Below are 144,179 nucleotides of genomic sequence, written 5' to 3'. Positions count from 1 at the left end.
CCGTATCACCTACACGTCAATTTCATCAACCCTCGAGCTGGTTACCGTGCCACGTTGCATTCCGTAACTCCTACACGTCAATATCATCAACCCTCGAGCTGGTTACCGTGCCACGATGTAACCCGTAACTCCTACACTCGAATTTCATCAACCCTCGAGCTGGTTACCCTGCCACGCTGTAACCCGTAACTCCTACACGTCAATTTCATCAACCCTCGAGCTGGTTACCCTGCCACGCTGTAACCCGTAACTCCTACACGCCAATTTCATCAACCCTCGAGCTGGTTAGGCTGCCACGCTACAACCCGTAAATCCTACACCCGAATTTCATCAACCCTCGAGCTGGTTACCCTGCCACGCTGTAACCCGTAACTCCTACACGTCAATTTCATCAACCCTCGAGCTGGTTACTGTGCCACGATGTAACCCGTAACTCCTACACCCGAATTTCATCAACCCTCGAGCTGGTTAATCTGCCACGCTGTAACCCGTAACTCCTACACGTCAATTTCATCAACCCTCGAGCTGGTTACCGTGCCACGTTGCATCCCGCAACTCCTACACCCGAATTTCATCAACCCTCGAGCTGGTTACCCTGCCACGCTGTAACCCATAACTCCTACACGTCACTTTCATAAACCTTCGAGCTGGTTACGCTGCCACGCGGTAACCCCGAGCTCTTACAATAGAATTTCATCAACCCTGGAGGTGGTTACCCTGCCAGGCTGTAACCCGTAACTCCGACACCGCAACTTCTTCAACTCGCGAACTGGTTACGCTGTCACACCGTAACCCCGAGCCTTTACACCCGAATGTCATCAACCTTCCAGCTAGTTACGCGGCCACGCTGTCACCCCGAGCTTTTACAACCGAATTTCATCAACCCTGGAGCTGGTTAGGCTGCCACGCTGTAACCCGTAATTCCTACACCCGAATTTCATCAACCCTCGAGCTGGTTACCCTGCCACGCTGTAACCCGTAACTCCTACACGTCAATTTCATCAACCCTCGAGCTGGTTACCGTGCCACGTTGCATTCCGTAACTCCTACACCGGAATTTCATCAACCCTCGAGCTGGTTACCCTGCCACGCTGTAACCCGTAACTCCTACACGTCAATTTCATCAACCCTCGAGCTGGTTACCGTGCCACGTTGCATTCCGTAACTCCTACACGTCAATATCATCAACCCTCGAGCTGGTTACCGTGCCACGATGTAACCCGTAACTCCTACACTCGAATTTCATCAACCCTCGAGCTGGTTACCCTGCCACGCTGTAACCCGTAACTCCTACACGTCAATTTCATCAACCCTCGAGCTGGTTACCGTACAACGCTGTAACCCGTATCACCTACACCACAATTTCATCAACCCTCGGGCTGGTTACACTGTCACGCTGTAACCCGTAACACCTACACGCCAATTTCATCAACCCTCGAGCTGGTTACCCTGCCACGCTGTAACCCGTAACTCCTACACGTCAATTTCATCAACCCTCGAGCTGGTTAGGCTGCCACGCTACAACCCAGAACTCCTACACCCGAATTTCATCAACCCTCGAGCTGGTTAGGTTGCCACGCTACAACCCGCAACTCCTACACCGGAATTTCATCAACCCTCCAGCTGTTTACCCTGCCACGCTGTAACCCGTAACTCCTACACCCGAATTTCATCAACCCTCGAGCTGGTTACCCTGCCACGCTGTAACCCGTAACTCCTACACGTCAATTTCATCAACCCTCGAGCTGGTTAGGCTGCCACGCTACAACCCAGAACTCCTACACCCGAATTTCATCAACCCTCGAGCTGGTTAGGTTGCCACGCTACAACCCGCAACTCCTACACCGGAATTTCATCAACCCTCGAGCTGGTTACCCTGCCACGCTGTAACCCGTAACTCCTACACGTCAATTTCATCAACCCTCAAGCTGGTTACCGTGCCACGCTGTAACCCGTAACTCCTACACGCCAATTTCATCAACCCTCGAGCTGGTTAGGCTGCCACGCTACAACCCGTAAATCCTACACCCGAATTTCATCAACCCTCGAGCTGGTTACCCTGCCACGCTGTAACCCGTAACTCCTACACGTCAATTTCATCAACCCTCGAGCTGGTTACTGTGCCACGATGTAACCCGTAACTCCTACACCCGAATTTCATCAACCCTCGAGCTGGTTAATCTGCCACGCTGTAACCCGTAACTCCTACACGTCAATTTCATCAACCCTCGAGCTGGTTACCGTGCCACGTTGCATCCCGCAACTCCTACACCCGAATTTCATCAACCCTCGAGCTGGTTACCCTGCCACGCTGTAACCCATAACTCCTACACGTCACTTTCATAAACCTTCGAGCTGGTTACGCTGCCACGCGGTAACCCCGAGCTCTTACAATAGAATTTCATCAACCCTGGAGGTGGTTACCCTGCCAGGCTGTAACCCGTAACTCCGACACCGCAACTTCTTCAACTCGCGAACTGGTTACGCTGTCACACCGTAACCCCGAGCCTTTACACCCGAATGTCATCAACCTTCCAGCTAGTTACGCGGCCACGCTGTCACCCCGAGCTTTTACAACCGAATTTCATCAACCCTGGAGCTGGTTAGGCTGCCACGCTGTAACCCGTAATTCCTACACCCGAATTTCATCAACCCTCGAGCTGGTTACCCTGCCACGCTGTAACCCGTAACTCCTACACGTCAATTTCATCAACCCTCGAGCTGGTTACCGTGCCACGTTGCATTCCGTAACTCCTACACCGGAATTTCATCAACCCTCGAGCTGGTTACCCTGCCACGCTGTAACCCGTAACTCCTACACGTCAATTTCATCAACCCTCGAGCTGGTTACCGTGCCACGTTGCATTCCGTAACTCCTACACGTCAATATCATCAACCCTCGAGCTGGTTACCGTGCCACGATGTAACCCGTAACTCCTACACTCGAATTTCATCAACCCTCGAGCTGGTTACCCTGCCACGCTGTAACCCGTAACTCCTACACGTCAATTTCATCAACCCTCGAGCTGGTTACCGTACAACGCTGTAACCCGTATCACCTACACCACAATTTCATCAACCCTCGGGCTGGTTACACTGTCACGCTGTAACCCGTAACACCTACACGCCAATTTCATCAACCCTCGAGCTGGTTACCCTGCCACGCTGTAACCCGTAACTCCTACACGTCAATTTCATCAACCCTCGAGCTGGTTAGGCTGCCACGCTACAACCCAGAACTCCTACACCCGAATTTCATCAACCCTCGAGCTGGTTAGGTTGCCACGCTACAACCCGCAACTCCTACACCGGAATTTCATCAACCCTCCAGCTGTTTACCCTGCCACGCTGTAACCCGTAACTCCTACACCCGAATTTCATCAACCCTCGAGCTGGTTACCCTGCCACGCTGTAACCCGTAACTCCTACACGTCAATTTCATCAACCCTCGAGCTGGTTAGGCTGCCACGCTACAACCCAGAACTCCTACACCCGAATTTCATCAACCCTCGAGCTGGTTAGGTTGCCACGCTACAACCCGCAACTCCTACACCGGAATTTCATCAACCCTCGAGCTGGTTACCCTGCCACGCTGTAACCCGTAACTCCTACACGTCAATTTCATCAACCCTCAAGCTGGTTACCGTGCCACGTTGCATTCCGTAACTCCTACACGTCAATTTCATCAACCCTCGAGCTGGTTACCGTGCCACGATGTAACCCGTATCACCTACACGTCAATTTCATCAACCCTCGAGCTGGTTACCGTGCCACGTTGCATTCCGTAACTCCTACACGTCAATATCATCAACCCTCGAGCTGGTTACCGTGCCACGATGTAACCCGTAACTCCTACACTCGAATTTCATCAACCCTCGAGCTGGTTACCCTGCCACGCTACAACCCGTAAATCCTACACCCGAATTTCATCAACCCTCGAGCTGGTTACCCTGCCACGCTGTAACCCGTAACTCCTACACGTCAATTTCATCAACCCTCGAGCTGGTTACTGTGCCACGATGTAACCCGTAACTCCTACACCCGAATTTCATCAACCCTCGAGCTGGTTAATCTGCCACGCTGTAACCCGTAACTCCTACACGTCAATTTCATCAACCCTCGAGCTGGTTAGGCTGCCACGCTACAACCCGTAAATCCTACACCCGAATTTCATCAACCCTCGAGCTGGTTACCCTGCCACGCTGTAACCCGTAACTCCTACACGTCAATTTCATCAACCCTCGAGCTGGTTACTGTGCCACGATGTAACCCGTAACTCCTACACCCGAATTTCATCAACCCTCGAGCTGGTTAATCTGCCACGCTGTAACCCGTAACTCCTACACGTCAATTTCATCAACCCTCGAGCTGGTTACCGTGCCACGTTGCATCCCGCAACTCCTACACCCGAATTTCATCAACCCTCGAGCTGGTTACCCTGCCACGCTGTAACCCATAACTCCTACACGTCACTTTCATAAACCTTCGAGCTGGTTACGCTGCCACGCGGTAACCCCGAGCTCTTACAATAGAATTTCATCAACCCTGGAGGTGGTTACCCTGCCAGGCTGTAACCCGTAACTCCGACACCGCAACTTCTTCAACTCGCGAACTGGTTACGCTGTCACACCGTAACCCCGAGCCTTTACACCCGAATGTCATCAACCTTCCAGCTAGTTACGCGGCCACGCTGTCACCCCGAGCTTTTACAACCGAATTTCATCAACCCTGGAGCTGGTTAGGCTGCCACGCTGTAACCCGTAATTCCTACACCCGAATTTCATCAACCCTCGAGCTGGTTACCCTGCCACGCTGTAACCCGTAACTCCTACACGTCAATTTCATCAACCCTCGAGCTGGTTACCGTGCCACGTTGCATTCCGTAACTCCTACACCGGAATTTCATCAACCCTCGAGCTGGTTACCCTGCCACGCTGTAACCCGTAACTCCTACACGTCAATTTCATCAACCCTCGAGCTGGTTACCGTGCCACGTTGCATTCCGTAACTCCTACACGTCAATATCATCAACCCTCGAGCTGGTTACCGTGCCACGATGTAACCCGTAACTCCTACACTCGAATTTCATCAACCCTCGAGCTGGTTACCCTGCCACGCTGTAACCCGTAACTCCTACACGTCAATTTCATCAACCCTCGAGCTGGTTACCGTACAACGCTGTAACCCGTATCACCTACACCACAATTTCATCAACCCTCGGGCTGGTTACACTGTCACGCTGTAACCCGTAACACCTACACGCCAATTTCATCAACCCTCGAGCTGGTTACCCTGCCACGCTGTAACCCGTAACTCCTACACGTCAATTTCATCAACCCTCGAGCTGGTTAGGCTGCCACGCTACAACCCAGAACTCCTACACCCGAATTTCATCAACCCTCGAGCTGGTTAGGTTGCCACGCTACAACCCGCAACTCCTACACCGGAATTTCATCAACCCTCCAGCTGTTTACCCTGCCACGCTGTAACCCGTAACTCCTACACCCGAATTTCATCAACCCTCGAGCTGGTTACCCTGCCACGCTGTAACCCGTAACTCCTACACGTCAATTTCATCAACCCTCGAGCTGGTTAGGCTGCCACGCTACAACCCAGAACTCCTACACCCGAATTTCATCAACCCTCGAGCTGGTTAGGTTGCCACGCTACAACCCGCAACTCCTACACCGGAATTTCATCAACCCTCGAGCTGGTTACCCTGCCACGCTGTAACCCGTAACTCCTACACGTCAATTTCATCAACCCTCAAGCTGGTTACCGTGCCACGTTGCATTCCGTAACTCCTACACGTCAATTTCATCAACCCTCGAGCTGGTTACCGTGCCACGATGTAACCCGTATCACCTACACGTCAATTTCATCAACCCTCGAGCTGGTTACCGTGCCACGTTGCATTCCGTAACTCCTACACGTCAATATCATCAACCCTCGAGCTGGTTACCGTGCCACGATGTAACCCGTAACTCCTACACTCGAATTTCATCAACCCTCGAGCTGGTTACCCTGCCACGCTGTAACCCGTAACTCCTACACGTCAATTTCATCAACCCTCGAGCTGGTTACCCTGCCACGCTGTAACCCGTAACTCCTACACGCCAATTTCATCAACCCTCGAGCTGGTTAGGCTGCCACGCTACAACCCGTAAATCCTACACCCGAATTTCATCAACCCTCGAGCTGGTTACCCTGCCACGCTGTAACCCGTAACTCCTACACGTCAATTTCATCAACCCTCGAGCTGGTTACTGTGCCACGATGTAACCCGTAACTCCTACACCCGAATTTCATCAACCCTCGAGCTGGTTAATCTGCCACGCTGTAACCCGTAACTCCTACACGTCAATTTCATCAACCCTCGAGCTGGTTACCGTGCCACGTTGCATCCCGCAACTCCTACACCCGAATTTCATCAACCCTCGAGCTGGTTACCCTGCCACGCTGTAACCCATAACTCCTACACGTCACTTTCATAAACCTTCGAGCTGGTTACGCTGCCACGCGGTAACCCCGAGCTCTTACAATAGAATTTCATCAACCCTGGAGGTGGTTACCCTGCCAGGCTGTAACCCGTAACTCCGACACCGCAACTTCTTCAACTCGCGAACTGGTTACGCTGTCACACCGTAACCCCGAGCCTTTACACCCGAATGTCATCAACCTTCCAGCTAGTTACGCGGCCACGCTGTCACCCCGAGCTTTTACAACCGAATTTCATCAACCCTGGAGCTGGTTAGGCTGCCACGCTGTAACCCGTAATTCCTACACCCGAATTTCATCAACCCTCGAGCTGGTTACCCTGCCACGCTGTAACCCGTAACTCCTACACGTCAATTTCATCAACCCTCGAGCTGGTTACCGTGCCACGTTGCATTCCGTAACTCCTACACCGGAATTTCATCAACCCTCGAGCTGGTTACCCTGCCACGCTGTAACCCGTAACTCCTACACGTCAATTTCATCAACCCTCGAGCTGGTTACCGTGCCACGTTGCATTCCGTAACTCCTACACGTCAATATCATCAACCCTCGAGCTGGTTACCGTGCCACGATGTAACCCGTAACTCCTACACTCGAATTTCATCAACCCTCGAGCTGGTTACCCTGCCACGCTGTAACCCGTAACTCCTACACGTCAATTTCATCAACCCTCGAGCTGGTTACCGTACAACGCTGTAACCCGTATCACCTACACCACAATTTCATCAACCCTCGGGCTGGTTACACTGTCACGCTGTAACCCGTAACACCTACACGCCAATTTCATCAACCCTCGAGCTGGTTACCCTGCCACGCTGTAACCCGTAACTCCTACACGTCAATTTCATCAACCCTCGAGCTGGTTAGGCTGCCACGCTACAACCCAGAACTCCTACACCCGAATTTCATCAACCCTCGAGCTGGTTAGGTTGCCACGCTACAACCCGCAACTCCTACACCGGAATTTCATCAACCCTCCAGCTGTTTACCCTGCCACGCTGTAACCCGTAACTCCTACACCCGAATTTCATCAACCCTCGAGCTGGTTACCCTGCCACGCTGTAACCCGTAACTCCTACACGTCAATTTCATCAACCCTCGAGCTGGTTAGGCTGCCACGCTACAACCCAGAACTCCTACACCCGAATTTCATCAACCCTCGAGCTGGTTAGGTTGCCACGCTACAACCCGCAACTCCTACACCGGAATTTCATCAACCCTCGAGCTGGTTACCCTGCCACGCTGTAACCCGTAACTCCTACACGTCAATTTCATCAACCCTCAAGCTGGTTACCGTGCCACGTTGCATTCCGTAACTCCTACACGTCAATTTCATCAACCCTCGAGCTGGTTACCGTGCCACGATGTAACCCGTATCACCTACACGTCAATTTCATCAACCCTCGAGCTGGTTACCGTGCCACGTTGCATTCCGTAACTCCTACACGTCAATATCATCAACCCTCGAGCTGGTTACCGTGCCACGATGTAACCCGTAACTCCTACACTCGAATTTCATCAACCCTCGAGCTGGTTACCCTGCCACGCTACAACCCGTAAATCCTACACCCGAATTTCATCAACCCTCGAGCTGGTTACCCTGCCACGCTGTAACCCGTAACTCCTACACGTCAATTTCATCAACCCTCGAGCTGGTTACTGTGCCACGATGTAACCCGTAACTCCTACACCCGAATTTCATCAACCCTCGAGCTGGTTAATCTGCCACGCTGTAACCCGTAACTCCTACACGTCAATTTCATCAACCCTCGAGCTGGTTACCGTGCCACGTTGCATCCCGCAACTCCTACACCCGAATTTCATCAACCCTCGAGCTGGTTACCCTGCCACGCTGTAACCCATAACTCCTACACGTCACTTTCATAAACCTTCGAGCTGGTTACGCTGCCACGCGGTAACCCCGAGCTCTTACAATAGAATTTCATCAACCCTGGAGGTGGTTACCCTGCCAGGCTGTAACCCGTAACTCCGACACCGCAACTTCTTCAACTCGCGAACTGGTTACGCTGTCACACCGTAACCCCGAGCCTTTACACCCGAATGTCATCAACCTTCCAGCTAGTTACGCGGCCACGCTGTCACCCCGAGCTTTTACAACCGAATTTCATCAACCCTGGAGCTGGTTAGGCTGCCACGCTGTAACCCGTAATTCCTACACCCGAATTTCATCAACCCTCGAGCTGGTTACCCTGCCACGCTGTAACCCGTAACTCCTACACGTCAATTTCATCAACCCTCGAGCTGGTTACCGTGCCACGTTGCATTCCGTAACTCCTACACCGGAATTTCATCAACCCTCGAGCTGGTTACCCTGCCACGCTGTAACCCGTAACTCCTACACGTCAATTTCATCAACCCTCGAGCTGGTTACCGTGCCACGTTGCATTCCGTAACTCCTACACGTCAATATCATCAACCCTCGAGCTGGTTACCGTGCCACGATGTAACCCGTAACTCCTACACTCGAATTTCATCAACCCTCGAGCTGGTTACCCTGCCACGCTGTAACCCGTAACTCCTACACGTCAATTTCATCAACCCTCGAGCTGGTTACCGTACAACGCTGTAACCCGTATCACCTACACCACAATTTCATCAACCCTCGGGCTGGTTACACTGTCACGCTGTAACCCGTAACACCTACACGCCAATTTCATCAACCCTCGAGCTGGTTACCCTGCCACGCTGTAACCCGTAACTCCTACACGTCAATTTCATCAACCCCCGAGCTGGTTAGGCTGCCACGCTACAACCCAGAACTCCTACACCCGAATTTCATCAACCCTCGAGCTGGTTAGGTTGCCACGCTACAACCCGCAACTCCTACACCGGAATTTCATCAACCCTCGAGCTGTTTACCCTGCCACGCTGTAACCCGTAACTCCTACACCCGAATTTCATCAACCCTCGAGCTGGTTACCCTGCCACGCTGTAACCCGTAACTCCTACACGTCAATTTCATCAACCCTCGAGCTGGTTAGGCTGCCACGCTACAACCCAGAACTCCTACACCCGAATTTCATCAACCCTCGAGCTGGTTAGGCTGCCACGCTACAACCCGCAACTCCTACACCCGAATATCATCAACCCTCGAGCTGGTTACCCTGCCACGCTGTAACCGGAAACTCCTACACGTCACTTTCATAAACCCTCGAGCTGGTTAAGCTGCCACGCTGCAACCTGGAACTCCTACACCCGAATTTCTTCAACCCTCGAGCTGGTTACCCTGCCACGCTGTAACTCGTAACTCCTACAGGTCAATTTCATCAACCCTCGAGCTCGTTACCCTGCCACGCTGTAACCCGTAACTCCGACACCACAATTTCATATGAACCCTCGAGCTGCTTACACTGCCACGCTGTAACCCGTATCACCTACACCACAATTTCATCAACCCTCGAGCTGGTTACCCTGCCACGCTACAACCCGCAACTCCTACACCCGAATTTCATCAACCCTCGAGCTGGTTAGGCTGCCACGCTACAACCCGCAACTCCTACACCCGAATTTCATCAAGCCTCCAGCTGCTTACCCTGCCACGCTGTAACCCGTATCACCTACACCACAATTTCATCAACCCTCGAGCTGGTTACCCTGCCACGTTGCATCCCGCAACTCCTACACCCGAATTTCATCAACCCTCGAGCTGGTTAGGCTGCCACGCTGTAACCCGTAACTCCTAAACCGGAATTTCATCAACCCTCGAGCTGGTTACCCTGCCACCCCGTAACCCCGAGCCTTTACACCCGAATGTCATCAACCTTCCAGCTAGTTACGCTGCCACGCTGTCACCCCGAGCTTTTACAACCGAATTTCATCAACCCTGGAGCTGGTTAGGCTGCCACGCTGTAACCCGTAACTCCTACACCGGAATTTGATCAACCCTCGAGCTGGTTACCCTGCCACGCTGTAACCCGTAAATCCTACACGTCAATTTCATCAACCCTCGAGCTGGTTACCGTGCCACGCTACAACCCGCAACTCCTACACCCGAATTTCATCAACCCTCGAGCTGGTTACCCTGCCACGCCGTAACCCGTAACTCCTACACGCCAATTTCATCAACCCTCGAGCTGGTTAGGCTGCCACGCTACAACCCGCAACTCCTACACCGGAATTTCATCAACCCTCGAGCTGGTTACCCTGCCACGCTGTAACCCGTAACTCCTACACGTCAATTTCATCAACCCTCGAGCTGGTTACCCTGCCACGCTGTAACCCGTAACTCCGACACCACAATTTCATATGAACCCTCGAGCTGCTTACCCTGCCACGCTGTAACCCGTATCACCTACACCACAATTTCATCAACCCTCGAGCTGGTTACCCTGCCACGCTGAAACCCGTAAATCCTACACGTCAATTTCATCAACCCTCGAGCTGGTTACCGTGCCACGCTACAACCCGTAACTCCTACACCCGAATTTCATCAACCCTCGGGCTGCTTACCCTGCCACGCTGTAACCCGTATCACCTACACCACAATTTCATCAACCCTCGAGCTGGTTACCGTGCCACGTTGCATTCCGTAACTCCTACACGCCAATTTCATCAACCCTCGAGCTGGTTTCCCTGCCACGCTACAACCCGCAACTCCTACACCCGAATTTCATCAACCCTCGAGCTGGTTAGGCTGCCACGCTACAACCCGCAACTCCTACACCCGAATTTCTTCAACCCTGGAGCTGGTTACCCTGCCACGCTGTAACTCGTAACTCCTACACGTCAATTTCATCAACCCTCGAGCTGCTTACCCTGCCACGCTGTAACCCGTATCACCTACACCACAATTTCATCAACCATCGGGCTGGTTACACTGCCACGCTGTAACCCGTATCACCTACACCACAATTTCATCAACCCTCGAGCTGGTTACCGTGCCACGTTGCATTCCGTAACTCCTACACGCCAATTTCATCAACCCTCGAGCTGGTTACCCTGCCACGCTACAACCCGCAACTCCTACACCCGAATTTCATCAACCCTCGAGCTGGTTAGGCTGCCACGCTACAACCCGCAACTCCTACACCCGAATTTCTTCAACCCTGGACCTGGTTACCCTGCCACGCTGTAACTCGTAACTCCTACACGTCAATTTCATCAACCCTCGAGCTGGTTACCGTGCCACGCTGTAACCCGTAACTCCGACACCACAATTTCATATGAACCCTCGAGCTGCTTACACTGCCACGCTGTAACCCGTATCACCTACACCACAATTTCATCAACCCTCGAGCTGGTTACCCTGCCACGTTGCATCCCGCAACTCCTACACCCGAATTTCATCAACCCTCGAGCTGGTTAGGCTGCCACGCTACAACCCGCAACTCCTACACCCGAATTTCATCAAGCCTCCAGCTGCTTACCCTGCCACGCTGTAACCCGTATCACCTACACCACAATTTCATCAACCCTCGAGCTGGTTACCCTGCCACGTTGCATCCCGCAACTCCTACACCCGAATTTCATCAACCCTCGAGCTGGTTACCCTGCCACGCCGTAACCCGTAACTCCTACACGCCAATTTCATCAACCCTCGAGCTGGTTAGGCTGCCACGCTACAACCCGCAACTCCTACACCCGAATTTCATCAACCCTCGAGCTGCTTACCCTGCCACGCTGTAACCCGTATCACCTACACCACAATTTCATCAACCATCGGGCTGGTTACACTGCCACGCTGTAACCCGTAACTCCTACACGCCAATTTCATCAACCCTCGAGCTGCTTACCCTGCCACGCTGTAAACCGTATCACCTACACCACAATTTCATCAACCCTCGAGCTGGTTACCGTGCCACGTTGCATTCCGTAACTCCTACACGCCAATTTCATCAACCCTCGAGCTGGTTACCCTGCCACGCTACAATCCGCAACTCCTACACCCGAATTTCATCAACCCTCGAGCTGGTTAGGCTGCCACGCTACAACCCGCAACTCCTACACCCGAATTTCTTCAACCCTCGAGCTGGTTACCCTGCCACGCTGTAACCCGTAACTCCTACACGTCAATTTCATCAACCCTCGAGCTGGTTACCCTGCCACGCTACAACCCGCAACTCCTACACCCGAATTTCATCAACCCTCGAGCTGGTTACCCTGCCACGCTGTAACCCGTAACTCCTACACGTCAATTTCATCAACCCTCGAGCTGGTTACCCTGCCACGCTACAACCCGCAACTCCTACACCCGAATTTCATCAACCCTCGAGCTGGTTAGGCTGCCACGCTACAACCCGCAACTCCTACACCCGAATATCATCAACCCTCGAGCTGGTTACCCTGCCACGCTGTAACCGGTAACTCCTACACGTCACTTTCATAAACCCTCGAGCTGGTTACCGTGCCACGCTACAACCCGCAACTCCTACACCCGAATTTCATCAACCCTCGAGCTGCTTACCCTGCCACGCTGTAACCCGTATCACCTACACCACAATTTCATCAACCCTCGAGCTGGTTACCCTGCCACGCTGCATTCCGTAACTCCTACACGTCAATTTCATCAACCCTCGAGCTGGTTACCGTGCCACGCTACAACCCGTAACTCCTACACCCGAATTTCATCAACCCTCGAGCTGCTTACCCTGCCACGCTGTAACCCGTATCACCTACACCACAATTTCATCAACCCTCGAGCTGGTTACCGTGCCACGTTGCATTCCGTAACTCCTACACGCCAATTTCATCAACCCTCGAGCTGGTTACCCTGCCACGCTACAACCCGCAACTCCTACACCCGAATTTCATCAACCCTCGAGCTGGTTAGGCTGCCACGCTACAACCCGCAACTCCTACACCCGAATTTCTTCAACCCTGGAGCTGGTTACCCTGCCACGCTGTAACTCGTAACTCCTACACGTCAATTTCATCAACCCTCGAGCTGGTTACCGTGCCACGCTGTAACCCGTAACTCCGACACCACAATTTCATATGAACCCTCGAGCTGCTTACACTGCCACGCTGTAACCCGTATCACCTACACCACAATTTCATCAACCCTCGAGCTGGTTACCCTGCCACGCTGCATTCCGTAACTCCTACACGTCAATTTCATCAACCCTCGAGCTGGTTACCGTGCCACGCTACAACCCGTAACTCCTACACCCGAATTTCATCAACCCTCGAGCTGCTTACCCTGCCACGCTGTAACCCGTATCACCTACACCACAATTTCATCAACCCTCGAGCTGGTTACCGTGCCACGTTGCATTCCGTAACTCCTACACGCCAATTTCATCAACCCTCGAGCTGGTTACCCTGCCACGCTACAACCCGCAACTCCTACACCCGAATTTCATCAACCCTCGAGCTGGTTAGGCTGCCACGCTACAACCCGCAACTCCTACACCCGAATTTCTTCAACCCTGGAGCTGGTTACCCTGCCACGCTGTAACTCGTAACTCCTACACGTCAATTTCATCAACCCTCGAGCTGGTTACCGTGCCACGCTGTAACCCGTAACTCCGACACCACAATTTCATATGAACCCTCGAGCTGCTTACACTGCCACGCTGTAACCCGTATCACCTACACCACAATTTCATCAACCCTCGAGCTGGTTACCCTGCCACGTTGCATCCCGCAACTCCTACACCCGAATTTCTTCAACCCTGGAGCTGGTTACCCTGCCACGCTGTAACTCGTAACTCCTACACGTCAATTTCATCAACCCTCGAGCTGGTTACCGTGCCACGCTGTAACCCGTAACTCCGACACCACAATTTCATATGAACCCTCGAGCTGCTTACACTGCCACGCTGTAACCCGTATCACCTACACCACAATTTCATCAACCCTCGAGCTGGTTACCCTGCCACGTTGCATCCCGCAACTCCTACACCCGAATTTCATCAACCCTCGAGCTGGTTAGGCTGCCACGCTACAACCCGCAACTCCTACACCCGAATTTCATCAAGCCTCCAGCTGCTTACCCTGCCACGCTGTAACCCGTATCACCTACACCACAATTTCATCAACCCTCGAGCTGGTTACCCTGCCACGTTGCATCCCGCAACTCCTACACCCGAATTTCATCAACCCTCGAGCTGGTTACCCTGCCACGCCGTAACCCGTAACTCCTACACGCCAATTTCATCAACCCTCGAGCTGGTTAGGCTGCCACGCTACAACCCGCAACTCCTACACCCGAATTTCATCAACCCTCGAGCTGGTTAGGCTGCCACGCTACAACCCGCAACTCCTACACCCGAATTTCTTCAACCCTCGAGCTGGTTACCCTGCCACGCCGTAACCCGTAACTCCTACACGCCAATTTCATATGAACCCTCGAGCTGCTTACACTGCCACGCTGTAACCCGTATCACCTACACCACAATTTCATCAACCCTCGAGCTGGTTACCCTGCCACGTTGCATCCCGCAACTCCTACACCCGAATTTCTTCAACCCTGGAGCTGGTTACCCTGCCACGCTGTAACTCGTAACTCCTACACGTCAATTTCATCAACCCTCGAGCTGGTTACCGTGCCACGTTGCATCCCGCAACTCCTACACCCGAATTTCATCAACCCTCGAGCTGGTTACCCTGCCACGCCGTAACCCGTAACTCCTACACGCCAATTTCATCAACCCTCGAGCTGGTTAGGCTGCCACGCTACAACCCGCAACACCTACACCCGAATTTCATCAACCCTCGAGCTGCTTACCCTGCCACGCTGTAACCCGTATCACCTACACCACAATTTCATCAACCATCGGGCTGGTTACACTGCCACGCTGTAACCCGTAACTCCTACACGCCAATTTCATCAACCCTCGAGCTGCTTACCCTGCCACGCTGTAACCCGTATCACCTACACCACAATTTCATCAACCCTCGAGCTGGTTACCGTGCCACGTTGCATTCCGTAACTCCTACACGCCAATTTCATCAACCCTCGAGCTGGTTACCCTGCCACGCTACAATCCGCAACTCCTACACCCGAATTTCATCAACCCTCGAGCTGGTTAGGCTGCCACGCTACAACCCGCAACTCCTACACCCGAATTTCTTCAACCCTCGAGCTGGTTACCCTGCCACGCTGTAACCCGTAACTCCTACACGTCAATTTCATCAACCCTCGAGCTGGTTACCCTGCCACGCTACAACCCGCAACTCCTACACCCGAATTTCATCAACCCTCGAGCTGGTTAGGCTGCCACGCTACAACCCGCAACTCCTACACGTCAATTTCATCAACCCTCGAGCTGGTTACCCTGCCACGCTGTAACCCGTAACTCCGACACCACAATTTCATATGAACCCTCGAGCTGCTTACCCTGCCACGCTGTAACCCGTATCACCTACACCACAATTTCATCAACCCTCGAGCTGGTTACCCTGCCACGCTGAAACCCGTAAATCCTACACGTCAATTTCATCAACCCTCGAGCTGGTTACCGTGCCACGCTACAACCCGTAACTCCTACACCCGAATTTCATCAACCCTCGGGCTGCTTACCCTGCCACGCTGTAACCCGTATCACCTACACCACAATTTCATCAACCCTCGAGCTGGTTACCGTGCCACGTTGCATTCCGTAACTCCTACACGCCAATTTCATCAACCCTCGAGCTGGTTTCCCTGCCACGCTACAACCCGCAACTCCTACACCCGAATTTCATCAACCCTCGAGCTGGTTAGGCTGCCACGCTACAACCCGCAACTCCTACACCCGAATTTCTTCAACCCTGGAGCTGGTTACCCTGCCACGCTGTAACTCGTAACTCCTACACGTCAATTTCATCAACCCTCGAGCTGCTTACCCTGCCACGCTGTAACCCGTATCACCTACACCACAATTTCATCAACCATCGGGCTGGTTACACTGCCACGCTGTAACCCGTATCACCTACACCACAATTTCATCAACCCTCGAGCTGGTTACCGTGCCACGTTGCATTCCGTAACTCCTACACGCCAATTTCATCAACCCTCGAGCTGGTTACCCTGCCACGCTACAACCCGCAACTCCTACACCCGAATTTCATCAACCCTCGAGCTGGTTACCCTGCCACGCCGTAACCCGTAACTCCTACACGCCAATTTCATCAACCCTCGAGCTGGTTAGGCTGCCACGCTACAACCCGCAACTCCTACACCCGAATTTCATCAACCCTCGAGCTGGTTAGGCTGCCACGCTACAACCCGCAACTCCTACACCCGAATTTCTTCAACCCTCGAGCTGGTTACCCTGCCACGCCGTAACCCGTAACTCCTACACGCCAATTTCATCAACCCTCGAGCTGGTTAGGCTGCCACGCTACAACCCGCAACTCCTACACCCGAATTTCATCAACCCTCGAGCTGCTTACCCTGCCACGCCGTAACCCGTAACTCCTACACGCCAATTTCATCAACCCTCGAGCTGCTTACCCTGCCACGCTGTAACCCGTATCACCTACACCACAATTTCATCAACCATCGGGCTGGTTACCCTGCCACGTTGCATCCCGCAACTCCTACACCCGAATTTCATCAACCCTCGAGCTGGTTACCCTGCCACGCCGTAACCCGTAACTCCTACACGCCAATTTCATCAACCCTCGAGCTGGTTAGGCTGCCACGCTACAACCCGCAACTCCTACACCCGAATTTCATCAACCCTCGAGCTGCTTACCCTGCCACGCTGTAACCCGTATCACCTACACCACAATTTCATCAACCATCGGGCTGGTTACACTGCCACGCTGTAACCCGTAACTCCTACACGCCAATTTCATCAACCCTCGAGCTGCTTACCCTGCCACGCTGTAACCCGTATCACCTACACCACAATTTCATCAACCCTCGAGCTGGTTACCGTGCCACGTTGCATTCCGTAACTCCTACACGCCAATTTCATCAACCCTCGAGCTGGTTACCCTGCCACGCTACAATCCGCAACTCCTACACCCGAATTTCATCAACCCTCGAGCTGGTTAGGCTGCCACGCTACAACCCGCAACTCCTACACCCGAATTTCTTCAACCCTCGAGCTGGTTACCCTGCCACGCTGTAACCCGTAACTCCTACACGTCAATTTCATCAACCCTCGAGCTGGTTACCCTGCCACGCTACAACCCGCAACTCCTACACCCGAATTTCATCAACCCTCGAGCTGGTTAGGCTGCCACGCTACAACCCGCAACTCCTACACGTCAATTTCATCAACCCTCGAGCTGGTTACCCTGCCACGCTGTAACCCGTAACTCCGACACCACAATTTCATATGAACCCTCGAGCTGCTTACCCTGCCACGCTGTAACCCGTATCACCTACACCACAATTTCATCAACCCTCGAGCTGGTTACCCTGCCACGCTGAAACCCGTAAATCCTACACGTCAATTTCATCAACCCTCGAGCTGGTTACCGTGCCACGCTACAACCCGTAACTCCTACACCCGAATTTCATCAACCCTCGGGCTGCTTACCCTGCCACGCTGTAACCCGTATCACCTACACCACAATTTCATCAACCCTCGAGCTGGTTACCGTGCCACGTTGCATTCCGTAACTCCTACACGCCAATTTCATCAACCCTCGAGCTGGTTTCCCTGCCACGCTACAACCCGCAACTCCTACACCCGAATTTCATCAACCCTCGAGCTGGTTAGGCTGCCACGCTACAACCCGCAACTCCTACACCCGAATTTCTTCAACCCTGGAGCTGGTTACCCTGCCACGCTGTAACTCGTAACTCCTACACGTCAATTTCATCAACCCTCGAGCTGCTTACCCTGCCACGCTGTAACCCGTATCACCTACACCACAATTTCATCAACCATCGGGCTGGTTACACTGCCACGCTGTAACCCGTATCACCTACACCACAATTTCATCAACCCTCGAGCTGGTTACCGTGCCACGTTGCATTCCGTAACTCCTACACGCCAATTTCATCAACCCTCGAGCTGGTTACCCTGCCACGCTACAACCCGCAACTCCTACACCCGAATTTCATCAACCCTCGAGCTGGTTAGGCTGCCACGCTACAACCCGCAACTCCTACACCCGAATTTCTTCAACCCTGGACCTGGTTACCCTGCCACGCTGTAACTCGTAACTCCTACACGTCAATTTCATCAACCCTCGAGCTGGTTACCGTGCCACGCTGTAACCCGTAACTCCGACACCACAATTTCATATGAACCCTCGAGCTGCTTACACTGCCACGCTGTAACCCGTATCACCTACACCACAATTTCATCAACCCTCGAGCTGGTTACCCTGCCACGTTGCATCCCGCAACTCCTACACCCGAATTTCATCAACCCTCGAGCTGGTTAGGCTGCCACGCTACAACCCGCAACTCCTACACCCGAATTTCATCAAGCCTCCAGCTGCTTACCCTGCCACGCTGTAACCCGTATCACCTACACCACAATTTCATCAACCCTCGAGCTGGTTACCCTGCCACGTTGCATCCCGCAACTCCTACACCCGAATTTCATCAACCCTCGAGCTGGTTACCCTGCCACGCCGTAACCCGTAACTCCTACACGCCAATTTCATCAACCCTCGAGCTGGTTAGGCTGCCACGCTACAACCCGCAACTCCTACACCCGAATTTCATCAACCCTCGAGCTGCTTACCCTGCCACGCTGTAACCCGTATCACCTACACCACAATTTCATCAACCATCGGGCTGGTTACACTGCCACGCTGTAACCCGTAACTCCTACACGCCAATTTCATCAACCCTCGAGCTGCTTACCCTGCCACGCTGTAACCCGTATCACCTACACCACAATTTCATCAACCCTCGAGCTGGTTACCGTGCCACGTTGCATTCCGTAACTCCTACACGCCAATTTCATCAACCCTCGAGCTGGTTACCCTGCCACGCTACAATCCGCAACTCCTACACCCGAATTTCATCAACCCTCGAGCTGGTTAGGCTGCCACGCTACAACCCGCAACTCCTACACCCGAATTTCTTCAACCCTCGAGCTGGTTACCCTGCCACGCTGTAACCCGTAACTCCTACACGTCAATTTCATCAACCCTCGAGCTGGTTACCCTGCCACGCTACAACCCGCAACTCCTACACCCGAATTTCATCAACCCTCGAGCTGGTTACCCTGCCACGCTGTAACCCGTAACTCCTACACGTCAATTTCATCAACCCTCGAGCTGGTTACCCTGCCACGCTACAACCCGCAACTCCTACACCCGAATTTCATCAACCCTCGAGCTGGTTAGGCTGCCACGCTACAACCCGCAACTCCTACACCCGAATATCATCAACCCTCGAGCTGGTTACCCTGCCACGCTGTAACCGGTAACTCCTACACGTCACTTTCATAAACCCTCGAGCTGGTTACCGTGCCACGCTACAACCCGCAACTCCTACACCCGAATTTCATCAACCCTCGAGCTGCTTACCCTGCCACGCTGTAACCCGTATCACCTACACCACAATTTCATCAACCCTCGAGCTGGTTACCCTGCCACGCTGCATTCCGTAACTCCTACACGTCAATTTCATCAACCCTCGAGCTGGTTACCGTGCCACGCTACAACCCGTAACTCCTACACCCGAATTTCATCAACCCTCGAGCTGCTTACCCTGCCACGCTGTAACCCGTATCACCTACACCACAATTTCATCAACCCTCGAGCTGGTTACCGTGCCACGTTGCATTCCGTAACTCCTACACGCCAATTTCATCAACCCTCGAGCTGGTTACCCTGCCACGCTACAACCCGCAACTCCTACACCCGAATTTCATCAACCCTCGAGCTGGTTAGGCTGCCACGCTACAACCCGCAACTCCTACACCCGAATTTCTTCAACCCTGGAGCTGGTTACCCTGCCACGCTGTAACTCGTAACTCCTACACGTCAATTTCATCAACCCTCGAGCTGGTTACCGTGCCACGCTGTAACCCGTAACTCCGACACCACAATTTCATATGAACCCTCGAGCTGCTTACACTGCCACGCTGTAACCCGTATCACCTACACCACAATTTCATCAACCCTCGAGCTGGTTACCCTGCCACGCTGCATTCCGTAACTCCTACACGTCAATTTCATCAACCCTCGAGCTGGTTACCGTGCCACGCTACAACCCGTAACTCCTACACCCGAATTTCATCAACCCTCGAGCTGCTTACCCTGCCACGCTGTAACCCGTATCACCTACACCACAATTTCATCAACCCTCGAGCTGGTTACCGTGCCACGTTGCATTCCGTAACTCCTACACGCCAATTTCATCAACCCTCGAGTTGGTTACCCTGCCACGCTACAACCCGCAACTCCTACACCCGAATTTCATCAACCCTCGAGCTGGTTAGGCTGCCACGCTACAACCCGCAACTCCTACACCCGAATTTCTTCAACCCTGGAGCTGGTTACCCTGCCACGCTGTAACTCGTAACTCCTACACGTCAATTTCATCAACCCTCGAGCTGGTTACCGTGCCACGCTGTAACCCGTAACTCCGACACCACAATTTCATATGAACCCTCGAGCTGCTTACACTGCCACGCTGTAACCCGTATCACCTACACCACAATTTCATCAACCCTCGAGCTGGTTACCCTGCCACGTTGCATCCCGCAACTCCTACACCCGAATTTCTTCAACCCTGGAGCTGGTTACCCTGCCACGCTGTAACTCGTAACTCCTACACGTCAATTTCATCAACCCTCGAGCTGGTTACCGTGCCACGCTGTAACCCGTAACTCCGACACCACAATTTCATATGAACCCTCGAGCTGCTTACACTGCCACGCTGTAACCCGTATCACCTACACCACAATTTCATCAACCCTCGAGCTGGTTACCCTGCCACGTTGCATCCCGCAACTCCTACACCCGAATTTCATCAACCCTCGAGCTGGTTAGGCTGCCACGCTACAACCCGCAACTCCTACACCCGAATTTCATCAAGCCTCCAGCTGCTTACCCTGCCACGCTGTAACCCGTATCACCTACACCACAATTTCATCAACCCTCGAGCTGGTTACCCTGCCACGTTGCATCCCGCAACTCCTACACCCGAATTTCATCAACCCTCGAGCTGGTTACCCTGCCACGCCGTAACCCGTAACTCCTACACGCCAATTTCATCAACCCTCGAGCTGGTTAGGCTGCCACGCTACAACCCGCAACTCCTACACCCGAATTTCATCAACCCTCGAGCTGCTTACCCTGCCACGCTGTAACCCGTATCACCTACACCACAATTTCATCAACCATCGGGCTGGTTACCCTGCCACGTTGCATCCCGCAACTCCTACACCCGAATTTCATCAACCCTCGAGCTGGTTACCCTGCCACGCCGTAACCCGTAACTCCTACACGCCAATTTCATCAACCCTCGAGCTGGTTAGGCTGCCACGCTACAACCCGCAACTCCTACACCCGAATTTCATCAACCCTCGAGCTGCTTACCCTGCCACGCTGTAACCCGTATCACCTACACCACAATTTCATCAACCATCGGGCTGGTTACACTGCCACGCTGTAACCCGTAACTCCTACACGCCAATTTCATCAACCCTCGAGCTGCTTACCCTGCCACGCTGTAACCCGTATCACCTACACCACAATTTCATCAACCCTCGAGCTGGTTACCGTGCCACGTTGCATTCCGTAACTCCTACACGCCAAATTCATCAACCCTCGAGCTGGTTACCCTGCCACGCTACAATCCGCAACTCCTACACCCGAATTTCATCAACCCTCGAGCTGGTTAGGCTGCCACGCTACAACCCGCAACTCCTACACCCGAATTTCTTCAACCCTCGAGCTGGTTACCCTGCCACGCTGTAACCCGTAACTCCTACACGTCAATTTCATCAACCCTCGAGCTGGTTACCCTGCCACGCTACAACCCGCAACTCCTACACCCGAATTTCATCAACCCTCGAGCTGGTTAGGCTGCCACGCTACAACCCGCAACTCCTACACCCGAATATCATCAACCCTCGAGCTGGTTACCCTGCCACGCTGTAACCGGTAACTCCTACATGTCACTTTCATAAACCCTCGAGCTGGTTACCGTGCCACGCTACAACCCGCAACTCCTACACCCGAATTTCATCAACCCTCGAGCTGCTTACCCTGCCACGCTGTAACCCGTATCACCTACACCACAATTTCATCAACCCTCGAGCTGGTTACCCTGCCACGCTGCATTCCGTAACTCCTACACGTCAATTTCATCAACCCTCGAGCTGGTTACCGTGCCACGCTACAACCCGTAACTCCTACACCCGAATTTCATCAACCCTCGAGCTGCTTACCCTGCCACGCTGTAACCCGTATCACCTACACCACAATTTCATCAACCCTCGAGCTGGTTACCGTGCCACGTTGCATTCCGTAACTCCTACACGCCAATTTCATCAACCCTCGAGCTGGTTACCCTGCCACGCTACAACCCGCAACTCCTACACCCGAATTTCATCAACCCTCGAGCTGGTTAGGCTGCCACGCTACAACCCGCAACTCCTACACCCGAATTTCTTCAACCCTGGAGCTGGTTACCCTGCCACGCTGTAACTCGTAACTCCTACACGTCAATTTCATCAACCCTCGAGCTGGTTACCGTGCCACGCTGTAACCCGTAACTCCGACACCACAATTTCATATGAACCCTCGAGCTGCTTACACTGCCACGCTGTAACCCGTATCACCTACACCACAATTTCATCAACCCTCGAGCTGGTTACCCTGCCACGCTGCATTCCGTAACTCCTACACGTCAATTTCATCAACCCTCGAGCTGGTTACCGTGCCACGCTACAACCCGTAACTCCTACACCCGAATTTCATCAACCCTCGAGCTGCTTACCCTGCCACGCTGTAACCCGTATCACCTACACCACAATTTCATCAATCCTCGAGCTGGTTACCGTGCCACGTTGCATTCCGTAACTCCTACACGCCAATTTCATCAACCCTCGAGCTGGTTACCCTGCCACGCTACAACCCGCAACTCCTACACCCGAATTTCATCAACCCTCGAGCTGGTTAGGCTGCCACGCTACAACCCGCAACTCCTACACCCGAATTTCTTCAACCCTGGAGCTGGTTACCCTGCCACGCTGTAACTCGTAACTCCTACACGTCAATTTCATCAACCCTCGAGCTGGTTACCGTGCCACGCTGTAACCCGTAACTCCGACACCACAATTTCATATGAACCCTCGAGCTGCTTACACTGCCACGCTGTAACCCGTATCACCTACACCACAATTTCATCAACCCTCGAGCTGGTTACCCTGCCACGTTGCATCCCGCAACTCCTACACCCGAATTTCATCAACCCTCGAGCTGGTTAGGCTGCCACGCTACAACCCGCAACTCCTACACCCGAATTTCATCAAGCCTCCAGCTGCTTACCCTGCCACGCTGTAACCCGTATCACCTACACCACAATTTCATCAACCCTCGAGCTGGTTACCCTGCCACGTTGCATCCCGCAACTCCTACACCCGAATTTCATCAACCCTCGAGCTGGTTACCCTGCCACGCCGTAACCCGTAACTCCTACACGCCAATTTCATCAACCCTCGAGCTGCTTACCCTGCCACGCTGTAACCCGTATCACCTACACCACAATTTCATCAACCATCGGGCTGGTTACACTGCCACGCTGTAACCCGTAACTCCTACACGCCAATTTCATCAACCCTCGAGCTGCTTACCCTGCCACGCTGTAACCCGTATCACCTACACCACAATTTCATCAACCCTCGAGCTGGTTACCGTGCCACGTTGCATTCCGTAACTCCTACACGCCAATTTCATCAACCCTCGAGCTGGTTACCCTGCCACGCTACAATCCGCAACTCCTACACCCGAATTTCATCAACCCTCGAGCTGGTTAGGCTGCCACGCTACAACCCGCAACTCCTACACCCGAATTTCTTCAACCCTCGAGCTGGTTACCCTGCCACGCTGTAACCCGTAACTCCTACACGTCAATTTCATCAACCCTCGAGCTGGTTACCCTGCCACGCTACAACCCGCAACTCCTACACCCGAATTTCATCAACCCTCGAGCTGGTTAGGCTGCCACGCTACAACCCGCAACTCCTACACCCGAATATCATCAACCCTCGAGCTGGTTACCCTGCCACGCTGTAACCGGTAACTCCTACACGTCACTTTCATAAACCCTCGAGCTGGTTAAGCTGCCACGCTACAACCCGGAACTCCTACACCCGAATTTCTTCAACCCTCGAGCTGGTTACCCTGCCACGCTGTAACCCGTAACTCCTACACGTCAATTTCATCAACCCTCGAGCTGGTTACCCTGCCACGCTACAACCCGCAACTCCTACACCCGAATTTCATCAACCCTCGAGCTGGTTAGGCTGCCACGCTACAACCCGCAACTCCTACACCCGAATATCATCAACCCTCGAGCTGGTTACCCTGCCACGCTGTAACCGGTAACTCCTACACGTCAATTTCATCAACCCTCGAGCTGGTTACCCTGCCACGCTGTAACCCGTAACTCCGACACAACAATTTCATATGAACCCTCGAGCTGCTTACACTGCCACGCTGTAACCCGTATCACCTACACCACAATTTCATCAACCCTCCAGCTGGTTACCCTGCCACGCTACAACCCGCAACTCCTACACCCGAATTTCATCAACCCTCGAGCTGGTTAGGCTGCCACGCTACAACCCGCAACTCCTACACCCGAATTTCATCAAGCCTCCAGCTGCTTACCCTGCCACGCTGTAACCCGTATCACCTACACCACAATTTCATCAACCCTCGAGCTGGTTACCCTGCCACGTTGCATCCCGCAACTCCTACACCCGAATTTCATCAACCCTCGAGCTGGTTAGGCTGCCACGCTGTAACCCGTAACTCCTAAACCGGAATTTCATCAACCCTCGAGCTGGTTACCCTGCCACCCCGTAACCCCGAGCCTTTACACCCGAATGTCATCAACCTTCCAGCTAGTTACGCTGCCACGCTGTCACCCCGAGCTTTTACAACCGAATTTCATCAACCCTGGAGCTGGTTAGGCTGCCACGCTGTAACCCGTAACTCCTACACCGGAATTTGATCAACCCTCGAGCTGGTTACCCTGCCACGCTGTAACCCGTAAATCCTACACGTCAATTTCATCAACCCTCGAGCTGGTTAGCGTGCCACGCTACAACCCGCAACTCCTACACCCGAATTTCATCAACCCTCGAGCTGGTTACCCTGCCACGCCGTAACCCGTAACTCCTACACGCCAATTTCATCAACCCTCGAGCTGGTTAGGCTGCCACGCTACAACCCGCAACTCCTACACCGGAATTTCATCAACCCTCGAGCTGGTTACCCTGCCACGCTGTAACCCGTAACTCCTACACGTCAATTTCATCAACCCTCGAGCTGGTTACCCTGCCACGCTGTAACCCGTAACTCCGACACCACAATTTCATATGAACCCTCGAGCTGCTTACCCTGCCACGCTGTAACCCGTATCACCTACACCACAATTTCATCAACCCTCGAGCTGGTTACCCTGCCACGCTGAAACCCGTAAATCCTACACGTCAATTTCATCAACCCTCGAGCTGGTTACCGTGCCACGCTACAACCCGTAACTCCTACACCCGAATTTCATCAACCCTCGAGCTGCTTACCCTGCCACGCTGTAACCCGTATCACCTACACCACAATTTCAACAACCCTCGAGCTGGTTACCGTGCCACGTTGCATTCCGTAACTCCTACACGCCAATTTCATCAACCCTCGAGCTGGTTACCCTGCCACGCTACAACCCGCAACTCCTACACCCGAATTTCATCAACCCTCGAGCTGGTTAGGCTGCCACGCTACAACCCGCAACTCCTACACCCGAATTTCTTCAACCCTGGAGCTGGTTACCCTGCCACGCTGTAACTCGTAACTCCTACACGTCAATTTCATCAACCCTCGAGCTGGTTACCGTGCCACGCTGTAACCCGTAACTCCGACACCACAATTTCATATGAACCCTCGAGCTGCTTACACTGCCACGCTGTAACCCGTATCACCTACACCACAATTTCATCAACCCTCGAGCTGGTTACCCTGCCACGTTGCATCCCGCAACTCCTACACCCGAATTTCATCAACCCTCGAGCTGGTTAGGCTGCCACGCTACAACCCGCAACTCCTACACCCGAATTTCATCAAGCCTCCAGCTGCTTACCCTGCCACGCTGTAACCCGTATCACCTACACCACAATTTCATCAACCCTCGAGCTGGTTACCCTGCCACGTTGCATCCCGCAACTCCTACACCCGAATTTCATCAACCCTCGAGCTGGTTACCCTGCCACGTTGCATCCCGCAACTCCTACACCCGAATTTCATCAACCCTCGAGTTGGTTAGGCTGCCACGCCGTAACCCCGAGCCTATCCACCCGAATGTCATCAACCTTCCAGCTAGTTTCGCTGCCACGCTGTCACCCCGAGCTTTTACAACCGAATTTCTTCAACCCTGGAGCTGGTTAGGCTGCCACGCTGTAACCCGTAACTCCTACACCGGGATTTGATCAACCCTCGAGCTGGTTACCCTGCCACGTTGCATCCCGCAACTCCTACACCCGAATTTCATCAAGCCTCCAGCTGCTTACCCTGCCACGCTGTAACCCGTATCACCTACACCACAATTTCATCAACCCTCGAGCTGGTTACCCTGCCACGTTGCATCCCGCAACTCCTACACCCGAATTTCATCAACCCTCGAGCTGGTTACCCTGCCACGCCGTAACCCCGAGCCTTTACACCCGAATGTCATCAACCTTCCAGCTAGTTACGCTGCCACGCTGTCACCCCGAGCTTTTACAACCGAATTTCATCAACCCTGGAGCTGGTTAGGCTGCCACGCTGTAACCCGTAACTCCTACACCGGAATTTGATCAACCCTCGAGCTGGTTACCCTGCCACGCTGTTACCCGTAAATCCTACACGTTAAATTCATCAACCCTCGAGCTGGTTACCGTGCCACGCTACAACCCGCAACTCCTACACCCGAATTTCATCAACCCTCGAGCTGGTTACCCTGCCACGCCGTAACCCGTAACTCCTACACGCCAATTTCATCAACCCTCGAGCTGGTTAGGCTGCCACGCTACAACCCGCAACTCCTACACCCGAATTTCATCAACCCTCGAGCTGCTTACCGTGCCACGCTGTAACCCGTGTCACCTACACCACAATTTCATCAACCCTCGGGCTGGTTACACTGCCACGCTGTAACCCGTAACTCCTACACGCCAATTTCATCAACCCTCGAGCTGAATACCCTGCCACGCTGTAACCCGTAACTCCTACACCCGAATTACATCAACCCTCGAGCTGGTTACCCTGCCACGCTGTAACTCGTAACTCCTACACGTCAATTTCATCAACCCTCGAGCTGGTTACCCTGCCACGCTGTAACCCGTAACTCCGACACCACAATTTCATATGAACCCTCGAGCTGCTTACACTGCCACGCTGTAACCCGTATCACCTACACCACAATTTCATCAACCCTCGAGCTGGTTACACTGCCACGCTACAACCCGCAACTCCTACACCCGAATTTCATCAACCCTCGAGCTGGTTAGGCTGCCACGCTACAACCCGCAACTCCTACACCCGAATTTCATCAAGCCTCCAGCTGCTTACTCTGCCACGCTGTAACCCGTATCACCTACACCACAATTTCATCAACCCTCGAGCTGGTTACCCTGCCACGTTGCATCCCGCAACTCCTACACCCGAATTTCATCAACCCTCGAGCTGGTTAGGCTGCCACGCTGTAACCCGTAACTCCTAAACCGGAATTTCATCAATCCTCGAGCTGGTTACCCTGCCACGCTGTAACCCGTAACTCATACACGTCAATTTCATCAACCCTCGAGCTGGTTACCCTGCCACGCTGTAGTCCGTAACTCCGACACCACAATTTCATATGAACCCTCGAGCTGCTTACCCTGCCACGCTGTAACCCGTATCACCTACACCACAATTTCATCAAGCTTCCAGCTGCTTACCCTGCCACGCTGTAACCCGTATCACCTACACCACAATTTCATCAACCCTCGAGCTGGTTACCCTGCCACGTTGCATCCCGCAACTCCTACACCCGAATTTCATCAACCCTCGAGCTGGTTACCCTGCCACGTTGCATCCCGCAACTCCTACACCCGAATTTCATCAACCCTCGAGTTGGTTAGGCTGCCACGCTACAACCCGTAACTCCTACACGTCAATTTCATCAACCCTCGAGCTGGTTACCGTGCCACGCTGTAACCCGTAACTCCGACACCACAATTTCATATGAACCCTCGAGCTGCTTACACTGCCACGCTGTAACCCGTATCACCTACACCACAATTTCATCAACCCTCGAGCTGGTTACCCTGCCACGTTGCATCCCGCAACTCCTACACCCGAATTTCTTCAACCCTGGAGCTGGTTACCCTGCCACGCTGTAACTCGTAACTCCTACACGTCAATTTCATCAACCCTCGAGCTGGTTACCGTGCCACGCTGTAACCCGTAACTCCGACACCACAATTTCATATGAACCCTCGAGCTGCTTACACTGCCACGCTGTAACCCGTATCACCTACACCACAATTTCATCAACCCTCGAGCTGGTTACCCTGCCACGTTGCATCCCGCAACTCCTACACCCGAATTTCATCAACCCTCGAGCTGGTTAGGCTGCCACGCTACAACCCGCAACTCCTACACCCGAATTTCATCAAGCCTCCAGCTGCTTACCCTGCCACGCTGTAACCCGTATCACCTACACCACAATTTCATCAACCCTCGAGCTGGTTACCCTGCCACGTTGCATCCCGCAACTCCTACACCCGAATTTCATCAACCCTCGAGCTGGTTACCCTGCCACGTTGCATCCCGCAACTCCTACACCCGAATTTCATCAACCCTCGAGCTGGTTAGGCTGCCACGCTACAACCCGCAACTCCTACACCCGAATTTCATCAAGCCTCCAGCTGCTTACCCTGCCACGCTGTAACCCGTATCACCTACACCACAATTTCATCAACCCTCGAGCTGGTTACCCTGCCACGTTGCATCCCGCAACTCCTACACCCGAATTTCATCAACCCTCGAGCTGGTTACCCTGCCACGCCGTAACCCCGAGCCTATCCACCCGAATGTCATCAACCTTCCAGCTAGTTACGCTGCCACGCTGTCACCCCGAGCTTTTACAACCGAATTTCATCAACCCTGGAGCTGGTTAGGCTGCCACGCTGTAACCCGTAACTCCTACACCGGAATTTGATCAACCCTCGAGCTGGTTACCCTGCCACGTTGCATCCCGCAACTCCTACACCCGAATTTCATCAACCCTCGAGCTGGTTAGGCTGCCACGCTACAACCCGCAACTCCTACACCCGAATTTCATCAAGCTTCCAGCTGCTTACCCTGCCACGCTGTAACCCGTATCACCTACACCACAATTTCATCAACCCTCGAGCTGGTTACCCTGCCACGTTGCATCCCGCAACTCCTACACCCGAATTTCATCAACCCTCGAGCTGGTTACCCTGCCACGTTGCATCCCGCAACTCCTACACCCGAATTTCATCAACCCTCGAGTTGGTTAGGCTGCCACGCTACAACCCGCAACTCCTACACCCGAATTTCATCAAGCCTCCAGCTGCTTACCCTGCCACGCTGTAACCCGTATCACCTACACCACAATTTCATCAACCCTCGAGCTGGTTACCCTGCCACGTTGCATCCCGCAACTCCTACACCCGAATTTCATCAACCCTCGAGCTGGTTACCCTGCCACGCCGTAACCCCGAGCCTTTACACCCGAATGTCATCAACCTTCCAGCTAGTTACGCTGCCACGCTGTCACCCCGAGCTTTTACAACCGAATTTCATCAACCCTGGAGCTGGTTAGGCTGCCACGCTGTAACCCGTAACTCCTACACCGGAATTTGATCAACCCTCGAGCTGGTTACCCTGCCACGCTGTTACCCGTAAATCCTACACGTTAAATTCATCAACCCTCGAGCTGGTTACCGTGCCACGCTACAACCGGCAACTCCTACACCCGAATTTCATCAACCCTCGAGCTGGTTACCCTGCCACGCCGTAACCCGTAACTCCTACACGCCAATTTCATCAACCCTCGAGCTGGTTAGGCTGCCACGCTACAACCCGCAACTCCTACACCCGAATTTCATCAACCCTCGAGCTGCTTACCGTGCCACGCTGTAACCCGTATCACCTACACCACAATTTCATCAACCCTCGGGCTGGTTACACTGCCACGCTGTAACCCGTAACTCCTACACGCCAATTTCATCAACCCTCGAGCTGGATACCCTGCCACGCTGTAACCCGTAACTCCTACACCCGAATTACATCAACCCTCGAGCTGGTTACCCTGCCACGCTGTAACTCGTAACTCCTACACGTCAATTTCATCAACCCTCGAGCTGGTTACCCTGCCACGCTGTAACCCGTAACTCCGACACCACAATTTCATATGAACCCTCGAGCTGCTTACACTGCCACGCTGTAACCCGTATCACCTACACCACAATTTCATCAACCCTCGATCTGGTTACCCTGCCACGCTACAACCCGCAACTCCTACACCCGAATTTCATCAACCCTCGAGCTGGTTAGGCTGCCACGCTACAACCCGCAACTCCTACACCCGAATTTCATCAAGCCTCCAGCTGCTTACCCTGCCACGCTGTAACCCGTATCACCTACACCACAATTTAATCAACCCTCGAGCTGGTTACCCTGCCACGTTGCATCCCGCAACTCCTACACCCGAATTTCATCAACCCTCGAGCTGGTTAGGCTGCCAAGCTGTAACCCGTAACTCCTACACCGGAATTTGATCAACCCTCGAGCTGGTTACCCTGCCACGCTGTAACCCGTAAATCCTACACGTCAATTTCATCAACCCTCGAGCTGGTTACCGTGCCACGTTGCATTCCGTAACTCCTACACGCCAATTTCATCAACCCTCGAGCTGGTTACCCTGCCACGCTACAACCCGCAACTCCTACACCCGAATTTCATCAACCCTCGAGCTGGTTAGGCTGCCACGCTACAACCCGCAACTCCTACACCCGAATTTCTTCAACCTTCGAGCTGGTTACGCTGCCACGCGGTAACCCCGAGCTCTTACAATAGAAATTCATCAACCCTGGAGGTGGTTATCCTGCCACGCTGTAACCCGTAACTCCGACACCACAATTTTATCAACCCTGGAGCTGGTTAGGCTGCCACGCTGTAACCCGTAACTCCTACACCGGAATTTGATCAACCCTCGAGCTGGTTACCCTGGCACGCTGTAACCCGTATCACCTACACCACAATTTCATCAACCCTCGAGCTGGTTACCCTGCCACGTTGCATCCCGTAACTCATACACGTCAATTTCATCAACCCTCGAGCTGGTTACCCTGCCACGCTGTAACCCGAAACTCCGACACCACAATTTCATATGAACCCTCGAGCTGCTTACCCTGCCACGCTGTAACCCGTATCACCTACACCACAATTTCATCAACCCTCGAGCTGGTTACCCTGCCACGCTGTAACCCGTATCACCTACACCACAATTTCATCAACCCTGGAGCTGGTTAGGCTGCTACGCTGTAACCCGTAACTCCTACACCGGAATTTGATCAACCCTCGAGCTGGTTACCCTGCCACGCTGTAACCCGTAAATCCTACACGTCAATTTCATCAACCCTCGAGCTGGTTACCGTGCCACGCTACAACCCGCAACTACTACACCCGAATTTCATCAACCCTCGAGCTGGTTACCCTGCCACGCCGTAACCCGTAACTCCTACACGCCAATTTCATCAACCCTCGAGCTGGTTAGGCTGCCACGCTACAACCCGCAACTCCTACACCCGAATTTCATCAAGCCTCGAGCTGCTTACACTGCCACGCTGTAACCCGTATCACCTACACCACAATTTCATCTACCCTCGAGCTGGTTACCCTGCCACGTTGCATCCCGCAACTCCTACACCCGAATTTCATCAACCCTCGAGCTGGTTACCCTGCCACGCTGTAACCCGTAACTCCTACACGTCAATTTCATCAACCCTCGAGCTGGTTACCGTGCCACGTTGCATTCCGTAACTCCTACACGTCAATTTCATCAACCCTCGAGCTGGTTACCCTGCCACGCTGTAACCCGTAACTCCGACACCACAATTTCATATGAAGCCTCGAGCTGCTTACACTGCCACGCTGTAACCCGTATCACCTACACCACAATTTCATCAACCCTCGAGCTGGTTACCCTGCCACGCTACAACCCGCAACTCCTACACGCCAATTTCATCAACCCTCGAGCTGGTTAGGCTGCCATGCTACAACCCGCAACTCCTACACGCCAATTTCATCATCCCTCGAGCTGCTTACCCTGCCACGCTGTAACCCGTATCACCTACACCACAATTTCATCAACCCTCGAGCTGGTTACCCTGCCACGCTGTAACCCATAACTCCTACACGTCACTTTCATAAACCTTCGAGCTGGTTACGCTGCCACGCGGTAACCCCGAGCTCTTACAATAGAATTTCATCAACCCTGGAGGTGGTTACCCTGCCAGGCTGTAACCCGTAACTCCGACACCGCAACTTCTTCAACGCGCGAACTGGTTACGCTGTCACACCGTAACCCCGAGCCATTACACCCGAATGTCATCAACCTTCCAGCTAGTTACGCGGCCACGCTGTCACCCCGAGCTTTTACAACCGAATTTCATCAACCCTGGAGCTGGTTAGTCTGCCACGCTGTAACCCGTAATTCCTACACCCGAATTTCATCAACCCTCGAGCTGGTTACCGTGCCACGATGTAACCCGTAACTCCTACACCCGAATTTCATCAACCATCGAGCTGGTTACCCTGCCACGCCGTAACCCGTAACTCCTACACGCCAATTTCATCAACCCTCGAGCTGGTTAGGCTGCCACGCTGTAACCCGTAACTCCTACACGCCAATTTCATCAACCCTCGAGCTGGTTACCCTGCCACGCTGTAACCCGTAACTCCTACACCCGAATTTCATCAACCCTCGAGCTGGTTACCCTGCCACGCTGTAACCCGTAACTCCTACACGTCAATTTCATCAACCCTCGAGCTGGTTACCGTGCCACGTTGCATTCCGTAACTCCTACACGTCAATTTCATCAACCCTCGAGCTGGTTACCCTGCCACGCTGTAACCCGTATCACCTACACCACAATTTCATCAACCCTCGAGCTGGTTACCCTGCCACGCTTTAACCCGTAACTCCTACACGCCAATTTCATCAACCCTCGAGCTGGTTACTGTGCCACGATGTAACCCGTAAATCCTACACCCGAATTTCATCAACCCTCGAGCTGGTTACCCTGCCACGCTGTAACCCGTAACTCCTACACGTCAATTTCATCAACCCTCGAGCTGGTTACCGTGCCACGTTGCATCCCGCAACTCCTACACCCGAATTTCATCAACCCTCGAGCTGGTTACCCTGCCACGCTGTAACCCATAACTCCTACACGTCACTTTCATAAACCTTCGAGCTGGTTACGCTGCCACGCGGTAACCCCGAGCTCTTACAATAGAATTTCATCAACCCTGGAGGTGGTTACCCTGCCAGGCTGTAACCCGTAACTCCGACACCGCAACTTCTTCAACGCGCGAACTGGTTACGCTGTCACACCGTAACCCCGAGCCTTTACACCCGAATGTCATCAACCTTCCAGCTAGTTACGCGGCCACGCTTTCACCCCGAGCTTTTACAACCGAATTTCATCAACCCTGGAGCTGGTTAGGCTGCCACGCTGTAACCCGTAATTCCTACACCCGAATTTCATCAACCCTCGAGCTGGTTACCGTGCCACGATGTAACCCGTAACTCCTACACCCGAATTTCATCAACCCTCGAGCTGGTTACCCTGCCACGCCGTAACCCGTAACTCCTACACGCCAATTTCATCAACCCTCGAGCTGGTTAGGCTGCCACGCTGTAACCCGTAACTCCTACACGCCAATTTCATCAACCCTCGAGCTGGTTACCCTGCCACGCTGTAACCCGTAACTCCTACACCCGAATTTCATCAACCCTCGAGCTGGTTACCCTGCCACGCTGTAACCCGTAACTCCTACACGTCAATTTCATCAACCCTCGAGCTGGTTACCGTGCCACGCTGTAACCCGTAACTCCTACACCGGAATTTCATCAACCCTCGAGCTGGTTACCCTGCCACGCTGTAACCCGTAACTCCTACACGTCAATTTCATCAACCCTCGAGCTGGTTAGGCTGCCACGCTACAACCCAGAACTCCTACACCCGAATTTCATCAACCCTCGAGCTGGTTAGGTTGCCACGCTACAACCCGCAACTCCTACACCGGAATTTCATCAACCCTCGAGCTGGTTACCCTGCCACGCTGTAACCCGTAACTCCTACACGTCAATTTCATCAACCCTCGAGCTGGTTACCGTACAACGCTGTAACCCGTATCACCTACACCACAATTTCATCAACCCTCGGGCTGGTTACCCTGCCACGCTGTAACCCGTATCACCTACACCACAATTTCATCAACCCTCGAGCTGGTTACCCTGCCACGCTTTAACCCGTAACTCCTACACGCCAATTTCATCAACCCTCGAGCTGGTTACTGTGCCACGATGTAACCCGTAAATCCTACACCCGAATTTCATCAACCCTCGAGCTGGTTACCCTGCCACGCTGTAACCCGTAACTCCTACACGTCAATTTCATCAACCCTCGAGCTGGTTACCGTGCCACGTTGCATCCCGCAACTCCTACACCCGAATTTCATCAACCCTCGAGCTGGTTACCCTGCCACGCTGTAACCCATAACTCCTACACGTCACTTTCATAAACCTTCGAGCTGGTTACGCTGCCACGCGGTAACCCCGAGCTCTTACAATAGAATTTCATCAACCCTGGAGGTGGTTACCCTGCCAGGCTGTAACCTGTAACTCCGACACCGCAACTTCTTCAACGCGCGAACTGGTTACGCTGTCACACCGTAACCCCGAGCCTTTACACCCGAATGTCATCAACCTTCCAGCTAGTTACGCGGCCACGCTGTCACCCCGAGCTTTTACAACCGAATTTCATCAACCCTGGAGCTGGTTAGGCTGCCACGCTGTAACCCGTAATTCCTACACCCGAATTTCATCAACCCTGGAGCTGGTTACCGTGCCACGATGTAACCCGTAACTCCTACACCCGAATTTCATCAACCCTCGAGCTGGTTACCCTGCCACGCCGTAACCCGTAACTCCTACACGCCAATTTCATCAACCCTCGAGCTGGTTAGGCTGCCACGCTGTAACCCGTAACTCCTACACGCCAATTTCATCAACCCTCGAGCTGGTTACCCTGCCACGCTGTAACCCGTAACTCCTACACCCGAATTTCATCAACCCTCGAGCTGGTTACCCTGCCACGCTGTAACCCGTAACTCCTACACGTCAATTTCATCAACCCTCGAGCTGGTTACCGTGCCACGCTGTAACCCGTAACTCCTACACCGGAATTTCATCAACCCTCGAGCTGGTTACCCTGCCACGCTGTAACCCGTAACTCCTACACGTCAATTTCATCAACCCTCGAGCTGGTTAGGCTGCCACGCTACAACCCAGAACTCCTACACACGAATTTCATCAACCCTCGAGCTGGTTAGGTTGCCACGCTACAACCCGCAACTCCTACACCGGAATTTCATCAACCCTCGAGCTGGTTACCCTGCCACGCTGTAACCCGTAACTCCTACACGTCAATTTCATCAACCCTCGAGCTGGTTACCGTACAACGCTGTAACCCGTATCACCTACACCACAATTTCATCAACCCTCGGGCTGGTTACACTGCCACGCTGTAACCCGTAACACCTACACGCCAATTTCATCAACCCTCGAGCTGGTTACCCTGCCACGCTGTAACCCGTAACTCCTACACGTCAATTTCATCAACCCTCGAGCTGGTTAGGCTGCCACGCTACAACCCAGAACTCCTACACCCGAATTTCATCAACCCTCGAGCTGGTTAGGTTGCCACGCTACAACCCGCAACTCCTACACCGGAATTTCATCAACCCTCGAGCTGGTTACCCTGCCACGCTGTAACCCGTAACTCCTACACGTCAATTTCATCAACCCTCAAGCTGGTTACCGTGCCACGTTGCATTCCGTAACTCCTACACGTCAATTTCATCAACCCTCGACCTGGTTACCGTGCCACGATGTAACCCGTAACTCCTACACCCGAATTTCATCAACCCTCGAGCTGGTTAATCTGCCACGCTGTAACCCGTAACTCCTACACGTCAATTTCATCAACCCTCGAGCTGGTTACCGTGCCACGTTGCATCCCGCAACTCCTACACCCGAATTTCATCAACCCTCGAGCTGGTTACCCTGCCACGCTGTAACCCATAACTCCTACACGTCACTTTCATAAACCTTCGAGCTGGTTACGCTGCCACGCGGTAACCCCGAGCTCTTACAATAGAATTTCATCAACCCTGGAGGTGGTTACCCTGCCAGGCTGTAACCCGTAACTCCGACACCGCAACTTCTTCAACGCGCGAACTGGTTACGCTGTCACACCGTAACCCCGAGCCTTTACACCCGAATGTCATCAACCTTCCAGCTAGTTACGCGGCCACGCTGTCACCCCGAGCTTTTACAACCGAATTTCATCAACCCTGGAGCTGGTTAGGCTGCCACGCTGTAACCCGTAATTCCTACACCTGAATTTCATCAACCCTCGAGCTGGTTACCGTGCCACGATGTAACCCGTAACTCCTACACCCGAATTTCATCAACCCTCGAGCTGGTTACCCTGCCACGCCGTAACCCGTAACTCCTACACGCCAATTTCATCAACCCTGAGCTGGTTAGGCTGCCACGCTGTAACCCGTAACTCCTACACGCCAATTTCATCAACCCTCGAGCTGGTTACCCTGCCACGCTGTAACCCGTAACTCCTACACCCGAATTTCATCAACCCTCGAGCTGGTTACCCTGCCACGCTGTAACCCGTAACTCCTACACGTCAATTTCATCAACCCTCGAGCTGGTTACCGTGCCACGTTGCATTCCGTAACTCCTACACCGGAATTTCATCAACCCTCGAGCTGGTTACCCTGCCACGCTGTAACCCGTAACTCCTACACGTCAATTTCATCAACCCTCGAGCTGGTTACCGTGCCACGTTGCATTCCGTAACTCCTACACGTCAATATCATCAACCCTCGAGCTGGTTACCGTGCCACGATGTAACCCGTAACTCCTACACTCGAATTTCATCAACCCTCGAGCTGGTTACCCTGCCACGCTGTAACCCGTAACTCCTACACGTCAATTTCATCAACCCTCGAGCTGGTTACCGTACAACGCTGTAACCCGTATCACCTACACCACAATTTCATCAACCCTCGGGATGGTTACACTGCCACGCTGTAACCCGTAACACCTACACGCCAATTTCATCAACCCTCGAGCTGGTTACCCTGCCACGCTGTAACCCGTAACTCCTACACGTCAATTTCATCAACCCTCGAGCTGGTTAGGCTGCCACGCTACAACCCAGAACTCCTACACCCGAATTTCATCAACCCTCGAGCTGGTTAGGTTGCCACGCTACAACCCGCAACTCCTACACCGGAATTTCATCAACCCTCGAGCTGGTTACCCTGCCACGCTGTAACCCGTAACTCCTACACGTCAATTTCATCAACCCTCAAGCTGGTTACCGTGCCACGTTGCATTCCGTAACTCCTACACGTCAATTTCATCAACCCTCGAGCTGGTTACCGTGCCACGATGTAACCCGTATCACCTACACGTCAATTTCATCAACCCTCGAGCTGGTTACCGTGCCACGATGTAACCCGTATCACCTACACGTCAATTTCATCAACCCTCGAGCTGGTTACCGTGCCACGATGTAACCCGTATCACCTACACCACAATTTCATCAACCCTCGAGCTGATTACCCTGCCACGCTACAACCCAGAACTCCTACACCCGAATTTCATCAACCCTCGAGCTGGTTAGGCTGCCACGCTACAACCCGCAACTCCTACACGCCAATTTCATCAACCCTCGAGCTGGTTACCCTGCCACGCTACAACCCGTAACTCCTACACGTCAATTTCATCAACCCTCGAGCTGGTTAGGCTGCCACGCAACAACCCAGAACTCCTACACCCGAATTTCATCAACCCTCGAGCTGGTTACCCTGCCACGCTGTAACCCGTAACTCCTACACGTCAATTTCATCAACCCTCGAGCTGGTTAGGCTGCCACGCTACAACCCAGAACTCCTACACCCGAATTTCATCAACCCTCGAGCTGGTTAGGCTGCCACGCTACAACCCGCAACTCCTACACGGGAATTTCATCAACCCTCGAGCTGGTTACCCTGCCACGCTACAACCCGTAACTCCTACACGTCAATTTCATCAACCCTCGAGCTGGTTAGGCTGCCACGCTACAACCCGTATCACCTACACCACAATTTCATCAACCCTCGAGCTGATTACCCTGCCACGCTACAACCCAGAACTCCTACACCCGAATTTCATCAACCCTCGAGCTGGTTAGGCTGCCACGCTACCACCCGCAACTCCTACACGTCAATTTCATCAACCCTCGAGCTGGTTAGGCTGCCACGCTACAACCCAGAACTCCTACACCCGAATTTCATCAACCCTCGAGCTGGTTAGGCTGCCACGCTACAACCCGCAACTCCTACACGGGAATTTCATCAACCCTCGAGCTGGTTACCCTGCCACGCTGTAACCCGTAACTCCTACACGTCAATTTCATCAACCCTCGAGCTGGTTAGGCTGCCACGCTACAACCCAGAACTCCTACACCCGAATTTCATCAACCCTCGAGCTGGTTAGGCTGCCACGCTACAACCCGCAACTCCTACACGGGAATTTCATCAACCCTCGAGCTGGTTACCCTGCCACGCTACAACCCGTAACTCCTACACGGGAATTTCATCAACCCTCGAGCTGGTTACCCTGCCACGCTGTAACCCGTAACTCCGACACCACAATTTCATATGAACCCTCGAGCTGCTTACCCTGCCACGCAGTAACCCGTATCACCTACACCACAATTTCATCAACCCTCGAGCTGGTTACCCTGCCACGCTGTAACCCGTAACTCCTACACGTCAATTTCATCAACCCTCAAGCTGGTTACCGTGCCACGTTGCATTCCGTAACTCCTACACGTCAATTTCATCAACCCTCGAGCTGGTTACCGTGCCACGATGTAACCCGTATCACCTACACCACAATTTCATCAACCCTCGAGCTGATTACCCTGCCACGCTACAACCCAGAACTCCTACACCCGAATTTCATCAACCCTCGAGCTGGTTAGGCTGCCACGCTACCACCCGCAACTCCTACACGTCAATTTCATCAACCCTCCAGCTGGTTAGGCTGCCACGCTACAACCCGCAACTCCTACACGGGAATTTCATCAACCCTCGAGCTGGTTACCCTGCCACGCTGTAACCCGTAACTCCTACACGTCAATTTCATCAACCCTCGAGCTGGTTAGGCTGCCACGCTACAACCCAGAACTCCTACACCCGAATTTCATCAACCCTCGAGCTGGTTAGGCTGCCACGCTACAACGCGCAACTCCTACACGGGAATTTCATCAACCCTCGAGCTGGTTACCCTGCCACGCTACAACCCGTAACTCCTACACGTCAATTTCATCAACCCTCGAGCTGGTTACCCTGCCACGCTACAACCCATAACTCCTACACCCGAATTTCATCAACCCTCGAGCTGGTTAGGCTGCCACGCTACAACCCGCAACTCCTACACCGGAATTTCATCAACCCTCGAGCTGGTTACCGTGCCACGTTGCATTCCGTAACTCCTACACGTCAATTTCATCAACCCTCGAGCTGGTTACCGTGCCACGATGTAACCCGTAACTCCTACACCCGAATTTCATCAACCCTCGAGCTGGTTACCCTGCCACGCTGTAACCCGTAACTCCTACACGTCAATTTCATCAACCCTCGAGCTTGTTACCGTGCCACGTTGCATTCCGTAACTCCTACACGCCAATTTCATCAACCCTCGAGCTGGTTACCCTGCCACGCTGTAACCCGTAACTCCTACACGTCAATTTCATCAACCCTCGAGCTTGTTACCGTGCCACGTTGCATTCCGTAACTCCTACACGCCAATTTCATCAACCCTCGAGCTGTTTACCCTGCCACGCTGTAACCCGTAACTCCTACACGTCAATTTCATCAACCCTCGAGCTGGTTACCCTGCCACGCTGTAACCCGTAACTCCGACACCACAATTTCATATGAACCCTCGAGCTGCTTACCCTGCCACGCAGTAACCCGTATCACCTACACCACAATTTCATCAACCCTCGTGCTGGTTAGGCTGCCACGCTGTAACCCGTAACTCCTACATGCTAATTTCATCAACCCTCGAGCTGGTTACCCTGCCACGCTGTAACCCGTAACTCCGACACCACAATTTCATATGAAACCTCGAGCAGCTTACCCTGCCACGCAGTAAGCCGTATCACCTACACCACAATTTCATCAACCCTCGAGCTGGTTAGGCTGCCACGCTGTAACCCGTAACTCCTACATGCCAATTTCATCAACCCTCGAGCTGGTTACCCTGCCACGCTGTAACCCGTAACTCCTACACGTCAATTTCATCAACCCTCGAGCTGGTTACCGTGCCACGTTGCATTCCGTAACTCCTACACGCCAATTTCATCAACCCTCGAGCTGTTTACCCTGCCACGCTGTAACCCGTAACTCCTACACGTCAATTTCATCAACCCTCGAGCTGGTTACCCTGCCACGCTGTAACCCGTAACTCCGACACCACAATTTCATATGAACCCTCGAGCTGCTTACCCTGCCACGCAGTAACCCGTATCACCTACACCACAATTTCATCAACCCTCGAGCTGGTTAGGCTGCCACGCTGTAACCCGTAACTCCTACATGCTAATTTCATCAACCCTCGAGCTGGTTACCCTGCCACGCTGTAACCCGTAACTCCGACACCACAATTTCATATGAAACCTCGAGCTGCTTACCCTGCCACGCAGTAAGCCGTATCACCTACACCACAATTTCATCAACCCTCGAGCTGGTTAGGCTGCCACGCTGTAACCCGTAACTCCTACATGCCAATTTCATCAACCCTCGAGCTGGTTACCCTGCCACGCTGTAACCCGTAACTCCTACACGTCAATTTCATCAACCATCGAGCTGGTTAGGCTGCCACTCTACAACCCGCAACTCCTACACCCGAATTTCATCAACCCTCGAGCTGCTTACCCTGCCACGCTGTAACCCGTAACTCCTACACGTCAATTTCATCAACCCTCGAGCTGGTTACCGTGCCACGATGTAACCCGTAACTCCTACACGTCAATTTCATCAATCCTCGAGCTGGTTACCGTGCCACGATGTAACCCGTATCACCTACACCACAATTTCATCAACCCTCGAGCTGCTTACCCTGCCACGCTGTAACCCGTAACTCCTACACCCGAATTTCATCAACCCCCGATCTGGTTACCCTGCCACGCTGTAACCCGTAACTCCTACACGTCAATTTCATCAACCCTCGAGCTGGTTACCGTGCCACGTTGCATTCCGTAACTCCTACACGCCAATTTCATCAACCCTCGAGCTGGTTACCCTGCCACGCTACAACCCGCAACTCCTACACCCGAATTTCATCAACCCTCGAGCTGGTTAGGCTGCCACGCTACAACCCGCAACTCCTACACCCGAATTTCATCAAGCCTCGAGCTGCTTACCCTGCCACGCTGTAACCCGTATCACCTACACCACAATTGCATCAACCCTCGAGCTGGTTAGGCTGCCACGCTAAAACCCGGAACTCCTACACCCGAATTTCATCAACCCTCGAGCTGCTTACCCTGCCACGCTGTAACCCGTATCACCTACACCACAATTTCATCAACCCTCGAGCTGGTTACTGTGCCACGATGTAACCCGTAACTCCTACACCCGAATTTCATCAACCCTCGAGCTGGTTAATCTGCCACGCTGTAACCCGTAACTCCTACACGTCAATTTCATCAACCCTCGAGCTGGTTACCGTGCCACGTTGCATCCCGCAACTCCTACACCCGAATTTCATCAACCCTCGAGCTGGTTACCCTGCCACGCTGTAACCCATAACTCCTACACGTCACTTTCATAAACCTTCGAGCTGGTTACGCTGCCACGCGGTAACCCCGAGCTCTTACAATAGAATTTCATTAACCCTGGAGGTGGTTACCCTGCCAGGCTGTAACCCGTAACTCCGACACCGCAACTTCTTCAACGCGCGAACTGGTTACGCTGTCACACCGTAACCCCGAGCCTTTACACCCGAATGTCATCAACCTTCCAGCTAGTTACGCGGCCACGCTATCACCCCGAGCTTTTACAACCGAATTTCATCAACCCTGGAGCTGGTTAGGCTGCCACGCTGTAACCCGTAATTCCTACACCCGAATTTCATCAACCCTCGAGCTGGTTACCGTGCCACGATGTAACCCGTAACTCCTACACCCGAATTTCATCAACCCTCGAGCTGGTTACCCTGCCACGCCGTAACCCGTAACTCCTACACGCCAATTTCATCAACCCTCGAGCTGGTTAGGCTGCCACGCTGTAACCCGTAAATCCTACACGCCAATTTCATCAACCCTCGAGCTGGTTACCCTGCCACGCTGTAACCCGTAACTCCTACACCCGAATTTCATCAACCCTCGAGCTGGTTACCCTGCCACGCTGTAACCCGTAACTCCTACACGTCAATTTCATCAACCCTCGAGCTGGTTACCGTGCCACGTTGCATTCCGTAACTCCTACACCGGAATTTCATCAACCCTCGAGCTGGTTACCCTGCCACGCTGTAACCCGTAACTCCTACACGTCAATTTCATCAACCCTCGAGCTGGTTACCGTGCCACGTTGCATTCCGTAACTCCTACACGTCAATATCATCAACCCTCGAGCTGGTTACCGTGCCACGATGTAACCCGTAACTCCTACACTCGAATTTCATCAACCCTCGAGCTGGTTACCCTGCCACGCTGTAACCCGTAACTCCTACACGTCAATTTCATCAACCCTCGAGCTGGTTACCGTACAACGCTGTAACCCGTATCACCTACACCACAATTTCATCAACCCTCGGGCTGGTTACACTGCCACGCTGTAACCCGTAACACCTACACGCCAATTTCATCAACCCTCGAGCTGGTTACCCTGCCACGCTGTAACCCGTAACTCCTACACGTCAATTTCATCAACCCTCGAGCTGGTTAGGCTGCCACGCTACAACCCAGAACTCCTACACCCGAATTTCATCAACCCTCGAGCTGGTTAGGTTGCCACGCTACAACCCGCAACTCCTACACCGGAATTTCATCAACCCTCGAGCTGTTTACCCTGCCACGCTGTAACCCGTAACTCCTACACGTCAATTTCATCAACCCTCGAGCTGGTTAGGCTGCCACGCTACAACCCAGAACTCCTACACCCGAATTTCATCAACCCTCGAGCTGGTTAGGTTGCCACGCTACAACCCGCAACTCCTACACCGGAATTTCATCAACCCTCGAGCTGGTTACCCTGCCACGCTGTAACCCGTAACTCCTACACGTCAATTTCATCAACCCTCAAGCTGGTTACCGTGCCACGTTGCATTCCGTAACTCCTACACGTCAATTTCATCAACCCTCGAGCTGGTTACCGTGCCACGATGTAACCCGTATCACCTACACGTCAATTTCATCAACCCTCGAGCTGGTTACCGTGCCACGATGTAACCCGTATCACCTACACCACAATTTCATCAACCCTCGAGCTGATTACCCTGCCACGCTACAACCCAGAACTCCTACACCCGAATTTCATCAACCCTCGAGCTGGTTAGGCTGCCACGCTACCACCCGCAACTCCTACACGTCAATTTCATCAACCCTCGAGCTGGTTAGGCTGCCACGCTACAACCCAGAACTCCTACACCCGAATTTCATCAACCCTCGAGCTGGTTAGGCTGCCACGCTACAACCCGCAACTCCTACACGGGAATTTCATCAACCCTCGAGCTGGTTACCCTGCCACGCTGTAACCCGTAACTCCTACACGTCAATTTCATCAACCCTCGAGCTGGTTAGGCTGCCACGCTACAACCCAGAACTCCTACACCCGAATTTCATCAACCCTCGAGCTGGTTAGGCTTCCACGCTACAACCCGCAACTCCTACACGCCAATTTCATCAACCCTCGAGCTGGTTACCCTGCCACGCTACAACCCGTAACTCCTACACGTCAATTTCATCAACCCTCGAGCTGGTTAGGCTGCCACGCTACAACCCAGAACTCCTACACCCGAATTTCATCAACCCTCGAGGTGGTTAGGCTGCCACGCTACAACCCGCAACTCCTACACGGGAATTTCATCAACCCTCGAGCTGGTTACCCTGCCACGCTGTAACCCGTAACTCCTACACGTCAATTTCATCAACCCTCGAGCTGGTTAGGCTGCCACGCTACAACCCAGAACTCCTACACCCGAATTTAATCAACCCTCGAGCTGGTTAGGCTGCCACGCTACAACCCGCAACTCCTACACGGGAATTTCATCAACCCTCGAGCTGGTTACCCTGCCACGCTACAACCCGTAACTCCTACACGTCAATTTCATCAACCCTCGAGCTGGTTAGGCTGCCACGCTACAACCCGTATCACCTACACCACAATTTCATCAACCCTCGAGCTGATTACCCTGCCACGCTACAACCTAGAACTCGTACACCCGAATTTCATCAACCCTCGAGCTGGTTAGGCTGCCACGCTACCACCCGCAACTCCTACACGTCAATTTCATCAACCCTCGAGCTGGTTAGGCTGCCACGCTACAACCCAGAACTCCTACACCCGAATTTCATCAACCCTCGAGCTGGTTAGGCTGCCACGCTACAACCCGCAACTCCTACACGGGAATTTCATCAACCCTCGAGCTGGTTACCCTGCCACGCTGTAACCCGTAACTCCTACACGTCAATTTCATCAACCCTCGAGCTGGTTAGGCTGCCACGCTACAACCCAGAACTCCTACACCCGAATTTCATCAACCCTCGAGCTGGTTACCCTGCCACGCTGTAACCCGTAACTCCTACATGCCAATTTCATCAACCCTCGAGCTGGTTACCCTGCCACGCTGTAACCCGTAACTCCTACACGTCAATTTCATCAACCATCGAGCTGGTTAGGCTGCCACTCTACAACCCGCAACTCCTACACCCGAATTTCATCAACCCTCGAGCTGCTTACCCTGCCACGCTGTAACCCGTAACTCCTACACGTCAATTTCATCAACCCTCGAGCTGGTTACCGTGCCACGATGTAACCCGTAACTCCTACACGTCAATTTCATCAATCCTCGAGCTGGTTACCGTGCCACGATGTAACCCGTATCACCTACACCACAATTTCATCAACCCTCGAGCTGATTACCCTGCCACGCTACAACCCAGAACTCCTACACCCGAATTTCATCAACCCTCGAGCTGGTTAGGCTGCCACGCTACCACCCGCAACTCCTACACGTCAATTTCATCAACCCTCGAGCTGGTTAGGCTGCCACGCTACAACCCGCAACTCCTACACGGGAATTTCATCAACCCTCGAGCTGGTTACCCTACCACGCTGTAACCCGTAACTCCTACACGTCAATTTCATCAACCCTCGAGCTGGTTAGGCTGCCACGCTACAACCCAGAACTCCTACACCCGAATTTCATCAACCCTCGAGCTGGTTAGGCTGCCACGCTACAACCCGCAACTCCTACACGGGAATTTCATCAACCCTCGAGCTGGTTACCCTGCCACGCTACAACCCGTAACTCCTACACGTCAATTTCATCAACCCTCGAGCTGGTTACCCTGCCACGCTACAACCCAGAACTCCTACACCCGAATTTCATCAACCCTCGAGCTGGTTAGGCTGCCACGCTACAACCCGCAACTCCTACACCGGAATTTCATCAACCCTCGAGCTGGTTACCGTGCCACGTTGCATTCCGTAACTCCTACACGTCAATTTCATCAACCCTCGAGCTGGTTACCGTGCCACGATGTAACCCGTAACTCCTACACCCGAATTTCATCAACCCTCGAGCTGGTTACCCTGCCACGCTGTAACCCGTAACTCCTACACGTCAATTTCATCAACCCTCGAGCTTGTTACCGTGCCACGTTGCATTCCGTAACTCCTACACGCCAATTTCATCAACCCTCGAGCTGGTTACCCTGCCACGCTGTAACCCGTAACTCCTACACGTCAATTTCATCAACCCTCGAGCTTGTTACCGTGCCACGTTGCATTCCGTAACTCCTACACGCCAATTTCATCAACCCTCGAGCTGTTTACCCTGCCACGCTGTAACCCGTAACTCCTACACGTCAATTTTATCAACCCTCGAGCTGGTTACCCTGCCACGCTGTAACCCGTAACTCCGACACCACAATTTCATATGAACCCTCGAGCTGCTTACCCTGCCACGCAGTAACCCGTATCACCTACACCACAATTTCATCAACCCTCGAGCTGGTTAGGCTGCCACGCTGTAACCCGTAACTCCTACATGCTAATTTCATCAACCCTCGAGCTGGTTACCCTGCCACGCTGTAACCCGTAACTCCGACACCACAATTTCATATGAAACCTCGAGCTGCTTACCCTGCCACGCAGTAAGCCGTATCACCTACACCACAATTTCATCAACCCTCGAGCTGGTTAGGCTGCCACGCTGTAACCCGTAACTCCTACATGCCAATTTCATCAACCCTCGAGCTGGTTACCCTGCCACGCTGTAACCCGTAACTCCTACACGTCAATTTCATCAACCCTCGAGCGGGTTACCGTGCCACGTTGCATTCCGTAACTCCTACACGTCAATTTCATCAACCCTCGAGCTGGTTACCGTGCCACGATGTAACCCGTAACTCCTACACCCGAATTTCATCAACCCTCGAGCTGGTTACCCTGCCACGCTGTAACCCGTAACTCCTACACGTCAATTTCATCAACCCTCGAGCTTGTTACCGTGCCACGTTGCATTCCGTAACTCCTACACGCCAATTTCATCAACCCTCGAGCTGTTTACCCTGCCACGCTGTAACCCGTAACTCCTACACGTCAATTTCATCAACCCTCGAGCTGGTTACCCTGCCACGCTGTAACCCGTAACTCCGACACCACAATTTCATATGAACCCTCGAGCTGCTTACCCTGCCACGCAGTAACCCGTATCACCTACACCACAATTTCATCAACCCTCGAGCTGGTTAGGCTGCCACGCTGTAACCCGTAACTCCTACATGCTAATTTCATCAACCCTCGAGCTGGTTACCCTGCCACGCTGTAACCCGTAACTCCGACACCACAATTTCATATGAAACCTCGAGCTGCTTACCCTGCCACGCAGTAAGCCGTATCACCTACACCACAATTTCATCAACCCTCGAGCTGGTTAGGCTGCCACGCTGTAACCCGTAACTCCTACATGCCAATTTCATCAACCCTCGAGCTGGTTAGGCTGCCACTCTACAACCCGCAACTCCTACACCCGAATTTCATCAACCCTCGAGCTGCTTACCCTGCCACGCTGTAACCCGTAACTCCTACACGTCAATTTCATCAACCCTCGAGCTGGTTACCGTGCCACGATGTAACCCGTAACTCCTACACGTCAATTTCATCAATCCTCGAGCTGGTTACCGTGCCACGATGTAACCCGTATCACCTACACCACAATTTCATCAACCCTCGAGCTGCTTACCCTGCCACGCTGTAACCCGTAACTCCTACACCCGAATTTCATCAACCCCCGATCTGGTTACCCTGCCACGCTGTAACCCGTAACTCCTACACGTCAATTTCATCAACCCTCGAGCTGGTTACCGTGCCACGATGTAACCCGTAACTCCTACACCCGAATTTCATCAACCCTCGAGCTGGTTACCCTGCCACGCTGTATCCCGTAACTCCTACACGTCAATTTGATCAACCCTCGAGCTGGTTACCGTGCCACGTTGCATTCCGTAACTCCTACACGCCAATTTCATCAACCCTCGAGGTGGTTACCCTGCCACGCTACAACCCGCAACTCCTACACCCGAATTTCATCAACCCTCGAGCTGGTTAGGCTGCCACGCTACAACCCGCAACTCCTACACCCGAATTTCATCAAGCCTCGAGCTGCTTACCCTGCCACGCTGGAACCCGTATCACCTACACCACAATTGCATCAACCCTCGAGCTGGTTAGGCTGCCACGCTAAAACCCGGAACTCCTACACCCGAATTTCATCAACCCTCGAGCTGCTTACCCTGCCACGCTGTAACCCGTATCACCTACACCACAATTTCATCAACCCTCGAGCTGGTTACCCTGCCACGTTGCATCCCGCAACTCCTACACCCGAATTTCATCAACCCTCGAGCTGGTTACCCTGCCACGCTGTAACCCGTAACTCCTACACGTCAATTTCATCAACCCTCGAGCTGGTTACCGTGCCACGATGTAACCCGTAACTCCTACACGTCAATTTCATCAATCCTCGAGCTGGTTACCGTGCCACGATGTAACCCGTATCACCTACACCACAATTTCATCAACCCTCGAGCTGCTTACCCTGCCACGCTGTAACCCGTAACTCCTACACCCGAATTTCATCAACCCCCGATCTGGTTACCCTGCCACGCTGTAACCCGTAACTCCTACACGTCAATTTCATCAACCCTCGAGCTGGTTACCGTTCCACGATGTAACCCGTAACTCCTACACCCGAATTTCATCAACCCTCGAGCTGGTTACCCTGCCACGCTGTATCCCGTAACTCCTACACGTCAATTTCATCAACCCTCGAGCTGGTTACCGTGCCACGTTGCATTCCGTAACTCCTACACGCCAATTTCATCAACCCTCGAGCTGGTTACCCTGCCACCCTACAACCCGCAACTCCTACACCGAATTTCATCAACCCTCGAGCTGGTTAGGCTGCCACGCTACAACCCGCAACTCCTACACCCGAATTTCATCAAGCCTCGAGCTGCTTACCCTGCCACGCTGTAACCCGTATCACCTACACCACAATTGCATCAACCCTCGAGCTGGTTAGGCTGCCACGCTAAAACCCGGAACTCCTACACCCGAATTTCATCAACCCTCGAGCTGCTTACCCTGCCACGCTGTAACCCGTATCACCTACACCACAATTTCATCAACCCTCGAGCTGGTTACCCTGCCACGTTGCATCCCGCAACTCCTACACCCGAATTTCATCAACCCTCGAGCTGGTTACCCTGCCACGCTGTAACCCGTAACTCCTACACGTCAATTTCATCAACCCTCGAGCTGGTTACCCTGCCACGCTACAACCCGCAACTCCTACACCCGAATTTCATCAACCCTCGAGCTGGTTAGGCTGCCACGCTACAACCCGCAACTCCTACACCCGAATTTCATCAAGCCTCGAGCTGCTTACCCTGCCTCGCTGTAACCCGTATCACCTACACCACAATTTCATATGAACCCTCGAGCTGCTTACCCTGCCACGCAGTAACCCGTATCACCTACACCACAATTTCATATGAAACCTCGAGCTGCTTACCCTGCCACGCAGTAAGCCGTATCACCTACACCACAATTTCATCAACCCTCGAGCTGGTTAGGCTGCCACGCTGTAACCCGTAACTCCTACATGCCAATTTCATGAACCCTCGAGCTGGTTACCCTGCCACGCTGTAACCCGTAACTCCTACACGTCAATTTCATCAACCCTCGAGCTGGTTAGGCTGCCACTCTACAACCCGCAACTCCTACACCCGAATTTCATCAACCCTCGAGCTGCTTACCCTGCCACGCTGTAACCCGTAACTCCTACACGTCAATTTCATCAACCCTCGAGCTGGTTACCGTGCCACGATGTAACCCGTAACTCCTACACGTCAATTTCATCAACCCTCGAGCTCTTTACCCTGCCACGCTGTAACCCGTAACTCCTACACGTCAATTTCATCAACCCTCGAGCTGGTTACCCTGCCACGCTGTAACCCGTAACTCCGACACCACAATTTCATATGAACCCTCGAGCTGCTTACCCTGCCACGCAGTAACCCGTATCACCTACACCACAATTTCATCAACCCTCGAGCTGGTTAGGCTGCCACGCTGTAACCCGTAACTCCTACATGCCAATTTCATCAACCCTCGAGCTGGTTACCCTGCCACGCTGTAAGCCGTAACTCCGACACCACAATTTCATATGAAACCTCGAGCTGCTTACCCTGCCACGATGTAACCCGTATCACCTACACCACAATTTCATCAACCCTCGAGCTGATTACCCTGCCACGCTACAACCCAGAACTCCTACACCCGAATTTCATCAACCCTCGAGCTGGTTAGGCTGCCACGCTACCACCCGCAACTCCTACACGTCAATTTCATCAACCCTCGAGCTGGTTAGGCTGCCACGCTACAACCCAGAACTCCTACACCCGAATTTCATCAACCCTCGATCTGGTTAGGCTGCCACGCTACAACCCGCAACTCCTACACGGGAATTTCATCAACCCTCGAGCTGGTTACCCTGCCACGCTGTAACCCGTAACTCCTACACGTCAATTTCATCAACCCTCGAGCTGGTTAGGCTGCCACGCTACAACCCAGAACTCCTACACCCGAATTTCATCAACCCTCGAGCTGGTTAGGCTGCCACGCTACAACCCGCAACTCCTACACGGGAATTTCATCAACCCTCGAGCTGGTTACCCTGCCACGCTGTAACCCGTAACTCCTACACGTCAATTTCATCAACCCTCGAGCTGGTTACCGTGCCACGATGCATTCCGTAACTCCTACACGTCAATTTCATCAACCCTCGAGCTGGTTACCTTGCCACGATGTAACCCGTAACTCCTACACCCGAATTTCATCAACCCTCGAGCTGGTTACCCTGCCACGCTGTAACCCGTAACTCCTACACGTCAATTTCATCAACCCTCGAGCTTGTTACCGTGCCACGTTGCATTCCGTAACTCCTACACGCCAATTTCATCAACCCTCGAGCTCTTTACCCTGCCACGCTGTAACCCGTAACTCCTACACGTCAATTTCATCAACCCTCGAGCTGGTTACCCTGCCACGCTGTAACCCGTAACTCCGACACCACAATTTCATATGAACCCTCGAGCTGCTTACCCTGCCACGCAGTAACCCGTATCACCTACACCACAATTTCATCAACCCTCGAGCTGGTTAGGCTGCCACGCTGTAACCCGTAACTCCTACATGCCAATTTCATCAACCCTCGAGCTGGTTACCCTGCCACGCTGTAACCCGTAACTCCGACACCACAATTTCATATGAAACCTCGAGCTGCTTACCCTGCCACGCAGTAAGCCGTATCACCTACACCACAATTTCATCAACCCTCGAGCTGGTTAGGCTGCCACGCTGTAACCCGTAACTCCTACATGCCAATTTCATCAACCCTCGAGCTGGTTACCCTGCCACGCTGTAACCCGTAACTCCTACACGTCAATTTCATCAACCCTCGAGCTGGTTAGGCTGCCACTCTACAACCCGCAACTCCTACACCCGAATTTCATCAACCCTCGAGCTGCTTACCCTGCCACGCTGTAACCCGTAACTCCTACACGTCAATTTCATCAACCCTCGAGTTGGTTACCGTGCCACGATGTAACCCGTAACTCCTACACGTCAATTTCATCAACCCTCGAGCTGGTTAGGCTGCCACGCTACAACCCAGAACTCCTACACCCGAAATTCATCAACCCTCGAGCTGGTTAGGCTGCCACGCTACAACCCGCAACTCCTACACGGGAATTTCATCAACGCTCTAGCTGGTTACCCTGCCACGCTGTAACCCGTAACTCCTACACGTCAATTTCATCAACCCTCGAGCTGGTTACCCTGCCACGCTGTAACCCGTAACTCCGACACCACAATTTCATATGAACCCTCGAGCTGCTTACCCTGCCACGCAGTAACCCGTATCACCTACACCACAATTTCATCAACCCTCGAGCTGGTTACCCTCCCACGCTACAACCCAGAACTCCTACACCCGAATTTCATCAACCCTCGAGCTGGTTAGGCTGCCACGCTACAACCCGCAACTCCTACACCGGAATTTCATCAACCCTCGAGCTGGTTACCCTGCCACGTTGTAACCCGTAACTCCTACACGTCAATTTCATCAACCCTCGAGCTGGTTACCGTGCCACGTTGCATTCCGTAACTCCTACACGTCAATTTCATCAACCCTCGAGCTGGTTACCGTGCCACGATGTAACCCGTAACTCCTACACCCGAATTTCATCAACCCTCGAGCTGGTTACCCTGCCACGCTGTAACCCGTAACTCCTACACGTCAATTTCATCAACCCTCGAGCTTGTTACCGTGCCACGTTGCATTCCGTAACTCCTACACGCCAATTTCATCAACCCTCGAGCTGTTTACCCTGCCACGCTGTAACCCGCAACTCCTACACCCGAATTTCATCAACCCTCGAGCTGGTTAGGCTGCCACTCTACAACCCGCAACTCCTACACGTCAATTTCATCAACCATCGAGCTGGTTACCCTGCCACGCTGTAACCCGTAACTCCGACACCACAATTTCATATGAACCCTCGAGCTGCTTACCCTGCCACGCAGTAACCCGTATCACCTACACCACAATTTCATCAACCCTCGAGCTGCTTACCCTGCCACGCTGTAACCCGTAACTCCTACACCACAATTTCATCAACCCTCGAGCTGCTTACCCTACCACGCTGTAACCCGTAACTCCTACACGTCAATTTCATCAACCCTCGAGCTGGTTACCGTGCCACGATGTAACCCGTAACTCCTACACGTCAATTTCATCAACCCTCGAGCTGGTTAGGCTGCCACGCTACAACCCAGAACTCCTACACCCGAAATTCATCAACCCTCGAGCTGGTTAGGCTGCCACGCTACAACCCGCAACTCCTACACGGGAATTTCATCAACCCTCTAGCTGGTTACCCTGCCACGCTGTAACCCGTAACTCCTACACGTCAATTTCATCAACCCTCGAGCTGGTTACCCTGCCACGCTGTAACCCGTAACTCCGACACCACAATTTCATATGAACCCTCGAGCTGCTTACCCTGCCACGCAGTAACCCGTATCCCCTACACCACAATTTCATCAACCCTCGAGCTGGTTACCCTGCCACGCTACAACCCAGAACTCCTACACCCGAATTTCATCAACCCTCGAGCTGGTTAGGCTGCCACGCTACAACCCGCAACTCCTACACCGGAATTTCATCAACCCTCGAGCTGGTTACCCTGCCACGCTGTAACCCGTAACTCCTACACGTCAATTTCATCAACCCTCGAGCTGGTTACCGTGCCACGTTGCATTCCGTAACTCCTACACGTCAATTTCATCAACCCTCGAGCTGGTTACCGTGCCACGATGTAACCCGTAACTCCTACACCCGAATTTCATCAACCCTCGAGCTGGTTACCCTGCCACGCTGTAACCCGTAACTCCTACACGTCAATTTCATCAACCCTCGAGCTTTTTACCGTGCCACGTTGCATTCCGTAACTCCTACACGCCAATTTCATCAACCCTCGAGCTGTTTACCCTGCCACGCTGTAACCCGTAACTCCTACACGTCAATTTCATCAACCCTCGAGCTGGTTACCCTGCCACGCTGTAACCCGTAACTCCGACACCACAATTTCATATGAACCCTCGAGCTGCTTACCCTGCCACGCAGTAACCCGTATCACCTACACCACAATTTCATCAACCTTCGAGCTGGTTAGGTTGCCACGCTGTAACCCGTAACTCCTACATGCTAATTTCATCAACCCTCGAGCTGGTTGCCCTGCCACGCTGTAACCCGTAACTCCGACACCACAATTTCATATGAAACCTCGAGCTGCTTACCCTGCCACGCAGTAAGCCGTATCACCTACACCACAATTTCATCAACCCTCGAGCTGGTTAGGCTGCCACGCTGTAACCCGTAACTCCTACATGCCAATTTCATCAACCCTCGAGCTGGTTACCCTGCCACGCTGTAACCCGTAACTCCTACACGTCAATTTCATCAACCATCGAGCTGGTTAGGCTGCCACTCTACAACCCGCAACTCCTACACCCGAATTTCATCAACCCTCGAGCTGCTTACCCTGCCACGCTGTAACCCGTAACTCCTACACGTCAATTTCATCAACCCTCGAGCTGGTTACCGTGCCACGATGTAACCCGTAACTCCTACACGTCAATTTCATCAATCCTCGAGCTGGTTACCGTGCCACGATGTAACCCGTATCACCTACACCACAATTTCATCAACCCTCGAGCTGCTTACCCTGCCACGCTGTAACCCGTAACTCCTACACCCGAATTTCATCAACCCCCGATCTGGTTACCCTGCCACGCTGTAACCCGTAACTCCTACACGTCAATTTCATCAACCCTCGAGCTGGTTACCGTGCCACGATGTAACCCGTAACTCCTACACCCGAATTTCATCAACCCTCGAGCTGGTTACCCTGCCACGCTGTATCCCGTAACTCCTACACGTCAATTTCATCAACCCTAGAGCTGGTTACCGTGCCACGTTGCATTCCGTAACTCCTACACGCCAATTTCATCAACCCTCGAGCTGGTTACCCTGCCACGCTACAACCCGCAACTCCTACACCCGAATTTCATCAACCCTCGAGCTGGTTAGGCTGCCACGCTACAACCCGCAACTCCTACATGCCAATTTCATCAACCCTCGAGCTGGTTACCCTGCCACGCTGTAACCCGTAACTCCTACACGTCAATTTCATCAACCCTCGAGCTGGTTAGGCTGCCACTCTACAACCCGCAACTCCTACACCCGAATTTCATCAACCCTCGAGCTGCTTACCCTGCCACGCTGTAACCCGTAACTCCTACACGTCAATTTCATCAACCCTCGAGCTGGTTACCGTGCCACGATGTAACCCGTAACTCCTACACGTCAATTTCATCAACCCTCGAGCTGGTTAGGCTGCCACTCTACAACCCGCAAATCCTACACCCGAATTTCATCAACCCTCGAGCTGCTTACCCTGCCACGCTGTAACCCGTAACTCCTACACGTCAATTTCATCAACCCTCGAGCTGGTTACCGTGCCACGATGTAACCCGCAACTCCTACACCCGAATTTCATCAACCCTCGAGCTGGTTAGGCTGCCACGCTACAACCCGCAACTCCTACACCCGAATTTCATCAAGCCTCGAGCTGCTTACCCTGCCACGCTGTAACCCGTATCACCTACACCACAATTTCATCAACCCTCGGGCTGGTTACACTGCCACGCTGTAACCCGTAACTCCTACACGCCAATTTCATCAACCCTCGAGCTGGATACCCTGCCACGCTGTAACCCGTAACTCCTACACCCGAATTACATCAACCCTCGAGCTGGTTACCCTGCCACGCTGTAACTCGTAACTCCTACACGTCAATTTCATCAACCCTCGAGCTGGTTACCCTGCCACGCTGTAACCCGTAACTCCGACACCACAATTTCATATGAACCCTCGAGCTGCTTACACTGCCACGCTGTAACCCGTATCACCTACACCACAATTTCATCAACCCTCGAGCTGGTTACCCTGCCACGCTACAACCCGCAACTCCTACACCCGAATTTCATCAACCCTCGAGCTGGTTAGGCTGCCACGCTACAACCCGCAACTCCTACACCCGAATTTCATCAAGCCTCCAGCTGCTTACCCTGCCACGCTGTAACCCGTATCACCTACACCACAATTTCATCAACCCTCGAGCTGGTTACCCTGCCACGTTGCATCCCGCAACTCCTACACCCGAATTTCATCAACCCTCGAGCTGGTTAGGCTGCCACGCTGTAACCCGTAACTCCTACACCGGAATTTGATCAACCCTCGAGCTGGTTACCCTGCCACGCTGTAACCCGTAAATCCTACACGTCCATTTCATCAACCCTCGAGCTGGTTACCGTGCCACGTTGCATTCCGTAACTCCTACACGCTAATTTCATCAACCCTCGAGCTGGTTACCCTGCCACGCTACAACCCGCAACTCCTACACCCGAATTTCATCAACCCTCGAGCTGGTTACCCTGCCACGCTGTAACCCGTAAATCCTACACGTCCATTTCATCAACCCTCGAGCTGGTTACCGTGCCACGTTGCATTCCGTAACTCCTACACGCTAATTTCATCAACCCTCGAGCTGGTTACCCTGCCACGCTACAACCCGCAACTCCTACACCCGAATTTCATCAACCCTCGAGCTGGTTAGGCTGCCACGCTACAACCCGCAACTCCTACACCCGAATTTCTTCAACCTTCGAGCTGGTTACGCTGCCACGCGGTAACCCCGAGCTCTTACAATAGAAATTCATCAACCCTGGAGGTGGTTACCCTGCCACGCTGTAACCCGTAACTCCGACACCACAATTTTATCAACCCTGGAGCTGGTTACCGTGCCACGTTGCATTCCGTAACTCCTACACGCCAATTTCATCAACCCTCGAGCTGGTTACCCTGCCACGCTACAACCCGTATCACCTACACCACAATTTCATCAACCCTCGAGCTGGTTACCCTGCCACGTTGCATCCCGTAACTCATACACGTCAATTTCATCAACCCTCGAGCTGGTTACCCTGCCACGCTGTAACCCGTAACTCCGACACCACAATTTTATCAACCCTGGAGCTGGTTACCGTGCCACGTTGCATTCCGTAACTCCTACACGCCAATTTCATCAACCCTCGAGCTGGTTACCCTGCCACGCTACAACCCGTATCACCTACACCACAATTTCATCAACCCTCGAGCTGGTTACCCTGCCACGTTGCATCCCGTAACTCATTCACGTCAATTTCATCAACCCTCGAGCTGGTTACCCTGCCACGCTGTAACCCGTAACTCCGACACCACAATTTCATATGAACCCTCGAGCTGCTTACCCTGCCACGCTGTAACCCGTATCACCTACACCACAATTTCATCAACCCTCGAGCTGGTTACCCTGCCACGCTGTAACCCGTATCACCTACACCACAATTTCATCAACCCTGGAGCTGGTTAGGCTGCCACGCTACAACCCGCAACTCCTACACCCGAATTTCATCAAGCCTCGAGCTGCTTACACTGCCACGCTGTAACCCGTATCACCTACACCACAATTTCATCTACCCTCGAGCTGGTTACCCTGCCACGTTGCATCCCGCAACTCCTACACCCGAATTTCATCAACCCTCGAGCTGGTTACCCTGCCACGCTGTAACCCGTAACTCCTACACGTCAATTTCATCAACCCTCGAGCTGGTTAGGCTGCCACGCTACAACCCAGAACTCCTACACCCGAATTTCATCAACCCTCGAGCTGCTTACCCTGCCACGCTGTAACCCGTAACTCCTACACGTCAATTTCATCAACCCTCGAGCTGGTTACCGTGCCACGATGTAACCCGTAACTCCTACACGTCAATTTCATCAACCCTCGAGCTCTTTACCCTGCCACGCTGTAACCCGTAACTCCTACACGTCAATTTCATCAACCCTCGAGCTGGTTACCCTGCCACGCTGTAACCCGTAACTCCGACACCACAATTTCATATGAACCCTCGAGCTGCTTACCCTGCCACGCAGTAACCCGTATCACCTACACCACAATTTCATCAACCCTCGAGCTGGTTAGGCTGCCACGCTGTAACCCGTAACTCCTACATGCCAATTTCATCAACCCTCGAGCTGGTTACCCTGCCACGCTGTAACCCGTAACTCCGACACCACAATTTCATATGAAACCTCGAGCTGCTTACCCTGCCACGATGTAACCCGTATCACCTACACCACAATTTCATCAACCCTCGAGCTGATTACCCTGCCACGCTACAACCCAGAACTCCTACACCCGAATTTCATCAACCCTCGAGCTGGTTAGGCTGCCACGCTACCACCCGCAACTCCTACACGTCAATTTCATCAACCCTCGAGCTGGTTAGGCTGCCACGCTACAACCCAGAACTCCTACACCCGAATTTCATCAACCCTCGATCTGGTTAGGCTGCCACGCTACAACCCGCAACTCCTACACGGGAATTTCATCAACCCTCGAGCTGGTTACCCTGCCACGCTGTAACCCGTAACTCCTACACGTCAATTTCATCAACCCTCGAGCTGGTTAGGCTGCCACGCTACAACCCAGAACTCCTACACCCGAATTTCATCAACCCTCGAGCTGGTTAGGCTGCCACGCTACAACCCGCAACTCCTACACGGGAATTTCATCAACCCTCGAGCTGGTTACCCTGCCACGCTGTAACCCGTAACTCCTACACGTCAATTTCATCAACCCTCGAGCTGGTTACCGTGCCACGATGCATTCCGTAACTCCTACACGTCAATTTCATCAACCCTCGAGCTGGTTACCTTGCCACGATGTAACCCGTAACTCCTACACCCGAATTTCATCAACCCTCGAGCTGGTTACCCTGCCACGCTGTAACCCGTAACTCCTACACGTCAATTTCATCAACCCTCGAGCTTGTTACCGTGCCACGTTGCATTCCGTAACTCCTACACGCCAATTTCATCAACCCTCGAGCTCTTTACCCTGCCACGCTGTAACCCGTAACTCCTACACGTCAATTTCATCAACCCTCGAGCTGGTTACCCTGCCACGCTGTAACCCGTAACTCCGACACCACAATTTCATATGAACCCTCGAGCTGCTTACCCTGCCACGCAGTAACCCGTATCACCTACACCACAATTTCATCAACGCTCGAGCTGGTTAGGCTGCCACGCTGTAACCCGTAACTCCTACATGCCAATTTCATCAACCCTCGAGCTGGTTACCCTGCCACGCTGTAACCCGTAACTCCGACACCACAATTTCATATGAAACCTCGAGCTGCTTACCCTGCCACGCAGTAAGCCGTATCACCTACACCACAATTTCATCAACCCTCGAGCTGGTTAGGCTGCCACGCTGTAACCCGTAACTCCTACATGCCAATTTCATCAACCCTCGAGCTGGTTACCCTGCCACGCTGTAACCCGTAACTCCTACACGTCAATTTCATCAACCCTCGAGCTGGTTAGGCTGCCACTCTACAACCCGCAACTCCTACACCCGAATTTCATCAACCCTCGAGCTGCTTACCCTGCCACGCTGTAACCCGTAACTCCTACACGTCAATTTCATCAACCCTCGAGTTGGTTACCGTGCCACGATGTAACCCGTAACTCCTACACGTCAATTTCATCAACCCTCGAGCTGGTTAGGCTGCCACGCTACAACCCAGAACTCCTACACCCGAAATTCATCAACCCTCGAGCTGGTTAGGCTGCCACGCTACAACCCGCAACTCCTACACGGGAATTTCATCAACGCTCTAGCTGGTTACCCTGCCACGCTGTAACCCGTAACTCCTACACGTCAATTTCATCAACCCTCGAGCTGGTTACCCTGCCACGCTGTAACCCGTAACTCCGACACCACAATTTCATATGAACCCTCGAGCTGCTTACCCTGCCACGCAGTAACCCGTATCACCTACACCACAATTTCATCAACCCTCGAGCTGGTTACCCTCCCACGCTACAACCCAGAACTCCTACACCCGAATTTCATCAACCCTCGAGCTGGTTAGGCTGCCACGCTACAACCCGCAACTCCTACACCGGAATTTCATCAACCCTCGAGCTGGTTACCCTGCCACGTTGTAACCCGTAACTCCTACACGTCAATTTCATCAACCCTCGAGCTGGTTACCGTGCCACGTTGCATTCCGTAACTCCTACACGTCAATTTCATCAACCCTCGAGCTGGTTACCGTGCCACGATGTAACCCGTAACTCCTACACCCGAATTTCATCAACCCTCGAGCTGGTTACCCTGCCACGCTGTAACCCGTAACTCCTACACGTCAATTTCATCAACCCTCGAGCTTGTTACCGTGCCACGTTGCATTCCGTAACTCCTACACGCCAATTTCATCAACCCTCGAGCTGTTTACCCTGCCACGCTGTAACCCGCAACTCCTACACCCGAATTTCATCAACCCTCGAGCTGGTTAGGCTGCCACTCTACAACCCGCAACTCCTACACGTCAATTTCATCAACCATCGAGCTGGTTACCCTGCCACGCTGTAACCCGTAACTCCGACACCACAATTTCATATGAACCCTCGAGCTGCTTACCCTGCCACGCAGTAACCCGTATCACCTACACCACAATTTCATCAACCCTCGAGCTGGTTACCCTGCCACGCTACAACCCAGAACTCCTACACCCGAATTTCATCAACCCTCGAGCTGGTTAGGCTGCCACGCTACAACCCGCAACTCCTACACCGGAATTTCATCAACCCTCGAGCTGGTTACCCTGCCACGCTGTAACCCGTAACTCCTACACGTCAATTTCATCAACCCTCGAGCTGGTTACCGTGCCACGTTGCATTCCGTAACTCCTACACGTCAATTTCATCAACCCTCGAGCTGGTTACCGTGCCACGATGTAACCCGTAACTCCTTCACCCGAATTTCATCAACCCTCGAGCTGGTTACCCTGCCACGCTGTAACCCGTAACTCCTACACGTCAATTTCATCAACCCTCGAGCTTGTTACCGTGCCACGTTGCATTCCGTAACTCCTACACGCCAATTTCATCAACCCTCGAGCTGTTTACCCTGCCACGCTGTAACCCGTAACTCCTACACGTCAATTTCATCAACCCTCGAGCTGGTTACCCTGCCACGCTGTAACCCGTAACTCCGACACCACAATTTCATATGAACCCTCGAGCTGCTTACCCTGCCACGCAGTAACCCGTATCACCTACACCACAATTTCATCAACCCTCGAGCTGGTTAGGCTGCCACGCTGTAACCCGTAACTCCTACACTCGAATTTCATCAACCCTCGAGCTGGTTAGGCTGCCACGCTACAACCCAGAACTCCTACACCGGAATTTCATCAACCCTCGAGCTGGTTAGGCTGCCACGCTACAACCCGCAACTCCTACACGGGAATTTCATCAACCCTCTAGCTGGTTACCCTGCCACGCTGTAACCCGTAACTCCTACACGTCAATTTCATCAACCCTCGAGCTGGTTACCCTGCCACGCTGTAACCCGTAACTCCGACACCACAATTTCATATGAACCCTCGAGCTGCTTACCCTGCCACGCTACAACCCAGAACTCCTACACCCGAATTTCATCAACCCTCGAGCTGGTTAGGCTGCCACGCTACAACCCGCAACTCCTACACCGGAATTTCATCAACCCTCGAGCTGGTTACCCTGCCACGCTGTAACCCGTAACTCCTACACGTCAATTTCATCAACCCTCGAGCTGGTTACCGTGCCACGTTGCATTCCGTAACTCCTACACGTCAATTTCATCAACCCTCGAGCTGGTTACCGTGCCACGATGTAACCCGTAACTCCTACACCCGAATTTCATCAACCCTCGAGCTGGTTACCCTGCCACGCTGTAACCCGTAACTCCTACACGTCAATTTCATCAACCCTCGAGCTTGTTACCGTGCCACGTTGCATTCCGTAACTCCTACACGCCAATTTCATCAACCCTCGAGCTGTTTACCCTGCCACGCTGTAACCCGTAACTCCTACACGTCAATTTCATCAACCCTCGAGCTGGTTACCCTGCCACGCTGTAACCCGTAACTCCGACACCACAATTTCATATGAACCCTCGAGCTGCTTACCCTGCCACGCAGTAACCCGTATCACCTACACCACAATTTCATCAACCCTCGAGCTGGTTAGGCTGCCACGCTGTAACCCGTAACTCCTACACTCGAATTTCATCTACCCTCGAGCTGGTTAGGCTGCCACGCTACAACCCAGAACTCCTACACCGGAATTTCATCAACCCTCGAGCTGGTTAGGCTGCCACGCTACAACCCGCAACTCCTACACGGGAATTTCATCAACCCTCTAGCTGGTTACCCTGCCACGCTGTAACCCGTAACTCCTACACGTCAATTTCATCAACCCTCGAGCTGGTTACCCTGCCACGCTGTAACCCGTAACTCCGACACCACAATTTCATATGAACCCTCGAGCTGCTTACCCTGCCACGCAGTAACCCGTATCACCTACACCACAATTTCATCAACCCTCGAGCTGGTTACCCTGCCACGCTGTAACCCGTAACTCCTACACGTCAATTTCATCAACCCTCGAGCTTGTTACCGTGCCACGTTGCATTCCGTAACTCCTACACGCCAATTTCATCAACCCTCGAGCTGTTTACCCTGCCACGCTGTAACCCGTAACTCCTACACGTCAATTTCATCAACCTTCGAGCTGGTTACCCTGCCACGCTGTAACCCGTAACTCCGACACCACAATTTCATATGAACCCTCGAGCTGCTTATCCTGCCACGCAGTAACCCGTATCACCTACACCACAATTTCATCAACCCTCGAGCTGGTTACCCTGCCACGCTACAACCCAGAACTCCTACACCCGAATTTCATCAACCCTCGAGCTGGTTAGGCTGCCACGCTACAACCCGCAACTCCTACACCGGAATTTCATCAACCCTCGAGCTGGTTACCCTGCCACGCTGTAACCCGTAACTCCTACACGTCAATTTCATCAACCCTCGAGCTGGTTACCGTGCCACGTTGCATTCCGTAACTCCTACACGTCAATTTCATCAACCCTCGAGCTGGTTACCGTGCCACGATGTAACCCGTAACTCCTACACCCGAATTTCATCAACCCTCGAGCTGGTTACCCTGCCACGCTGTAACCCGTAACTCCTACACGTCAATTTCATCAACCCTCGAGCTTGTCACCGTGCCACGTTGCATTCCGTAACTCCTACACGCCAATTTCATCAACCCTCGAGCTGTTTACCCTGCCACGCTGTAACCCGTAACTCCTACACGTCAATTTCATCAACCCTCGAGCTGGTTACCCTGCCACGCTGTAACCCGTAACTCCGACACCACAATTTCATATGAACCCTCGAGCTGCTTACCCTGCCACGCAGTAACCCGTATCACCTACACCACAATTTCATCAACCCTCGAGCTGGTTAGGCTGCCACGCTGTAACCCGTAACTCCTACACTCGAATTTCATCAACCCTCGAGCTGGTTAGGCTGCCACGCTACAACCCAGAACTCCTACACCGGAATTTCATCAACCCTCGAGCTGGTTACCGTGCCACGTTGCATTCCGTAACTCCTACACGCCAATTTCATCAACCCTCGAGCTGTTTACCCTGCCACGCTGTAACCCGTAACTCCTACACGTCAATTTCATCAACCCTCGAGCTGGTTACCCTGCCACGCTGTAACCCGTAACTCCGACACCACAATTTCATATGAACCCTCGAGCTGCTTATCCTGCCACGCAGTAACCCGTATCACCTACACCACAATTTCATCAACCCTCGAGCTGGTTACCCTGCCACGCTACAACCCAGAACTCCTACACCCGAATTTCATCAACCCTCGAGCTGGTTAGGCTGCCACGCTACAACCCGCAACTCCTACACCGGAATTTCATCAACCCTCGAGCTGGTTACCCTGCCACGCTGTAACCCGTAACTCCTACACGTCAATTTCATCAACCCTCGAGCTGGTTACCGTGCCACGTTGCATTCCGTAACTCCTACACGTCAATTTCATCAACCCTCGAGCTGGTTACCGTGCCACGATGTAACCCGTAACTCCTACACCCGAATTTCATCAACCCTCGAGCTGGTTACCCTGCCACGCTGTAACCCGTAACTCCTACACGTCAATTTCATCAACCCTCGAGCTTGTTACCGTGCCACGTTGCATTCCGTAACTCCTACACGCCAATTTCATCAACCCTCGAGCTGTTTACCCTGCCACGCTGTAACCCGTAACTCCTACACGTCAATTTCATCAACCCTCGAGCTGGTTACCCTGCCACGCTGTAACCCGTAACTCCGACACCACAATTTCATATGAACCCTCGAGCTGCTTACCCTGCCACGCAGTAACCCGTATCACCTACACCACAATTTCATCAACCCTCGAGCTGGTTAGGCTGCCACGCTGTAACCCGTAACTCCTACACTCGAATTTCATCAACCCTCGAGCTGGTTAGGCTGCCACGCTACAACCCAGAACTCCTACACCGGAATTTCATCAACCCTCGAGCTGGTTAGGCTGCCACGCTACAACCCGCAACTCCTACACGGGAATTTCATCAACCCTCTAGCTGGTTACCCTGCCACGCTGTAACCCGTAACTCCTACACGTCAATTTCATCAACCCTCGAGCTGGTTACCCTGCCACGCTGTAACCCGTAACTCCGACACCACAATTTCATATGAACCCTCGAGCTGCTTACCCTGCCACGCTACAACCCAGAACTCCTACACCCGAATTTCATCAACCCTCGAGCTGGTTAGGCTGCCACGCTACAACCCGCAACTCCTACACCGGAATTTCATCAACCCTCGAGCTGGTTACCCTGCCACGCTGTAACCCGTAACTCCTACACGTCAATTTCATCAACCCTCGAGCTGGTTACCGTGCCACGTTGCATTCCGTAACTCCTACACGTCAATTTCATCAACCCTCGAGCTGGTTACCGTGCCACGATGTAACCCGTAACTCCTACACCCGAATTTCATCAACCCTCGAGCTGGTTACCCTGCCACGCTGTAACCCGTAACTCCTACACGTCAATTTCATCAACCCTCGAGCTTGTTACCGTGCCACGTTGCATTCCGTAACTCCTACACGCCAATTTCATCAACCCTCGAGCTGTTTACCCTGCCACGCTGTAACCCGTAACTCCTACACGTCAATTTCATCAACCCTCGAGCTGGTTACCCTGCCACGCTGTAACCCGTAACTCCGACACCACAATTTCATATGAACCCTCGAGCTGCTTACCCTGCCACGCAGTAACCCGTATCACCTACACCACAATTTCATCAACCCTCGAGCTGGTTAGGCTGCCACGCTGTAACCCGTAACTCCTACACTCGAATTTCATCTACCCTCGAGCTGGTTAGGCTGCCACGCTACAACCCAGAACTCCTACACCGGAATTTCATCAACCCTCGAGCTGGTTAGGCTGCCACGCTACAACCCGCAACTCCTACACGGGAATTTCATCAACCCTCTAGCTGGTTACCCTGCCACGCTGTAACCCGTAACTCCTACACGTCAATTTCATCAACCCTCGAGCTGGTTACCCTGCCACGCTGTAACCCGTAACTCCGACACCACAATTTCATATGAACCCTCGAGCTGCTTACCCTGCCACGCAGTAACCCGTATCACCTACACCACAATTTCATCAACCCTCGAGCTGGTTACCCTGCCACGCTGTAACCCGTAACTCCTACACGTCAATTTCATCAACCCTCGAGCTTGTTACCGTGCCACGTTGCATTCCGTAACTCCTACACGCCAATTTCATCAACCCTCGAGCTGTTTACCCTGCCACGCTGTAACCCGTAACTCCTACACGTCAATTTCATCAACCCTCGAGCTGGTTACCCTGCCACGCTGTAACCCGTAACTCCGACACCACAATTTCATATGAACCCTCGAGCTGCTTATCCTGCCACGCAGTAACCCGTATCACCTACACCACAATTTCATCAACCCTCGAGCTGGTTACCCTGCCACGCTACAACCCAGAACTCCTACACCCGAATTTCATCAACCCTCGAGCTGGTTAGGCTGCCACGCTACAACCCGCAACTCCTACACCGGAATTTCATCAACCCTCGAGCTGGTTACCCTGCCACGCTGTAACCCGTAACTCCTACACGTCAATTTCATCAACCCTCGAGCTGGTTACCGTGCCACGTTGCATTCCGTAACTCCTACACGTCAATTTCATCAACCCTCGAGCTGGTTACCGTGCCACGATGTAACCCGTAACTCCTACACCCGAATTTCATCAACCCTCGAGCTGGTTACCCTGCCACGCTGTAACCCGTAACTCCTACACGTCAATTTCATCAACCCTCGAGCTTGTTACCGTGCCACGTTGCATTCCGTAACTCCTACACGCCAATTTCATCAACCCTCGAGCTGTTTACCCTGCCACGCTGTAACCCGTAACTCCTACACGTCAATTTCATCAACCCTCGAGCTGGTTACCCTGCCACGCTGTAACCCGTAACTCCGACACCACAATTTCATATGAACCCTCGAGCTGCTTACCCTGCCACGCAGTAACCCGTATCACCTACACCACAATTTCATCAACCCTCGAGCTGGTTAGGCTGCCACGCTGTAACCCGTAACTCCTACACTCGAATTTCATCAACCCTCGAGCTGGTTATGCTGCCACGCTACAACCCAGAACTCCTACACCGGAATTTCATCAACCCTCGAGCTGGTTAGGCTGCCACGCTACAACCCGCAACTCCTACACGGGAATTTCATCAACCCTCTAGCTGGTTACCCTGCCACGCTGTAACCCGTAACTCCTACACGTCAATTTCATCAACCCTCGAGCTGGTTACCCTGCCACGCTGTAACCCGTAACTCCGACACCACAATTTCATATGAACCCTCGAGCTGCTTACCCTGCCACGCTACAACCCAGAACTCCTACACCCGAATTTCATCAACCCTCGAGCTGGTTAGGCTGCCACGCTACAACCCGCAACTCCTACACCGGAATTTCATCAACCCTCGAGCTGGTTACCCTGCCACGCTGTAACCCGTAACTCCTACACGTCAATTTCATCAACCCTCGAGCTGGTTACCGTGCCACGTTGCATTCCGTAACTCCTACACGTCAATTTCATCAACCCTCGAGCTGGTTACCGTGCCACGATGTAACCCGTAACTCCTACACGTCAATTTCATCAACCCTCGAGCTTGTTACCGTGCCACGTTGCATTCCGTAACTCCTACACGCCAATTTCATCAACCCTCGAGCTGTTTACCCTGCCACGCTGTAACCCGTAACTCCTACACGTCAATTTCATCAACCCTCGAGCTGGTTAGGCTGCCACGCTACAACCCGCAACTCCTACACGGGAATTTCATCAACCCTCGAGCTGGTTACCCTGCCACGCTGTAACCCGTAACTCCTACACGTCAATTTCATCAACCCTCGAGCTGGTTACCGTGCCACGATGCATTCCGTAACTCCTACACGTCAATTTCATCAACCCTCGAGCTGGTTACCTTGCCACGATGTAACCCGTAACTCCTACACCCGAATTTCATCAACCCTCGAGCTGGTTACCCTGCCACGCTGTAACCCGTAACTCCTACACGTCAATTTCATCAACCCTCGAGCTTGTTACCGTGCCACGTTGCATTCCGTAACTCCTACACGCCAATTTCATCAACCCTCGAGCTCTTTACCCTGCCACGCTGTAACCCGTAACTCCTACACGTCAATTTCATCAATCCTCGAGCTGGTTACCCTGCCACGCTGTAACCCGTAACTCCGACACCACAATTTCATATGAACCCTCGAGCTGCTTACCCTGCCACGCAGTAACCCGTATCACCTACACCAAAATTTCATCAACCCTCGAGCTGGTTAGGCTGCCACGCTGTAACCCGTAACTCCTACATGCCAATTTCATCAACCCTCGAGCTGGTTACCCTGCCACGCTGTAACCCGTAACTCCGACACCACAATTTCATATGAAACCTCGAGCTGCTTACCCTGCCACGCAGTAAGCCGTATCACCTACACCACAATTTCATCAACCCTCGAGCTGGTTAGGCTGCCACGCTGTAACCCGTAACTCCTACATGCCAATTTCATCAACCCTCGAGCTGGTTACCCTGCCACGCTGTAACCCGTAACTCCTACACGTCAATTTCATCAACCCTCGAGCTGGTTAGGCTGCCACTCTACAACCCGCAACTCCTACACCCGAATTTCATCAACCCTCGAGCTGCTTACCCTGCCACGCTGTAACCCGTAACTCCTACACGTCAATTTCATCAACCCTCGAGTTGGTTACCGTGCCACGATGTAACCCGTAACTCCTACACGTCAATTTCATCAACCCTCGAGCTGGTTAGGCTGCCACGCTACAACCCAGAACTCCTACACCCGAAATTCATCAACCCTCGAGCTGGTTAGGCTGCCACGCTACAACCCGCAACTCCTACACGGGAATTTCATCAACGCTCTAGCTGGTTACCCTGCCACGCTGTAACCCGTAACTCCTACACGTCAATTTCATCAACCCTCGAGCTGGTTACCCTGCCACGCTGTAACCCGTAACTCCGACACCACAATTTCATATGAACCCTCGAGCTGCTTACCCTGCCACGCAGTAACCCGTATCACCTACACCACAATTTCATCAACCCTCGAGCTGGTTACCCTCCCACGCTACAACCCAGAACTCCTACACCCGAATTTCATCAACCCTCGAGCTGGTTAGGCTGCCACGCTACAACCCGCAACTCCTACACCGGAATTTCATCAACCCTCGAGCTGGTTACCCTGCCACGTTGTAACCCGTAACTCCTACACGTCAATTTCATCAACCCTCGAGCTGGTTACCGTGCCACGTTGCATTCCGTAACTCCTACACGTCAATTTCATCAACCCTCGAGCTGGTTACCGTGCCACGATGTAACCCGTAACTCCTACACCCGAATTTCATCAACCCTCGAGCTGGTTACCCTGCCACGCTGTAACCCGTAACTCCTACACGTCAATTTCATCAACCCTCGAGCTTGTTACCGTGCCACGTTGCATTCCGTAACTCCTACACGCCAATTTCATCAACCCTCGAGCTGTTTACCCTGCCACGCTGTAACCCGCAACTCCTACACCCGAATTTCATCAACCCTCGAGCTGGTTAGGCTGCCACTCTACAACCCGCAACTCCTACACGTCAATTTCATCAACCATCGAGCTGGTTACCCTGCCACGCTGTAACCCGTAACTCCGACACCACAATTTCATATGAACCCTCGAGCTGCTTACCCTGCCACGCAGTAACCCGTATCACCTACACCACAATTTCATCAACCCTCGAGCTGGTTACCCTGCCACGCTACAACCCAGAACTCCTACACCCGAATTTCATCAACCCTCGAGCTGGTTAGGCTGCCACGCTACAACCCGCAACTCCTACACCGGAATTTCATCAACCCTCGAGCTGGTTACCCTGCCACGCTGTAACCCGTAACTCCTACACGTCAATTTCATCAACCCTCGAGCTGGTTACCGTGCCACGTTGCATTCCGTAACTCCTACACGTCAATTTCATCAACCCTCGAGCTGGTTACCGTGCCACGATGTAACCCGTAACTCCTACACCCGAATTTCATCAACCCTCGAGCTGGTTACCCTGCCACGCTGTAACCCGTAACTCCTACACGTCAATTTCATCAACCCTCGAGCTTGTTACCGTGCCACGTTGCATTCCGTAACTCCTACACGCCAATTTCATCAACCCTCGAGCTGTTTACCCTGCCACGCTGTAACCCGTAACTCCTACACGTCAATTTCATCAACCCTCGAGCTGGTTACCCTGCCACGCTGTAACCCGTAACTCCGACACCACAATTTCATATGAACCCTCGAGCTGCTTACCCTGCCACGCAGTAACCCGTATCACCTACACCACAATTTCATCAACCCTCGAGCTGGTTAGGCTGCCACGCTGTAACCCGTAACTCCTACACTCGAATTTCATCAACCCTCGAGCTGGTTAGGCTGCCACGCTACAACCCAGAACTCCTACACCGGAATTTCATCAACCCTCGAGCTGGTTAGGCTGCCACGCTACAACCCGCAACTCCTACACGGGAATTTCATCAACCCTCTAGCTGGTTACCCTGCCACGCTGTAACCCGTAACTCCTACACGTCAATTTCATCAACCCTCGAGCTGGTTACCCTGCCACGCTGTAACCCGTAACTCCGACACCACAATTTCATATGAACCCTCGAGCTGCTTACCCTGCCACGCTACAACCCAGAACTCCTACACCCGAATTTCATCAACCCTCGAGCTGGTTAGGCTGCCACGCTACAACCCGCAACTCCTACACCGGAATTTCATCAACCCTCGAGCTGGTTACCCTGCCACGCTGTAACCCGTAACTCCTACACGTCAATTTCATCAACCCTCGAGCTGGTTACCGTGCCACGTTGCATTCCGTAACTCCTACACGTCAATTTCATCAACCCTCGAGCTGGTTACCGTGCCACGATGTAACCCGTAACTCCTACACCCGAATTTCATCAACCCTCGAGCTGGTTACCCTGCCACGCTGTAACCCGTAACTCCTACACGTCAATTTCATCAACCCTCGAGCTGGTTACCCTGCCACGCTGTAACCCGTAACTCCGACACCACAATTTCATATGAACCCTCGAGCTGCTTACCCTGCCACGCAGTAACCCGTATCACCTACACCACAATTTCATCAACCCTCGAGCTGGTTAGGCTGCCACGCTGTAACCCGTAACTCCTACACTCGAATTTCATCTACCCTCGAGCTGGTTAGGCTGCCACGCTACAACCCAGAACTCCTACACCGGAATTTCATCAACCCTCGAGCTGGTTAGGCTGCCACGCTACAACCCGCAACTCCTACACGGGAATTTCATCAACCCTCTAGCTGGTTACCCTGCCACGCTGTAACCCGTAACTCCTACACGTCAATTTCATCAACCCTCGAGCTGGTTACCCTGCCACGCTGTAACCCGTAACTCCGACACCACAATTTCATATGAACCCTCGAGCTGCTTACCCTGCCACGCAGTAACCCGTATCACCTACACCACAATTTCATCAACCCTCGAGCTGGTTACCCTGCCACGCTGTAACCCGTAACTCCTACACGTCAATTTCATCAACCCTCGAGCTTGTTACCGTGCCACGTTGCATTCCGTAACTCCTACACGCCAATTTCATCAACCCTCGAGCTGTTTACCCTGCCACGCTGTAACCCGTAACTCCTACACGTCAATTTCATCAACCCTCGAGCTGGTTACCCTGCCACGCTGTAACCCGTAACTCCGACACCACAATTTCATATGAACCCTCGAGCTGCTTATCCTGCCACGCAGTAACCCGTATCACCTACACCACAATTTCATCAACCCTCGAGCTGGTTACCCTGCCACGCTACAACCCAGAACTCCTACACCCGAATTTCATCAACCCTCGAGCTGGTTAGGCTGCCACGCTACAACCCGCAACTCCTACACCGGAATTTCATCAACCCTCGAGCTGGTTACCCTGCCACGCTGTAACCCGTAACTCCTACACGTCAATTTCATCAACCCTCGAGCTGGTTACCGTGCCACGTTGCATTCCGTAACTCCTACACGTCAATTTCATCAACCCTCGAGCTGGTTACCGTGCCACGATGTAACCCGTAACTCCTACACCCGAATTTCATCAACCCTCGAGCTGGTTACCCTGCCACGCTGTAACCCGTAACTCCTACACGTCAATTTCATCAACCCTCGAGCTTGTTACCGTGCCACGTTGCATTCCGTAACTCCTACACGCCAATTTCATCAACCCTCGAGCTGTTTACCCTGCCACGCTGTAACCCGTAACTCCTACACGTCAATTTCATCAACCCTCGAGCTGGTTACCCTGCCACGCTGTAACCCGTAACTCCGACACCACAATTTCATATGAACCCTCGAGCTGCTTACCCTGCCACGCAGTAACCCGTATCACCTACACCACAATTTCATCAACCCTCGAGCTGGTTAGGCTGCCACGCTGTAACCCGTAACTCCTACACTCGAATTTCATCAACCCTCGAGCTGGTTAGGCTGCCACGCTACAACCCAGAACTCCTACACCGGAATTTCATCAACCCTCGAGCTGGTTACCGTGCCACGTTGCATTCCGTAACTCCTACACGCCAATTTCATCAACCCTCGAGCTGTTTACCCTGCCACGCTGTAACCCGTAACTCCTACACGTCAATTTCATCAACCCTCGAGCTGGTTACCCTGCCACGCTGTAACCCGTAACTCCGACACCACAATTTCATATGAACCCTCGAGCTGCTTATCCTGCCACGCAGTAACCCGTATCACCTACACCACAATTTCATCAACCCTCGAGCTGGTTACCCTGCCACGCTACAACCCAGAACTCCTACACCCGAATTTCATCAACCCTCGAGCTGGTTAGGCTGCCACGCTACAACCCGCAACTCCTACACCGGAATTTCATCAACCCTCGAGCTGGTTACCCTGCCACGCTGTAACCCGTAACTCCTACACGTCAATTTCATCAACCCTCGAGCTGGTTACCGTGCCACGTTGCATTCCGTAACTCCTACACGTCAATTTCATCAACCCTCGAGCTGGTTACCGTGCCACGATGTAACCCGTAACTCCTACACCCGAATTTCATCAACCCTCGAGCTGGTTACCCTGCCACGCTGTAACCCGTAACTCCTACACGTCAATTTCATCAACCCTCGAGCTTGTTACCGTGCCACGTTGCATTCCGTAACTCCTACACGCCAATTTCATCAACCCTCGAGCTGTTTACCCTGCCACGCTGTAACCCGTAACTCCTACACGTCAATTTCATCAACCCTCGAGCTGGTTACCCTGCCACGCTGTAACCCGTAACTCCGACACCACAATTTCATATGAACCCTCGAGCTGCTTACCCTGCCACGCAGTAACCCGTATCACCTACACCACAATTTCATCAACCCTCGAGCTGGTTAGGCTGCCACGCTGTAACCCGTAACTCCTACACTCGAATTTCATCAACCCTCGAGCTGGTTAGGCTGCCACGCTACAACCCAGAACTCCTACACCGGAATTTCATCAACCCTCGAGCTGGTTAGGCTGCCACGCTACAACCCGCAACTCCTACACGGGAATTTCATCAACCCTCTAGCTGGTTACCCTGCCACGCTGTAACCCGTAACTCCTACACGTCAATTTCATCAACCCTCGAGCTGGTTACCCTGCCACGCTGTAACCCGTAACTCCGACACCACAATTTCATATGAACCCTCGAGCTGCTTACCCTGCCACGCTACAACCCAGAACTCCTACACCCGAATTTCATCAACCCTCGAGCTGGTTAGGCTGCCACGCTACAACCCGCAAATCCTACACCGGAATTTCATCAACCCTCGAGCTGGTTACCCTGCCACGCTGTAACCCGTAACTCCTACACGTCAATTTCATCAACCCTCGAGCTGGTTACCGTGCCACGTTGCATTCCGTAACTCCTACACGTCAATTTCATCAACCCTCGAGCTGGTTACCGTGCCACGATGTAACCCGTAACTCCTACACCCGAATTTCATCAACCCTCGAGCTGGTTACCCTGCCACGCTGTAACCCGTAACTCCTACACGTCAATTTCATCAACCCTCGAGCTTGTTACCGTGCCACGTTGCATTCCGTAACTCCTACACGCCAATTTCATCAACCCTCGAGCTGTTTACCCTGCCACGCTGTAACCCGTAACTCCTACACGTCAATTTCATCAACCCTCGAGCTGGTTACCCTGCCACGCTGTAACCCGTAACTCCGACACCACAATTTCATATGAACCCTCGAGCTGCTTACCCTGCCACGCAGTAACCCGTATCACCTACACCACAATTTCATCAACCCTCGAGCTGGTTAGGCTGCCACGCTGTAACCCGTAACTCCTACACTCGAATTTCATCTACCCTCGAGCTGGTTAGGCTGCCACGCTACAACCCAGAACTCCTACACCGGAATTTCATCAACCCTCGAGCTGGTTAGGCTGCCACGCTACAACCCGCAACTCCTACACGGGAATTTCATCAACCCTCTAGCTGGTTACCCTGCCACGCTGTAACCCGTAACTCCTACACGTCAATTTCATCAACCCTCGAGCTGGTTACCCTGCCACGCTGTAACCCATAACTCCGACACCACAATTTCATATGAACCCTCGAGCTGCTTACCCTGCCACGCAGTAACCCGTATCACCTACACCACAATTTCATCAACCCTCGAGCTGGTTACCCTGCCACGCTGTAACCCGTAACTCCTACACGTCAATTTCATCAACCCTCGAGCTTGTTACCGTGCCACGTTGCATTCCGTAACTCCTACACGCCAATTTCATCAACCCTCGAGCTGTTTACCCTGCCACGCTGTAACCCGTAACTCCTACACGTCAATTTCATCAACCCTCGAGCTGGTTAGGCTGCCACGCTGTAACCCGTAACTCCTACATGCCAATTTCATCAACCCTCGAGCTGGTTAGGCTGCCACTCTACAACCCGCAACTCCTACACCCGAATTTCATCAACCCTCGAGCTGCTTACCCTGCCACGCTGTAACCCGTAACTCCTACACCCGAATTTCATCAACCCTCGAGCTGCTTACCCTGCCACGCTGTAACCCGTAACTCCTACACGTCAATTTCATCAAACCTCGAGCTGGTTACCCTGCCACGCTGTAACCCGTAACTCCGACACCACAATTTCATATGAACCCTCGAGCTGCTTACCCTGCCACGCAGTAACCCGTATCACCTACACCACAATTTCATCAACCCTCGAGCTGGTTAGGCTGCCACGCTGTAACCCGTAACTCCTACATGCCAATTTCATCAACCCTCGAGCTGGTTAGGCTGCCACTCTACAACCCGCAACTCCTACACCCGAATTTCATCAACCCTCGAGCTGCTTACCCTGCCACGCTGTAACCCGTAACTCCTACACCCGAATTTCATCAACCCTCGAGCTGCTTACCCTGCCACGCTGTAACCCGTAACTCCTACACGTCAATTTCATCAACCCTCGAGCTGGTTACCGTGCCACGATGTAACCCGTAACTCCTACACGTCAATTTCATCAACCCTCGAGCTGGTTAGGCTGCCACTCTACAACCCGCAACTCCTACACCCGAATTTCATCAACCCTCGAGCTGCTTACCCTGCCACGCTGTAACCCGTAACTCCTACACCCGAATTTCATCAACCCCCGATCTGGTTACCCTGCCACGCTGTAACCCGTAACTCCTACACGTCAATTTCATCAACCCTCGAGCTGGTTACCGTGCCACGATGTAACCCGTAACTCCTACACCCGAATTTCATCAACCCTCGAGCTGGTTACCCTGCCACGCTGTATCCCGTAACTCCTACACGTCAATTTCATCAACCCTCGAGCTGGTTACCGTGCCACGTTGCATTCCGTAACTCCTACACGCCAATTTCATCAACCCTCGAGCTGGTTACCCTGCCACGCTACAACCCGCAACTCCTACATGCCAATTTCATCAACCCTCGAGCTGGTTAGGCTGCCACGCTGTAACCCGTAACTCCTACATGCCAATTTCATCAACCCTCGAGCTGGTTACCGTGCCACGATGTAACCCGTAACTCCTACACGTCAATTTCATCAACCCTCGAGCTGGTTAGGCTGCCACTCTACAACCCGCAACTCCTACACCCGAATTTCATCAACCCTCGAGCTGCTTACCCTGCCACGCTGTAACCCGTAACTCCTACACCCGAATTTCATCAACCCCCGATCTGATTACCCTGCCACGCTGTAACCCGTAACTCCTACACGTCAATTTCATCAACCCTCGATCTGGTTACCGTGCCACGATGTAACCCGTAACTCCTACACCCGAATTTCATCAACCCTCGAGCTGGTTACCCTGCCACGCTGTAACCCGTAACTCCTACACGTCAATTTCATCAACCCTCGAGCTGGTTACCGTGCCACGTTGCATTCCGTAACTCCTACACGCCAATTTCATCAACCCTCGAGCTGGTTACCCTGCCACGCTACAACCCGCAACTCCTACACCCGAATTTCATCAACCCTCGAGCTGGTTAGGCTGCCACGCTACAACCCGCAACTCCTACACCCGAATTTCATCAAGCCTCGAGCTGCTTACCCTGCCACGCTGTAACCCGTATCACCTACACCACAATTGCATCAACCCTCGAGCTGGTTAGGCTGCCACGCTAAAACCCGGAACTCCTACACCCGAATTTCATCAACCCTCGAGCTGCTTACCCTGCCACGCTGTAACCCGTATCACCTACACCACAATTTCATCAACCCTCGAGCTGGTTACCCTGCCACGTTGCATCCCGCAACTCCTACACCCGAATTTCATCAACCCTCGAGCTGTTTACCCTGCCACGCTGTAACCCGTATCACCTACACCACAATTGCATCAACCCTCGAGCTGGTTAGGCTGCCACGCTAAAACCCGGAACTCCTACACCCGAATTTCATCAACCCTCGAGCTGCTTACCCTGCCACGCTGTAACCCGTATCACCTACACCACAATTTCATCAACCCTCGAGCTGGTTACCCTGCCACGTTGCATCCCGCAACTCCTACACCCGAATTTCATCAACCCTCGAGCTGTTTACCATGCCACGCTGTAACCCGTAACTCCTACACGTCAATTTCATCAACCCTCGAGCTGGTTAGGCTGCCACGCTACAACCCGGAACTCCTACACCCGAATTTCATCAACCCTCGAGCTGGTTACCCTGCCACGCTGTAACCCGTAACTCCTACACCCGAATTTCATCAACCCTCGAGCTGGTTACCCTGCCACGCTGTAACCCGTAACTCCTACATGCCAATTTAATCAACCCTCGAGCTGGTTACCCTGCCACGCTGTAACCCATAACTCCTACACCCGAATTTCATCAACCCTCGAGCTGGTTACCCTGCCACGCTGTAACCCGTAACTCCTACACGTCAATTTCATCAACCCCCGAGCTGGTTACCCTGCCATGCTGTAACCGGTAAATCCTACACGTCAATTTCATCAACCCTCGAGCTGGTTACCGTGCCACGATGTAACCCGTAACTCCTACACTCGAATTTCATCAACCCTCGAGCTGGTTACCCTGCCACGCTGTAACCCGTAACTCCTACACGTCAATTTCATCAACCCTCGAGCTGGTTACCGTGCCACGTTGCATTCCGTAACTCCTACACGTCAATTTCATCAACCCTCGAGCTGGTTACCGTGCCACGATGTAACCCGTAACTCCTCCACCCGAATTTCATCAACCCTCGAGCTGGTTACCCTGCCACGCTGTAACCCGTAACTCCTACACGTCAATTTCATCAACCCTCGAGCTTGTTACCGTGCCACGTTGCATTCCGTAACTCCTACACGCCAATTTCATCAACCCTCGAGCTGTTTACCCTGCCACGCTGTAAACCGTAACTCCTACACGTCAATTTCATCAACCCTCGAGCTGGTTACCGTGCCACGATGTAACCCGCAACTCCTACACCCGAATTTCATCAATCCTCGAGCTGGTTACCCTGCCACGCTGTAACCCGTAACTCCTACACCACAATTTCATCAACCCTCGAGCTGGTTACCGTGCCACGCTGTAACCCGTAACTCCTAAACCACAATTTCATCAACCCTCGAGCTGGTTACCGTGCCACGTTGCATTCCGTAACTCCTACACCCGAATTTCATCAACCCTCGAGCTGGTTACCCTGCCACGCTGTAACCCGTAACTCCTACACGTCAATTTCATCAACCCTCGAGCTGGTTACCGTGCCACGATGTAACCCGTAACTCCTACACTCGAATTTCATCAACCCTCGAGCTGGTTACCCTGCCACGCTGTAACCCGTAACTCCTACACGTCAATTTCATCAACCCTCGAGCTGGTTACCGTGCCACGTTGCATTCCGTAACTCCTACACGTCAATTTCATCAACCCTCGAGCTGGTTACCGTGCCACGATGTAACCCGTAACTCCTCCACCCGAATTTCATCAACCCTCGAGCTGGTTACCCTGCCACGCTGTAACCCGTAACTCCTACACGTCAATTTCATCAACCCTCGAGCTTGTTACCGTGCCACGTTGCATTCCGTAACTCCTACACGCCAATTTCATCAACCCTCGAGCTGTTTACCCTGCCACGCTGTAAACCGTAACTCCTACACGTCAATTTCATCAACCCTCGAGCTGTTTACCCTGCCACGCTGTAAACCGTAACTCCTACACGTCAATTTCATCAACCCTCGAGCTGGTTACCGTGCCACGATGTAACCCGCAACTCCTACACCCGAATTTCATCAATCCTCGAGCTGGTTACCCTGCCACGCTGTAACCCGTAACTCCTACACCACAATTTCATCAACCCTCGAGCTGGTTACCGTGCCACGCTGTAACCCGTAACTCCTAAACCACAATTTCATCAACCCTCGAGCTGGTTACCGTGCCACGTTGCATTCCGTAACTCCTACACGCCAATTTCATCAACCCTCGTGCTGGTTACCCTGCCACGCTACAACCCGTAACTCCGACACCACAATTTCATATGAACCCTCGAGCTGCTTACCCTGCCACGCTGTAACCCGTATCACCTACACCACAATTTCATCAACCCTCGAGCTGGTTACCGTGCCACGTTGCATTCCGTGACTCCTACACGCCAATTTCATCAACCCTCGAGCTGGTTACCCTGCCACGCTACAACCCGCAACTCCTACACGCCAATTTCATCCACCCTCGAGCTGGTTAGGCTGCCACGCTACAACCCGCAACTCCTACACGCCAATTTCATCATCCCTCGAGCTGCTTACCCTGCCACGCTGTAACCCGTATCACCTACACCACAATTTCATCAACCCTTGAGCTGGTTACCCTGCCACGCTGTAACTCGTAACTCCTACACGTCAATTTCATCAACCCTCGAGCTGGTTACCCTGCCACGCTACAACCCGCAACTCCTACACGCCAATTTCATCCACCCTCGAGCTGGTTAGGCTGCCACGCTACAACCCGCAACTCCTACACGCCAATTTCATCATCCCTCGAGCTGCTTACCCTGCCACGCTGTAACCCGTATCACCTACACCACAATTTCATCAACCCTCGAGCTGGTTACCCTGCCACGCTGTAACTCGTAACTCCTACACGTCAATTTCATCAACCCTCGAGCTGGTTAGGCTGCCACGCTACAACCCGGATCTCCTACACCCGAATTTCATCAACCCTCGAGCTGGTTAGGCTGCCACGCTACAACCCGGAACTCCTACACCCGAATTTCATCAACCCTCGAGCTGGTTACCCTGCCACGCTGTAACCCGTAACTCCTACACCCGAATTTCATCAACCCTCGAGCTGGTTACCCTGCCACGCTGTAACCCGTAACTCCTACATGCCAATTTCATCAACCCTCGAGCTGGTTACCCTGCCACGCTGTAACCCATAACTCCTACACCCGAATTTCATCAACCCTCAAGGTGGTTACCCTGCCACGCCGTAACCCGTAACTCCTACACGCCAATTTCATCAACCCTCGAGCTGGTTAGGCTGCCATGCTACAACCCGCTACTCCTACACGCCAATTTCATCATCCCTCGAGCTGCTTACCCTGCCACGTTGTAACCCGTATCACCTACACCACAATTTCATCAACCCCCGAGCTGGTTACCCTGCCACGCTGTAACCGGTAACTCCTACACGTCAATTTCATCAACCCTCGAGCTGGTTACCGTGCCACGATGTAACCCGTAACTCCTACACTCGAATTTCATCAACCCTCGAGCTGGTTACCGTGCCACGTTGCATTCCGTAACTCCTACACGTCAATTTCATCAACCCTCGAGCTGGTTACCGTGCCACAATGTAACCCGTAACTCCTCCACCCGAATTTCATCAACCTTCGAGCTGGTTACCCTGCCACGCTGTAACCCGTAACTCCTACACGTCAATTTCATCAACCCTCGAGCTTGTTACCGTGCCACGTTGCATTCCGTAACTCCTACACGCCAATTTCATCAACCCTCGAGCTGTTTACCCTGCCACGCTGTAAACCGTAACTCCTACACGTCAATTTCATCAACCCTCGAGCTGGTTACCGTGCCACGATGTAACCCGTAACTCCTCCACCCGAATTTCATCAACCCTCGAGCTGGTTACCCTGCCACGCTGTAACCCGTAACTCCTACACGTCAATTTCATCAACCCTCGAGCTTGTTACCGTGCCACGTTGCATTCCGTAACTCCTACACGCCAATTTCATCAACCCTCGAGCTGTTTACCCTGCCACGCTGTAAACCGTAACTCCTACACGTCAATTTCATCAACCCTCGAGCTGGTTACCGTGCCACGATGTAACCCGCAACTCCTACACCCGAATTTCATCAATCCTCGAGCTGGTTACCCTGCCACGCTGTAACCCGTAACTCCTACACCACAATTTCATCAACCCTCGAGCTGGTTACCGTGCCACGCTGTAACCCGTAACTCCTAAACCACAATTTCATCAACCCTCGAGCTGGTTACCGTGCCACGTTGCATTCCGTAACTCCTACACGCCAATTTCATCAACCCTCGAGCTGGTTACCCTGCCACGCTACAACCCGTAACTCCGACACCACAATTTCATATGAACCCTCGAGTTGCTTACCCTGCCACGCTGTAACCCGTATCACCTACACCACAATTTCATCAACCCTCGAGCTGGTTACCGTGCCACGTTGCATTCCGTAACTCCTACACGCCAATTTCATCAACCCTCGAGCTGGTTACCTGCCACGCTACAACCCGCAACTCCTACACCCGAATTTCATCAACCCTCGAGCTGGTTAGGCTGCCACGCTACAACCCGCAACTCCTACACCCGAATTTCTTCAACCTTCGAGCTGGTTACGCTGCGACGCGGTAACCCCTAGCTCTTACAATAGAAATTCATCAACCCTGGAGGTGTTTACCCTGCCACGCTGTAACCCGTAACTCCGACACCACAATTTCATCAACCCTCGAGCTGGTTACCGTGCCACGTTGCATTCCGTAACTCCTACACGCCAATTTCATCAACCCTCGAGCTGGTTACCCTGCCACGCTACAACCCGTAACTCCGACACCACAATTTCATATGAACCCTCGAGCTGCTTACCCTGCCACGCTGTAACCCGTATCACCTACACCCGAATTTCATCAACCCTCGAGCTGGTTAGGCTGCCACGCTACAACCCGCAACTCCTACACCCGAATTTCTTCAACCTTCCAGCTGGTTACGCTGCGACGCGGTAACCCCGAGCTCTTACAATAGAAATTCATCAACCCTGGAGGTGTTTACCCTGCCACGCTGTAACCCGTAACTCCGACACCACAATTTCATCAACCCTCGAGGTGGTTACCCTGCCACGCCGTAACCCGTAACTCCTACACGCCAATTTCATCCACCCTCGAGCTGGTTAGGCTGCCACGCTACAACCCGCAACTCCTACACGCCAATTTCATCATCCCTCGAGCTGCTTACCCTGCCACGCTGTAACCCGTATCACCTACACCACAATTTCATCAACCCTCGAGCTGGTTACCCTGCCACGCTGTAACTCGTAACTCCTACACGTCAATTTCATCAACCCTCGAGCTGGTTACGCTGCCACGCGGTAACCCCGAGCCCTTAGAATAGAAATTCATCAACCCTGGAGGTGGTTACCCTGCCACGCTGTAACCCGTAACTCCGACACCACAATTTCATCAACCCTCGAGGTGGTTACCCTGCCACGCCGTAACCCGTAACTCCTACACGCCAATTTCATCAACCCTCGAGCTGGTTAGGCTGCCATGCTACAACCCGCTACTCCTACACGCCAATTTCATCATCCCTCGAGCTGCTTACCCTGCCACGTTGTAACCCGTATCACCTACACCACAATTTCATCAACCCTCGAGCTGGTTACCCTGCCACGCTTTAACCCGTAACTCCTACACGCCAATTTCATCAACCCTCGAGCTGGTTAGGCTGCCACGCTGTAACCCGTAACTCCTACATGCCAATTTCATCAACCCTCGAGCTGGTTACCGTGCCACGATGTAACCCGTAACTCCTACACCCGAATTTCATTAACCCTCGAGCTGGTTACCCTGCCACGCTGTAACCCGTAACTCCTACACGTCAATTTCATCAACCCTCGAGCTGGTTACCGTGCCACGTTGCATCCCGCAACTCCTACACCCGAATTTCATCAACCCTCGAGCTGGTTACCCTGCAACGCTGTAACCCATAACTCCTACACGTCACTTTCATAAACCTTCGAGCTGGTTACGCTGCCACGCGGTAACCCCGAGCTCTTACATTAGAATTTCATCAACCCTGGAGGTGGTTACCCTGCCAGGCTGTAACCCGTAACTCCGACACCGCAACTTCTTCAACGCGCGAACTGGTTACGCTGTCACACCGTAACCCCGAGCCTTTACACCCGAATGTCATCAACCTTCCAGCTAGTTACGCGGCCACGCTGTCACCCCGAGCTTTTACAACCGAATTTCATCAACCCTGGAGCTGGTTAGGCTGCCACGCTGTAACCCGTAATTCCTACACCCGAATTTCATCAACCCTCGAGCTGGTTACCGTGCCACGATGTAACCCGTAACTCCTACACCCGAATTTCATCAACCGTCGAGCTGGTTACCCTGCCACGACGTAACCCGTAACTCCTACACGCCAATTTCATTAACCCTCGAGCTGGTTAGGCTGCCACGCTACAACCCAGAACACCTACACCCGAATTTCATCAACTCTCGAGCTGGTTAGGTTGCCACGCTACAACCCGCAACTCCTACACCGGAATTTCATCAACCCTCGAGCTGGTTACCCTGCCACGCTGTAACCCGTAACTCCTACACGTCAATTTCATCACCCCTCGAGCTGGTTACCGTGCCACGCTGTAACCCGTATCACCTACACCCGAATTTCATCAACCCTCGAGCTGGTTAGGCTGCCACGCTACAACCCGGAACTCCTACACCCGAATTTCATCAACCCTCGAGCTGGTTACCCTGCCACGCTGTAACCCGTAACTCCTACACCCGAATTTCATCAACCCTCGAGCTGGTTACCCTGCCACGCTGTAACCCGTAACTCCTACATGCCAATTTCATCAACCCTCGAGCTGGTTACCCTGCCACGCTGTAACCCATAACTCCTACACCCGAATTTCATCAACCCTCGAGGTGGTTACCCTGCCACGCCGTAACCCGTAACTCCTACACGCCAATTTCATCAACCCTCGAGCTGGTTACCCTGCCACGCTGTAACCCGTAACTCCTACACGTCAATTTCATCAACCCTCAAGCTGGTTACCGTGCCACGTTGCATTCCGTAACTCCCACACGTCAATTTCATCAACCCTCAAGCTGGTTACCGTGCCACGTTGCATTCCGTAACTCCCACACGTCAATTTCATCAACCCTCGAGCTGGTTACGCTGCCACGCGGTAACCCCGAGCCCTTACAATAGAAATTCATCAACCCTGGAGGTGGTTACCCTGCCACGCTGTAACCCGTAACTCCGACACCACAATTTCATCAACCCTCGAGGTGGTTACCCTGCCACGCCGTAACCCGCAACTCCTACACCGGAATTTCATCAACCCTCGAGCTGGTTACCCTGCCACGCTGTAACCCGTAACTCCTACACGTCAATTTCATCAACCCTCGAGCTGGTTACCGTGCCACGTTGCATTCCGTAACTCCTTCACGTCAATTTCATCAACCCTCGAGCTGGTTACCGTGCCACGCTGTAACCCGTAACTCCTACACGTCAATTTCATCAACCCTCGAGCTGGTTACCGTGCCACGATGTAACCCGTAACTCCTACACCCGAATTTCATCAACCATCGAGCTGGTTAGGCTGCCACGCTGTAACCTGTAACTCCTACACCCGAATTTCTTCAACCCTCGAGCTGGTTACACTGCCACGCTGTAACCCGTAACTCCTACACGCCAATTTCATCAACCCTCGAGCTGGATACCCTGCCACGCTGTAACCCGTAACTCATACACGTCAATTTCATCAACCCTCGAGCTGGTTACCGTGCCACGATGTAACCCGTAACTCCTACACCCGAATTTCATCAACCCTCGAGCTGGTTAGGCTGCCACGCTGTAACCTGTAACTCCTACACGCCAATTTCATCAACCCTCGAGCTGGTTACCCTGCCACGCTGTAACCCGTAACTCCTACACCCGAATTTCATCAACCCTCGAGCTGGTTACCCTGCCACGCTGTAACCCGTAACTCCTACACGTCAATTTCATCAACCCTCGAGCTGGTTAGGCTGCCACGCTACAACCCAGAACACCTACACCCGAATTTCATCAACCCTCGAGCTGGTTAGGTTGCCACGCTACAACCCGCAACTCCTACACCGGAATTTCATCAACCCTCGAGCTGGTTACCCTGCCACGCTGTAACCCGTAACTCCTACACGTCAATTTCATCAACCCTCAAGCTGGTTACCGTGCCACGTTGCATTCCGTAACTCCCACACGTCAATTTCATCAACCCTCGAGCTGGTTACCGTGCCACGATGTAACCCGTATCACCTACACCACAATTTCATCAACCCTCGAGCTGGTTACCCTGCCACGCTACAACCCAGAACTCCTACACCCGAATTTCATCAACCCTCGAGCTGGTTAGGCTGCCACGCTACAACCCGCAACTCCTACACCCGAATTTCTTCAACCCTCGAGCTGGTTACACTGCCACGCTGTAACCCGTAACTCCTACACCCGAATTTCATCAACCCTCGAGCTGGTTACCCTGCCACGCTGTAACCCGTAACTCCTACACGTCAATTTCATCAACCCTCGAGCTGGTTAGGCTGCCACGCTACAACACAGAACACCTACACCCGAATTTCATCAACCCTCGAGCTGGTTAGGCTGCCACGCTACAACCCGTAAATCCTACACCCGAATTTCATCAACCCTCGAGCTGGTTACCCTGCCACGCTGTAACCCGTAACTCCTACACGTCAATTTCATCAACCCTCGAGCTGGTTACCGTGCCACGATGTAACCCGTAACTCCTACACCCGAATTTCATTAACCCTCGAGCTGGTTACCCTGCCACGCTGTAACCCGTAACTCCTACACGTCAATTTCATCAACCCTCGAGCTGGTTACCGTGCCACGTTGCATCCCGCAACTCCTACACCCGAATTTCATCAACCCTCGAGCTGGTTACCCTGCAACGCTGTAACCCATAACTCCTACACGTCACTTTCATCAACCCTCGAGCTGGTTACCGTGCCACGATGTAACCCGTAACTCCTACACCCGAATTTCATCAACCCTCGAGCTGGTTACCCTGCCACGCTGTAACCCGTAACTCCTACACGTCAATTTCATCAACCCTCAAGCTGGTTACCGTGCCACGTTGCATTCCGTAACTCCCACACGTCAATTTCATCAACCCTCGAGCTGGTTACCGTGCCGCGATGTAACCCGTATCACCTACACGTCAATTTCATCAACCCTCGAGCTGGTTACCGTGCCACGCTGTAACCCGTATCACCTACACCACAATTTCATCAACCCTCGGGCTGGTTACACTGCCACGCTGTAACCCGTAACACCTACACGTCAATTTCATCAACCCTCGAGCTGGATACCCTGCCACGCTGTAACCCGTAACTCATACACGTCAATTTCATCAACCCTCGAGCTGGTTACCGTGCCACGATGTAACCCGTAACTCCTACACCCGAATTTCATCAACCCTCGAGCTGGTTACCCTGCCACGCTGTAACCCGTAACTCCTACACGTCAATTTCATCAACCCTCAAGCTGGTTACCGTGCCACGTTGCATTCCGTAACTCCCACACGTCAATTTCATCAACCCTCGAGCTGGTTACCCTGCCACGCTACAACCCAGAACTCCTACACCCGAATTTCATCAACCCTCGAGCTGGTTAGGCTGCCACGCTACAACCCGCAACTCCTACACCGGAATTTCATCAACCCTCGAGCTGGTTACCCTGCCACGCTGTAACCCGTAACTCCTACACGTCAATTTCATCAACCCTCGAGCTGGTTACCGTGCCACGTTGCATTCCGTAACTCCTTCACGTCAATTTCATCAACCCTCGAGCTGGTTACCGTGCCACGCTGTAACCCGTAACTCCTACACGTCAATTTCATCAACCCTCGAGCTGGTTACCGTGCCACGATGTAACCCGTAACTCCTACACCCGAATTTCATCAACCCTCGAGCTGGTTAGGCTGCCACGCTGTAACCTGTAACTCCTACACCCGAATTTCTTCAACCCTCGAGCTGGTTACACTGCCACGCTGTAACCCGTAACTCCTACACCCGAATTTCATCAACCCTCGAGCTGGTTACCCTGCCACGCTGTAACCCGTAACTCCTACACGTCAATTTCATAAACCCTCGAGCTGGTTAGGCTGCCACGCTACAACCCAGAACACCTACACCCGAATTTCATCAACTCTCGAGCTGGTTAGGTTGCCACGCTACAACCCGCAACTCCTACACCGGAATTTCATCAACCCTCGAGCTGGTTACCCTGCCACGCTGTAACCCGTAACTCCTACACGTCAATTTCATCAACCCTCGAGCTGGTTACCGTGCCACGCTGTAACCCGTATCACCTACACCACAATTTCATCAACCCTCGGGCTGGTTACACTGCCACGCTGTAACCCGTAACACCTACACGCCAATTTCATCAACCCTCGAGCTGGATACCCTGCCACGCTGTAACCCGTAACTCATACACGTCAATTTCATCAACCCTCGAGCTGGTTACCGTGCCACGTTGCATTCCGTAACTCCTTCACGTCAATTTCATCAACCCTCGAGCTGGATACCCTGCCACGCTGTAACCCGTAACTCATACACGTCAATTTCATCAACCCTCGAGCTGGATACCCTGCCACGCTGTAACCCGTAACTCCTACACGTCAATTTCATCAACCCTCGAGCTGGTTACCGTGCCACGATGTAACCCGTATCACCTACGCCACAATTTCATCAACCCTCGAGCTGGTTAGGCTGCCATGCTGTAACCCGTAACTCCTAAACCGGAATTTCATCAATCCTCGAGCTGGTTACCGTGCCACGCTGTAACCCGTATCACCTACACCACAATTTCATCAACCCTCCGGCTGGTTACACTGCCACGCTGTAACCCGTAACACCTACACGCCAATTTCATCAACCCTCGAGCTGGATACCCTGCCACGCTGTAACCCGTAACTCATACACGTCAATTTCATCAACCCTCGAGCTGGTTACCGTGCCACGATGTAACCCGTAACTCCTACACCCGAATTTCATCAACCCTCGAGCTGGTTAGGCTGCCACGCTGTAACCTGTAACTCCTACACGCCAATTTCATCAACCCTCGAGCTGGTTACCCTGCCACGCTGTAACCCGTAACTCCTACACGTCAATTTCATCAACCCTCGAGCTGGTTAGGCTGCCACGCTACAACCCGCAACTCCTACACCGGAATTTCATCAACCCTCGAGCTGGTTACCCTGCCACGCTGTAACCCGTAACTCCTACACGTCAATTTCATCAACCCTCAAGCTGGTTACCGTGCCACGTTGCATTCCGTAACTCCTACACGTCAATTTCATCAACCCTCGAGCTGGTTACCGTGCCACGATGTAACCCGTATCACCTACACCACAATTTCATCAACCCTCGAGCTGGTTACCCTGCCACGCTACAACCCAGAACTCCTACACCCGAATTTCATCAACCCTCGAGCTGGTTAGGCTGCCACGCTACAACCCGCAACTCCTACACCGGAATTTCATCAACCCTCGAGCTGGTTACCCTGCCACGCTGTAACCCGTAACTCCTACACGTCAATTTCATCAACCCTCGAGCTGGTTACCGTGCTACGTTGCATTCCGTAACTCCTACACGTCAATTTCATCAACCCTCGAGCTGGTTACCGTGCCACGCTGTAACCCGTAACTCCTACACGTCAATTTCATCAACCCTCGAGCTGGTTACCCTGCCACGCTGTAACCCGTAACTCCGACACCACAATTTCATATGAACCCTCGAGCTGCTTACCCTGCCACGCAGTAACCCGTATCACCTACACCACAATTTCATCAACCCTCGAGCTGGTTACCCTGCCTCGCTACAACCCAGAACTCCTACACCCGAATTTCATCAACCCTCGAGCTGGTTAGGCTGCCACGCTAAAACCCGCAACTCCTACACCGGAATTTCATCAACCCTCGAGCTGGTTACCCTGCCACGCTGTAACCCGTAACTCCTACACGTCAATTTCATCAACCCTCGAGCTGGTTACCGTGCCACGTTGCATTCCGTAACTCCTACACGTCAATTTCATCAACCCTCGAGCTGGTTACCGTGCCACGATGTAACCCGTAACTCCTACACCCGAATTTCATCAACCCTCGAGCTGGTTACCCTGCCACGCTGTAACCCGTAACTCCTACACGTCAATTTCATCAACCCTCGAGCTGGTTAGGCTGCCACGCTGTAACCCGTAACTCCTAAACCGGAATTTCATCAACCCTCGAGCTGGTTACCCTGCCACGCTGTAACCCGTATCACCTACACCACAATTTCATCAACCCTCGAGCTGGTTACCCTGCCACTCTGTAACTCGTAACTCCTACACGTCAATTTCATCAACCCTCGAGCTGGTTACCGTGCCACGATGTAACCCGTAACTCCTACACCCGAATTTCATCAACCCTCGAGCTGGTTACCCTGCCACGCTGTAACCCGTAACTCCTACACGTCAATTTCATCAACCCTCGAGCTGGTTACCGTGCCACGATGTAACCCGTATCACCTACACCACAATTTCATCAACCCTCGAGCTGGTTACCCTGCCACGCTACAACCCAGAACTCCTACACCCGAATTTCATCAACCCTCGAGCTGGTTAGGCTGCCACGCTACAACCCGCAACTCCTACACCGGAATTTCATCAACCCTCGAGCTGGTTACCGTGCCACGTTGCATTCCGTAACTCCTACACGTCAATTTCATCAACCCTCGAGCTGGTTACCGTGCCACGCTGTAACCCGTAACTCCTAAACGTCAATTTCATCAACCCTCGAGCTGGTTAGGCTGCCACGCTACAACCCAGAACTCCTACACCCGAATTTCATCAACCCTTGAGCTGGTTAGGCTGCCACGCTACAACCCGCAACTCCTACACCGGAATTTCATCAACCCTCGAGCTGGTTACCCTGCCACGCTGTAACCCGTAACTCCTACACGTCAATTTCATCAACCCTCGAGCTGGTTACCGTGACACGTTGCATTCCGTATCACCTACACCACAATTTCATCAACCCTCGAGCTGGTTAGGCTGCCACGCTGTAACCCGTAACTCCTACATGCCAATTTCATCAACCCTCGAGCTGGTTACCCTGCCACGCTGTAACCCGTAACTCCTACACGTCAATTTCATCAACCCTCGAGCTGGTTAGGCTGCCACGCTGTAACCCGTAACTCCTAAACCGGAATTTCATCAACCCTCGAGCTGGTTACCCTGCCACGCTGTAACCCGTATCACCTACACCACAATTTCATCAACCCTCGAGCTGGTTACCCTGCCACTCTGTAACTCGTAACTCCTACACGTCAATTTCATCAACCCTCGAGCTGGTTACCCTGTCACGCTGTAACCCGTAACTCCGACACCACAATTTCATATGAACCCTCGAGCTGCTTACACTGCCACGCTGTAACCCGTATCACCTACGCCACAATTTCATCAACCCTCGAGCTGCTTACCCTGCCACTCTGTAACTCGTAACTCCTACACTCGAATTTCATCAACCCTCGAGCTGGTTATTCTGCCACGCTGTAACCCGTAACTCCTACACGTCAGTTTCATCAACCCTCGAGCTGGTTACCGTGCCACGCTGTAACCCGTATCACCTACGCCACAATTTCATCAACCCTCGAGCTGGTTAGGCTGCCATGCTGTAACCCGTAACTCCTAAACCGGAATTTCATCAACCCTCGAGCTGGTTATCCTGCCACGCTGTAACCCGTAACTCCGACACCACAATTTCATATGAACCCTCGAGCTGCTTACCCTGCCACGCTGTAACCCGTAACTCCTACACGCCAATTTCATCAACCCTCGAGCTGCTTACCCTGCCACGCTGTAACCCGTATCACCTACACCACAATTTCATCAACCCTCGAGCTGGTTACCCTGCCACGCGGTAACCCCGAGCTCTTACAATAGAAATTCATCAACCCTGGAGGTGGTTACCCTGCCACGCTGTAACCCGTAACTCCGACACCACAATTTCATCAACCCTCGAGGTGGTTACCCTGCCACGCGGTAACCCCGAGCTCTTACAATAGAAATTCATCAACCCTGGAGGTGGTTACCCTGCCACGCTGTAACCCGTAACTCCGACACCACAATTTCATCAACCCTCGAGGTGGTTACCCTGCCACGCCGTAACCCGTAACTCCTACACGCCAATTTCATCAACCCTCGAGCTGGTTACCCTGCCACGCTGTAACTCGTAACTCCTACACGTCAATTTCATCAACCCTCGAGCTGGTTACGCTGCCACGCGGTAACCCCGAGCTCTTACAATAGAAATTCATCAACCCTGGAGGTGGTTACCCTGCCACGCTGTAACCCGTAACTCCGACACCACAATTTCATCAACCCTCGAGCTGGTTAGGCTGCCACGCTAAAACCCGGAACTCCTACACCCGAATTTCATCAAGCCTCGATCTGCTTACCCTGCCACGCTGTAACCCGTATCACCTACACCACAATTTCATATGAACCCTCGAGCTGCTTACCCTGCCACGCTGTAACCCGTAACTCCTACACGCCAATTTCATCAACCCTCGAGCTGCTTACCCTGCCACGCTGTAACCCGTATCACCTACACCACAATTTCATCAACCCTCGAGCTGGTTACCCTGCCACGCGGTAACCCCGAGCTCTTACAATAGAAATTCATCAACCCTGGAGGTGGTTACCCTGCCACGCTGTAACCCGTAACTCCGACACCACAATTTCATCAACCCTCGAGGTGGTTACCCTGCCACGCGGTAACCCCGAGCTCTTACAATAGAAATTCATCAACCCTGGAGGTGGTTACCCTGCCACGCTGTAACCCGTAACTCCGACACCACAATTTCATCAACCCTCGAGGTGGTTACCCTGCCACGCCGTAACCCGTAACTCCTACACGCCAATTTCATCAACCCTCGAGCTGGTTACCCTGCCACGCTGTAACCCGTATCACCTACACCACAATTTCATTAACCCTCGAGCTGGTTACCCTGCCACGCTGTAACTCGTAACTCCTACACGTCAATTTCATCAACCCTCGAGCTGGTTACGCTGCCACGCGGTAACCCCGAGCTCTTACAATAGAAATTCATCAACCCTGGAGGTGGTTACCCTGCCACGCTGTAACCCGTAACTCCGACACCACAATTTCATCAACCCTCGAGCTGGTTAGGCTGCCACGCTAAAACCCGGAACTCCTACACCCGAATTTCATCAAGCCTCGATCTGCTTACCCTGCCACGCTGTAACCCGTATCACCTACACCACAATTGCATCAACCCTCGAGCTGGTTAGGCTGCCACGCTAAAACCCGGAACTCCTACACCCGAATTTCATCAACCCTCGAGCTGGTTACCCTGCCACGCTGTAACCCGTAACTCCTACACGTCAATTTCATCAACCCTCGAGCTGGTTAGGCTGCCACGCTACAACCCGGAACTCCTACACCCGAATTTCATCAACCCTCGAGCTGGTTACCCTGCCACGCTGTAACCCGTAACTCCTACACGCCAATTTCATCAACCCTCGAGCTGTTTACCCTGCCACGCTGTAACCCGTAACTCCTACACGTCAATTTCATCAACCCTCGAGCTGGTTACCCTGCCACGCCGTAACCCGTAACTCCTACACGCCAATTTCATCAACCCTCGAGCTGGTTAGGCTGCCACGCTGTAACCCGTAACTCCTACACGCCAATTTCATCAACCCTCGAGCTGGTTACCCTGCCACGCTGTAACCCGTAACTCCTACACCCGAATTTCATCAACCCTCAAGCTGGTTACCCTGCCACGCTGTAACCCGTAACTCCTACACGTCAATTTCATCAACCCTCGATCTGGTTACCGTGCCACGTTGCATTCCGTAACTCCTACACGTCAATTTCATCAACCCTCGAGCTGGTTACCGTGCCACGATGTAACCCGTAACTCCTACACTCGAATTTCATCAACCCTCGAGCTGGTTATTCTGCCACGCTGTAACCCGTAACTCCTACACGTCAATTTCATCAACCCTCGAGCTGGTTACCGTGCCACGCTGTAACCCGTATCACCTACACCACAATTTCATCAACCCTCGGGCTGGTTACACTGCCACGCCGTAACCCGTAACTCCTACACGCCAATTTAATCAACCCTCGAGCTGGTTAGGCTGCCACGCTACAACCCAGAACTCCTACACCCGAATTTCATCAACCCTCGAGCTGGTTAGGCTGCCACGCTACAACCCGCAACTCCTACACCGGAATTTCATCAACCCTCGAGCTGATTACCCTGCCACGCTGTAACCCGTAACTCCTACACGTCAATTTCATCAACCCTCGAGCTGGTTACCGTGCCACGTTGCATTCCGTAACTCCTACACGTCAATTTCATCAACCCTCGAGCTGGTTACCGTGCCACGATGTAACCCGTAACTCCTACACTCGAATTTCAACAACCCTCGAGCTGGTTACCCTGCCACGCTGTAACCCGTATCACCTACACCACAATTGCATCAACCCTCGAGCTGGTTAGGCTGCCACGCTAAAACCCGGAACTCCTACACCCGAATTTCATCAAGCCTCGATCTGCTTACCCTGCCACGCTGTAACCCGTATCACCTACACCACAATTGCATCAACCCTCGAGCTGGTTAGGCTGCCACGCTAAAACCCGGAACTCCTACACGTCAATTTCATCAACCCTCGAGCTGGTTACCGTGCCACGCTGTAACCCGTATCACCTACACCACAATTTCATCAACCCTCGGGCTGGTTACACTGCCACGCCGTAACCCGTAACTCCTACACGCCAATTTCATCAACCCTCGAGCTGGTTAGGCTGCCACGCTACAACCCAGAACTCCTACACCCGAATTACATCAACCCTCGAGCTGGTTAGGCTGCCACGCTACAACCCGCAACTCCTACACCGGAATTTCATCAACCCTCGAGCTGGTTACCCTGCCACGCTGTAACCCGTAACTCCTACACGTCAATTTCATCAACCCTCGAGCTGGTTACCGTGCCACTTTGCATTCCGTAACTCCTACACGTCAATTTCATCAACCCTCGAGCTGGTTACCGTGCCACGATGTAACCCGTAACTCCTACACTCGAATTTCATCAACCCTCGAGCTGGTTACCCTGCCACGCTGTAACCCGTAACTCCTACACGTCAATTTCATCAACCCTCGAGCTGGTTACCGTGCCACGCTGTAACCCGTATCACCTACACCACAATTTCATCAACCCTCGGGCTGGTTACACTGCCACGCTGTAACCCGTAACACCTACACGTCAATTTCATCAACCCTCGAGCTGGATACCCTGCCACGCTGTAACCCGTAACTCATACACGTCAATTTCATCAACCCTCGAGCTGGTTACCGTGCCACGATGTAACCCGTAACTCCTACACCCGAATTTCATCAACCCTCGAGCTGGTTAGGCTGCCACGCTGTAACCTGTAACTCCTACACGCCAATTTCATCAACCCTCGAGCTGGTTACCCTGCCACGCTGTAACCCGTAACTCCTACACCCGAATTTCATCAACCCTCGAGCTGGTTACCCTGCCACGCTGTAACCCGTAACTCCTACACGTCAATTTCATCAACCCTCAAGCTGGTTAGGCTGCCACGCTACAACCCAGAACTCCTACACCCGAATTTCATCAACCCTCGAGCTGGTTAGGTTGCCACGCTACAACCCGCAACTCCTACACCGGAATTTCATCAACCCTCGAGCTGGTTACCCTGCCACGCTGTAACCCGTAACTCCTACACGTCAATTTCATCAACCCTCAAGCTGGTTACCGTGCCACGTTGCATTCCGTAACTCCTACACGTCAATTTCATCAACCCTCGAGCTGGTTACCGTGCCACGATGTAACCCGTATCACCTACACCACAATTTCATCAACCCTCGAGATGGTTACCCTGCCACGCTACAACCCAGAACTCCTACACCCGAATTTCATCAACCCTCGAGCTGGTTAGGCTGCCACGCTACAACCCGCAACTCCTACACCGGAATTTCATCAACCCTCGAGCTGGTTACCCTGCCACGCTGTAACCCGTAACTCCTACACGTCAATTTCATCAACCCTCGAGCTGGTTACCGTGCCACGTTGCATTCCGTAACTCCTACACGTCAATTTCATCAACACTCGAGCTGGTTACCGTGCCACGCTGTAACCCGTAACTCCTAAACGTCAATTTCATCAACCCTCGAGCTGGTTAGGCTGCCACGCTACAACCCAGAACTCCTACACCCGAATTTCATCAACCCTCGAGCTGGTTAGGCTGCCACGCTACAACCCGCAACTCCTACACCGGAATTTCATCAACCCTCGGGCTGGTTACACTGCCACGCTGTAACCCGTAACACCTACACGTCAATTTCATCAACCCTCGAGCTGGATACCCTGCCACACTGTAACCCGTATCACCTACACCACAATTGCATCAACCCTCGAGCTGGTTAGGCTGCCACGCTAAAACCCGGAACTCCTACACCCGAATTTCATCAACCCTCGAGCTGGTTACCCTGCCACGCTGTAACCCGTAACTCCTACACGTCAATTTCATCAACCCTCGAGCTGGTTAGGCTGCCACGCTACAACCCGGAACTCCTACACCCGAATTTCATCAACCCTCGAGCTGGTTACCCTGCCACGCTGTAACCCGTAACTCCTACACCCGAATTTCATCAACCCTCGAGCTGGTTACCCTGCCACGCTGTAACCCGTAACTCCTACATGCCAATTTCATCAACCCTCGAGCTGGTTAACCTGCCACGCTGTAACCCGTAACACCTACACGTCAATTTCATCAACCCTCGAGCTGGTTACCGTGCCACGCTGTAACCCGTAACTCCTACACGTCAATTTCATCAACCCTCGAGCTGGTTACCGTACCACGATGTAACCCGTAACTCCTACACCCGAATTTCATCAACCCTCGAGCTGGTTACCGTGCCACGATGTAACCCGTAACTCCTACACTCGAAGTTCATCTATCCTCGAGCTGTTTACCCTGCCACGCTGTAACCCGTAACTCCTACACGTCAATTTCATCAACCCTCGAGCTGGTTACCGTGCCACGCTGTAACCCGTAACTCCTACACGTCAATTTCATCAACCCTCGAGCTGGTTACCGTGCCACGATGTAACCCGTAACTCCTACACTCGAATTTCATCTATCCTCGAGCTGGTTACCCTGCCACGCTGTAACCCGTAACTCCTACACGTCAATTTCATCAACCCTCGAGCTGGTTACCGTGCCACGTTGCATTCCGTAACTCCTATACGTCAATTTCATCAACCCTCGAGCTGGTTACGCTGCCACGCGGTAACCCCGAGCTCTTACAATAGAAATTCATCAACCCTGGAGGTGGTTACCCTGCCACGCTGTAACCCGTAACTCCGACACCACAATTTCATCAACCCTCGAGGTGGTTACCCTGCCACGCCGTAACCCGTAACTCCTACACGCCAATTTCATCAACCCTCGAGCTGGTTACCCTGCCACGCTGTAACCCGTATCACCTACACCACAATTTCATCAACCCTCGAGCTGGTTACCCTGCCACGCTGTAACTCGTAACTCCTACACGTCAATTTCATCAACCCTCGAGCTGGTTACGCTGCCACGCGGTAACCCCGAGCTCTTACAATAGAAATTCATCAACCCTGGAGGTGGTTACCCTGCCACGCTGTAACCCGTAACTCCGACACCACAATTTCATCAACCCTCGAGGTGGTTAGGCTGCCACGCTACAACCCAGAACTCCTACACCCGAATTTCATCAACCCTCGAGCTGGTTAGGCTGCCACGCTACAACCCGCAACTCCTACACCGGAATTTCATCAACCCTCGAGCTGGTTACCCTGCCACGCTGTAACCCGTAACTCCTACACGTCAATTTCATCAACCCTCGAGCTGGTTACCGTGCCACGTTGCATTCCGTATCACCTACACCACAATTTCATCAACCCTCGAGCTGGTTAGGCTGCCACGCTGTAACCCGTAACTCCTACATGCCAATTTCATCAACCCTCGAGCTGGTTACCCTGCCACGCTGTAACTCGTAACTCCTACACGTCAATTTCATCAACCCTCGAGCTGGTTACCCTGTCACGCTGTAACCCGTAACTCCGACACCACAATTTCATATGAACCCTCGAGCTGCTTACACTGCCACGCTGTAACCCGTATCACCTACGCGCCAATTTCATCAACCCTCGAGCTGGTTACCCTGCCACGCTGTAACCCGTATCACCTACACCACAATTTCATCAACCCTCGAGCTGGTTACCCTGCCACGCTGTAACTCGTAACTCCTACACGTCAATTTCATCAACCCTCGAGCTGCTTACCCTGCCACGCTGTAACCCGTATCACCTACACCACAATTTCATCAACCCTCGAGCTGGTTACCCTGCCACGCTGTAACTCGTAACTCCTACACGTCAATTTCATCAACCCTCGAGCTGGTTACGCTGCCACGCGGTAACCCCGAGCTCTTACTATAGAAATTCATCAACCCTGGAGGTGGTTACCCTGCCACGCTGTAACCCGTAACTCCGACACCACAATTTCATCAACCCTCGAGCTGGTTAGGCTGCCACGCGAAAACCCGGAACTCCTACACCCGAATTTCATCAAGCCTCGATCTGCTTACCCTGCCACGCTGTAACCCGTATCACCTACACCACAATTGCATCAACCCTCTAGCTGGTTAGGCTGCCACGCTAAAACCCGGAACTCCTACACCCGAATTTCATCAACCCTCGAGCTGGTTACCCTGCCACGCTGTAACCCGTAACTCCTACACGTCAATTTCATCAACCCTCGAGCTGGTTAGGCTGCCACGCTACAACCCGGAACTCCTACACCCGAATTTCATCAACCCTCGAGCTGGTTACCCTGCCACGCTGTAACCCGTAACTCCTACACCCGAATTTCATCAACCCTCGAGCTGGTTACCCTGCCACGCTGTAACCCGTAACTCCTACATGCCAATTTCATCAACCCTCGAGCTGGTTAACCTGCCACGCTGTAACCCGTAACTCCTACACGTCAATTTCATCAACCCTCGAGCTGGTTACCGTGCCACGCTGTAACCCGTAACTCCTACACGTCAATTTCATCAACCCTCGAGCTGGTTACCGTACCACGATGTAACCCGTAACTCCTACACCCGAATTTCATCAACCCTCGAGCTGGTTACCGTGCCACGATGTAACCCGTAACTCCTACACTCGAATTTCATCTATCCTCGAGCTGTTTACCCTGCCACGCTGTAACCCGTAACTCCTACACGTCAATTTCATCAACCCTCGAGCTGGTTACCGTGCCACGTTGCATTCCGTAACTCCTACACGTCAATTTCATCAACCCTCGAGCTGGTTACGCTGCCACGCGGTAACCCCGAGCTCTTACAATAGAAATTCATCAACCCTGGAGGTGGTTACCCTGCCACGCTGTAACCCGTAACTCCGACACCACAATTTCATCAACCCTCGAGGTGGTTACCCTGCCACGCCGTAACCCGTAACTCCTACACGCCAATTTCATCAACCCTCGAGCTGGTTACCCTGCCACGCTGTAACCCGTATCACCTACACCACAATTTCATCAACCCTCGAGCTGGTTACCCTGCCACGCTGTAACTCGTAACTCCTACACGTCAATTTCATCAACCCTCGAGCTGGTTACGCTGCCACGCGGTAACCCCAAGCTCTTACAATAGAAATTCATCAACCCTGGAGGTGGTTACCCTGCCACGCTGTAACCCGTAACTCCGACACCACAATTTCATCAACCCTCGAGGTGGTTACCCTGCCACGCCGTAACCCGTAACTCCTACACGCCAATTTCATCAACCCTCGAGCTGGTTACCCTGCCACGCTGTAACCCGTATCACCTACACCACAATTTCATCAACCCTCGAGCTGGTTACCCTGCCACGCTGTAACTCGTAACTCCTACACGTCAATTTCATCAACCCTCGAGCTGGTTACGCTGCCACGCGGTAACCCCAAGCTCTTACAATAGAAATTCATCAACCCTGGAGGTGGTTACCCTGCCACGCTGTAACCCGTAACTCCTACACGCCAATTTCATCAACCCTCGAGCTGGTTAGGCTGCCACGCTACAACCCGCAACTCCTACACGCCAATTTCATCATCCCTCGAGCTGCTTACCCTGCCACGCTGTAACCCGTATCACCGACACCACAATTTCATCAACCCTCGAGCTGGTTACCCTGCCACGCTGTAACCCGTAACTCCTACACCCGAATTTCATCAACCCTCGAGCTGGTTACCATGCCACGCTGTAACTCGTAACTCCTACACGTCAATTTCATCAACCATCGAGCTGGTTAGGCTGCCACGCTACAACCCGGAACTCCTACACCCGAATTTCATCAACCCTCGAGCTGGTTACCCTGCCACGCTGTAACCCGTAACTCCTACACCCGAATTTCATCAACCCTCGAGCTGGTTACCATGCCACGCTACAACCCGCAACTCCTACACCCGAATTTCATCAACCCTCGAGCTGGTTACCCTGCCACGCTGTAACCCGTAACTCCTACACCCGAATTTCATCAACCCTCGAGCTGGTTACCATGCCACGCTGTAACTCGTAACTCCTACACGTCAATTTCATCAACCCCCGAGCTGGTTACCCTGCCACGCTATAACCCGCAACTCCTACACGTCAATTTCATCAACCCTCGAGCTGGTTAGCGTGCCACGCTGTAACCCGTAACTCTTACACCCGAATTTCATCAACCCTCGAGCTGCTTACCCTGAAACGCTATAACCCGTATCACCTACACCACAATTTCACCAACCCTCGAGCTGGATTCCCTGCCACGCTGTAACCCGTAACTCCTACACGTCAATTTCATCAACCCTCGAGCTGCTTACCCTGCCACGCTGTAACCCGTATCACCTACACCACAATTTCATCAACCCTCGAGCTGGTTACCCTGCCACGTTGCATCCCGCAACTCCTACACCCGAATTTCATCAACCCTCGAGCTGGTTACCCTGCCACGCTGTAACCCGTAACTCCTACACGTCAATTTCATCAACCCTCGAGCTGGTTAGGCTGCCACGCTACAACCCGGAACTCCTACACCCGAATTTCATCAACCCTCGAGCTGCTTACCCTGCCACGCTGTAACCCGTATCACCCACACCACAATTTCATCAACCCTCGAGCTGGTTACCCTGCCACGCTGTAACCCGTAACTCCTACAAGTCAATTTCATCAACCCTCGAGCTGGTTAGGCTGCCACGCTACAACCCGGAACTCCTACACCCGAATTTCATCAACCCTCGAGCTGGTTACCCTGCCACGCTGTAACCCGTAACTCCTACACCCGAATTTCATCAACCCTCGAGCTGGTTACCCTGCCACGCTGGAACTCGTAACTCCTACACGTCAATTTCATCAACCCTCGAACTGGTTACCCTGCCACGCTGTAACCCGTAACTCCGACACCATAATTTCATCAACCCTCGAGCTGGTTACCCTGCCACGCTGTAACCCGTAACTCCTACACCCGAATTTCATCAACCCTCGAGCTGCTTACCCTGCCACGCTGTAACCCGTATCACCTACACCACAATTTTATCAACCCTCGAGCTGGTTACCCTGCCACGCTGTAACCCGTAACTCCTACACCCGAATTTCATCAACCCTCGAGCTGGTTACCATGCCACGCTGTAACTCGTAACTCCTACACGTCAATTTCATCAACCCTCGAACTGGTTACCCTGCCACGCTGTAACCCGTAACTACGACACCACAATTTCATCAACCCTCGGGCTGGTTACCCTGCCACGCTGTAACCCGTAACTGCTACACGCCAATTTCATCAACCCTCGTGCTGGTTACCCTGCCACGCTACAACCCGCAACTCCTACACGTCAATTTCATCAACCCTCGAGCTGGTTACCGTGCCACGCTGTAACCCGTAACTCCTACACGTCAATTTCATAAACCCTCAAGCTGGTTACTGTGCCACGCTGTAACCCGCAACTCCTACACCCGAATTTCATCAACCCTCGAGCTGGTTACCCTGCCACGCTGTAACCCGTAACTCCTACACGTCAATTTCATCAACCCTCGAGCTGGTTACTGTGCCACGCTGTAACCCGCAACTCCTACACCCGAATTTCATCAACCCTCGAGCTGGTTACCCTGCCACGCTGTAACCCGTAACTCCTACACGTCAATTTCGTCAACCCTCGAGCTGGTTACCGTGCCACGTTGCATTCCGTAACTCCTACACGCCAATTTCATCAACCCTCGAGCTGGTTACCCTACCACGCTACAACCCGCAACTCCTTCACCCGAATTTCATCAACCCTCGAGCTGCTTACCCTGAAACGCTATAACCCGTATCACCTACACCACAATTTCACCAACGCTCGAGCTGGTTACCCTGCCACGCTGTAACCCGTAACTCCTACACGCCAATTTCATCAACCCTCGAGCTGGTTACCCTGCCACGCTGTAACCCGTAACTCCTACACGTCAATTTCATCAACGCTCGAGCTGGTTACCCTGCCACGTTGTAACCCGTAACTCCTACACGCCAATTTCATCAACCCTCGAGCTGGATTCCCTGCCACGCTGTAACCCGTAACTCCTACACGTCAATTTCATCAACCCTCGAGCTGGTTACCGTGCCACGCTGTAACCCGTAAATACTACACCGGAATTTCATCAACCCTCGAGCTGGTTACCCTGCCACGCTGTAACCCGTAACTCCTACACGTCAATTTCATCAACCCTCGAGCTGGTTACCGTGGCACGCTGTAACCCGTAAATCCTACACCACAATTTCATCAACGCTCGAGCTGGTTACCCTGCCACGCTGTAACCCGTAACTCCTACACGTCAATTTCATCAACCCTCGAGCTGGTTACTGTGCCACGCTGTAACCCGCAACTCCTACACCCGAATTTCATCAACCCTCGAGCTGGTTACCCTGCCACGCTGTAACCCGTAACTCCTACACGTCAATTTCGTCAACCCTCGAGCTGGTTACCGTGCCACGTTGCATTCCGTAACTCCTACACGCCAATTTCATCAACCCTCGAGCTGGTTACCCTACCACGCTACAACCCGCAACTCCTACACCCGAATTTCATCAACCCTCGAGCTGCTTACCCTGAAACGCTATAACCCGTATCACCTACACCACAATTTCACCAACGCTCGAGCTGGTTACCCTGCCACGCTGTAACCCGTAACTCCTACACGCCAATTTCATCAACCCTCGAGCTGGTTACCCTGCCACGCTGTAACCCGTAACTCCTACACGTCAATTTCATCAACGCTCGAGCTGGTTACCCTGCCACGTTGTAACCCGTAACTCCTACACGCCAATTTCATCAACCCTCGAGCTGGATTCCCTGCCACGCTGTAACCCGTAACTCCTACACGTCAATTTCATCAACCCTCGAGCTGGTTACCGTGCCACGCTGTAACCCGTAAATACTACACCGGAATTTCATCAACCCTCGAGCTGGTTACCCTGCCACGCTGTAACCCGTAACTCCTACACGTCAATTTCATCAACCCTCGAGCTGGTTACCGTGGCACGCTGTAACCCGTAATTCCTACACCACAATTTCATCAACGCTCGAGCTGGTTACCCTGCCACGCTGTAACCCGTAACTCCTACACGTCAATTTCATCAACCCTCGAGCTGGTTACCGTGCCACGATGTAACCCGTAACTCCTACACCCGAATTTCATCAACCCTCGAGCTGGTTACCCTGCCACGCTGTAACCCGTAACTCCTACACGTCAATTTCATCAACCCTCGAGCTGGTTAGGCTGCCACGCTAAGACCCGGAACTCCTACACCCGAATTTCATCAACCCTCGAGCTGCTTACCCTGCCACGCTGTAACCCGTATCACCTACACCACAATTTCATCAACCCTCGAGCTGGTTACCCTACCACGCTACAACCCGCAACTCCTACACCCGAATTTCATCAACCCTCGAGATGCTTACCCTGAAACGCTATAACCCGTATCACCTACACCACAATTTCACCAACGCTCGAGCTGGTTACCCTGCCACGCTATAACCCGCAACTCCTACACGTCAATTTCATCAACCCTCGAGCTGGTTACCGTGCCACGCTGTAACCCGTAACTCTTACACCCGAATTTCATCAACCCTCGAGCTGCTTACCCTGAAACGCTATAACCCGTATCACCTACACCACAATTTCACCAACCCTCGAGCTGGATTCCCTGCCACGCTGTAACCCGTAACTCCTACACGTCAATTTCATCAACCCTCGAGCTGGTTACCGTGCCACGCTGTAACCCGTAAATACTACACCGGAATTTCATCAACCCTCGAGCTGGTTACCCTGCCACGCTGTAACCCGTAACTCCTACACGTCAATTTCATCAACCCTCGAGCTGGTTACCGTGGCACGCTGTAACCCGTATCACCTACACCACAATTTCATCAACCCTCGAGCTGGTTACCCTACCACGCTACAACCCGCAACTCCTACACCCGAATTTCATCAACCCTCGAGATGCTTACCCTGAAACGCTATAACCCGTATCACCTACACCACAATTTCACCAACGCTCGAGCTGGTTACCCTGCCACGCTGTAACCCGTAACTCCTACACGCCAATTTCATCAACCCTCGAGCTGGTTACCCTGCCACGCTGTAACCCGTAACTCCTACACGTCAATTTCATCAACGCTCGAGCTGGTTACCCTGCCACGTTGTAACCCGTAACTCCTACACGCCAATTTCATCAACCCTCGAGCTGGATTCCCTGCCACGCTGTAACCCGTAACTCCTACACGTCAATTTCATCAACCCTCGAGCTGGTTACCGTGCCACGCTGTAACCCGTAAATACTACACCGGAATTTCATCAACCCTCGAGCTGGTTACCCTGCCACGCTGTAACCCGTAACTCCTACACGTCAATTTCATCAACCCTCGAGCTGGTTACCGTGGCACGCTACAACCCGCAACTCCTACACGTCAATTTCATCAACCCTCGAGCTGGTTACCGTGCCACGCTGTAACCCGTAACTCCTACACGTCAATTTCATAAACCCTCAAGCTGGTTACTGTGCCACGCTGTAACCCGCAACTCCTACACCCGAATTTCATCAACCCTCGAGCTGGTTACCCTGCCACGCTGTAACCCGTAACTCCTACACGTCAATTTCATCAACCCTCGAGCTGGTTACTGTGCCACGCTGTAACCCGCAACTCCTACACCCGAATTTCATCAACCCTCGAGCTGGTTACCCTGCCACGCTGTAACCCGTAACTCCTACACGTCAATTTCGTCAACCCTCGAGCTGGTTACCGTGCCACGTTGCATTCCGTAACTCCTACACGCCAATTTCATCAACCCTCGAGCTGGTTACCCTACCACGCTACAACCCGCAACTCCTTCACCCGAATTTCATCAACCCTCGAGCTGCTTACCCTGAAACGCTATAACCCGTATCACCTACACCACAATTTCACCAACGCTCGAGCTGGTTACCCTGCCACGCTGTAACCCGTAACTCCTACACGCCAATTTCATCAACCCTCGAGCTGGTTACCCTGCCACGCTGTAACCCGTAACTCCTACACGTCAATTTCATCAACGCTCGAGCTGGTTACCCTGCCACGTTGTAACCCGTAACTCCTACACGCCAATTTCATCAACCCTCGAGCTGGATTCCCTGCCACGCTGTAACCCGTAACTCCTACACGTCAATTTCATCAACCCTCGAGCTGGTTACCGTGCCACGCTGTAACCCGTAAATACTACACCGGAATTTCATCAACCCTCGAGCTGGTTACCCTGCCACGCTGTAACCCGTAACTCCTACACGTCAATTTCATCAACCCTCGAGCTGGTTACCGTGGCACGCTGTAACCCGTAAATCCTACACCACAATTTCATCAACGCTCGAGCTGGTTACCCTGCCACGCTGTAACCCGTAACTCCTACACGTCAATTTCATCAACCCTCGAGCTGGTTACTGTGCCACGCTGTAACCCGCAACTCCTACACCCGAATTTCATCAACCCTCGAGCTGGTTACCCTGCCACGCTGTAACCCGTAACTCCTACACGTCAATTTCGTCAACCCTCGAGCTGGTTACCGTGCCACGTTGCATTCCGTAACTCCTACACGCCAATTTCATCAACCCTCGAGCTGGTTACCCTACCACGCTACAACCCGCAACTCCTACACCCGAATTTCATCAACCCTCGAGCTGCTTACCCTGAAACGCTATAACCCGTATCACCTACACCACAATTTCACCAACGCTCGAGCTGGTTACCCTGCCACGCTGTAACCCGTAACTCCTACACGCCAATTTCATCAACCCTCGAGCTGGTTACCCTGCCACGCTGTAACCCGTAACTCCTACACGTCAATTTCATCAACGCTCGAGCTGGTTACCCTGCCACGTTGTAACCCGTAACTCCTACACGCCAATTTCATCAACCCTCGAGCTGGATTCCCTGCCACGTTGTAACCCGTAACTCCTACACGTCAATTTCATCAACCCTCGAGCTGGTTACCGTGCCACGCTGTAACCCGTAAATACTACACCGGAATTTCATCAACCCTCGAGCTGGTTACCCTGCCACGCTGTAACCCGTAATTCCTACACGTCAATTTCATCAACCCTCGAGCTGGTTACCGTGGCACGCTGTAACCCGTAATTCCTACACCACAATTTCATCAACGCTCGAGCTGGTTACCCTGCCACGCTGTAACCCGTAACTCCTACACGTCAATTTCATCAACCCTCGAGCTGGTTACCGTGCCACGATGTAACCCGTAACTCCTACACCCGAATTTCATCAACCCTCGAGCTGGTTACCCTGCCACGCTGTAACCCGTAACTCCTACACGTCAATTTCATCAACCCTCGAGCTGGTTAGGCTGCCACGCTAAGACCCGGAACTCCTACACCCGAATTTCATCAACCCTCGAGCTGCTTACCCTGCCACGCTGTAACCCGTAACTCCTACACGTCAATTTCATCAACCCTCGAGCTGGTTACCGTGCCACGCTGTAACCCGTAACTCTTACACCCGAATTTCATCAACCCTCGAGCTGCTTACCCTGAAACGCTATAACCCGTATCACCTACACCACAATTTCACCAACCCTCGAGCTGGATTCCCTGCCACGCTGTAACCCGTAACTCCTACACGTCAATTTCATCAACCCTCGAGCTGGTTACCGTGCCACGCTGTAACCCGTAAATACTACACCGGAATTTCATCAACCCTCGAGCTGGTTACCCTGCCACGCTGTAACCCGTAACTCCTACACGTCAATTTCATCAACCCTCGAGCTGGTTACCGTGGCACGCTGTAACCCGTATCACCTACACCACAATTTCATCAACCCTCGAGCTGGTTACCCTACCACGCTACAACCCGCAACTCCTACACCCGAATTTCATCAACCCTCGAGATGCTTACCCTGAAACGCTATAACCCGTATCACCTACACCACAATTTCACCAACGCTCGAGCTGGTTACCCTGCCACGCTGTAACCCGTAACTCCTACACGCCAATTTCATCAACCCTCGAGCTGGTTACCCTGCCACGCTGTAACCCGTAACTCCTACACGTCAATTTCATCAACGCTCGAGCTGGTTACCCTGCCACGTTGTAACCCGTAACTCCTACACGCCAATTTCATCAACCCTCGAGCTGGATTCCCTGCCACGCTGTAACCCGTAACTCCTACACGTCAATTTCATCAACCCTCGAGCTGGTTACCGTGCCACGCTGTAACCCGTAAATACTACACCGGAATTTCATCAACCCTCGAGCTGGTTACCCTGCCACGCTGTAACCCGTAACTCCTACACGTCAATTTCATCAACCCTCGAGCTGGTTACCGTGGCACGCTGTAACCCGTAAATCCTACACCACAATTTCATCAACGCTCGAGCTGGTTACCCTGCCACGCTGTAACCCGTAACTCCTACACGTCAATTTCATCAACCCTCGAGCTGGTTACCGTGGCACGCTACAACCCGCAACTCCTACACGTCAATTTCATCAACCCTCGAGCTGGTTACCGTGCCACGCTGTAACCCGTAACTCCTACACGTCAATTTCATAAACCCTCAAGCTGGTTACTGTGCCACGCTGTAACCCGCAACTCCTACACCCGAATTTCATCAACCCTCGAGCTGGTTACCCTGCCACGCTGTAACCCGTAACTCCTACACGTCAATTTCATCAACCCTCGAGCTGGTTACTGTGCCACGCTGTAACCCGCAACTCCTACACCCGAATTTCATCAACCCTCGAGCTGGTTACCCTGCCACGCTGTAACCCGTAACTCCTACACGTCAATTTCGTCAACCCTCGAGCTGGTTACCGTGCCACGTTGCATTCCGTAACTCCTACACGCCAATTTCATCAACCCTCGAGCTGGTTACCCTACCACGCTACAACCCGCAACTCCTTCACCCGAATTTCATCAACCCTCGAGCTGCTTACCCTGAAACGCTATAACCCGTATCACCTACACCACAATTTCACCAACGCTCGAGCTGGTTACCCTGCCACGCTGTAACCCGTAACTCCTACACGCCAATTTCATCAACCCTCGAGCTGGTTACCCTGCCACGCTGTAACCCGTAACTCCTACACGTCAATTTCATCAACGCTCGAGCTGGTTACCCTGCCACGTTGTAACCCGTAACTCCTACACGCCAATTTCATCAACCCTCGAGCTGGATTCCCTGCCACGCTGTAACCCGTAACTCCTACACGTCAATTTCATCAACCCTCGAGCTGGTTACCGTGCCACGCTGTAACCCGTAAATACTACACGTCAATTTCGTCAACCCTCGAGCTGGTTACCGTGCCACGTTGCATTCCGTAACTCCTACACGCCAATTTCATCAACCCTCGAGCTGGTTACCCTACCACGCTACAACCCGCAACTCCTTCACCCGAATTTCATCAACCCTCGAGCTGCTTACCCTGAAACGCTATAACCCGTATCACCTACACCACAATTTCACCAACGCTCGAGCTGGTTACCCTGCCACGCTGTAACCCGTAACTCCTACACGCCAATTTCATCAACCCTCGAGCTGGTTACCCTGCCACGCTGTAACCCGTAACTCCTACACGTCAATTTCATCAACGCTCGAGCTGGTTACCCTGCCACGTTGTAACCCGTAACTCCTACACGCCAATTTCATCAACCCTCGAGCTGGATTCCCTGCCACGCTGTAACCCGTAACTCCTACACGTCAATTTCATCAACCCTCGAGCTGGTTACCGTGCCACGCTGTAACCCGTAAATACTACACCGGAATTTCATCAACCCTCGAGCTGGTTACCCTGCCACGCTGTAACCCGTAACTCCTACACGTCAATTTCATCAACCCTCGAGCTGGTTACCGTGGCACGCTGTAACCCGTAAATCCTACACCACAATTTCATCAACGCTCGAGCTGGTTACCCTGCCACGCTGTAACCCGTAACTCCTACACGTCAATTTCATCAACCCTCGAGCTGGTTACTGTGCCACGCTGTAACCCGCAACTCCTACACCCGAATTTCATCAACCCTCGAGCTGGTTACCCTGCCACGCTGTAACCCGTAACTCCTACACGTCAATTTCGTCAACCCTCGAGCTGGTTACCGTGCCACGTTGCATTCCGTAACTCCTACACGCCAATTTCATCAACCCTCGAGCTGGTTACCCTACCACGCTACAACCCGCAACTCCTACACCCGAATTTCATCAACCCTCGAGCTGCTTACCCTGAAACGCTATAACCCGTATCACCTACACCACAATTTCACCAACGCTCGAGCTGGTTACCCTGCCACGCTGTAACCCGTAACTCCTACACGCCAATTTCATCAACCCTCGAGCTGGTTACCCTGCCACGCTGTAACCCGTAACTCCTACACGTCAATTTCATCAACGCTCGAGCTGGTTACCCTGCCACGTTGTAACCCGTAACTCCTACACGCCAATTTCATCAACCCTCGAGCTGGATTCCCTGCCACGCTGTAACCCGTAACTCCTACACGTCAATTTCATCAACCCTCGAGCTGGTTACCGTGCCACGCTGTAACCCGTAAATACTACACCGGAATTTCATCAACCCTCGAGCTGGTTACCCTGCCACGCTGTAACCCGTAATTCCTACACGTCAATTTCATCAACCCTCGAGCTGGTTACCGTGGCACGCTGTAACCCGTAATTCCTACACCACAATTTCATCAACGCTCGAGCTGGTTACCCTGCCACGCTGTAACCCGTAACTCCTACACGTCAATTTCATCAACCCTCGAGCTGGTTACCGTGCCACGATGTAACCCGTAACTCCTACACCCGAATTTCATCAACCCTCGAGCTGGTTACCCTGCCACGCTGTAACCCGTAACTCCTACACGTCAATTTCATCAACCCTCGAGCTGGTTAGGCTGCCACGCTAAGACCCGGAACTCCTACACCCGAATTTCATCAACCCTCGAGCTGCTTACCCTGCCACGCTGTAACCCGTAACTCCTACACGTCAATTTCATCAACCCTCGAGCTGGTTACCGTGCCACGCTGTAACCCGTAACTCTTACACCCGAATTTCATCAACCCTCGAGCTGCTTACCCTGAAACGCTATAACCCGTATCACCTACACCACAATTTCACCAACCCTCGAGCTGGATTCCCTGCCACGCTGTAACCCGTAACTCCTACACGTCAATTTCATCAACCCTCGAGCTGGTTACCGTGCCACGCTGTAACCCGTAAATACTACACCGGAATTTCATCAACCCTCGAGCTGGTTACCCTGCCACGCTGTAACCCGTAACTCCTACACGTCAATTTCATCAACCCTCGAGCTGGTTACCGTGGCACGCTGTAACCCGTATCACCTACACCACAATTTCATCAACCCTCGAGCTGGTTACCCTACCACGCTACAACCCGCAACTCCTACACCCGAATTTCATCAACCCTCGAGATGCTTACCCTGAAACGCTATAACCCGTATCACCTACACCACAATTTCACCAACGCTCGAGCTGGTTACCCTGCCACGCTGTAACCCGTAACTCCTACACGCCAATTTCATCAACCCTCGAGCTGGTTACCCTGCCACGCTGTAACCCGTAACTCCTACACGTCAATTTCATCAACGCTCGAGCTGGTTACCCTGCCACGTTGTAACCCGTAACTCCTACACGCCAATTTCATCAACCCTCGAGCTGGATTCCCTGCCACGCTGTAACCCGTAACTCCTACACGTCAATTTCATCAACCCTCGAGCTGGTTACCGTGCCACGCTGTAACCCGTAAATACTACACCGGAATTTCATCAACCCTCGAGCTGGTTACCCTGCCACGCTGTAACCCGTAACTCCTACACGTCAATTTCATCAACCCTCGAGCTGGTTACCGTGGCACGCTGTAACCCGTAAATCCTACACCACAATTTCATCAACGCTCGAGCTGGTTACCCTGCCACGCTGTAACCCGTAACTCCTACACGTCAATTTCATCAACCCTCGAGCTGGTTACCGTGGCACGCTACAACCCGCAACTCCTACACGTCAATTTCATCAACCCTCGAGCTGGTTACCGTGCCACGCTGTAACCCGTAACTCCTACACGTCAATTTCATAAACCCTCAAGCTGGTTACTGTGCCACGCTGTAACCCGCAACTCCTACACCCGAATTTCATCAACCCTCGAGCTGGTTACCCTGCCACGCTGTAACCCGTAACTCCTACACGTCAATTTCATCAACCCTCGAGCTGGTTACTGTGCCACGCTGTAACCCGCAACTCCTACACCCGAATTTCATCAACCCTCGAGCTGGTTACCCTGCCACGCTGTAACCCGTAACTCCTACACGTCAATTTCGTCAACCCTCGAGCTGGTTACCGTGCCACGTTGCATTCCGTAACTCCTACACGCCAATTTCATCAACCCTCGAGCTGGTTACCCTACCACGCTACAACCCGCAACTCCTTCACCCGAATTTCATCAACCCTCGAGCTGCTTACCCTGAAACGCTATAACCCGTATCACCTACACCACAATTTCACCAACGCTCGAGCTGGTTACCCTGCCACGCTGTAACCCGTAACTCCTACACGCCAATTTCATCAACCCTCGAGCTGGTTACCCTGCCACGCTGTAACCCGTAACTCCTACACGTCAATTTCATCAACGCTCGAGCTGGTTACCCTGCCACGTTGTAACCCGTAACTCCTACACGCCAATTTCATCAACCCTCGAGCTGGATTCCCTGCCACGCTGTAACCCGTAACTCCTACACGTCAATTTCATCAACCCTCGAGCTGGTTACCGTGCCACGCTGTAACCCGTAAATACTACACCGGAATTTCATCAACCCTCGAGCTGGTTACCCTGCCACGCTGTAACCCGTAACTCCTACACGTCAATTTCATCAACCCTCGAGCTGGTTACCGTGGCACGCTGTAACCCGTAAATCCTACACCACAATTTCATCAACGCTCGAGCTGGTTACCCTGCCACGCTGTAACCCGTAACTCCTACACGTCAATTTCATCAACCCTCGAGCTGGTTACTGTGCCACGCTGTAACCCGCAACTCCTACACCCGAATTTCATCAACCCTCGAGCTGGTTACCCTGCCACGCTGTAACCCGTAACTCCTACACGTCAATTTCGTCAACCCTCGAGCTGGTTACCGTGCCACGTTGCATTCCGTAACTCCTACACGCCAATTTCATCAACCCTCGAGCTGGTTACCCTACCACGCTACAACCCGCAACTCCTACACCCGAATTTCATCAACCCTCGAGCTGCTTACCCTGAAACGCTATAACCCGTATCACCTACACCACAATTTCACCAACGCTCGAGCTGGTTACCCTGCCACGCTGTAACCCGTAACTCCTACACGCCAATTTCATCAACCCTCGAGCTGGTTACCCTGCCACGCTGTAACCCGTAACTCCTACACGTCAATTTCATCAACGCTCGAGCTGGTTACCCTGCCACGTTGTAACCCGTAACTCCTACACGCCAATTTCATCAACCCTCGAGCTGGATTCCCTGCCACGCTGTAACCCGTAACTCCTACACGTCAATTTCATCAACCCTCGAGCTGGTTACCGTGCCACGCTGTAACCCGTAAATACTACACCGGAATTTCATCAACCCTCGAGCTGGTTACCCTGCCACGCTGTAACCCGTAACTCCTACACGTCAATTTCATCAACCCTCGAGCTGGTTACCGTGGCACGCTGTAACCCGTAATTCCTACACCACAATTTCATCAACGCTCGAGCTGGTTACCCTGCCACGCTGTAACCCGTAACTCCTACACGTCAATTTCATCAACCCTCGAGCTGGTTACCGTGCCACGATGTAACCCGTAACTCCTACACCCGAATTTCATCAACCCTCGAGCTGGTTACCCTGCCACGCTGTAACCCGTAACTCCTACACGTCAATTTCATCAACCCTCGAGCTGGTTAGGCTGCCACGCTAAGACCCGGAACTCCTACACCCGAATTTCATCAACCCTCGAGCTGCTTACCCTGCCACGCTGTAACCCGTATCACCTACACCACAATTTCATCAACCCTCGAGCTGGTTACCCTACCACGCTACAACCCGCAACTCCTACACCCGAATTTCATCAACCCTCGAGATGCTTACCCTGAAACGCTATAACCCGTATCACCTACACCACAATTTCACCAACGCTCGAGCTGGTTACCCTGCCACGCTATAACCCGCAACTCCTACACGTCAATTTCATCAACCCTCGAGCTGGTTACCGTGCCACGCTGTAACCCGTAACTCTTACACCCGAATTTCATCAACCCTCGAGCTGCTTACCCTGAAACGCTATAACCCGTATCACCTACACCACAATTTCACCAACCCTCGAGCTGGATTCCCTGCCACGCTGTAACCCGTAACTCCTACACGTCAATTTCATCAACCCTCGAGCTGGTTACCGTGCCACGCTGTAACCCGTAAATACTACACCGGAATTTCATCAACCCTCGAGCTGGTTACCCTGCCACGCTGTAACCCGTAACTCCTACACGTCAATTTCATCAACCCTCGAGCTGGTTACCGTGGCACGCTGTAACCCGTATCACCTACACCACAATTTCATCAACCCTCGAGCTGGTTACCCTACCACGCTACAACCCGCAACTCCTACACCCGAATTTCATCAACCCTCGAGATGCTTACCCTGAAACGCTATAACCCGTATCACCTACACCACAATTTCACCAACGCTCGAGCTGGTTACCCTGCCACGCTGTAACCCGTAACTCCTACACGCCAATTTCATCAACCCTCGAGCTGGTTACCCTGCCACGCTGTAACCCGTAACTCCTACACGTCAATTTCATCAACGCTCGAGCTGGTTACCCTGCCACGTTGTAACCCGTAACTCCTACACGCCAATTTCATCAACCCTCGAGCTGGATTCCCTGCCACGCTGTAACCCGTAACTCCTACACGTCAATTTCATCAACCCTCGAGCTGGTTACCGTGCCACGCTGTAACCCGTAAATACTACACCGGAATTTCATCAACCCTCGAGCTGGTTACCCTGCCACGCTGTAACCCGTAACTCCTACACGTCAATTTCATCAACCCTCGAGCTGGTTACCGTGGCACGCTGTAACCCGTAAATCCTACACCACAATTTCATCAACGCTCGAGCTGGTTACCCTGCCACGCTGTAACCCGTAACTCCTACACGTCAATTTCATCAACCCTCGAGCTGGTTACTGTGCCACGCTGTAACCCGCAACTCCTACACCCGAATTTCATCAACCCTCGAGCTGGTTACCCTGCCACGCTGTAACCCGTAACTCCTACACGTCAATTTCGTCAACCCTCGAGCTGGTTACCGTGCCACGTTGCATTCCGTAACTCCTACACGCCAATTTCATCAACCCTCGAGCTGGTTACCCTACCACGCTACAACCCGCAACTCCTACACCCGAATTTCATCAACCCTCGAGCTGCTTACCCTGAAACGCTATAACCCGTATCACCTACACCACAATTTCACCAACGCTCGAGCTGGTTACCCTGCCACGCTGTAACCCGTAACTCCTACACGCCAATTTCATCAACCCTCGAGCTGGTTACCCTGCCACGCTGTAACCCGTAACTCCTACACGTCAATTTCATCAACGCTCGAGCTGGTTACCCTGCCACGTTGTAACCCGTAACTCCTACACGCCAATTTCATCAACCCTCGAGCTGGATTCCCTGCCACGCTGTAACCCGTAACTCCTACACGTCAATTTCATCAACCCTCGAGCTGGTTACCGTGCCACGCTGTAACCCGTAAATACTACACCGGAATTTCATCAACCCTCGAGCTGGTTACCCTGCCACGCTGTAACCCGTAACTCCTACACGTCAATTTCATCAACCCTCGAGCTGGTTACCGTGGCACGCTGTAACCCGTAATTCCTACACCACAATTTCATCAACGCTCGAGCTGGTTACCCTGCCACGCTGTAACCCGTAACTCCTACACGTCAATTTCATCAACCCTCGAGCTGGTTACCGTGCCACGATGTAACCCGTAAATCCTACACCACAATTTCATCAACGCTCGAGCTGGTTACCCTGCCACGCTGTAACCCGTAACTCCTACACGTCAATTTCATCAACCCTCGAGCTGGTTACTGTGCCACGCTGTAACCCGCAACTCCTACACCCGAATTTCATCAACCCTCGAGCTGGTTACCCTGCCACGCTGTAACCCGTAACTCCTACACGTCAATTTCGTCAACCCTCGAGCTGGTTACCGTGCCACGTTGCATTCCGTAACTCCTACACGCCAATTTCATCAACCCTCGAGCTGGTTACCCTACCACGCTACAACCCGCAACTCCTACACCCGAATTTCCTCAACCCTCGAGCTGCTTACCCTGAAACGCTATAACCCGTATCACCTACACCACAATTTCACCAACGCTCGAGCTGGTTACCCTGCCACGCTGTAACCCGTAACTCCTACACGCCAATTTCATCAACCCTCGAGCTGGTTACCCTGCCACGCTGTAACCCGTAACTCCTACACGTCAATTTCATCAACGCTCGAGCTGGTTACCCTGCCACGTTGTAACCCGTAACTCCTACACGCCAATTTCATCAACCCTCGAGCTGGATTCCCTGCCACGCTGTAACCCGTAACTCCTACACGTCAATTTCATCAACCCTCGAGCTGGTTACCGTGCCACGCTGTAACCCGTAAATACTACACCGGAATTTCATCAACCCTCGAGCTGGTTACCCTGCCACGCTATAACCCGTAACTCCTACACGTCAATTTCATCAACCCTCGAGCTGGTTACCGTGGCACGCTGTAACCCGTAATTCCTACACCACAATTTCATCAACGCTCGAGCTGGTTACCCTGCCACGCTGTAACCCGTAACTCCTACACGTCAATTTCATCAACCCTCGAGCTGGTTACCGTGCCACGATGTAACCCGTAACTCCTACACCCGAATTTCATCAACCCTCGAGCTGGTTACCCTGCCACGCTGTAACCCGTAACTCCTACACGTCAATTTCATCAACCCTCGAGCTGGTTAGGCTGCCACGCTAAGACCCGGAACTCCTACACCCGAATTTCATCAACCCTCGAGCTGCTTACCCTGCCACGCTGTAACCCGTATCACCTACACCACAATTTCATCAACCCTCGAGCTGGTTACCCTACCACGCTACAACCCGCAACTCCTACACCCGAATTTCATCAACCCTCGAGATGCTTACCCTGAAACGCTATAACCCGTATCACCTACACCACAATTTCACCAACGCTCGAGCTGGTTACCCTGCCACGCTATAACCCGCAACTCCTACACGTCAATTTCATCAACCCTCGAGCTGGTTACCGTGCCACGCTGTAACCCGTAACTCTTACACCCGAATTTCATCAACCCTCGAGCTGGTTACCCTGCCACGCTGTAACCCGTAACTCTGACACCGCAACTTCTTCAACCTTCGAGCTGGTTACGCTGCCACGCTGTAACCCGTAACTCCTACACGTCAATTTCATCAACCCTCGAGCTGGTTACCGTGCCACGCTGTAACCCGTACCTCTTACACCCGAATTTCATCAACCCTCGAGCTGGTTACCCTGCCACGCTGTAACCCGTAACTCTGACACCGCAACTTCTTCAACCTTCGAGCTGGTTACGCTGCCACGCTACAACCCGGAACTCCTACACCCGAATTTCATCAACCCTCGAGCTGGTTAGGCTGCCACGCTACAACCCGCAACTCCTACACCCGAATTTCTTCAACCTTCGAGCTGGTTACGCTGCCACGCGGTAAGCCCGAGCACTTACAATAGAAATTCATCAACCCTGGAGGTGATTACCCTGTCACGCTGTAACCCGTAACTCCGACACCGCAACTTCTTCAACCCGCGAACTGGTTACGCTGTCACACCGTAACCCCGAGCCCTTACACCCGAATGTCATCAACCTTCCAGCTGGTTACGCTGCCACTCTGTCACCCCGAGCTTTTACAACCAAATTTCATCAACCCTGGACCTGGTTAGGCTGCCACGCTGTAACCCGTAACTCCTACACGTCAATTTCATCAACCCTCGAGCTGGTTACCGTGCCACGCTGTAACCCGTAAATACTACACCGGAATTTCATCAACCCTCGTGCTGGTTACCCTGCCACGCTGTAACCCGTAACTCCTACACGTCAATTTCATCAACCCTCGAGCTGGTTACCGTGCCACGCTGTAACCCGTATCACCTACACCACAATTTCGTCAACCCTCGAGCTGGTTACCGTGCCACGCTGTAACCCGTAACACTTACACCCGAATTTCATCAACCCTCGAGCTGGTTACCCTGCCACGCTGTAACCCGTAACTCCTACACGTCAATTTCATCAACCCTCGAGCTGGTTACCGTGCCACGCTGTAACCCGTAACTCTTACACCCGAATTTCATCAACGCTCGAGCTGGTTACCCTGCCACGCTGTAACCCGTAACTCCTACACGTCAATTTCATCAACCCTCGAGCTGGTTACCCTGCCACGCTGTAACCCGTAACTCCTACACGTCAATTTCATCAACCCTCGAGCTGGTTACCGTGCCACGCTGTAACCCGTAACTCCTACACGTCAATTTCATCAACCCTCGAGCTGGTTACCCTGCCACGCTGTAACCCGTAACTCCTACACGTCAATTTCATCAACCCTCGAGCTGGTTACCGTGCCACGCTGTAACCCGTATCACCTACACCACAATTTCGTCAACCCTCGAGCTGGTTACCGTGCCACGCTGTAACCCGTAACTCTTACACCCGAATTTCATCAACCCTCGAGCTGGTTACCCTGCCACGCTGTAACCCGTAACTCCTACACGTCAATTTCATCAACCCTCGAGCTGGTTACCGTGCCACGCTGTAACCCGTAACTCTTACACCCGAATTTCATCAACGCTCGAGCTGGTTACCCTGCCACGCTGTAACCCGTAACTCCTACACGTCAATTTCATCAACCCTCGAGCTGGTTACCCTGCCACGCTGTAACCCGTAACTCCTACACGTCAATTTCATCAACCCTCGAGCTGGTTACCGTGCCACGCTGTAACCCGTAACTCCTACACGTCAATTTCATCAACCCTCGAGCTGGTTACCGTGCCACGCTGTAACCCGCAACTCCTACACCCGAATTTCATCAACCCCCGAGCTGGTTACCCTGCCAGGCTGTAACCCGTAACTCCGACACCGCAACTTCTTCAACCTTCGAGTTAGTTACGCTGCCACGCTACAACCCGCAACTCCTACACCCGAATTTCATCAACCCTCGAGCTGGTTACCCTGCCACGCTGTAACCCGTAACTCCTACACGTCAATTTCATCAACCCTCGAGCTGGTTACCGTGCCACGCTGTAACCCGTATCACCTACACCACAATTTCGTCAACCCTCGAGCTGGTTACCGTGCCACGCTGTAACCCGTAACTCTTACACCCGAATTTCATCAACCCTCGAGCTGGTTACCCTGCCACGCTGTAACCCGTAACTCCTACACGTCAATTTCATCAACCCTCGAGCTGGTTACCGTGCCACGCTGTAACCCGTATCTCTTACACCCGAATTTCATCAACACTCGAGATGCTTACCCTGAAACGCTATAACCCGTATCACCTACACCACAATTTCACCAACGCTCGAGCTGGTTACCCTGCCACGCTGTAACCCGTAACTCCTACACGTCAATTTCATCAACCCTCGAGCTGGTTACCGTGGCACGCTGTAACCCGTAATTCCTACACCACAATTTCATCAACGCTCGAGCTGGTTACCCTGCCACGCTGTAACCCGTAACTCCTACACGTCAATTTCATCAACCCTCGAGCTGGTTACCGTGCCACGCTATAACCCGCAACTCCTACACGTCAATTTCATCAACCTTCGAGTTAGTTACGCTGCCACGCTACAACCCGGAACTCCTACACCGGAATTTCATCAACCCTCGAGCTGGTTACCCTGCCACGCTGTAACCCGTAACTCCTACACGTCAATTTCATCAACCCTCGAGCTGGTTACTGTGCCACGCTGTAACCCGCAACTCCTACACCCGAATTTCATCAACCCTCGAGCTGGTTACCCTGCCACGCTGTAACCCGTAACTCCGACACCGCAACTTCTTCAACCTTCGAGTTAGTTACGCTGCCACGCTACAACTCGGAACTCCTACACCCGAATTTCATCAACCCTCGAGCTGGTTAGGCTGCCACGCTACAACCCGCAACTCCTACACCCGAATTTCTTCAACCTTCGAGCTGGTTACGCTGCCACGCGGTAACCCGGAGCACTTACAATAGAAATTCATCAACCCTGGAGGTGGTTACCCTGTCACGCTGTAACCCGTAACTCCGACACCGCAACTTCTTCAACCCGCGAACTGGTTACGCTGTCACACCGTAACCCCGAGCCCTTACACCCGAATGTCACCAACCTTCCAGCTGGTTAACCTGCCACGCTGTAACCCGTAACTCTAACACGTCAATTTCATCAACCCTGGAGCTGGTTAGGCTGCCACGCTGTAACCCGTAACTCCTACACGTCAATTTCATCAACCCTCGAGCTGGTTACCGTGCCACGCTGTAACCCGTAAATACTACACCGGAATTTCATCAACCCTCGAGCTGGTTACCCTGCCACGCTGTAACCCGTAACTCCTACACGTCAATTTCATCAACCCTCGAGCTGGTTACCGTGGCACGCTGTAACCCGTAAATCCTACACCCGAATTTCATCAACCCTCGAGCTGGTTACCCTGCCACGCTGTAACCCGTAACTCCTACACGTCAATTTCATCAACCCTCGAGCTGGTTACTGTGCCACACTGTAACCCGCAACTCCTACTCCCGAATTTCATCAACCCCCGAGCTGGTTACCCTGCCACGCTGTAACCCGTAACTCTTACACCCGAATTTCATCAACGCTCGAGCTGGTTACCCTGCCACGCTGTAACCCGTAACTCCTACACGTCAATTTCATCAACCCTCGAGCTGGTTACCCTGCCACGCTGTAACCCGTAACTCCTACACGTCAATTTCATCAACCCTCGAGCTGGTTACCGTGCCACGCTGTAACCCGTAACTCCTACACGTCAATTTCATCAACCCTCGAGCTGGTTACCGTGCCACACTGTAACCCGCAACTCCTACACCCGAATTTCATCAACCCCCGAGCTGGTTACCCTGCCACGCTGTAGCCCGTAACTCCTACACGTCAATTTCATCAACCCTCGAGCTGGTTACTGTGCCACGCTGTAACCCGCAACTCCTACACCCGAATTTCATCAACCCTCGAGCTGGTTACCCTGCCAGGCTGTAACCCGTAACTCCGACACCGCAACTTCTTCAACCTTCGAGTTAGTTACGCTGCCACGCTACAACCCGCAACTCCTACACCCGAATTTCATCAACCCTCGAGCTGGTTACCCTGCCACGCTGTAAAACGTAACTCCTACACGTCAATTTCATCAACCCTCGAGCTGGTTACCGTGCCACGCTGTAACCCGTATCACCTACACCACAATTTCGTCAACCCTCGAGCTGGTTACCGTGCCACGCTGTAACCCGTAACTCTTACACCCGAATTTCATCAACCCTCGAGCTGGTTACCCTGCCACGCTGTAACCCGTAACTCCTACACGTCAATTTCATCAACCCTCGAGCTGGTTACCGTGCCACGCTGTAACCCGTAACTCTTACACCCGAATTTCATCAACACTCGAGCTGGTTACCCTGCCACGCTGTAACCCGTAACTCCTACACGTCAATTTCATCAACCCTCGAGCTGGTTACCGTGCCACACTGTAACCCGCAACTCCTACACCCGAATTTCATCAACCCCCGAGCTGGTTACCCTGCCACGCTGTAACCCGTAAATCCTACACGTCAATTTCATCAACCCTCGAGCTGGTTACTGTGGCACGCTGTAACCCGCAACTCCTACACCCGAATTTCATCAACCCTCGAGCTGGTTACCCTGCCACGCTGTAACCCGTAAATCCTACACGTCAATTTCATCAACCCTCGAGCTGGTTAGGCTGCCACGCTACAACCCGCAACTCCTACACCCGAATTTCTTCAACCTTCGAGCTGGTTACGCTGCCACGCGGTAACCCGGAGCACTTACAATAGAAATTCATCAACCCTGGAGGTGGTTACCCTGTCACGCTGTAACCCGTAACTCCGACACCGCAACTTCTTCAACCCGCGAACTGGTTACGCTGTCACACCGTAACCCCGAGCCCTTACACCCGAATGTCACCAACCTTCCAGCTGGTTAACCTGCCACGCTGTAACCCGTAACTCCTACACGTCAATTTCATCAACCCTGGAGCTGGTTAGGCTGCCACGCTGTAACCCGTAACTCCTACACGTCAATTTCATCAACCCTCGAGCTGGTTACCGTGCCACGCTGTAACCCGTAAATACTACACCGGAATTTCATCAACCCTCGAGCTGGTTACCCTGCCACGCTGTAACCCGTAACTCCTACACGTCAATTTCATCAACCCTCGAGCTGGTTACCGTGGCACGCTGTAACCCGTAAATCCTACACCCGAATTTCATCAACCCTCGAGCTGGTTACCCTGCCACGCTGTAACCCGTAACTCCTACACGTCAATTTCATCAACCCTCGAGCTGGTTAGGCTGCCACGCTGTAACCCGCAACTCCTACACCCGAATTTCATCAACCCTCGAGCTGGTTACCCTGCCAGGCTGTAACCCGTAACTCCGACACCGCAACTTCTTCAACCATCGAGTTAGTTACGCTGCCACGCTACAACCCGCAACTCCTACACCCGAATTTCATCAACCCTCGAGCTGGTTACCCTGCCACGCTGTAACCCGTAACTCCGACACCGCAACTTCTTCAACCTTCGAGTTAGTTACGCTGCCACGCTACAACCCGGAACTCCTACACCGGAATTTCATCAACCCTCGAGCTGGTTACCCTGCCACGCTGTAACCCGTAACTCCTACACGTCAATTTCATCAACCCTCGAGCTGGTTACCCTGCCACGCTGTAACCCGTAAATCCTACACGTCAATTTCATCAACCTTCGAGTTAGTTACGCTGCCACGCTACAACCCGGAACTCCTACACCGGAATTTCATCAACCCACGAGCTGGTTACCCTGCCACGCTGTAACCCGTAACTCCTACACGTCAATTTCATCAACCCTCGAGCTGGTTACTGTGCCACGCTGTAACCCGCAACTCCTACACCCGAATTTCATCAACCCTCGAGCTGGTTACCCTGCCACGCTGTAACCCGTAACTCCGACACCGCAACTTCTTCAACCTTCGAGTTAGTTACGCTGCCACGCTACAACTCGGAACTCCTACACCCGAATTTCATCAACCCTCGAGCTGGTTAGGCTGCCACGCTACAACCCGCAACTCCTACACCCGAATTTCTTCAACCTTCGAGCTGGTTACGCTGCCACGCGGTAACCCGGAGCACTTACAATAGAAATTCATCAACCCTGGAGGTGGTTACCCTGTCACGCTGTAACCCGTAACTCCGACACCGCAACTTCTTCAACCCGCGAACTGGTTACGCTGTCACACCGTAACCCCGAGCCCTTACACCCGAATGTCACCAACCTTCCAGCTGGTTAACCTGCCACGCTGTAACCCGTAACTCCTACACGTCAATTTCATCAACCCTCGAGCTGGTTAGGCTGCCACGCTGTAACCCGCAACTCCTACACCCGAATTTCATCAACCCTCGAGCTGGTTACCCTGCCAGGCTGTAACCCGTAACTCCGACACCGCAACTTCTTCAACCATCGAGTTAGTTACGCTGCCACGCTACAACCCGCAACTCCTACACCCGAATTTCATCAACCCTCGAGCTGGTTACCCTGCCACGCTGTAACCCGTAACTCCGACACCGCAACTTCTTCAACCTTCGAGTTATTTACGCTGCCACGCTACAACCCGGAACTCCTACACCGGAATTTCATCAACCCTCGAGCTGGTTACCCTGCCACGCTGTAACCCGTAACTCCTACACGTCAATTTCATCAACCCTCGAGCTGGTTACCCTGCCACGCTGTAACCCGTAAATCCTACACGTCAATTTCATCAACCTTCGAGTTAGTTACGCTGCCACGCTACAACCCGGAACTCCTACACCGGAATTTCATCAACCCACGAGCTGGTTACCCTGCCACGCTGTAACCCGTAACTCCTACACGTCAATTTCATCAACCCTCGAGCTGGTTACTGTGCCACGCTGTAACCCGCAACTCCTACACCCGAATTTCATCAACCCTCGAGCTGGTTACCCTGCCACGCTGTAACCCGTAACTCCGACACCGCAACTTCTTCAACCTTCGAGTTAGTTACGCTGCCACGCTACAACTCGGAACTCCTACACCCGAATTTCATCAACCCTCGAGCTGGTTAGGCTGCCACGCTACAACCCGCAACTCCTACACCCGAATTTCTTCAACCTTCGAGCTGGTTACGCTGCCACGCGGTAACCCGGAGCACTTACAATAGAAATTCATCAACCCTGGAGGTGGTTACCCTGTCACGCTGTAACCCGTAACTCCGACACCGCAACTTCTTCAACCCGCGAACTGGTTACGCTGTCACACCGTAACCCCGAGCCCTTACACCCGAATGTCACCAACCTTCCAGCTGGTTAACCTGCCACGCTGTAACCCGTAACTCCTACACGTCAATTTCATCAACCCTGGAGCTGGTTAGGCTGCCACGCTGTAACCCGTAACTCCTACACGTCAATTTCATCAACCCTCGAGCTGGTTACCGTGCCACGCTGTAACCCGTAAATACTACACCGGAATTTCATCAACCCTCGAGCTGGTTACCCTGCCACGCTGTAACCCGTAACTCCTACACGTCAATTTCATCAACCCTCGAGCTGGTTACCGTGGCACGCTGTAACCCGTAAATCCTACACCCGAATTTCATCAACCCTCGAGCTGGTTACCCTGCCACGCTGTAACCCGTAACTCCTACACGTCAATTTCATCAACCCTCGAGCTGGTTAGGCTGCCACGCTGTAACCCGCAACTCCTACACCCGAATTTCATCAACCCTCGAGCTGGTTACCCTGCCAGGCTGTAACCCGTAACTCCGACACCGCAACTTCTTCAACCATCGAGTTAGTTACGCTGCCACGCTACAACCCGCAACTCCTACACCACAATTTCATCAACGCTCGAGCTGGTTACCCTGCCACGCTGTAACCCGTAACTCCTACACGTCAATTTCATCAACCCTCGAGCTGGTTACCGTGGCACGCTACAACCCGCAACTCCTACACGTCAATTTCATCAACCCTCGAGCTGGTTACCGTGCCACGCTGTAACCCGTAACTCCTACACGTCAATTTCATAAACCCTCAAGCTGGTTACTGTGCCACGCTGTAACCCGCAACTCCTACACCCGAATTTCATCAACCCTCGAGCTGGTTACCCTGCCACGCTGTAACCCGTAACTCCTACACGTCAATTTCATCAACCCTCGAGCTGGTTACTGTGCCACGCTGTAACCCGCAACTCCTACACCCGAATTTCATCAACCCTCGAGCTGGTTACCCTGCCACGCTGTAACCCGTAACTCCTACACGTCAATTTCGTCAACCCTCGAGCTGGTTACCGTGCCACGTTGCATTCCGTAACTCCTACACGCCAATTTCATCAACCCTCGAGCTGGTTACCCTACCACGCTACAACCCGCAACTCCTTCACCCGAATTTCATCAACCCTCGAGCTGCTTACCCTGAAACGCTATAACCCGTATCACCTACACCACAATTTCACCAACGCTCGAGCTGGTTACCCTGCCACGCTGTAACCCGTAACTCCTACACGCCAATTTCATCAACCCTCGAGCTGGTTACCCTGCCACGCTGTAACCCGTAACTCCTACACGTCAATTTCATCAACGCTCGAGCTGGTTACCCTGCCACGTTGTAACCCGTAACTCCTACACGCCAATTTCATCAACCCTCGAGCTGGATTCCCTGCCACGCTGTAACCCGTAACTCCTACACGTCAATTTCATCAACCCTCGAGCTGGTTACCGTGCCACGCTGTAACCCGTAAATACTACACCGGAATTTCATCAACCCTCGAGCTGGTTACCCTGCCACGCTGTAACCCGTAACTCCTACACGTCAATTTCATCAACCCTCGAGCTGGTTACCGTGGCACGCTGTAACCCGTAAATCCTACACCACAATTTCATCAACGCTCGAGCTGGTTACCCTGCCACGCTGTAACCCGTAACTCCTACACGTCAATTTCATCAACCCTCGAGCTGGTTACTGTGCCACGCTGTAACCCGCAACTCCTACACCCGAATTTCATCAACCCTCGAGCTGGTTACCCTGCCACGCTGTAACCCGTAACTCCTACACGTCAATTTCGTCAACCCTCGAGCTGGTTACCGTGCCACGTTGCATTCCGTAACTCCTACACGCCAATTTCATCAACCCTCGAGCTGGTTACCCTACCACGCTACAACCCGCAACTCCTACACCCGAATTTCATCAACCCTCGAGCTGCTTACCCTGAAACGCTATAACCCGTATCACCTACACCACAATTTCACCAACGCTCGAGCTGGTTACCCTGCCACGCTGTAACCCGTAACTCCTACACGCCAATTTCATCAACCCTCGAGCTGGTTACCCTGCCACGCTGTAACCCGTAACTCCTACACGTCAATTTCATCAACGCTCGAGCTGGTTACCCTGCCACGTTGTAACCCGTAACTCCTACACGCCAATTTCATCAACCCTCGAGCTGGATTCCCTGCCACGCTGTAACCCGTAACTCCTACACGTCAATTTCATCAACCCTCGAGCTGGTTACCGTGCCACGCTGTAACCCGTAAATACTACACCGGAATTTCATCAACCCTCGAGCTGGTTACCCTGCCACGCTGTAACCCGTAACTCCTACACGTCAATTTCATCAACCCTCGAGCTGGTTACCGTGGCACGCTGTAACCCGTAATTCCTACACCACAATTTCATCAACGCTCGAGCTGGTTACCCTGCCACGCTGTAACCCGTAACTCCTACACGTCAATTTCATCAACCCTCGAGCTGGTTACCGTGCCACGATGTAACCCGTAACTCCTACACCCGAATTTCATCAACCCTCGAGCTGGTTACCCTGCCACGCTGTAACCCGTAACTCCTACACGTCAATTTCATCAACCCTCGAGCTGGTTAGGCTGCCACGCTAAGACCCGGAACTCCTACACCCGAATTTCATCAACCCTCGAGCTGCTTACCCTGCCACGCTGTAACCCGTATCACCTACACCACAATTTCATCAACCCTCGAGCTGGTTACCCTACCACGCTACAACCCGCAACTCCTACACCCGAATTTCATCAACCCTCGAGATGCTTACCCTGAAACGCTATAACCCGTATCACCTACACCACAATTTCACCAACGCTCGAGCTGGTTACCCTGCCACGCTATAACCCGCAACTCCTACACGTCAATTTCATCAACCCTCGAGCTGGTTACCGTGCCACGCTGTAACCCGTAACTCTTACACCCGAATTTCATCAACCCTCGAGCTGCTTACCCTGAAACGCTATAACCCGTATCACCTACACCACAATTTCACCAACCCTCGAGCTGGATTCCCTGCCACGCTGTAACCCGTAACTCCTACACGTCAATTTCATCAACCCTCGAGCTGGTTACCGTGCCACGCTGTAACCCGTAAATACTACACCGGAATTTCATCAACCCTCGAGCTGGTTACCCTGCCACGCTGTAACCCGTAACTCCTACACGTCAATTTCATCAACCCTCGAGCTGGTTACCGTGGCACGCTGTAACCCGTATCACCTACACCACAATTTCATCAACCCTCGAGCTGGTTACCCTACCACGCTACAACCCGCAACTCCTACACCCGAATTTCATCAACCCTCGAGATGCTTACCCTGAAACGCTATAACCCGTATCACCTACACCACAATTTCACCAACGCTCGAGCTGGTTACCCTGCCACGCTGTAACCCGTAACTCCTACACGCCAATTTCATCAACCCTCGAGCTGGTTACCCTGCCACGCTGTAACCCGTAACTCCTACACGTCAATTTCATCAACGCTCGAGCTGGTTACCCTGCCACGTTGTAACCCGTAACTCCTACACGCCAATTTCATCAACCCTCGAGCTGGATTCCCTGCCACGCTGTAACCCGTAACTCCTACACGTCAATTTCATCAACCCTCGAGCTGGTTACCGTGCCACGCTGTAACCCGTAAATACTACACCGGAATTTCATCAACCCTCGAGCTGGTTACCCTGCCACGCTGTAACCCGTAACTCCTACACGTCAATTTCATCAACCCTCGAGCTGGTTACCGTGGCACGCTGTAACCCGTAAATCCTACACCACAATTTCATCAACGCTCGAGCTGGTTACCCTGCCACGCTGTAACCCGTAACTCCTACACGTCAATTTCATCAACCCTCGAGCTGGTTACTGTGCCACGCTGTAACCCGCAACTCCTACACCCGAATTTCATCAACCCTCGAGCTGGTTACCCTGCCACGCTGTAACCCGTAACTCCTACACGTCAATTTCGTCAACCCTCGAGCTGGTTACCGTGCCACGTTGCATTCCGTAACTCCTACACGCCAATTTCATCAACCCTCGAGCTGGTTACCCTACCACGCTACAACCCGCAACTCCTACACCCGAATTTCATCAACCCTCGAGCTGCTTACCCTGAAACGCTATAACCCGTATCACCTACACCACAATTTCACCAACGCTCGAGCTGGTTACCCTGCCACGCTGTAACCCGTAACTCCTACACGCCAATTTCATCAACCCTCGAGCTGGTTACCCTGCCACGCTGTAACCCGTAACTCCTACACGTCAATTTCATCAACGCTCGAGCTGGTTACCCTGCCACGTTGTAACCCGTAACTCCTACACGCCAATTTCATCAACCCTCGAGCTGGATTCCCTGCCACGCTGTAACCCGTAACTCCTACACGTCAATTTCATCAACCCTCGAGCTGGTTACCGTGCCACGCTGTAACCCGTAAATACTACACCGGAATTTCATCAACCCTCGAGCTGGTTACCCTGCCACGCTGTAACCCGTAACTCCTACACGTCAATTTCATCAACCCTCGAGCTGGTTACCGTGGCACGCTGTAACCCGTAATTCCTACACCACAATTTCATCAACGCTCGAGCTGGTTACCCTGCCACGCTGTAACCCGTAACTCCTACACGTCAATTTCATCAACCCTCGAGCTGGTTACCGTGCCACGATGTAACCCGTAAATCCTACACCACAATTTCATCAACGCTCGAGCTGGTTACCCTGCCACGCTGTAACCCGTAACTCCTACACGTCAATTTCATCAACCCTCGAGCTGGTTACTGTGCCACGCTGTAACCCGCAACTCCTACACCCGAATTTCATCAACCCTCGAGCTGGTTACCCTGCCACGCTGTAACCCGTAACTCCTACACGTCAATTTCGTCAACCCTCGAGCTGGTTACCGTGCCACGTTGCATTCCGTAACTCCTACACGCCAATTTCATCAACCCTCGAGCTGGTTACCCTACCACGCTACAACCCGCAACTCCTACACCCGAATTTCCTCAACCCTCGAGCTGCTTACCCTGAAACGCTATAACCCGTATCACCTACACCACAATTTCACCAACGCTCGAGCTGGTTACCCTGCCACGCTGTAACCCGTAACTCCTACACGCCAATTTCATCAACCCTCGAGCTGGTTACCCTGCCACGCTGTAACCCGTAACTCCTACACGTCAATTTCATCAACGCTCGAGCTGGTTACCCTGCCACGTTGTAACCCGTAACTCCTACACGCCAATTTCATCAACCCTCGAGCTGGATTCCCTGCCACGCTGTAACCCGTAACTCCTACACGTCAATTTCATCAACCCTCGAGCTGGTTACCGTGCCACGCTGTAACCCGTAAATACTACACCGGAATTTCATCAACCCTCGAGCTGGTTACCCTGCCACGCTGTAACCCGTAACTCCTACACGTCAATTTCATCAACCCTCGAGCTGGTTACCGTGGCACGCTGTAACCCGTAATTCCTACACCACAATTTCATCAACGCTCGAGCTGGTTACCCTGCCACGCTGTAACCCGTAACTCCTACACGTCAATTTCATCAACCCTCGAGCTGGTTACCGTGCCACGATGTAACCCGTAACTCCTACACCCGAATTTCATCAACCCTCGAGCTGGTTACCCTGCCACGCTGTAACCCGTAACTCCTACACGTCAATTTCATCAACCCTCGAGCTGGTTAGGCTGCCACGCTAAGACCCGGAACTCCTACACCCGAATTTCATCAACCCTCGAGCTGCTTACCCTGCCACGCTGTAACCCGTATCACCTACACCACAATTTCATCAACCCTCGAGCTGGTTACCCTACCACGCTACAACCCGCAACTCCTACACCCGAATTTCATCAACCCTCGAGATGCTTACCCTGAAACGCTATAACCCGTATCACCTACACCACAATTTCACCAACGCTCGAGCTGGTTACCCTGCCACGCTATAACCCGCAACTCCTACACGTCAATTTCATCAACCCTCGAGCTGGTTACCGTGCCACGCTGTAACCCGTAACTCTTACACCCGAATTTCATCAACCCTCGAGCTGGTTACCCTGCCACGCTGTAACCCGTAACTCTGACACCGCAACTTCTTCAACCTTCGAGCTGGTTACGCTGCCACGCTGTAACCCGTAACTCCTACACGTCAATTTCATCAACCCTCGAGCTGGTTACCGTGCCACGCTGTAACCCGTACCTCTTACACCCGAATTTCATCAACCCTCGAGCTGGTTACCCTGCCACGCTGTAACCCGTAACTCTGACACCGCAACTTCTTCAACCTTCGAGCTGGTTACGCTGCCACGCTACAACCCGGAACTCCTACACCCGAATTTCATCAACCCTCGAGCTGGTTAGGCTGCCACGCTACAACCCGCAACTCCTACACCCGAATTTCTTCAACCTTCGAGCTGGTTACGCTGCCACGCGGTAAGCCCGAGCACTTACAATAGAAATTCATCAACCCTGGAGGTGATTACCCTGTCACGCTGTAACCCGTAACTCCGACACCGCAACTTCTTCAACCCGCGAACTGGTTACGCTGTCACACCGTAACCCCGAGCCCTTACACCCGAATGTCATCAACCTTCCAGCTGGTTACGCTGCCACTCTGTCACCCCGAGCTTTTACAACCAAATTTCATCAACCCTGGACCTGGTTAGGCTGCCACGCTGTAACCCGTAACTCCTACACGTCAATTTCATCAACCCTCGAGCTGGTTACCGTGCCACGCTGTAACCCGTAAATACTACACCGGAATTTCATCAACCCTCGTGCTGGTTACCCTGCCACGCTGTAACCCGTAACTCCTACACGTCAATTTCATCAACCCTCGAGCTGGTTACCGTGCCACGCTGTAACCCGTATCACCTACACCACAATTTCGTCAACCCTCGAGCTGGTTACCGTGCCACGCTGTAACCCGTAACACTTACACCCGAATTTCATCAACCCTCGAGCTGGTTACCCTGCCACGCTGTAACCCGTAACTCCTACACGTCAATTTCATCAACCCTCGAGCTGGTTACCGTGCCACGCTGTAACCCGTAACTCTTACACCCGAATTTCATCAACGCTCGAGCTGGTTACCCTGCCACGCTGTAACCCGTAACTCCTACACGTCAATTTCATCAACCCTCGAGCTGGTTACCCTGCCACGCTGTAACCCGTAACTCCTACACGTCAATTTCATCAACCCTCGAGCTGGTTACCGTGCCACGCTGTAACCCGTAACTCCTACACGTCAATTTCATCAACCCTCGAGCTGGTTACCCTGCCACGCTGTAACCCGTAACTCCTACACGTCAATTTCATCAACCCTCGAGCTGGTTACCGTGCCACGCTGTAACCCGTATCACCTACACCACAATTTCGTCAACCCTCGAGCTGGTTACCGTGCCACGCTGTAACCCGTAACTCTTACACCCGAATTTCATCAACCCTCGAGCTGGTTACCCTGCCACGCTGTAACCCGTAACTCCTACACGTCAATTTCATCAACCCTCGAGCTGGTTACCGTGCCACGCTGTAACCCGTAACTCTTACACCCGAATTTCATCAACGCTCGAGCTGGTTACCCTGCCACGCTGTAACCCGTAACTCCTACACGTCAATTTCATCAACCCTCGAGCTGGTTACCCTGCCACGCTGTAACCCGTAACTCCTACACGTCAATTTCATCAACCCTCGAGCTGGTTACCGTGCCACGCTGTAACCCGTAACTCCTACACGTCAATTTCATCAACCCTCGAGCTGGTTACCGTGCCACGCTGTAACCCGCAACTCCTACACCCGAATTTCATCAACCCCCGAGCTGGTTACCCTGCCAGGCTGTAACCCGTAACTCCGACACCGCAACTTCTTCAACCTTCGAGTTAGTTACGCTGCCACGCTACAACCCGCAACTCCTACACCCGAATTTCATCAACCCTCGAGCTGGTTACCCTGCCACGCTGTAACCCGTAACTCCTACACGTCAATTTCATCAACCCTCGAGCTGGTTACCGTGCCACGCTGTAACCCGTATCACCTACACCACAATTTCGTCAACCCTCGAGCTGGTTACCGTGCCACGCTGTAACCCGTAACTCTTACACCCGAATTTCATCAACCCTCGAGCTGGTTACCCTGCCACGCTGTAACCCGTAACTCCTACACGTCAATTTCATCAACCCTCGAGCTGGTTACCGTGCCACGCTGTAACCCGTATCTCTTACACCCGAATTTCATCAACACTCGAGATGCTTACCCTGAAACGCTATAACCCGTATCACCTACACCACAATTTCACCAACGCTCGAGCTGGTTACCCTGCCACGCTGTAACCCGTAACTCCTACACGTCAATTTCATCAACCCTCGAGCTGGTTACCGTGGCACGCTGTAACCCGTAATTCCTACACCACAATTTCATCAACGCTCGAGCTGGTTACCCTGCCACGCTGTAACCCGTAACTCCTACACGTCAATTTCATCAACCCTCGAGCTGGTTACCGTGCCACGCTATAACCCGCAACTCCTACACGTCAATTTCATCAACCTTCGAGTTAGTTACGCTGCCACGCTACAACCCGGAACTCCTACACCGGAATTTCATCAACCCTCGAGCTGGTTACCCTGCCACGCTGTAACCCGTAACTCCTACACGTCAATTTCATCAACCCTCGAGCTGGTTACTGTGCCACGCTGTAACCCGCAACTCCTACACCCGAATTTCATCAACCCTCGAGCTGGTTACCCTGCCACGCTGTAACCCGTAACTCCGACACCGCAACTTCTTCAACCTTCGAGTTAGTTACGCTGCCACGCTACAACTCGGAACTCCTACACCCGAATTTCATCAACCCTCGAGCTGGTTAGGCTGCCACGCTACAACCCGCAACTCCTACACCCGAATTTCTTCAACCTTCGAGCTGGTTACGCTGCCACGCGGTAACCCGGAGCACTTACAATAGAAATTCATCAACCCTGGAGGTGGTTACCCTGTCACGCTGTAACCCGTAACTCCGACACCGCAACTTCTTCAACCCGCGAACTGGTTACGCTGTCACACCGTAACCCCGAGCCCTTACACCCGAATGTCACCAACCTTCCAGCTGGTTAACCTGCCACGCTGTAACCCGTAACTCTAACACGTCAATTTCATCAACCCTGGAGCTGGTTAGGCTGCCACGCTGTAACCCGTAACTCCTACACGTCAATTTCATCAACCCTCGAGCTGGTTACCGTGCCACGCTGTAACCCGTAAATACTACACCGGAATTTCATCAACCCTCGAGCTGGTTACCCTGCCACGCTGTAACCCGTAACTCCTACACGTCAATTTCATCAACCCTCGAGCTGGTTACCGTGGCACGCTGTAACCCGTAAATCCTACACCCGAATTTCATCAACCCTCGAGCTGGTTACCCTGCCACGCTGTAACCCGTAACTCCTACACGTCAATTTCATCAACCCTCGAGCTGGTTACTGTGCCACACTGTAACCCGCAACTCCTACTCCCGAATTTCATCAACCCCCGAGCTGGTTACCCTGCCACGCTGTAACCCGTAACTCTTACACCCGAATTTCATCAACGCTCGAGCTGGTTACCCTGCCACGCTGTAACCCGTAACTCCTACACGTCAATTTCATCAACCCTCGAGCTGGTTACCCTGCCACGCTGTAACCCGTAACTCCTACACGTCAATTTCATCAACCCTCGAGCTGGTTACCGTGCCACGCTGTAACCCGTAACTCCTACACGTCAATTTCATCAACCCTCGAGCTGGTTACCGTGCCACACTGTAACCCGCAACTCCTACACCCGAATTTCATCAACCCCCGAGCTGGTTACCCTGCCACGCTGTAGCCCGTAACTCCTACACGTCAATTTCATCAACCCTCGAGCTGGTTACTGTGCCACGCTGTAACCCGCAACTCCTACACCCGAATTTCATCAACCCTCGAGCTGGTTACCCTGCCAGGCTGTAACCCGTAACTCCGACACCGCAACTTCTTCAACCTTCGAGTTAGTTACGCTGCCACGCTACAACCCGCAACTCCTACACCCGAATTTCATCAACCCTCGAGCTGGTTACCCTGCCACGCTGTAACCCGTAACTCCTACACGTCAATTTCATCAACCCTCGAGCTGGTTACCGTGCCACGCTGTAACCCGTAACTCTTACACCCGAATTTCATCAACACTCGAGCTGGTTACCCTGCCACGCTGTAACCCGTAACTCCTACACGTCAATTTCATCAACCCTCGAGCTGGTTACCGTGCCACACTGTAACCCGCAACTCCTACACCCGAATTTCATCAACCCCCGAGCTGGTTACCCTGCCACGCTGTAACCCGTAAATCCTACACGTCAATTTCATCAACCCTCGAGCTGGTTACTGTGGCACGCTGTAACCCGCAACTCCTACACCCGAATTTCATCAACCCTCGAGCTGGTTACCCTGCCACGCTGTAACCCGTAAATCCTACACGTCAATTTCATCAACCTTCGAGTTAGTTACGCTGCCACGCTACAACCCGGAACTCCTACACCGGAATTTCATCAACCCACGAGCTGGTTACCCTGCCACGCTGTAACCCGTAACTCCTACACGTCAATTTCATCAACCCTCGAGCTGGTTACTGTGCCACGCTGTAACCCGCAACTCCTACACCCGAATTTCATCAACCCTCGAGCTGGTTACCCTGCCACGCTGTAACCCGTAACTCCGACACCGCAACTTCTTCAACCTTCGAGTTAGTTACGCTGCCACGCTACAACTCGGAACTCCTACACCCGAATTTCATCAACCCTCGAGCTGGTTAGGCTGCCACGCTACAACCCGCAACTCCTACACCCGAATTTCTTCAACCTTCGAGCTGGTTACGCTGCCACGCGGTAACCCGGAGCACTTACAATAGAAATTCATCAACCCTGGAGGTGGTTACCCTGTCACGCTGTAACCCGTAACTCCGACACCGCAACTTCTTCAACCCGCGAACTGGTTACGCTGTCACACCGTAACCCCGAGCCCTTACACCCGAATGTCACCAACCTTCCAGCTGGTTAACCTGCCACGCTGTAACCCGTAACTCCTACACGTCAATTTCATCAACCCTGGAGCTGGTTAGGCTGCCACGCTGTAACCCGTAACTCCTACACGTCAATTTCATCAACCCTCGAGCTGGTTACCGTGCCACGCTGTAACCCGTAAATACTACACCGGAATTTCATCAACCCTCGAGCTGGTTACCCTGCCACGCTGTAACCCGTAACTCCTACACGTCAATTTCATCAACCCTCGAGCTGGTTACCGTGGCACGCTGTAACCCGTAAATCCTACACCCGAATTTCATCAACCCTCGAGCTGGTTACCCTGCCACGCTGTAACCCGTAACTCCTACACGTCAATTTCATCAACCCTCGAGCTGGTTAGGCTGCCACGCTGTAACCCGCAACTCCTACACCCGAATTTCATCAACCCTCGAGCTGGTTACCCTGCCAGGCTGTAACCCGTAACTCCGACACCGCAACTTCTTCAACCATCGAGTTAGTTACGCTGCCACGCTACAACCCGCAACTCCTACACCCGAATTTCATCAACCCTCGAGCTGGTTACCCTGCCACGCTGTAACCCGTAACTCCGACACCGCAACTTCTTCAACCTTCGAGTTAGTTACGCTGCCACGCTACAACCCGGAACTCCTACACCGGAATTTCATCAACCCTCGAGCTGGTTACCCTGCCACGCTGTAACCCGTAACTCCTACACGTCAATTTCATCAACCCTCGAGCTGGTTACCCTGCCACGCTGTAACCCGTAAATCCTACACGTCAATTTCATCAACCTTCGAGTTAGTTACGCTGCCACGCTACAACCCGGAACTCCTACACCGGAATTTCATCAACCCACGAGCTGGTTACCCTGCCACGCTGTAACCCGTAACTCCTACACGTCAATTTCATCAACCCTCGAGCTGGTTACTGTGCCACGCTGTAACCCGCAACTCCTACACCCGAATTTCATCAACCCTCGAGCTGGTTACCCTGCCACGCTGTAACCCGTAACTCCGACACCGCAACTTCTTCAACCTTCGAGTTAGTTACGCTGCCACGCTACAACTCGGAACTCCTACACCCGAATTTCATCAACCCTCGAGCTGGTTAGGCTGCCACGCTACAACCCGCAACTCCTACACCCGAATTTCTTCAACCTTCGAGCTGGTTACGCTGCCACGCGGTAACCCGGAGCACTTACAATAGAAATTCATCAACCCTGGAGGTGGTTACCCTGTCACGCTGTAACCCGTAACTCCGACACCGCAACTTCTTCAACCCGCGAACTGGTTACGCTGTCACACCGTAACCCCGAGCCCTTACACCCGAATGTCACCAACCTTCCAGCTGGTTAACCTGCCACGCTGTAACCCGTAACTCCTACACGTCAATTTCATCAACCCTCGAGCTGGTTAGGCTGCCACGCTGTAACCCGCAACTCCTACACCCGAATTTCATCAACCCTCGAGCTGGTTACCCTGCCAGGCTGTAACCCGTAACTCCGACACCGCAACTTCTTCAACCATCGAGTTAGTTACGCTGCCACGCTACAACCCGCAACTCCTACACCCGAATTTCATCAACCCTCGAGCTGGTTACCCTGCCACGCTGTAACCCGTAACTCCGACACCGCAACTTCTTCAACCTTCGAGTTATTTACGCTGCCACGCTACAACCCGGAACTCCTACACCGGAATTTCATCAACCCTCGAGCTGGTTACCCTGCCACGCTGTAACCCGTAACTCCTACACGTCAATTTCATCAACCCTCGAGCTGGTTACCCTGCCACGCTGTAACCCGTAAATCCTACACGTCAATTTCATCAACCTTCGAGTTAGTTACGCTGCCACGCTACAACCCGGAACTCCTACACCGGAATTTCATCAACCCACGAGCTGGTTACCCTGCCACGCTGTAACCCGTAACTCCTACACGTCAATTTCATCAACCCTCGAGCTGGTTACTGTGCCACGCTGTAACCCGCAACTCCTACACCCGAATTTCATCAACCCTCGAGCTGGTTACCCTGCCACGCTGTAACCCGTAACTCCGACACCGCAACTTCTTCAACCTTCGAGTTAGTTACGCTGCCACGCTACAACTCGGAACTCCTACACCCGAATTTCATCAACCCTCGAGCTGGTTAGGCTGCCACGCTACAACCCGCAACTCCTACACCCGAATTTCTTCAACCTTCGAGCTGGTTACGCTGCCACGCGGTAACCCGGAGCACTTACAATAGAAATTCATCAACCCTGGAGGTGGTTACCCTGTCACGCTGTAACCCGTAACTCCGACACCGCAACTTCTTCAACCCGCGAACTGGTTACGCTGTCACACCGTAACCCCGAGCCCTTACACCCGAATGTCACCAACCTTCCAGCTGGTTAACCTGCCACGCTGTAACCCGTAACTCCTACACGTCAATTTCATCAACCCTGGAGCTGGTTAGGCTGCCACGCTGTAACCCGTAACTCCTACACGTCAATTTCATCAACCCTCGAGCTGGTTACCGTGCCACGCTGTAACCCGTAAATACTACACCGGAATTTCATCAACCCTCGAGCTGGTTACCCTGCCACGCTGTAACCCGTAACTCCTACACGTCAATTTCATCAACCCTCGAGCTGGTTACCGTGGCACGCTGTAACCCGTAAATCCTACACCCGAATTTCATCAACCCTCGAGCTGGTTACCCTGCCACGCTGTAACCCGTAACTCCTACACGTCAATTTCATCAACCCTCGAGCTGGTTAGGCTGCCACGCTGTAACCCGCAACTCCTACACCCGAATTTCATCAACCCTCGAGCTGGTTACCCTGCCAGGCTGTAACCCGTAACTCCGACACCGCAACTTCTTCAACCATCGAGTTAGTTACGCTGCCACGCTACAACCCGCAACTCCTACACCCGAATTTCATCAACCCTCGAGCTGGTTACCCTGCCACGCTGTAACCCGTAACTCCGACACCGCAACTTCTTCAACCTTCGAGTTAGTTACGCTGCCACGCTACAACCCGGAACTCCTACACCGGAATTTCATCAACCCTCGAGCTGGTTACCCTGCCACGCTGTAACCCGTAACTCCTACACGTCAATTTCATCAACCCTCGAGCTGGTTACCGTGCCACGTTGCATTCCGTAACTCCTACACGCCAATTTCATCAACCCTCGAGCTGGTTACCCTGCCCCGCTGTAACCCGTAACTCCTACACGTCAATTTCATCAACCCTCGAGCTGGTTACCGTGCCACGTTGCATTCCGTAACTCCTAAACCCGAATTTCATCAACCCTCGAGCTGGTTACCCTGCCACGCGGTAACCCCGAGCTCTTACAATAGAAATTCATCAACCCTGGAGGTGGTTACCCTGCCACGCTGTAACCCGTAACTCCTACACGCCAATTTCATCAACCCTCGAGCTGGTTACCCTGCCACGCTACAACCCGCAACTCCTACACCCGAATTTCATCAACCCTCGAGCTGCTTACCCTGCCACGCTGTAACCCGTAACTCCGACACCGCAACTTCTTCAACCCGCGAACTGGTTACGCTGTCACACCGTAACCCCGAGCCCTTACACCCGAATGTCACCAACCTTCCAGCTGGTTAACCTGCCACGCTGTAACCCGTAACTCCTACACGTCAATTTCATCAACCCTGGAGCTGGTTAGGCTGCCACGCTGTAACCCGTAACTCCTACACGTCAATTTCATCAACCCTCGAGCTGGTTACCGTGCCACGCTGTAACCCGTAAATACTACACCGGAATTTCATCAACCCTCGAGCTGGTTACCCTGCCACGCTGTAACCCGTAACTCCTACACCCGAATTTCATCAACCCCCGAGCTGGTTACCCTGCCACGCTGTAACCCGTAAATCCTACACGTCAATTTCATCAACCCTCGAGCTGGTTACTGTGGCACGCTGTAACCCGCAACTCCTACACCCGAATTTCATCAACCCTCGAGCTGGTTACCCTGCCACGCTGTAACCCGTAAATCCTACACGTCAATTTCATCAACCTTCGAGTTAGTTACGCTGCCACGCTACAACCCGGAACTCCTACACCGGAATTTCATCAACCCACGAGCTGGTTACCCTGCCACGCTGTAACCCGTAACTCCTACACGTCAATTTCATCAACCCTCGAGCTGGTTACTGTGCCACGCTGTAACCCGCAACTCCTACACCCGAATTTCATCAACCCTCGAGCTGGTTACCCTGCCACGCTGTAACCCGTAACTCCGACACCGCAACTTCTTCAACCTTCGAGTTAGTTACGCTGCCACGCTACAACTCGGAACTCCTACACCCGAATTTCATCAACCCTCGAGCTGGTTAGGCTGCCACGCTACAACCCGCAACTCCTACACCCGAATTTCTTCAACCTTCGAGCTGGTTACGCTGCCACGCGGTAACCCGGAGCACTTACAATAGAAATTCATCAACCCTGGAGGTGGTTACCCTGTCACGCTGTAACCCGTAACTCCGACACCGCAACTTCTTCAACCCGCGAACTGGTTACGCTGTCACACCGTAACCCCGAGCCCTTACACCCGAATGTCACCAACCTTCCAGCTGGTTAACCTGCCACGCTGTAACCCGTAACTCCTACACGTCAATTTCATCAACCCTGGAGCTGGTTAGGCTGCCACGCTGTAACCCGTAACTCCTACACGTCAATTTCATCAACCCTCGAGCTGGTTACCGTGCCACGCTGTAACCCGTAAATACTACACCGGAATTTCATCAACCCTCGAGCTGGTTACCCTGCCACGCTGTAACCCGTAACTCCTACACGTCAATTTCATCAACCCTCGAGCTGGTTACCGTGGCACGCTGTAACCCGTAAATCCTACACCCGAATTTCATCAACCCTCGAGCTGGTTACCCTGCCACGCTGTAACCCGTAACTCCTACACGTCAATTTCATCAACCCTCGAGCTGGTTAGGCTGCCACGCTGTAACCCGCAACTCCTACACCCGAATTTCATCAACCCTCGAGCTGGTTACCCTGCCAGGCTGTAACCCGTAACTCCGACACCGCAACTTCTTCAACCATCGAGTTAGTTACGCTGCCACGCTACAACCCGCAACTCCTACACCCGAATTTCATCAACCCTCGAGCTGGTTACCCTGCCACGCTGTAACCCGTAACTCCGACACCGCAACTTCTTCAACCTTCGAGTTAGTTACGCTGCCACGCTACAACCCGGAACTCCTACACCGGAATTTCATCAACCCTCGAGCTGGTTACCCTGCCACGCTGTAACCCGTAACTCCTACACGTCAATTTCATCAACCCTCGAGCTGGTTACCCTGCCACGCTGTAACCCGTAAATCCTACACGTCAATTTCATCAACCTTCGAGTTAGTTACGCTGCCACGCTACAACCCGGAACTCCTACACCGGAATTTCATCAACCCACGAGCTGGTTACCCTGCCACGCTGTAACCCGTAACTCCTACACGTCAATTTCATCAACCCTCGAGCTGGTTACTGTGCCACGCTGTAACCCGCAACTCCTACACCCGAATTTCATCAACCCTCGAGCTGGTTACCCTGCCACGCTGTAACCCGTAACTCCGACACCGCAACTTCTTCAACCTTCGAGTTAGTTACGCTGCCACGCTACAACTCGGAACTCCTACACCCGAATTTCATCAACCCTCGAGCTGGTTAGGCTGCCACGCTACAACCCGCAACTCCTACACCCGAATTTCTTCAACCTTCGAGCTGGTTACGCTGCCACGCGGTAACCCGGAGCACTTACAATAGAAATTCATCAACCCTGGAGGTGGTTACCCTGTCACGCTGTAACCCGTAACTCCGACACCGCAACTTCTTCAACCCGCGAACTGGTTACGCTGTCACACCGTAACCCCGAGCCCTTACACCCGAATGTCACCAACCTTCCAGCTGGTTAACCTGCCACGCTGTAACCCGTAACTCCTACACGTCAATTTCATCAACCCTCGAGCTGGTTAGGCTGCCACGCTGTAACCCGCAACTCCTACACCCGAATTTCATCAACCCTCGAGCTGGTTACCCTGCCAGGCTGTAACCCGTAACTCCGACACCGCAACTTCTTCAACCATCGAGTTAGTTACGCTGCCACGCTACAACCCGCAACTCCTACACCCGAATTTCATCAACCCTCGAGCTGGTTACCCTGCCACGCTGTAACCCGTAACTCCGACACCGCAACTTCTTCAACCTTCGAGTTAGTTACGCTGCCACGCTACAACCCGGAACTCCTACACCGGAATTTCATCAACCCTCGAGCTGGTTACCCTGCCACGCTGTAACCCGTAACTCCTACACGTCAATTTCATCAACCCTCGAGCTGGTTACCCTGCCACGCTGTAACCCGTAAATCCTACACGTCAATTTCATCAACCTTCGAGTTAGTTACGCTGCCACGCTACAACCCGGAACTCCTACACCGGAATTTCATCAACCCACGAGCTGGTTACCCTGCCACGCTGTAACCCGTAACTCCTACACGTCAATTTCATCAACCCTCGAGCTGGTTACTGTGCCACGCTGTAACCCGCAACTCCTACACCCGAATTTCATCAACCCTCGAGCTGGTTACCCTGCCACGCTGTAACCCGTAACTCCGACACCGCAACTTCTTCAACCTTCGAGTTAGTTACGCTGCCACGCTACAACTCGGAACTCCTACACCCGAATTTCATCAACCCTCGAGCTGGTTAGGCTGCCACGCTACAACCCGCAACTCCTACACCCGAATTTCTTCAACCTTCGAGCTGGTTACGCTGCCACGCGGTAACCCGGAGCACTTACAATAGAAATTCATCAACCCTGGAGGTGGTTACCCTGTCACGCTGTAACCCGTAACTCCGACACCGCAACTTCTTCAACCCGCGAACTGGTTACGCTGTCACACCGTAACCCCGAGCCCTTACACCCGAATGTCACCAACCTTCCAGCTGGTTAACCTGCCACGCTGTAACCCGTAACTCCTACACGTCAATTTCATCAACCCTGGAGCTGGTTAGGCTGCCACGCTGTAACCCGTAACTCCTACACGTCAATTTCATCAACCCTCGAGCTGGTTACCGTGCCACGCTGTAACCCGTAAATACTACACCGGAATTTCATCAACCCTCGAGCTGGTTACCCTGCCACGCTGTAACCCGTAACTCCTACACGTCAATTTCATCAACCCTCGAGCTGGTTACCGTGGCACGCTGTAACCCGTAAATCCTACACCCGAATTTCATCAACCCTCGAGCTGGTTACCCTGCCACGCTGTAACCCGTAACTCCTACACGTCAATTTCATCAACCCTCGAGCTGGTTAGGCTGCCACGCTGTAACCCGCAACTCCTACACCCGAATTTCATCAACCCTCGAGCTGGTTACCCTGCCAGGCTGTAACCCGTAACTCCGACACCGCAACTTCTTCAACCATCGAGTTAGTTACGCTGCCACGCTACAACCCGCAACTCCTACACCCGAATTTCATCAACCCTCGAGCTGGTTACCCTGCCACGCTGTAACCCGTAACTCCGACACCGCAACTTCTTCAACCTTCGAGTTAGTTACGCTGCCACGCTACAACCCGGAACTCCTACACCGGAATTTCATCAACCCTCGAGCTGGTTACCCTGCCACGCTGTAACCCGTAACTCCTACACGTCAATTTCATCAACCCTCGAGCTGGTTACCGTGCCACGTTGCATTCCGTAACTCCTACACGCCAATTTCATCAACCCTCGAGCTGGTTACCCTGCCCCGCTGTAACCCGTAACTCCTACACGTCAATTTCATCAACCCTCGAGCTGGTTACCGTGCCACGTTGCATTCCGTAACTCCTAAACCCGAATTTCATCAACCCTCGAGCTGGTTACCCTGCCACGCGGTAACCCCGAGCTCTTACAATAGAAATTCATCAACCCTGGAGGTGGTTACCCTGCCACGCTGTAACCCGTAACTCCTACACGCCAATTTCATCAACCCTCGAGCTGGTTACCCTGCCACGCTACAACCCGCAACTCCTACACCCGAATTTCATCAACCCTCGAGCTGCTTACCCTGCCACGCTGTAACCCGTAACTCCGACACCGCAACTTCTTCAACCCGCGAACTGGTTACGCTGTCACACCGTAACCCCGAGCCCTTACACCCGAATGTCACCAACCTTCCAGCTGGTTAACCTGCCACGCTGTAACCCGTAACTCCTACACGTCAATTTCATCAACCCTGGAGCTGGTTAGGCTGCCACGCTGTAACCCGTAACTCCTACACGTCAATTTCATCAACCCTCGAGCTGGTTACCGTGCCACGCTGTAACCCGTAAATACTACACCGGAATTTCATCAACCCTCGAGCTGGTTACCCTGCCACGCTGTAACCCGTAACTCCTACACGTCAATTTCATCAACCCTCGAGCTGGTTACCGTGGCACGCTGTAACCCGTAAATCCTACACCCGAATTTCATCAACCCTCGAGCTGGTTACCCTGCCACGCTGTAACCCGTAACTCTGACACCGCAACTTCTTCAACCTTCGAGCTGGTTACGCTGCCACGCTGTAACCCGTAAATCCTACACGTCAATTTCATCAACCCTCGAGCTGGTTACTGTGCCACGCTGTAACCCGCAACTCCTACACCCGAATTTCATCAACCCTCGAACTGGTTACCCTGCCACGCTGTAACCCGTAACTCCGACACCGCAACTTCTTCAACCTTCGAGTTAGTTACGCTGCCACGCTACAACCCGGAACTCCTACACCGGAATTTCATCAACCCTCGAGCTGGTTACCCTGCCACGCTGTAACCCGTAACTCCTACACCCTAATTTCATCAACCCTCGAGCTGGTTACCGTGCCACGCTGTAACCCGTAAATACTACACCGGAATTTCATCAACCCTCGAGCTGGTTACCCTGCCACGCTGTAACCCGTAACTCCTACACGTCAATTTCATCAACCCTCGAGCTGGTTACCGTGGCACGCTGTAACCCGTAAATCCTACACCCGAATTTCATCAACCCTCGAGCTGGTTACCCTGCCACGCTGTAACCCGTAACTCCGACACCGCAACTTCTTCAACCTTCGAGTTAGTTACGCTGCCACGCTACAACTCGGAACTCCTACACCCTAATTTCATCAACCCTCGAGCTGGTTACGCTGCCACGCGGTAACCCGGAGCACTTACAATAGAAATTCATCAACCCTGGAGGTGGTTACCCTGTCACGCTGTAACCCGTAACTCCGACACCGCAACTTCTTCAACCCGCGAACTGGTTACGCTGTCACACCGTAACCCCGAGCCCTTACACCCGAATGTCACCAACCTTCCAGCTGGTTAACCTGCCACGCTGTAACCCGTAACTCCTACACGTCAATTTCATCAACCCTGGAGCTGGTTAGGCTGCCACGCTGTAACCCGTAACTCCTACACGTCAATTTCATCAACCCTCGAGCTGGTTACCGTGCCACGCTGTAACCCGTAAATACTACACCGGAATTTCATCAACCCTCGAGCTGGTTACCCTGCCACGCTGTAACCCGTAACTCCTACACGTCAATTTCATCAACCCTCGAGCTGGTTACCCTGCCACGCTGTAACCCGTAACTCCTACACGTCAATTTCATCAACCCTCGAGCTGGTTACCGTGCCACGTTGCATTCCGTAACTCCTACACGCCAATTTCATCAACCCTCGAGCTGGTTACCGTGCCACGTTGCATTCCGTAACTCCTAAACCCGAATTTCATCAACCCTCGAGCTGGTTACCCTGCCACGCGGTAACCCCGAGCTCTTACAATAGAAATTCATCAACCCTGGAGGTGGTTACCCTGCCACGCTGTAACCCGTAACTCCTACACGCCAATTTCATCAACCCTCGAGCTGCTTACCCTGCCACGCTACAACCCGCAACTCCTACACCCGAATTTCATCAACCCTCGAGCTGCTTACCCTGCCACGCTGTAACCCGTAACTCCTACACGCCAATTTCATCAACCCTCGAGCTGTTTACCCTGCCACGCTGTAAACCGTAACTCCTACACGTCAATTTCATCAACCCTCGAGCTG

This window comes from Phymastichus coffea, unplaced genomic scaffold (genome assembly GCF_024137745.1).
Source record: "Phymastichus coffea isolate CEN01 unplaced genomic scaffold, Cenicafe_Pcof_1.1 PCOF00007, whole genome shotgun sequence".
Taxonomy (NCBI): domain Eukaryota; kingdom Metazoa; phylum Arthropoda; class Insecta; order Hymenoptera; family Eulophidae; genus Phymastichus; species Phymastichus coffea.
This window is presented reverse-complemented; position numbering follows the sequence as displayed.